This window comes from Staurois parvus, unplaced genomic scaffold (genome assembly GCF_062004578.1).
Source record: "Staurois parvus isolate SC_StPar_1 unplaced genomic scaffold, SC_StPar_1.0 ptg000063l, whole genome shotgun sequence".
NCBI classification, from domain to species: domain Eukaryota; kingdom Metazoa; phylum Chordata; class Amphibia; order Anura; family Ranidae; genus Staurois; species Staurois parvus.
In genome coordinates this window covers 1,721,807-1,865,985 of record NW_028317859.1, presented here as the reverse complement: position 1 = coordinate 1,865,985, position 144,179 = coordinate 1,721,807, and the positions used below count along the sequence as shown (strand labels likewise).

Below are 144,179 nucleotides of genomic sequence, written 5' to 3'. Positions count from 1 at the left end.
GGATGACCAGAGACTGCGGAAAGTACAGGAGATGACCAGAGACTGCGGACAGTACAGGAGATGACCAGAGACTGCGGACAGTACAGGAGATGACCAGAGACTGCGGACAGTACAGGAGATGACCAGAGACTGCGGACACAGTACAGGAGATGACCAGAGACTGCGGACACAGTACAGGAGATGACCAGAGACTGCGGACACAGTACAGGAGATGACCAGAGACTGCGAACAGTACAGAAGATGACCAGAGACTGCGGACAGTACAGGAGATGACCAGAGACTGCGGACAGTACAGGGATGACCAGAGACTGTGGACACAGTTCAGGGATGACCAGAGACTGCGGAAAGTACAGGAGATGACCAGAGACTGCGGACAGTACAGGAGATGACCAGAGACTGCGGACAGTACAGGAGATGACCAGAGACTGCGGACACAGTACAGGAGATGACCAGAGACTGCGGAAACAGTACAGGCGATGACCAGAGACTGCGGACACAGTACAGGAGATGACCAGAGACTGCGAACAGTACAGGAGATGACCAGAGACTGCGGACAGTACAGGAGATGACCAGAGACTGCGGACAGTACAGGGATGACCAGAGACTGCGGAAAGTACAGGGATGACCAGAGACTGCGGACACAGTACAGGGATGACCAGAGACTGCGGACACAGTACAGGGATGACCAGAGACTGCGGACAGTACAGGGATGACCAGAGACTGCGGACAGTACAGGGATGACCAGAGACTGCGGACACAGTACAGGAGATGACCAGAGACTGCGGACACAGTACAGGGATGACCAGAGACTGCGGAAAGTACAGGAGATGACCAGAGACTGCGGAAAGTACAGGAGATGACCAGAGACTGCGGACAGTACAGGAGATGACCAGAGACTGCGGAAAGTACAGGAGATGACCAGAGACTGCGGACAGTACAGGGATGACCAGAGACTGCGGACACAGTACAGGGATGACCAGAGATTGCGGACAGTACAGGGATTACCAGAGACTGCGGACACAGTACAGGGATGACCAGAGACTGCGGACATAGTACAGGGATGACCAGAGACTGCGGACACAGTACAGGAGATGACCAGAGACTGCGGACAGCACAGGAGATGACCAGAGACTGCGGACAGCACAGGAGATGACCAGAGACTGCGGACAGCACAGGAGATGACCAAAGACTGCGGACAGCACAGGAGATGACCAGAGACTGCGGACAGCACAGGAGATGACCAGAGACTGCGGACAGCACAGGGATGACCAGAGACTGCGGACAGCACAGGGATGACCAGAGACTGCGGACAGCACAGGGATGACCAGAGACTGCGGACAGCACAGGGATGACCAGAGACTGCGGACAGCACAGGGATGACCAGAGACTGCGGACAGCACAGGGATGACTGCTGACCTTTGGGGAGGGAGGGGGAGCGGGTACCTGAATTTGACAGGTACCCGCTCTTACTTCCGCAGAGTTTTTTTTTTTATCTTACCTGTTCATTTATCCAGCCGCGCGTTGTCTTCCCGGCTTCTGTAGTGTGGGCGGACAGCCGGATGCCCAGTGCGCATGCGCGAGAAGCGCTGCGCTTTGTGATTGGTCCGGCGGCTTCTGGGATCTGTCATGTGTCCCAGGTACCGCCTTACCATTCACAAAGAGCACTGCTTCTTGTGCATGCGCACTTGGGACCCGGCTGTCACGCACACTACAGCCGGGAAGACAGCGCGCCGCTGGATTCTCCTGGCGTGCCCACAGATAAGGCTCGGCGTGCCGGCTGTGGCACGCGTGCCACGGGTTCGCCATCACTGGTCTAGGGTGTCATAGGATTTTATTGTACAATAGAACTTGGATGGGATGGGGGGGTGTTCTGTGTATCCAATCTAAGCACTGATAGTGTGATCTCTGTAACTTACAGTTGTGATGAGATAGCGATAACTTCAACCTCAGTTGGGGTCCACAGTCAGTGACTCAATCAGAATGATATCTTGCAGATCTTATGAAGTTTATTCCATAAACTGAGAGAATATTACAAAAATAAACATTTGATAGGTCGAAAGAACATACTATTCTTGCCATGAGGCTGTTGCAATGCATCTCTGGGAAGGGGGGAGGGCTATCTATGCAACATTAGCTAAACTAAAGGAAAGGGAGGAGCAGAGACAAAACACTGAAAACATTTAAAGGCATATAACAGTCAATATGACAGTCATGTGAAACATGACACTCCCCGTCAAAATCTGTGATTTCTATTATAATAAACGTTAGTTCAAGTCCAATATAATAATAAAGATTCTTTCCAGGAACATCTGCAAAACAAGAGAGAAGGGAAGAACAAGGGAAAACAATGCAAACATTAAGCATAATACTTGCAGATGTTGGTCTCAAAAGTCCAGGCTGAGACATGGAAGTCCATATTCAGAGGGGAAGGCAGCAACATGCACAATTCCTTCTTACCTCCCTTTAAATCAAGTAGATGACTTGTCTTCCTCTTTGGGCAAAAGAAGTACTAGTTCCTTTATAGCCAAGATGTGTACCGAAATGCAGTAGTAGGTACTGCACGAATGCCACGGTCAGCAGGGTTGAGGCTTGTGGGAACATAGTGCCATTCTTCAGGCGTAGAGAAGACATGAATCTCTCTTCTGCTGGCATTCCTTAAGGATGCTTGGGTGTAAGAGTGTGGTATCTGGAGTTGTTCTAATGCTTTTAGAGACTGTTCCCAGGATTCCCACCTTTGTTGTTTCTCTTTGGGTAGGGCGGTATCCCAGTCTGAGCTTACAGAAGTAAGTTGTCTCAGCAGTATCTTACCTTGAATGGTGAGAGGTGTAATGAAACCTAACGGATCATAAATGCTGTTTACTGTAGACAATACTCCGTGCTTTGTGAAGGGCTTGTCACAGGCTGATGCTTGAAATGTGTATGTGTCTTGTTTAACATTCCAAAGCCATCCAAGACTGCCTTGTGTAACAGGTCAGATCCTAGTTGGAATTTCTTCACACTGACAGCATGATCATCAGAAGAAAAGGCTATCATGACCTTGTTGCTGTTAGAGATGATATTGTGAAATCTGAGGTTTGCAGTGGCAAGCATGTTCTGGGTTCTAGTAAGAAGGTCAATAGCTTCTTCATTGGGCAGAGATTTGAGCCCATCGTCTACATAGAAATTGCTTTCGACGAACTGTCTTGCATCAGATCCAAATGCTTTCTCACCCTCTTGAGCTGTTTTCCTCAGTCCATAAATTGCTACTGCAGGAGAAGGACTATTACCGAAAACATGTACCTTCATTCGATAGTCTATGACTTCATCGTTGATATCATTATTGCAGTATCATCGGAACCTGAGGAAGTTTCTGTAGTCTTCACGGACGATGAAACAATGGAACATCTGCTGAATGTCAGCCATAACAGCAATTGGCTCTTATCTGAAGCGTAGTAAAACTCCTATGAGATTGTTGTTCAGATTAGGCCCAGTGAGAAGATTGGCATTGAGGGAGATGCCTTCATGACAAGCACTTGTGTCAAAGACCACCCTAATCTGATCAGGCTTGTGAGGATGGTAGACACCAAAGCATGGTAGGTACCAACATTCTTCTCCTTCCATAAGAGGAGGTGCAGGCTCAGCATGATTTCTCTCAAACACCTTCCTCATGAAGTCCACAAAGTACCTTTTCATCTCAGGCTTCTGGTTCAAACTGCGATTTAAAGAAACAAACCGTGATTCTGTGTGTACCCTGTTGTTTGGTAGTCTCTTTCTTGGGGTATGAAATGGTAGAGGTGCTACCCAACTATTGGAATCATCTTGGTAGAACTCTTTACTCATGGTTTTCAAGAATTCTTTGTCTTCTATGGTAGCTGCTAACTCATTGTCTTTAGTGGTTATCTTGAACACTGTGTTGCCGATGTTGTCATCCCAGAGATTAAGAGCTTTCTTATTGTCTTGTATGATGTGCTGTTGTGCACCTTTTTTAAACAGTCTTTCTTTCACAATATATTTATGTGGTCGTTGTGTGGAACAAGTTGTTCGCCCATTTGACAGGACATGTGTTTTAAAGGAAGCGACTGAGGAGGATCTCCTGTCCTTGTCTAGGCAGACATTGCCTATGATGCCCCATCCTAGATCCAGACACTGAGCATATGGTGCATTGTGTGGACCGTTGATTTGATGACGAACTTTGTGCACCCTTAGGATGTCTCAACCAAGTAACAGCAGGATATCGGCACTTTCATCGAGGGCTGGTATTTGGTTGGCTATGTGCCCTAGGTGAGAATAGTGAAAAGCAGCTTCAGGAGTAGGGATCTCCTCTTTGATGCTTGGAATCTGGTTGCACTCAGTGATAGTGGGCAAAGATATTTCAACATTGTCATTCAGAGGAGCAACTACAAGACCACTGGCTCTCCTACCTAAGACTTCTGTAGTACCGGAACAAGTGCTTAGAGTATAAGGCAGAGCATCTTCAGTTATGTTAAACAGTTCAAAAAACTGTGTTCTTGCAAGAGATCTGTTACTCTGATCATCAAGAATAGTATACAGTCTTATGGCCTTTTCAGGTTGACCTTTGGGGTATACACAGACCAAGCATATCTTTGCACAGGATTTGTCACAGAATCCTTCTCCACAGACCTCTGTACATGTAGAGAACACTGGGGTGGTAGGTGCTGCTTGATCTGGGCGCTCCCCGCCTTGCTTTGCTTCAGGATTGTTTGTGAGCTTAGTAGAGTTGTGCGAATATTGATGAAGAGCTTGCACATGGTCATCACTGTCACACTCTATACATTTGATGATCACTTTACAGTCCTTTGCAAAGTGTTCTGTGGAGGCACAGCATTTGTAGCAAACCCCAAATTTCTTCAAAAGTTCCTTACGTTCTTGGAGGGCTTTCTTTCTGGAGCCGATACATTTCTTAAGTGGATGTGGTTTGTTATGTATTGGACATTGGTGATTTGAGTCCTTAATTTTCTTGTTTTGATCAGTCTTTTCAAGAACTGTAGCAGGTGCAGGTAGAACATTAGTCCTTTTCACTAACGCTGGACCTCTACGATTTCTGTGTGAAATACGTGTGTTCGTAGGTCTTGGAGAGAGTGTACTGAGAAGGTTACAGTCCCTATATGAGAAACTTGGGTCATTCTTAGTGTCTGCAATTCTTTGGATGAACTCGCAGAAGTAGGAAAAAGGAGGAAAGGCAACTCTATGTTCTTCCTTATACTTTGATCCAAGCGCTGCCCATCTTTCTTGTATTCCATATGGTAGCTTGAGAACAATAGATTTGATGCCATGAGAGGTGTCAAGGTAACTGAGACCAGGTAAGTTGATGTCAGCCTTATCAAGTTGAAGCTCTAATAGAACATCGCTGAGTTCTTGAAACTTTAGATTGTTGTTAGCAGAAATCCTTGGGAAGCTTTGCAACCTTTTGAATAAAGCATCTTCAATGGCCTCTGGGCCTTAAAAGTGGATTTCCAGCCTCTGTAACTTTCAGTCTTGTCATCAAACTTAGTGAGGCCTGTCTTAACAAGTTCTCTGTGGAGCATGTATTTAGCAAACTGTGACATGTCCGTGTTTTCATATTTTGGGTGCATGACTGCAGGTGGTTGTGATGGTTGGTGGACTTACGTGGAGTGACTTGGGAACATATGTTACTGCTAAGGCATTCAATGCCGGAGCTGGCTTAAAGTCCATTGGCTTGTTGGTTTGTAGAGCAGTGCGTTTGCTAGGAGGTACTCTGTTCATGCCAAAGTATAATGGATAGTCTGTTAAATGCACACCAGTGTCTGCGGCTAGCTGAGATGCTGCAGTCTGATGTATTGGAGGATATAAGGGCAAATCGTCTTGAGGTACAGTAGGTGCAGAGAAGAGACTTTGACTGAGTACTTTGACTGCTGTGACAGGGAGTTGACGTTCTGGAGAGGTGTGTGAAAAATCTGAGACATAAGATACAACTGAGTGTCTGAAACTGTTGCCTCTTTCCTTTTCACTAGTGGCTTGTTCTAAGACCCTTAACCTTGCCATGGCTGTGGCATGGTCACATTGTTTTTCCAAAACTTCAAATTCTACCTTTTGGCGTGTGGCTTCAGCTTCTTTCTCTGCTTTCTGATGTGCGGCCTGAGCCTCCATTTCTGCGGCCTGATCCTCCATTTGTGCTTTCATTTGTGTGGCCTAAGCCTCCATTTCTACTTTCTTATGTGCGGCCTGAGCCTCCATTTCTGCTTTCTTATGTGCGACCTTAACCTCCATTTCTGCGGCCTGAGCCTCCATTTCTGCTTTCCTTTGGGCGAAAGCTGCTTGAATTTTAGAAGCTTCAGCATCAACAGGGGCTTTTATTAGTTGTTGACTGAGTGTAGAAGATCTTGATTGTATGGATTTGGAAGAATTTGAGGAGCATCTAGTAGATGCAGAGCGATAAGATTTGGATTCATGAAGCTGAGCTATTCTCACCTCTGCCTTTGTCTTTGTTCGCACCACTAAATTGTCTCTTTCAAGATTGAGCTCCTCAAAACTCATTAATTCTTCCAATGACCCTTGAGAGTTGTACCGTTTTAACAGAGCAATATATTTAACACACAGTCTTTGATAATTCTCATAAGCAACATTCAATTGCTGGATAGCTCCCTCTAGTTGTATTGTCTCATGAGATTGTTGGGAGAGAGCAGACATGCATTTAACAGCATTAGGCCATAAGTCATTAATATTAGACAGCAATTCTTCTTTATCAGTATTGAAATTCTCTTGCACTTTCCAAGATGTATATCTTAAGCGTTTTTCTCTTTTATCTAAGTCCTGCTCTGGATGAAGCTCTGATTGTGGTTGTGTATTAGTTTCCACAGACAGTATATCACTTTCCTGAAACATCATGTTAGCAAGGAGAGGGGTTGATAGAAAGCTTACAGAGAAATGTATAACTTCTTCTGTGGCTGAGTTCAGATTTTAATGCAATAATTGCAGGAATATTTTCCTTTTCTTTCTTATAAGTTCACAGACAAGAGTTGTGTTGTAATGTGTACACATGCAGTGTATAAACTTGCAGTTGTAAAACATTCACATCAATAATTTGTCCTGACACTGATGAGTGTTATGCTGGGATACACTTGGAGGCATGTACAGACTTGTGTAGAGGTGGCTGTACTCTCTATAGCTGTTATATCAAGTGTCCATGTAACATCTCACTGTGTATTCTAGCTAGCAAAGATTCTTATGAAGCATTCCACTGTTCTTTCGACTGTTCTGTGTCCAATCTAAGCATTGATAGCGTTATCTCTGTAACTTACAGTTGTGATGAGATAGCGATAACTTCAACCTCAGTTGGGGTCCACAGTCAGTGACTCAATCCGAATGATATCTTGCAGTTCTTATGACGTTTATTCCATAAACTGAGAGAATCTTACAACAATGAACATTTGATAGGTCGAAAGAACATACTGTTTCTGCTTCTTGCCATGAGGTTGTTGCAATGCATCTCTGGGAAGGGGGAGGGCTATCTATGCAACATTAGCTAAACTAAAGGAAAGGGAGGAGCAGAGACAAAACACTGAAAACATTTAAAGGCATATGACAGTCAATATGACAGTCATGTGAAACATGACAGGGGCATGGGATAACCCAAAACTGAAGAACAGAACACTCTGAGAACTCCTTAGTTATCTTGCTGTAGTCTACAAAAATGTCTCACAGAATCTCTAATCGTGATGATGATTATGATTTCCCTCAGAGACCAAAAGCTACACACAGTCACTGATTGTCCAGCACCTTCTACTCACACAGCCACAGGATCATCGGTTGCTTCCTTCTGATATCCACCAGGCTCTTCACAAGGGAGATGCAGGCTCGCATTACCATAGGACAGTTGAATACTCATTCCCCAACTTCCTCCTCCAGTGAGCTGTCTTCTGACCCAAAATGATTTCAGGACTAAGCTTGTAAATAGGCCCTCCAGCTAAGCCTATCGGGGACCTCGTTGTCTTCACAAAGGCTTCTCTATAGGGTGCCCTTATAGGAATCTGCTTTCTCTGGGGCACTTGGCAGGAGGGTGGGGCCAGGATTGCCAGCGGGGGATCCAAAAAAAAGAGGATTGGGGCTGCTCTGTGTAAAACCATTACACAGAGCAGGTAAGTATAACGTCTGTGTGTGTGTATATATATATTTTAATTGCCTTTATTATCACTTTAAGTTCTAAAATGCAGGAGAGAGCTGTATACATGTGAATATTGTGCTGCCTATTTGCAGATCTGTGTGTGAATACTTAGGGTAATACTTAGGGTACCAGATTCCACGCTGGTGTTTGCAATAAAGATTCCAGAGAAAAATACTCATATACATCCAATGACTTTTTCATGGTAGAATAGTGTTCAGGGTTTGTTTTTTGTTTTTTTACTTGTGGTCCAGCTCAGTGTTTATCTGCCTAGCGAGCAGCTTAGTTTTTTTGTTTGATTTCTGTGTTTGGTGCATGCATTCAGAGGTGCACCTTATAGGAGTAGGGGCATTAAAGCAATATTATTTGGATGCTTAAAGGCATTGTACAAATGTTTTTGTTGTGGCCGACTAACTATTTGTTAGATATTCTCCCTGTTTGTTTCCCTAACAAAGGGAATGTGCATCATGGCTGATCGATTCCTCTATGTCCATGAATTCATTCACCTAGTATGTCGCTATTCACTAAAGGGATGGGCAATTTCTGGTTCCAAGTCAAGCAGTGTCTAACCCATTTCCTCTGTGTTGCATCACAAATGTGAGATTGCTAATGTAATAAAAAAAATCTGCATGAAGATTATTTGTTAATGTTAATGTATCTGTCTGCTTGTGGCTGTGTCAAATCTGAGTACTGTTTAGCTCTCACCTGCAGAACACAGACTGAGAGACCCAGAGATTGTGGAATATGTATTTTCTTCACAAGAAATGTCAGTTCTTACACTACAGACAGTGGTATGCATTCTCCATCTTCTGGCACCAACGCTGATGTCAAAAGGCGTTGGGCGCAATTGGAGTGTCCAGCCGGTCGCCTAGCAAACGCACACTCTGGAAGCTGTAGTGGCGGCGGTGCTGAACGGTCCACAGCGGTAAGAACACAGGCTGGGCTGCTGGACGAGTCCTCAGGCACTATTTTTCCCTGCTCATCTCTGCATCTTTGCTCTACAGGTTCTGTCTGGAGTCTTCTTTCCCTGCCTTGGGGATTGCTGACAGGTAAGATGGAGGACGATTTAAAGGGACAGAGAAAAAAAAAAGGGAAAGATGCAGAGGGAGGGGTGGAGTTAGAAGGGAGCTCACTCATACTCTACATTTGTTTTGAACCCTTTTTATTGTTTCATTCCCCAGTCATGAGGATCTGCGGAAAGGTAGGAGGGGCTTCGGGGGACTATGGTGAAAAGAGTGCTGCTCACGAAGCGAAACTGTTCTTTTTAGGAGCAAGAGCCCTAAAAAAAGACACGCGCGGAAAGAGAAGTCCCGCCATCGGCCAATAGCTCTGCTCTCACTCCAAAAACAAGATTCACTCACCTGTCATTCCAAGCTGCAGTGAACTCAGGTGACAGAGCCAAGGCAGACAAGTCGGCCCTCAGATGGCCTATGTTGGGCCTGTGTGGTCCCATCAGCTCTCAGGAAACTGTTGTGCGCAGAATGTATGAGAGATGTGGCCACAGACAGGAAGCAGATGCCCATAGAGTAAAGGATTATATACATGAGGCAGTAGCCAAAAGCATGCATCTAGTCTCCAACACAAGAAGTTCAGAACGTGAACCTAATTAGAGTCCACGGGACAAAAAGCAAAAACCTCCAGTGCTGGAAATTTATTCAGAGAACTTGCTTGATCATTTATCTGATTTTGGTCTAATAAATTCATATATTACAGACGTAAAGGAGGCCATAGACTGGAGTCAGGATTCTCAACCTCCGGAGAAAGTGAAGAGATTTTTTTCCTAACCTAAAAAGACAAGGGGCCTCCTTCCCCTTGTTTCAGGAGATCCGCAAGTTATTTGAGGATGAATGGGAAAAACCAGAGAGGAGAGTCAGAATCCAGAATCGGTTTGCAAAATTGTATCCAGTTTTGTCCACCGATGCTGCTTTGTGGGAGACAGTGGCAGGAGTGGACGCGGCTCTACAGAGCCTCGCAAGGCATGTGTTCCTCCCCTTGGAGGACTCAACAACTTTTAGAGATCTGATGGATAGGTGGGCAGATGCCGACCTTTAAAGGATCTATTCGGTCGCAGGAGCAGCCTGTTGGCTGGCCATAGTCCTAACATCCATCTCAAGGGCCTTTAAAGGTCTGGGTCACGAATGTGGAGACATCATTAGATTCAGGGATTAAGGCAGCAAAGATCATTTCGGCCATTGAAGAGCTCAACCTGACGGCAGCCTTCTTGGCGGAGGCTTCCATAGATCTGGTGAAGCTGTTAGCAAGACTTTTATGGCACATTTAGTGACGCGAAAAGGGCTCTCTAGTTGCAGCATTGGACCGTGGACGGAGCTTCATAACAGGCCTTGTGTAACATCCAATACAACAGCAAGATGTTGTCTGGAAAACCCTTGAGGAAGCTATTAGGCGGGTCGCAGTGGGCAAATCAGGCCTGTTACCTAAGACGACAAGGAAGAGACCACAACCCTTTCCAGTCAGGGCAGTTTTGGGTTCAGAAGAGCCCGAGAAGCCAGATTATACAGATCAGGCAGGGAAAACACTAGGCCACAATGGAGAGGGACACAAAGTTCTGTGTGTGAAATTCAGAGCAGGTCAGGCTGCAAAGAAGACCAAACAATCTTTTTGACAGTCGGTCCGTCCAGCCCCTCCAGGTGGGAGCCAGGCTGGCGTCATTCTGGAGGGTATGGATGGTAAGGACTGGGGGTTGTTGGGTTCGGAAGACAAGGAAACACGAATATAACATAGCCTTCTGGGAAAAACTGCCAAATGTTTGTCCAAACAGAAGAAATTACAATTCTTACATGAATACATGACACAGTTATTGCTGAAGCAATCCATCACACTGGTTGCTCCAGGACAACAAGGGAAAGGGGTGTATTCCCCTATTTTTTTGGAGCCCAAGGCCTCTGTGGAGCTCAGACTAGTGTTAGACTTGAGATCCTTGAACCATTTCATTGACTCAAAAAGATTCAAGATGAAGTCAGTATACACAATTATATCAGTAGTTCAGCCAGAGGATTGGCTAATTCCAATCGATTTTGGCAGATGCCTGCCCTACCGCAAAAGAGTCGAACTAAAGGCATGCATCTCCAGAGTGCTGGAATCACTGGCACTGTCGGCAAGAGACTGTATGACTCTCTTAGGAATATTCACCGCAGCCACTCTGGTAGTGCCTTGGGCGAAGTTCCGTATGAGGGCATTACAAATGTCCTTCCTAAGCCAATGGGATGGCTACTCAATGGACCAGGAGATCCGTGTGCCAGTGCAGATGTAACAAAGCCTAGTCTGGTGGACAGCACCAGGAACATTCTTGCGGGGCATGCCTCTCAGTCCAGGATACTGGATTAATGTAACCTTGGACGCCAGCCTCCGGGGCTGGGGGGCTCACTGTCTCAGGAGACAAGCCCAGGGCAGAAGGCATGCTACAGTGACCAGGCACTCAAACCTCTTGGAACTGCAGGCAGCATACCAAGCCCTACGGGCCTTTGAAGGGCTGATTCAGGGAGCCAGGGTCAAGTCAATGTTAGACAATCAGACGGCAGTAGCCTACATAGCCCGACAGGGTAGAACCAAGAGCCTGCCACTGCTCCAGTTGGTGACCAAGATCTTCCTCTGGGCTGAGATTCATGTGGAAGCCCTAACAGCAGCCTACATTCCAGCCAAGCACAACCAGATAGTGGACCAGCTAAGTTGGAAGTTCCCCGCCAACAGCGAGTGGTCAGTCAACAAATGCTACATGCAACCAATCTTCGCCAAATGGGGAACGCCCACCGTGGACCTGGTGGCGATACCAGAGAGTGCGCAACGTCTAAAATTCATGACGAGGTTTGCATGTGACAAGGCATTAGTGCAGGATGCCTTCTCAGTTCCTTGGTAGTTCCCTCTAGTGCATCTGTTCTCTATGATTCCTCTAATCATGAGGACCCTGCTAAAGATTGCGAGGTAGAGAGCCCATGCCATCCTAATCCTTCCTTTCTGGCCTTGAAGACTGTGGTTTCCTCTACTCCTGGAGATAACGGCAGCCCCGCCAGTACCTCTGCCTTTCTGGAAAGATTTGTTACAGCAAGAGCATTGGGTTCATGCAAACCCAGGGAGATTACAACTGATGGCTTCTCTGTTGAATTGGCCAGATTACATTTGCAAGGTCTGCTTGGAGGAGGTAACTTAAGCACTATTAAAAGCAAGGAAAGCTACAACAAACATGATGTATTCTAGAATATGAAAGAAATTTGTAGCTTTTGCATCACAGCATAACTTCTCCCCACTGGCTCCAAACATAGCAAGTATGCTAGAGTTCCTGCAGTCAACACTGAATATGGGCTTGGTATATAGCTCTATCAAGGTGCAAGTCTCAGAACTTCACGGGACACAAATGGGCAGATGAACCTTTAATTAAACAGTTCTTCAGGGCAGCAATAAGAATGCGGCCTCCTAAAAGGACTTCTTCCCAGCCTGGGACTTAGGCACGGTACTAAATGCTCTGCTACAGCCCCCATTTGGGTCTTCTGAATTATGCTCATTGTGGTTTCTGACAATTAAACTAACCTCCCTTACAGCATTCACAACAGCAAGAAGGGTGTCTGTATTAGCAGTCCTGTCCTGCAGGGATCCATTCTGCATCATTCGCCCAGAGATGGTGATTCTGTGTCCTCTGTCTGCCCTAGCCTCCAAGGTAGTTTTGAGGTTCCATGTAAACTTCCACCCAGCTTCACGCAACCACCGGAGCAGACAAACCAATAGGACCTTAGATCACTAGACATGGTCAGTCTGTTGTCAACGTATCTGCAGCGTATGCAACATGTATGCAAGACCAATAACTTATTCATCATCCCATGAGGGCCTAGGAAAGGGAGGCTGCATCACCAAGAATCTTAGCCACTTGGATCACGAGAGCGATCAACTTAGCATATAGTCAACAGGGCCTAGCTGCTCCACAGAACGTAAGAACTCATTCCACCAGAGGGATGGCAACCTCATGAGGATCCGTCACATAAGTACCGGTGGAAGACATATGCAGAACCACTAGCTGGAGTTCATGTGAGACCTTTGCACTTCACTATAGATTAGAGGTAATCTCTGCCAAGTCTTCTATATGTGGAGCGGGGTGGCGTCAGCTCCTCTTCGACTTAAAGGTTTTGTGTCAAGCAGTCAGGCTGGTTGAATTTTCACTTTTATATCCCACCCTAGATTGGCTATGGTATATCCCATTGTGTGCTGACAGGAGGACGATCAGGAAAACGGAAAATTGTTATCAAATACTTACCGTAATTTTCCTTTTCTGGTCTGTCCTCATGTCAGCACAATTTTCTTCCCTCCCTAAAAAGCCTGTTGCTGCTATGTAATAGAACAGGAAGGGAGAGGAAATCCTCTTTTATATTAAGCTGGAAAAGGTGGTCCTGAGGATCCAAAGGGAGGAGTTAACCCATTGTGTGCTGACATAAAAAGGAAAATTACGGTAAAAATAACAATTTTCCGTTTTTCCTGTAATGAGACTAGAGGTTCAGGGAAGAAACACTGAGAGAGCAAGAGCCAGCATCATGGAAAGCTGTAAACCTCAAGTGCTGGGTTAGAATTTTATTTATTAGTTTACTGGGGAATGTTTATTTTATTGTGCTCTGTGTGTTAAACAAAAAAATGCTGAGGATTTATTATTTTGCAGGAGGGCCAGGGGAAGAGAGAGGGAGGGGGAGGGGAAGAGAGAAAGAGGAGAAAGGGGAGGGAGAGAGGGGGAGAGAGAGGAGGAAGGGGGAGGGAGAAAGGGGGGAGAGAGGGGGGGAAAAAGAGAGAGCAAGAGGGGGAGAGAGAGGGGGTGAGGGAGAGAGGGAGAAAGAGAGGGAGGGAGAGAGAGAGGGAGAAGGAGGGGGGGGAGAGGGGAGAAAGGGGGGAGATAGAGGGGAGGGGGGGAAAGGGGAGGGGGGAGAGAGAGAGGGAGAAAGGGGAGAGGGGGAGAAAGAGAAGGGGAGAGGGGGGAGAGACAGGGGTGAAAGAGAGGGGGGGAGAGAAGGGGGGAGAGAGAATGAGAGGAGAAAGGGGGGAAAAAGAGTGAGAGGAGATAGGAGGGAGGGAGAGAGGAGGAGGGAAGGAGAGAGGGGGAGAGAGGAGAAAGGGGGAGAGAGAGGAAAAAGGGGGAGAGATAGAGGAGAAATGGGGGAGAGAGGGGGGAGAGATATATGAGAAAGGGGAGAGAGAGAGGGGAGAAGAGAGGGAGAGGGGGAGAGAAAAGGGGAGGGGGAGAGAGGGAGGAGAGAGAGGGGGGGAGAGAAGAGAAAGGGGGAGAGAGAGAGGAGGAGAGATTGAGGAGAAAGGGGGAGAGGGAGGGGGGAAGGAGGAAGGGGAGAGAGGGAGGGGAGGGAGAGGGAGAAAGGGAGGGAGAGAGGGGGGGGAGGGGAGATAGAGGGGGGAGAGGGGAGGGAGAGAGGGAGGAGAGAGAGGAGAATGGGGGAGAGAGAGGAGAATGGGGGGGGGAGAAAGGGGAGGAAGAGAGGGGGAGAGAGAGAGGAGGAAGGGGGAGAGAGAAAAGGGGGAGAGAGAGGAGAAAGGGGGGAGAGAGGGAGATAGGGAGGGAGAGGGAGGAAGAGAGAGTGGGAGAAGGGGGGAGGGAGAGGGGGGGGAGGGAAAGAGAGAGAGAGGGAGAGGGGGGACAGGGGAGAAAGGGGGGAGAGAGGGAGGAGGGGAGAGAGAGGGGGAAAAGGGGGAGAGTGGGGAGAGAGAGAGGGGGGAAAAGGGGAGAAGAGGAGAAAGAGAAGGGGAAAAGAGGAAAGAGGGGGGAGATACGGGTGAAAGAGAGGGGAGAGAGAGGAGAGAGGAGGGAGGGAGAGAGGAGGAGGGAAAAGGGGAGAATAGGAGAGAGGGGGAAGAGAAGGGGAAAGGTGGAGAGAGGGGGGAGAGACAGGGGTGAAAGAGAGGGGGAGAGAGAGAAGAGGTGGGAAGAGAGTGGAGAAAGGAGGGAGGGAGAGAGGGGGAGAGAGTAGAAAGGGGGAGAGAGAGGAAAAAAGGGGGAGAGAGAGGAGAAATGGGGGAGAGAGGGGGGAGATAGAGGAGAAAGGGCAGAGAGTGGGGGGAGAAACAGGGGGAAGAGAGGGGGGAGAGAGGGAAGGGGGGGAGAGAGAGAAGGGGAGGGGGAGAAGGGAGAGAGAGAAGGGGAGGGGAGAGAGGGAGGAGAGAGAGGGGGAGAGAAGAGAAAGGGGGAGAGAGAAGGAGAGAGAGAGAGGAGAAGGGGGGGGAGAGGGAGGGGAGGGAGAGGAAGAAAGGGAGGGAGAGAGAGGGGGGAGAAAGGGGAAGGGGAGATAGAGGGGGGGAGAAGGAGAAAAGGATAGAGGGGGGAGAGAGGGGAGAGAGAGAGGGGGAGAAGGAGAGAGGGAGGAGAGAGGGGAAAGAGAGAGGAGAAGGGGAGAAGGAGAGAGGGAGGAGAGAGGGGGGAGAAAGAGGAGAATGGGGGAGAGAGAGGGAGGAGAGAGAGGGGGGAGAGAGAAGAGAATGGGGGAGAGAGAGGAGAAAGGGGGGAGGGGAGATAGAAAGGGGGAGGGGGGAGGGAGAAAGGGAGATAGAGGGAGAGAAAGGAGGGAGATGGAGGGAGAGAGAGAAAAGGAGGGAGAGAGAAAGGAAAGGAGAGGGGGGGTGGAGGGGTAAGAGAGAGAGAAAGGAGAAAGGGGGAGAGGGGGAGGGGAAGAGAGGGAGGGGGAGAGGGGGAAGGGGAAGAGAGAGAGAGAGAGAGAGAGAGAGGAAAAGGAGGGAGGGAGGGGGAGAGAGAGGAGAAAGGGGGGGAGAAAGATGGGGAGAGAGAGAGGAGAAAGGGGGAGACAGGGGGGAAAGAAGGGAAGAGAGAGAGTAGAGAAAGGGGGGGGGGGTTATAGAAAGGTAGAAGGGGAGAAAAACTGAGGGGGCAGAAAGAGGGGGGGCTAAAGAGGGGAGACAGGAGGAAGAGAGGGGGAGCAATAGGGGTTTGAATGTGAGGGAAGACAGAGAGAGAGAGATGCAGGGAAGAGGAGAGAAAGGGGGAAATTTGGGGAGACAAAGAGCGAGGGGAGAAAGAGAGGGAGAAGAGAGAGGGAGAGAGGAGAAAGGGGGGAATGAGGGGAGGAAGAGGAGGTAAGAGAGTGAGGGGGAAGAAAGAGAGAAAAGGGATGAGAGAGAGAGGGGAGAGAGAGGCTGGAGCAAAAGAGGAGAGAGAGGAAGGAGTGTGAGAAGGGGAAAGAGAAAGGAGAGAGGGAGCAAGAATGGGGGGGGAGGGGCAGAGCAAAAGGTGGTGTTTGAGAGAGAGGGGTTGTTCTGTGTGCAAAAGGCTCGCTCACCAATTATGCCTTCCCCCACTAAGGCTGGGTCCCCCTTAGATGGCTTAGGCGGCTATAATAGCCATCTCCCGCCAGCTGCTCAAAGTACGCATTTCACAGCACACTGCAGGCACTGCACGCAGAGGGTCAGAGTGTGGGTAGGATTGGGCAGACACAAATTGGAGAGGGAGTGTGAGATTGGTGGTAGAGTGAGGGAGAGGCTGGGAGAACAGTAGTGACAGAACAGGATACTGAGCACTTACAGCCCAACTCCCGAGTAAGTTGGCTCTCACAGTCTCAGTCCCGCTATATGCCCTTAGGAATTACTGAGGGAGTTGGAGTGAGGCAGAGCAGAGATACCGTACCAGACGCTTCCACCAGTTGCACCTTTGATAAGGGATAAAAAGTGCTCCTGCCTCCACTAGGGCCCCACTGGCGTGCAGTGCACACTTATGGTAGTGCTGGCCCTGGTGTTACCCCTCTGGTGGGTGTCATCCAGGTGTGGTCCACACCCCCCACACCCTGATAGTGACGCCACTGAGTAAAACAGAACAAAATAGAATAGAAAATAATAGCATAGAAAAAAATAATAGAATAAAATAGAATATAACCATCTTCCGAAATTTGAATAGAATACATTCTAATATAATAGATTCGATTAGAATAGAAAAGAATAGAAAATAAAAGAACTGAAAATAGAATAGAAAAAAGCAATAGAAAAGAATAGAAAAAACAATATATCCGCCTTCTGAAATTAAAATTTAGAATAGAATAAATTTGAATTCAAATAGGATAGAATAGAAAATAAAAGAATATAATAAAATAGAAGAGTGGAATAGAAAAGAAAAAAACAATAGAATATATAATAATAGAACAAATATAACCATCTTCCGAAATTCAAATTCAAATAGAATAAATTTGAATAGAATAGACTAGAATAGAAAAAAACAATAGAATAGAATAAAATATAATATAACCGTCTTCAAATTCGAATTTCGAATAGATTAAATTCAAATTCGAATGCTGATTTGATATTTTTCGATTCAGTCAAATTCGAAAATGTATAAACTAAAACAAACTAAATGAATTCCGAAAACGAATTAAATTTATTTAACTAAACAAAATTATTTAAATACTGAATTGAAACTAAACACATTTTTCATTCTGCACGTCTAATGTTTACCTGCTCCCTTGTGCTCTCAGCTGTTCAAAATTCTTTTTGACTATGAAAGGACATGAAGAAGGCGGCGCTGGGTAGACTTTGAAGCAAAGGGGGCAGGAAGGGAGGGGGAAGGTTGGAGTCACTCTATCAGTTTTTAAGTAACCTAATCAAATTATTGCAAAGAATCAGGAAATAAAGAATGTAAGTGCTTCACGTCATTCATCATTTATTGAAATTAGCTGATTAGCATCTTTCATTTTTTAAAAATAATCATTTTTTATAAATAATTACATAAAAATACACAAGTATAGAAAAAAGGAAAAATGTATCTTTGCAGATAACGTGAACTTGGGACAAACAAAGTTAATTTCTGTTACTCTACATTTATTAGAAGTTTAGAGAGCTTTAGCCTGGGTTCACACTGATGCGGTGCGGAATTTGCAGCGGTTTCTGTGCAAAGTCTGCACCGCATCACAATCTCACCCTGTTCATGTGAACAGCTGCGGGTGTGAATGTTAAGTTAGCAACACCCCGAAATCGGTCCGCAAAACGCAGTGCAGAATCAAATCACATAGGTGTGAGTACACATGCAATCCAATTCTAGTGCAGACCAAAAAAGGGTCCTGCACCTTTTTGGTGCGGATGCGGCGCGATTTGAGCCATACAAAATGTATGGCTCAAATTGCACCGCAGAGAATTTGCATGTGATTTGCACAGGAATGCGGTACGGTTCCTGTGTGAATCACATGAGATGTGCCGTACCACACAAGTGGGAACTCAGGCTTAATGTATTTGATATTGTTCAATGATTTTAATAGATTCCTGACCTGGCTGGATTGTTTGTACATATCACTGTTTACACCCATATTATATGCAGAAAAGGATCATTTTAACATTTCTTTTAACGTAAGAGATAAATGTTTGGATATCAAAACAACCAGGATATTAGAGGTAGTCATTTAAGGGTAACATTGGCCCATATATGAGGCTCACAAGCGGTCACTCCCATTACTCACTGCATTATGTACAATTAGAACACAGCTGGACTACTATGATTGAATAGATCAATTTCAAATCAGCTCACGTCCTGCCAGGAAGGACCTGGAATCATGATCTGCACAAGAGTGAGCAATTTAACAAAGAAAAAATACCTTCCTCCTATATATTCTAAATCTAACAAAAGCTGATCATGACTGTAACAATGCTTCCCTCTTGTGGATACGAATAGGAATGCATGAGCTCCTCTAAGGCCTCTTTCAAACTGGCATTGTCAAACCTGATTTATACACTATATTGCCAAAAGTATTGTGACACCCCTCCAAATCATTGGATTCAGATGTTCCAATCATCTCTATGGCCACAGGTGTATAAAATCAAGGACCTAGGCATGCAGACTGCTTCTACAAACCTTTGTGAAAGAATGGGTTGCTCTCAGGAGCTCAGTGAATTCAAGAGTGGTACCGTGATAGGTTGCCACCTGTGCAGTAAGTCCATCCATGACATTTCCTTGCTACTAAATATTCCATAGTCAACTGTTAGTGGTATTATAATGAAGTGGAAGCAACTGGGAACAACAGCAGCTTAGCCACGATGTGGTAGGCCACGTAAAATGACAGAGCAGGGTCAGCGCATGCTGAAGCACACAGTGTGCAGAAGTCGCCAACTGTCTGCAGAGTCAATAGCTAAAGACCTCCAAACTTCATGTGGCCTTCAGATTAGCACAACAGTGTGTAGAGAGCTTCATGGAATGGGTTTCCATGGTCAAGCAGCTGCATCCAAGCCTTACATCACCAAGTGCAATGCAAAGCGTCGGATGCAATGGTGTAAAGCATGCTGCCACTGGACTCTAGAGCAGTGGAGAAGGGTTCTCTGGAGTGACGGCTTACTCCTCTCTGCCTGGCAATCCAATGGACATGTCTGGGTTTGGCGGTTGCCAGGAGAATGGTACTTGGCTGACTGCATTGTGCCAAGTGTGAAGTTACAGGGAGGATTATGGTGTGGGCTTGTTTTTCAGGGGTTGGGCTTGGCCCTTTAGTTCCAGTGAAGAGAACTCTTAAGGTGTCAGTATACCAAGGCATTTTGGACAATTTCATGCTCCCAACTTTGTGGGAACAGTTTGGGGATGGCCCCTTCCTGTTCCAACATGACTGTGCAACAGTGCACAAAGCAAGGTCCATAAAGGCATGGATGAACAAGTTTGGGGTGGAGGAACTTGACTGGGCTGCACCTCAACCCAATAGAACACCTTTGGGATGAATTAGAGTAGAGACTGTGAGCCAGGCCTTCTCGTCCAACATCAGTGCCTGACCTCACAAATGCACTTCTGGAAGAAAGGTCTAACATTCCCATAGACACCCTCCTAAGCCTTGTGGACAGCCTTCCCAGAAGAGTTGAAGCTGTTATAGCTACAAAGGGTGATCCAACTCAATATTGAACCCTACGGACTAAGACTGGGATGCCATTAACCACTAGCCTACAGGGAACTTATACCCCTTTCCTGCCCAGGCTAATTTCCAGCTTTCAGCGCTGTTGCACTTTGAATGACAATTGCGCGGTCATGCAACACTGTACCCATATGAAATTTTTATTTTTTTTGTGACAGATAGAGCTTTATTTTGGTGGTATTTAATCACCTCTGAGTTTTTCATTTTATGTTAAACAAACCAAAAACCACTGAAAATTTAGAAAAAAAAATATTTTTTCTTAGTTTTTGTTATAAAATTTTGTAAATAAGTGATTTTTCTCCTTCACTGATGTGCGCTAATGAGGCTGCAGTGATGGGCACTGATAGGCTGCACTGATGGACACTGATAGCTGGCACTGATGGGCACTGATGAGGAGGCACTGGTAGGTGGCACTGACTGGCACTGATTGGCATTGATAGGTGGCACTGACTTGTACTGATGGGTGACACTGAAAGGCAGCTCAGATGGGCACTGATATGTGGCATTGATGTGGCACTGAAATGTGGCACTGATGTGGCACTGATGGGCGCTGGCAGGTGGCATGGATGAGAACTGAGAGCTGGCACTGATGGACACTGACAGGCGGCGCTGCTGAGGCTACACAAATCATCACGGCACACTGATCATCAGTGCTCTGACAGCTCATGAAGAGAGAAATGCTGATAACCGGCATGTCCCTGTTTACATGTGATCAGCTGTGATTGGACACAGCTGATCACATGACCGAGCTGACATCTTCGGCTCGTTCCGTGGATCGCGCATGCGCGGTTAGAATGGGAGGACGTCATATGACATCTTCCCAGAATGAGAGAACCACCTTGCGTCCATCATATTACTATATGGCGGGCAGGAGGCGGTTAAAGTTCATGTGTGTGTAAAGGGAGGCGTCCCAATACTTTTTGGCAATATAGTGGATGTGTCTAGATGACATTTCTTAATGTATAAAAATGCAGGTAATGATTCTCAATGATAATATTCAAAGTCAGCTTTTACTTCAGTTTAGCAACATTTAGAAACATTTAGAAGAGCTAGAAGAAAATAGAATTCTGTGGGTCTGGAATCCAATTAGAAACTCTAAACACAGCTATACACGTGTACTGTATATGTGGCTAAACCCACTTTAAAACACTTTAGAAACATCTAAATGCAGGGAAAAGTGACCTGGGAGTCAAAAAAAGTTGTTTTCATTTCCCAGATAACGTCTCCAGTGTTTAAAAAGGTATGCATAAGAGTGCATGCAGCCTTAAACTGATATTAAAGGCAATTTCCTTTTAATAATAAACATGTCATACTTACCTGCTCTGTGTAAACGTTTTGTACAGGGCAGCCCCAATCTTCCTCTTCTTGGGCCCCCGCTGGCGCTACTGACCCTTCCATCCTGCCAAATGTCCCCAGAGCAAGTAGCTTACTATGGAGGCACCCAAGGCTTGCTCCTGAGCCACTGCTCTGCGTGTCCATTCACACACAGAGCTGCCCCCTCTCTCTCTCCTCATTGGCTCACTGGCTGTGATCAGCCAATGAGGAGGGAGAGCCGGGGCTCTTGTGCACATCGCTGGATTGCGATGGGGCTCAGGAGAGTATTAGGGGGGCTAAAGGGAGCCTTTACAACCACTTTAAATTGTATTTCCACTTTTGCAGCAAAATTGGGATAACACCCATTTTACACTTGTTATACTTTCCCATTCACATAGCATAACCTTAAAAAATGCTTACCTTTTCACTTGGCTCACAGATCCTACCTAGCTTTCCCTTTCTGTGTAATGTTAGGAAGGGAGCTGGGGAGCTATGTTTACCATATTTAACCCTGTCTGCATTGTGCTAGCAGATCTTCATCATCGTAAACTAGATATGTACATTCTCTGTCTTAGAAAGGGTTAAAGATATCAAGGCTTCGGTGGTACATTGTATACACTGTAAAATAGGTTCCTAAATCTGTCCCCTAATTGCACATTGCAAACTATTCTTAACAATATAAGATGGATATATAAAGTCCTGCTTATAAGGGCTCTAGCAATTATGGATGAAGCTGAGATTTAAAGTGTATTTCCACCTCTGCAGTCACATTTTCGACCCCCCCTTCCCCCCACACTATATGTCTATGTTTCCATTACCACAATTACCTAAATATAATTAACATTAACCACTTCCCGCCTGACTATTGCAAAATGATGGCCGTTTGGGACTTTTGTCGTTCAAGGTGGACGTCATATGATGTACTCCTGGAACACAACTAATGCGCTGCCATGCTGCAGCGAGATTTGTCACTGGCTGTGTCCACCGGACAGCACAGCCAATGAAAGATCACTGTACCGGTCCGCTGCTGGTACCATGTGATCACTGTGTTTGATTTATGCCATTCATTGTGTACAATAATGTTGCTAGCTGTGATGGGTCACAGTGATCACATGGTACAGATAGGGCCAATCACAGCCCATCTGTCCCATGTGATTAGCTGTGGCCAATCACGGCAATACACACTGAATGGATCAATTTCATTCAATAAAAATGATTACTTATACCAGTTAAATTCACAGCTATAAACAATCATAATCTGTAAAAAAACAAAACAACCTGATCACTTCCGCAGGATAGTACAATCTTACTAAGGTTTAAAAATTGTAAAAACATTTTGTAAATAAATTATTAAAATGTTTATATACTGTATATATATATATATATATATATATATACTGTCACCATTCAGTGTCCCTGATCACCACACCAGTTGTATTTTGACGCTGTACTTCACTGGTGACAGTATGTAAAAGAAAAACAATTGTGCAAAAAATGTTTTCTTCATTTTCCAAACAATTATGGCAAAAAATTACAATTTCCAAAAACTTGCCATGCCTCTTACTAAATACCCTGGACTGTCTACTTTCCAAAAAGGGGTCATTTGGAGATATTTGTATGTTCTGACAGACCTCAAGAAATGAGATAGGGCGTCAGTACATCGGGATTGATCAATTTTTAGATATATCTCATAGCTTGTGGACTCTAACTTTCCTACAGAGTAAATAATAAACACTGATTTGGATTATTTTCAACAAAGAAATGTAGCAGAATACATTTTGGCCTAAATTTATGCAGAAAGATTATTTGCAAACTTTTATAACAGAAATGAAGAAAAACGCATTTGTTTTCAAAATTTTCAGTCTTTTTTCATTTATTTAGCAAAAACTAAATTTATTTAGCAAAAACCTGGTCTTTTATACCATGCAATGTGCGCTCCAGCAAAAACACCAGAGGGATTGTGTTGCTAATCCTTGCCTCATCATGGACATTACCATTATGGTTACTTCTTTGATTGGTGACAGGATGATACATGTCTGCTGCATTAGGACTCACTGACGTGGTAAAAAGAAGAAAACTAGACCCCCAGAGCCTGTCCTCATCCCATACTCTTACATACTAATTGATGGTCCACAGATGTATATGTAGTTGCTGCAGCATAGCCAATTTTGATTTCCAGCATATGACTACGAGTTTCAGGCAAGGCACATGAGGTAAGCCACCTCTTGGACTGCCCCATAAGAGCTGACAGAATCTCTGGCCCAATATGGCTCTTGTCCCCTAGACATAATAACTGCAAAAGAGTTTGGCACCATTTCGCCTCGAATGTTGTGTATGCTCTTGGTTGCAAGGGGGGGGACTGGTGGTTCTGAGGACTCACCAGATAAGACCATTGTGCAGGAGAAGGTAGATGTGACACTGAGCTGTCACTATAACTATGGTGCAGGACATGACGTGGCACTACCAGCTTCAGTTGTGAGTCCATTCTGCATCCTTCCAAGCCACCAGCAAATCTACCCAGGGCACCATAAAGGAGAACTAGTATCCCTGTTTATCCTTGCTGGACCATGTGTTGGTTGTCATGTGGAGCCTGCTGTTGACTGTGTGGTCCAGTGACATGAAGACATTACCTTACACATTCTAGTGAAAGGCAACGATGGCCTTCTGGATGAAAAAATGGTGACTAGGCACCTGCCAGCGTGGTAAAGCACAGGTCACAAAGTCGCAGAAGGGAAAGACTCCACAAACTGGAATTGTGGCAGGTGTAAAGCTAGCAATTTTGCCACACGAGCATTGTGATGCTTGGCATGGGGATGATTGGGTGTCATTTTTTTCCTCTGCTCTATCAGCTATAGAAGAGATACCTCTCAGGTCATTGATGCTTGTCAGGGCAGGGCTGTGGAACGGACAGGTAGGCCTAGTGGCAGGGTAACGCACTGGCTGACGACAACCACCACCAACAGACCGAAGTCCCTCAGGGCGCGGAGTCTAAGTCCCAGGCTGCCCTACACCAGGGCCCCTGATGGTGGGGATGGACTTGACGCAGCCAGGTACCAGGTCGCGGCCCCCGAGACACCCCGGCTGCGGTAATGGCCGCCGCCAATGGCGTGTAGCTGGTGAGAATGACAATAGCGTAGTCAGGCAAGCTGGGTCGACAACAACGGGACAAAACGGTACAGAACAGTAGACAGAGAATCACAGGTCACGGGCCGGGTTCAGCAACGGGAGGTCAGATCGAAGGAAAACACAGAATGGTCTTAATTACAAGCCGAGTCAGAATACCAGAAGAGTCACGAGCGTATACACAGAGCTGTAGGAAGACCAAGACACAAGACACAAGTGCAAAGAGCATGTGCGGGCCACAGGCTTATATGTCATCAGCCATACCCCTCTGGGGGATGGACCTCAGAGACCTGAAGGCATAAAAGGATTCCCACCATGCACAGCAGAATCCAAGATGGACACCAGCACATGGAGTAACAAAACTTCAGGGAAAAGGTAGGACCTTGACAGTACCTCCTCCTCAAGGGCCCCTCCCCCTCCGCGGCTCAACAAAAGGTTTCTGAGGAAAGCGGGTATGAAAAGCGCGGAGGAGGGCAGGAGCATGGACATCCGCGGAGGGAACCCAGGAACGCTCCTCGGGACCATAACCGCGCCAATGAACCAGGAACTGTAACCGACCGCGCACCAATCGAGAGTCCAGGATCCGGCTCACCTCATACTCCTCATGACCGTCAACCCGAATGGGACGGGGCCGAGGCAGAGAGGTAGTGAAGCGATTGCAGATCAGAGGTTTCAACAGTGATACATGAAAGATATTGGAGATCCGCATCCCAGGTGGAAGGGCAAGGGCATATGCCACCGGATTCACCTTGCGGAGAATGCGAAAAGGACCGACAAAACGGGGAGCTGGTTTGGGTGTGGGTACCCGAAGATTGAGGTTACGAGTAGACAACCACACCCGATCGCCGACCTGGTATGAAGGAGCGGGCAACCGTCTGCGATCAGCCTGGAACTTCTGACGCTGAGCCGAGTCCCTCAAAGCCCTCTGGATCTGCCCCCATGAAGAACGCAGGGTAGCAAGATGGTTCTCCACAGCCGGAATGTCCTGTGGTGAGAACCTCTCAGGTAATACCGCGGGTTGGTACCCATAGTTGGCCATGAAGGGAGACATCCCGGAGGAGGAGTTGACCGCTGAGTTCCTGGCAAACTCTGCTAAAGGCAGGAGATCGGACCAATCGTCCTGATGGTCCAAGATATAACACCGAAGGAATTGTTCTAAGGCCTGATTGGAACGCTCCGCAGCCCCATTGGACTGCGGGTGGTAGGCTGAAGAAAAGGAGAGACTAATACCCAACTGGGAGCAGAAGGCGCGCCAGAATCTGGACACGAACTGACTCCCGCGGTCCGAGACAATCACCTTGGGCAACCCATGCAGGCGAAAAATCTCCCTGGAAAAGACTGTGGCCAGTTCTTGCGCTGTTGGTAATTTCCTGAGTGGAATACAATGGCACATTTTGGAAAAACGATCGACGACCATGAGGATGACCGTATGACCCCGAGACACAGGGAGGTCTACAATAAAGTCCATGCCTAAGTGTGACCAAGGACGCTCCCCATTGGGAATGGGTTGCAGAAGACCCATTGGAAGATGCCGTGGAGATTTATTCTGGGCACAGATCGAACATGCCGCTACATAAGAGGCGATGTCGGCACGGAGAGTTGGCCACCAGAACAACCGAGAGATGACCCAAGACAATTGGTTCCTCCCCGGATGCCCGGCAGTTTTGGAGTTATGGTAGGTACGCAGCAGACGGGTGCGCAACCCCTCGGGTACAAAACATCTACCCTCCGGTCTCTCGGGAGGAGCGTCAGTTTGAGCCGCCAAAATCTGCTCCCCAAGGGGAGAAGTCAGACTGGTGCGAATGGCAGCCAGGATCTGATCCGGAGGTATGACCGAGGTTGGCTCAGAGTCCTCCCTGGACAACTCAGAGTATTGCCGCGATAATGCATCAGCCCTGACATTCTTGGAACCCGGCAAATAGGAGACTACATAGTTGAACCGCGACAAGAACAAGGCCCATCTGGCCTGACGGGGTGTCAATCTTTTGGCCTCCGAAAGATAAGTCAGGTTCTTATGATCGGTAAGAATGAGGACTGGAACCGCGGAGCCCTCGAGCAGGTGCCTCCATTCCTTGAGAGCCAGAATGATTGCCAACAACTCCCTATCTCCAATCTGGTAGTTGCACTCTGCAGAGGAAAGCTTCCTGGAGTAGAACCCACAGGGAAGTAGGGGTCCATCGGGCGACCGACGTTGAGACAGGAGAGCGCCTACTCCCGTCTCGGATGCATCAACCTCAAGGACGAAGGGCAATCCAGGATTGGGATGAGACAGTACCGGAGCCGAAGCGAAGGCGGATTTCAGAGCCTCGAAAGCTACGATGGCCTCGGATGGCCACTCGTGAGGATTACTGCCCTTTTTGGTTAGGTCTGAGAGAGGCTTTGCCAGCGTGGAGAAGTTCCTGATGAACTTCCGATAGTAGTTGGCAAAACCCAAAAAGCGCTGAATGGGCCGAAGACCATTGGGACGAGGCCACTGCAGAACCGCCGAAACCTTCTGAGGGTCCATGGAGAATCCCTCCGCAGAAATGATGTAGCCTAAAAAGGCAACTTGGGATCGATGGAATTCGCACTTTTCAAGTTTACAAAAAAGTTCGTTCTCACGTAATCGTTGCAGCACCTGCTTGACATCCTGGATATGGGACTCCATGGAGGCAGAGTAAACCAGGATGTCATCCAGGTAAACCACAACGCACTGCTGCAACAAGTCACGCAGGACATCATTTATGAATTCCTGAAAAACTGCGGGCGCGTTACACAACCCGAAGGGCATCACCAGGTATTCGTAGTGACCGGTTCTGGTGTTAAACGCGGTCTTCCACTCATCCCCCTGTTTGATCCGTACGAGGTTGTACGCCGCCCTAAGGTCAAGTTTGGTAAAGACTGTTGCCCCCTTAAGGCGGTCGAACAACTCAGTAATCAAGGGAATCGGGTAGGCATTCTTAGTGGTGATTCGATTAAGACCCCTATAATCGATGCAAGGCCTCAATTCACCACCCTTCTTCTTAACAAAGAAAAAGGCCGCTCCTGCTGGGGAAGTAGACTTACGAATGTGCCCCCGGGAAAGCGCATCCGCAACGTACTCCTCCATGGCCTTATTCTCCGCAACCGAGAGAGGATACACCCTGCCACGCGGAGGAGTGGCACCGGGTTGCAAGGATATGGCGCAGTCGTAAGGACGATGAGCAGGTAAGGCACCAGCGCGTACCTTATCAAACACGTCCTGGTACTCCCCATAGTCGGTGGGCAACGCAGAGTCCGAGGAGGCACACAACACCTTAACCGGCCCACGGATGCACCCGGCCCCACACTGTGGAGACCACGAGAGAGTCTCGGCTGTTTGCCAATTGAAGGTTGGATTGTGCATCTGGAGCCAGGGATACCCCAAAACCACCGAATAGTGAGGGGAAGAAATCACCTGGAAACAGGCCAACTCCCTGTGAACAGCCCCAATAGCTACTTCAACTGGCATAGTCTCATGGGTAACCTGCGGTGGTTGCAGGGGCCTGCCATCTATCGCCTCGAGAACCAATGGGGTAACTCGAGCCTGCAGGGGAATGGAGTGCTGGGCAGCAAACGAGCTGTCCATAAACAACCCGCCGGCCCCAGAATCTACCAACGCCTGGGCCGTCACCGAGCCCTCCGCCCAAGAGAGGACAACGGTGATCAGTGGCTTATCTCTGCGGAACGCCGGGGACGAGGAGACTCCACCCAAGATCTGTCCCCGACAGGATCTCAGGTGCGAGCGTTTCCCGGACGGAACGGACAGGACTGCCGAAAGTGCCCACCAAGACCACAGTACAGGCAGCGCTCCTCCCGACGCCGAGCGGCCCGCTCTCCCTCGGAAAGGCGAGCAAACCCCAGCTGCATGGGCTCACCACCAGACAATCTATCCCCAGGAGGCGTGGGAGGAGAGGGAGGAACGGGTGGGACAGAAAACGCAGGTGCCAGTCGATTGGAAGGCCTCCGCAGGCGTTCCTTGAGTGAAGGCCTCTCCCTGAGCCTGGTATCAATCAGGATCAGGAAGGAAATTAGTGCCTCCAGCTCCACAAGCAATTCCTTGGCTGCGATCTCATCCTTCAATGCATCAGAAAGACCCTGAGAAAACGCAGCCACCAGAGCCTCATTGTTCCAACCCACCTCTGCTGCCAGGGTACGAAACTCTATGGCGTACTCGGCAACGGTCCGTGAACCCTGATGCATAGACATGAGCAGCTTGGCAGCCGAGGCGGAGCGAGCCGGTACGTCGAATACCCTACGGAAGGCATCGACAGAACCGGAAAACTCATGAATCACTGGGTCATTCCTCTCCCATAAGGGATTCGCCCAGGCCAAGGCCTTGCCTGAGAGTAGCGATATTAGGAAACCCACCTTTGACCTCTCAGTCGGAAAAGCGTGGGGTATTAATTCAAAGTAAATCCCCACCTGGTTGAGGAACCCACGACACTGACTCGGCTCACCCCCAAAGCGCTGTGGAAGAGGGGCTGAACCAGTCATACCTCTGGGCGCCGCGGCGGTAGGCGCAACCAGCGGAACAGCAGCGGGAGCGACCACCGGAGTGACAACCGGCCTAATAACACCAGGAGTAAGGTGCGCGGTGCGTGCAAGCAGGGTTTGCAACGCCTGAGCAAACTGATCCAAGAGGAGATCCTGTTGATCCAGTCTGGCGACCAACATTGGAAGCAAAGGCGTACCTGCACCGTCAGGATTCATGGCACTTGTGTAATGTCAGGGCAGGGCTGTGGAACGGACAGGTAGGCCTAGTGGCAGGGTAACGCACTGGCTGACGACAACCACCACCAACAGACCGAAGTCCCTCAGGGCGCGGAGTCTAAGTCCCAGGCTGCCCTACACCAGGGCCCCTGATGGTGGGGATGGACTTGACGCAGCCAGGTACCAGGTTGCGGCCCCCGAGACACCCCGGCTGCGGTAATGGCCGCCGCCAATGGCGTGTAGCTAGTGAGAATGACAATAGCGTAGTCAGGCAAGCTGTTTCGACAACAACGGGACAAAACGGTACAGAACAGTAGACAGAGAATCACAGGTCACGGGCCGGGTTCAGCAACGGGAGGTCAGATCGAAGGAAAACACAGAGAATGGTCTTAATTACAAGCCGAGTCAGAATACCAGAAGAGTCACGAGCGTATACACAGAGCTGTAGGAAGACCAAGACACAAGTCACAAGTGCAAAGAGCATGTGCGGGCCACAGGCTTATATGTCATCAGCCACACCCCTCTGGGGGATGGACCTCAGAGACCTGAAGGCATAAAAGGATTCCCACCATGCACAGCAGAATCCAAGATGGACGCCAGCACATGGAGTAACAAAACTTCAGGGAAAAGGTAGGACCTTGACAATGCTGCTATAGACAGCAGGGTGGGATTAGGAGACTTACAACAAGGCTCAAGCTTACACCTGACCCTACCCTGCATGGTCCCATACTGACTGACATGAAGTGTTGTAAGCAGGGCTGGTGCAAGGAATTTTGTCTACATAGGCAACTGTTGAGGCAATGAACACTTTGGAGATAAGTATATAATGTACAGTATATAGTGTATATAGTGCAGGAGTCTATAAGGCAAAGTGCAGGGGTTGGGGATGTGCAATGCACAGAGTGCTGCAGTCAGTATCAGGTTTAGCATACATAATGCAGACTGCAGGGGTCCAGGGTGTGTAATGCAATGTATTCAAGGATCAGGAGTATGTAACACACAGAGGGCTGTAGTCAGTGGCAGGTTTAGGACTACATGACACACAGAGAGCAGGGTCCAGGAGTGTGTAATGCACAACATGCAATGAACAGGAGTGTTATGCACAGAATGCAGGGAACAGGAGTGTGTAAGAGTCAGGAGTACAAAACAAAAAGAGTGCAGGAGTCGGGGGTGTATACCGCACAGTGTAGGGGTAAGGAGAGTGCAAAAGCCTTCCCCTACCCCACTTTACCCATTCCGCCTTCCACCCTCCCCCCTTTATCTTTGCAACCTTGCCCCCATCCTGGTCAAATCCACTCCCACACATTCTCCCCAGCACAAATTCTCTTTCCCCCAAATCCCCCATATCAGCACACATAAATTCATACTTCCTAATGATCCCAGTTTTGGGATGCACAGTGCATTCCTGTGTGATTCATGGTGTAAACCAGCCCAGGAGCACAGTGCCAAAAAACGTTCCGGCACTTGGCTCCACTAACTTACCTGGCAGGCACCTAGGGAAATTGCTCTGCATCTCTATAGGGATACCCAAGGTCCCAGATGCCATGATTTTCTCCTCCGTGGCAGATGGCATCTCTTTTATTTGGGGGGGGGGGAGTTAAGAGGCTACTGTATATGCTAAGGGGGGAGCACAAAAATGAATACTAGCAGTGATTTGGGGGGAGAGGGGTAAGAAGATACTGTGTGCTAGGGGGTGCTTTGGGAGGGGAGAGGACTTGTCCTGGGGCGTGGGGTCAGATTTCATATTCAACCCTCTTCTAGCACAAGTCCTCCCCCCTCCCAAAGCACCCCCCAAGCACACAGTATCTTCTTACCCCCTCCCCCCAAATCACTGCTAGTGAACATATTTGTGTCCCACTCCCCTACAAGTGTCACATCATACTCACTACGGACCTCAGATCAGTATGGTACATGTAGAGCGGTCTCCCTCCTCCCCTCCTCTTCCTCCTGTTGTATACAGGAAATCATCCTAGTCAAGAAGAGAGAAGCGACTCCATTCTGCAGTGTGCCAGTGTCAGGAAAGGTAGCTGGTGGGATAGATGCCGGCTGGCATGCAGAATTTCATATCTTGAGGAACCCCAAACAAGCAAGTCACTAGTGCCCACACTAGTGTACCCTTGCCCGGCAAGGCACCGGGTCCAGCTTCAGGATTTGCATTGACTCACCAGGACTGTGCTAGGATTTCTTGTAAGAATCAAGGCTGAATCCCGAAGCTGTACCCAGTGCCTTGCCAGATAGGGGAGCGCTAGTGTGGACTGTTAGGAGGCATGGGAAAGAAAGACAGGTAGGTAAAAAATCCCAATCTCCAGCCACCCTTGTGTTTTACCGCCCTGCCCCCCATGCTGCACCCTCAGGCTGGTGCTGGCCCTGCTTGTAAGATAAGCCTCTCAAACCCCTTGTCACTTGAGACCAAAGATTTTGCAGCAGATGCCAATGGAGTGGGAGGAGAGGTGGAAAAGGAGGAGAGAGGAGCAGTGCAGGTATTTATGTCATGTGCTGATCCCACTGAGCTTTGTGGTGAAGAATCAAGTGTCTCCCCTTGCATGTGGTATTCAGATGACTGCTATATTTACCACACTTGATACACTGGAGGCAGTAAATGCAAACCACTGTGGTAATCCTGGCAGCAGATGTGTCAGAAAAGATCCAGACTACTGAGTTATGTAGATGGGCTCAGAAGGATTGCTCCAGCACACATGGGGCAAAGCTATCTGGTGGAATATGACAGTTGCTCCCTCCACTCCTCTGCAAGCTTCCCTGGATGAAATGCTGCCTCGCTTTTATGCTTTTCCTTCTTTCCTCCTCCACAATCTCTGGCACACAGGTAGGGTCTGTCAAAGGTATGGCCCGACCACCACTTTGTCCTACAGATGCAGAATCTGTTTGCCCCCTTCTAGCCTCCTTGACATGATGAATACAGGGGATTACCTAACTTTATATGCAGCTATGGCAATAGGGCATTGAGGATGTAGTATTTTGTGCACTTAACAATGAGATGTGTTTTGACACCTCTGCAGGAGCCGCTTGACAATTGTGGGTTCCCTGTTCCGTGCCTCAACCCCAAGAACAACTTTAGCCCCTTTGGCACACCTGACTAGATAAAATCACTGCAAATACAAGTGCAAAGGAAACCAAAAAGAGATGATAGGAATTACAAAATAGTACTTTACATTTTGTCATCTCTGCTGACCTAATAATCTCTAGTAAACTGTGGATATTTTCCCAAGTTGCGAGGCTTAGCATTAAACGGAATTATAGCAATATGCAATGAAACGGCAATACCAGTGAACATGATTGCAGAGCTAACAAACCTCAAGTAAGTCTATAATCCCAGGAGCAAGAGGGGGAAGAAGAGACTCCTGGTCAGTCAGCTCCCTCTAGGCCCTGATGCCACAGGCAAAAATAACAAAACAGTGAAGTTTATTATTATAGCTCGAGAGTGCAAAATCAGGCTCACTTCTGCATAGAAACCAATCAGCTTCTGACCTCAGCTTGTTCAATTAAGTATTGGCAATAAAACCTGGAAGCTGACTGGATTCTATACTGAGCTACATCAGACTTTGCACGTTTCAGATTTAGTAAATAACCCCAATATGTTAAATTTGGGTAGGATTTCCCCTTTAAAATAACCGAGTGATAATTCAGCAATAATGATAGTCAGTGACCACTCTGTAGATGGAATCCTTTGACTAGAGAAATCCTAAAGGCTGGTGTATCCCTGGTCTTCAGCTAGCTTATGGTGGGGCCAAGAGATCTCACGATGCAATGGCAACCAACAGAATGAAGGAAAATAATGGATGGTACTCTCAGACGCCTTCAATTAGGAAACAAGGGGGATAACGGTGTCTGCATGCAGTGTCTATACTATATCAGAGAGGATTGTTGGGCTTGCACCCGCTCAACAGACCCCTGGGAGATGTCACAACCAAACTCCGCTGTGGAAGATCAGGCTCCTGGCAGAGTAGAATGGTACTGGATTGTCTCCTGACAACCAATCAGACCGTGGGTAATGATGCCTTCAAGAATGCCCAGCAGCAGCCGACCCGATTTCAAAAAGATACCGCGGTCCCCAGAGCATTGAGGCTCAACCCATGGTGCTGGGTGATTCTAGACTGCCGAGCAGGATTCACTTGTAGAACGGTGGAGCTGTGGCCTGGTCCTCCAGGGGAAAAAGCCACACTACCAGCAAACACAAATGCTCCTGCGTTTGGGGATGGACTCGATGCAGGCTACAACCACATAAGGAATGTCCTGGAACATGCACACCTTGCTGCCCTCAAATGGACCGGGGAAATCCAAATATACTGAATGAGGAAAGAAAAAACAGAGTGCGCACAGGCCTAGTGCATTACCATAAAAAATGTTTAATAAAAAATAAAGTATGTGTTGTACTCACAAACGACAATATAGTCAAGGCACATCATAAAGAACAGCTGGGTCAACACCATGCTGAGTAACAGTCCGTAATAGGGAGTATAGACATCCAAAAGGCTGACGCGTTTCGAGGACTTGCCTCTTCCTCAGAGCCCTTCGAAAAAGCCACACTGCCCTTGGTCAGCCTCCAAATCCCCATGCCAAGAGAACTAGCATAGCTGCTGCAAAGGTATATACCAGGGGTCCTCAAACTTTTTAAACAGGGGGCCAGTTCACTGTCCCTCAGACCGATGGAGGGCCGGACTATAGTTTAAAAAAAAAAAACTATGAACAAATGCAGACACAGTACAGGAGATGACCAGAGACTGCGGACATACAACGGCGGCGGGAATACTGGGCCGCACAATCCATAAGACGCACAGACATTTCCCCCCAAGTGTGTCTTATGGAGCGAAATAGTGCCCCATCATTGGTATCAGTGGGAGGAATAGTGCCCCATCATTGGTGTCAGTGGGAGGAATAGTGCCCCATCATTGGTGTCAGTGGGAGGAATAGTGCCCCATCAGTGGTGTCAGTTCAAGGAATAGTACCGCATCATTGGTGTCAGTGGGGGGAGGAATAGTGCCCCATCGTTGGTGTCAGTGGGGGGAGGAATAATGCCCCATCGTTGGTGTCAGTGTGGGGGGGGGGGAATAGTGCCCCGTCATTGGTGTAAGTGGGGGAAGGGGATAGTGTCCCAAGATTGATGTCAGTGGGAGGAATAGTGTCCCATCATTGGTATCAGTGGGAAGAATAATGCCCCATCATTGGTGTCAGTGGGAAGAATAGTGCCCCATATTTGGTGTCAGTGGGAGGAATAGTACGTCATTGGTATCAGTGGGGGGGAATAGTGCCCCATCATTGGTGTCAGTGGGAGGAATAGTGTCCCATCATTGGTGTCAGTGGGAAGAATAGTGCTCCATCTTTGGTGTCAGTGGGAGGAATAGTACATCATTGTGTCAGTGGAGGGGAATAGTGTTCCATCGTTGGTGTCAGTGGGGGGGATAGTGTCCCAACATTGGTGTTAGTGGGAGGAATAGTGTTCCATCGTTGGTGTCAGTGGGGGGATAGTGTCCCATCATTGGTGTCAGTGGGGGAAGGGATAGTGTTCCATCATTGGTGTCAGTGGGAGGAATAGTGTCCCATCATTGGTGTCAGTGGGAAGAATAGTGCTCCATCTTTGGTGTCAGTGGGAGGAATAGTACATCATTGTGTCAGTGGAGGGGAATAGTGTTCCATCGTTGGTGTCAGTGGGGGGGATAGTGTCCCAACATTGGTGTTAGTGGGAGGAATAGTGTTCCATCGTTGGTGTCAGTGGGGGAAGGGATAGTTATCCATCGTTGGTGTCAGTGGGGGGTGGAATAGTGCCATATCGTTGGTGTCAGTGGGGGGTGGAATAGTGCCATATCGTTGGTGTCAATGGGGGGTGGAATAGTGCCCCATCGTTGGTGTCAGTGGGGGGAGGAATAGTGTCCCATCATTGCTGTCAGTGGAGGAATAGTGCCCCATCATTGGTGTCAGTGGAGGAATAGTGCCCCATCATTGGTGTCAGTGGGAGGAATAATGCCCCATCATTAGTATCAGTGACACCAATGATGGGGCACTATTCCTCCCACTGACACCAATGACACGTAACTTGCTGACCCTTGCTCCAGCCTAGGTGCTACTGCAGCCAGCATACCTGGTTGCAGCAGCACCATCAGCACGGCACACTTACCTGTCAGCTGTCCTTCTTCACTCCGGCCTCTCACTCGATGTTCGAGGGGGCGCTCGGCTCCGCCTCCTCGCAGGTGATTGGCCGCCTGTGTGCCTTTCCTGAGCTACAGTTCTGGCGCCCAATCACCGGTGAGGAGGCGGAGCCGAGCGGCAGGAGTGAGGGAGTGGCCGGAGTGAATGAAGGAGCAGCGCTTCCTGGACTGGATCGTCGTGGGACTGGGAAACGGAGCCAAGTAAGGTACAGCAGCCCCCTGTCCCTTCCTGTCTTGCCCCTGGCGGCGGGCCGGATAAATGGCCTCGGCGGGCCGCATGTGGCCCGCGGGCCATAGTTTGAGGACCCCTGGTATATACAGTATATTGCCAAAAGTATTGGGACACCCCTCCAAATCATTGGATTCGGGTGTTCCAATCATAGTATAAAATCAAGTACCTAGCCATGCAGTCTGCTTCTACAAATATTTGTGAAAGAATGGGTCACTCTCAGAAGCTCAGTGAATTCAAGCGTGGTATTGAGCTAGGTTGCCACCTGTGCAATAAGTCCATCCATGACATTTCCTTGCTACTAAATATTCCACGGTCACCTGTTAGTGGTATTTTAACAAAGTGAAAGCAACTGGGAACAACAGCAGTCCACGTAAACTGACAGAGCGGGGTCAGCACATGCTGAAGCACACAGTGCGCAGAAGTCGCCAACTGCCTGCAGAGTCAATAGCTAAAGACCTCCAATACAGTTGCAAGAAAAAGTATGTGAACCGCTTGGGATTACGTGGAGTTTTGCATGAATTGGGCATAAAATGTGCTCTGAATGTCATCTAAGTCACAACAATAGACGAACACAGTCTGCTGAACATAATACTACACAAACATTAGATGTTGCCATGGTTTTATTGCACATAACATGAAAACATTCACAGTGCAGGGAGGAAAAAGTATGTGAACCTTTGGACTTAATAACTTGTTTACCCTCCTTTGGCAGCAATAACTTCAACCAAACGTTTCCTGTAGTTGCAGATCAGACCTGCACAACGATCTGGAATAATTTTGGACCACTCCTCTTCACAAAACTGTTTCAGGGTAGCAATATTCTTGGGATGTCTGGTGTGAATCGCTCGCTTAAGGTCATGCCACAGCATTTCAATCGGGTTGAGGTCAGAACTCTGACTGGGCCACTCCAGAAGGCGAATTCTGTGCTGTTGCAACCATTGTTTTGTTGAATTACTTGTATGCTTTGGGTCATTGTCCTGTTGCATCACCCATCCTCTGCGGAGCTTCAGTTGGCGGACAGATGGTCGTACGTTTTCCTGCAAAATGTCTTGATAAACTCTGGAATTCATTTTCCCATCAATGACAACAATCCATCCAGGCCCTGAGGCAGCAAAACAGCCCCAAACCATGATGCTCCCTCCACCATGTTTTACAGTGGGGATGAGGTTTTGATGTTGGTGTGCTGTGCCTTTTTTTCTCCACACATAGTGTTGTGTGTTCTTCCCAAACAACTCAATCTTGGTTTCATCTGTCCACAGTATATTTTGCCAGTAGTGCTGTGGAACATCCAGGTGCTCTTTTGCAAACTTCAAACGTGCTGCAATATTCTTTTTGGACAGCAATGGCTTCCTCCGTGGTGTCCTCCCATGTACTCCATTCTTGTTTAATGTTTTCCTTATTGTAGATGTGTCAACAAAAATGTTAGCATGTGTCAGAGATTTCTGTAGGTCTTTAGCTGACACTCTGGGATTCTTCTTTACCTCATGCAGCATTCTGCGCTGTGCTCTTGCAGTCATTTTTACAGGACGACCGCGCCTAGGGAGAGTAGCAACAGTGCTAAACTTTCTCCATTTGTAGACAGTCTGTCTTACCGTGGACACATGAACATCAAGGCTTTTGGAGATACTTTTGTAACCCTTTCCAGCTTCATGCAAGTCAACAATTCTTGATCGTAGGTCTTCTGAGAGCTCTTTTCTGCAAGGCATGGTTCACATCAGACAGTGCTTCTTGAAACCAGTAAACCTAAAACAGGTGTGTGTTTTTTAAGGGCAGGACAGCTGTCAGCAACACATCCAATATCATCACACTGATTGGAGTCAAGATTGGCTCACTCTTGGCTCCAATTAGCTCTGGGAGAAGTCATTAAGCTAGGGCCTCACAAACTTTTTCCTCCCTGCACTGTGAATGTTTACATGTTATGTGCAATTAAACCATGGCAACATCTAATGTTTGTGTAGTATTATGTTCAGCAGACTGTGTTCTTCTATTGTTGTGACTTAGATGACGTTCAGAGCACATTTTATGCCCAATTCATGCAAAACTCCACGTAATCCCAAGGGGTTCACATACTTTTTCTTGCAACTGTATTTGTGTGGCCTTCAGATTAGCACAACAGCAGTGCGTAGAGAGCTTAATTGAATGGGGTTCGATGGCTGAGCAGCTGCATCCAAGCCTTACATCACCAAGTGCAAAGCAAAGTGTCGGATGCAATAGGGTAAAGCATGCTGCCACTAGACTCTAGAGCAGTGGAGATGTGCTCTCTGGAGTGACCAATAATGCTTCTCTGTCTGGCAATCCGATGTGTCTGGGTTTGGTGGTTGCCAGGAGATTGGTACTTGTGCATTGTGCCAAGTGTAAAGTTTGGTGGAGAGGGGATTATGGTGTTGGGTTGTTTTTCAGGGGTTGGGCTTGGCCTCTTAGTCCCAGTGAAGGGAATTCTTAAGGCATCAGCATACCCAGATATTTTGGACAATTTTATGCTCCCAACTTTGTGGGAACAGTTTGGAGATGGGCCCTTCCTGTTCCAACATGGCTGCACACCAGTGCACAAAGCAAGATCCATAAAGACATGGATGAGCAAGTTTGGGGTGGAGGAACTTGACTGACCTGCACAGAGTCCTGACCTCAACCTGACAGAACACCTTTGGGATGAATTGGAGCAGAGACTGCGATCCAGGCCTTCTCCTCCTACATCAGTGCCTGACCTCACAAATGCTCTTCTGGAAGAATGGTCAAACCTTCCCATAGACACACTCCTAAACCTTGTGGACAGCCTTCTCAGAAGAGTTGAAGCTGTTATAGCTGCAAAGGGTAGGTTAATTCAATATTGAACCCTACGGACTAAGACTGAGATGCCATTAAAGTTGTGTGTGTAAACGCAGGCAACCCAATACTTTTAGGAATACAGTGTATCTCTCTCCCAAGAATCCCCTTTGGTTTTCTTACTTCTGGTATTTGTAGTCCAGATAACACTGAGGAAAACAGTGTAACTAGGCTGTGTGACTACAAGTCCAAAGATCCTCTGCTTTGCAGACACACTTCACACTCTGCTAGCAGGAAATTATGTGTTTATTCTGCACCAAATACTAGAGGGGAAGAAAGGGGTTCTCAATCTGTGCAGCAAATGATCCTGAATTGCAGAATGATCCAGCCTGAACCCGGCTACAGGTGATTTGGTGCACTTAACAGTTAGGTACCATACATATAAATTTGGACTCAGGCACAATTTCAGTTTTTTTTTTCAGGTATTTACCAAAACAAATTCAAGCTATAGTTATATAATGGATATAGGCTGAAAGTGCACACTCTCAGGTTTAATTTGAGAGTATGTACATCCAAACTGGAGGAAGGGTTTAGGAATTACAGCTCTTAAGAGTAGCCATCCCTCCTTTTTCAAGGGACCAAAAGTAATTGGACAATTGAATATAATCATAAATAAAATGTTCATTTTTAATATTTTATTGAGAATCCTTTACTGGCAATGACTGTCTGAAGTCTGGAACCCATGGACATTACCAAAGACTGGGTTTCCTCCTTTCTGATGCTTTGCCAGGCTCTAACTACAGCTGTCTTCAGTTGTTCTTTGTGCACCTTTCTGCCTTTAGTTTTGCCTTCAGCAATTGAAATGCATGCTCAATTGGGTTGAGATCAGGTGACTGACTCGGCCATTGCAGAATATTCCACTTCTTTTCCTTCAAAAGCTCCTGGGTTGCTTTTGCAGTGTGTTTTGGATCATTGTCCATCTGTACTGTGAAGCGCTATCCAATCAACTTTGCTGCATTTGGCTGAATCTGGGCTGACTGTATATCTCTAAACACTGCAGTATTCATACAGCTGCTTCTGTCTTCTGTCACATCATCAATAAACACCAATGACCCAGTGCCACTGGAAGCCATGCATGCCCATGCCATCACACTGCACCATGTTTCACAGATAACGTTGTGTGCTTTGGATCATGAGCTGTTCCAAGCCTTCTCCTTCGGGAAGAAAAAAGTGTGTAGAAGGCTTGGAACAGATCATGAGCTGTTCCAAACCTTTTCCACTTTTCTCTTACCGTCATTCTGGTACAGATTAATCTTAGTTTCATCCATCCAAAGAATGCTTCTCCAGAACTGGTCTGGCTTTTTTAGATGTTTTTTGGCGGTCTAATCTGGCTTTTCTATTCTTCAGGCTTATGAATGGTTACCTTGTGGTGAACCCTCTCTATTTGCTCTCGTGAAGTCTTCTCTTGATTGTAGACTTTGACAATGATACTCCCACCTCCTGGAGAGTGTCCTTCACGTGTCTGGATGTTGTGAATGGGTTTTTCTTTACTATAGAGAGGATCCTGCAATCATCCACCACTGTTGTCTTCCATGGACATCCATGCCTTTTTATGTTGCTGAGTTCACCAGTGCGTTCTTCTTTCCTGTACCAAACTGTTGATTTGGCCACTCCTAATGTTGCTGCTATCTCTCCGATGGATTTGTTTCATTTCTGAAGCCTTACAATGGCCTATTTCACTTGCATTGGTAGCTCCTTTGAACGCATGATGTAGGTTCACAGCAATAGTTTCCAAATGCAAATACCACACTTAAAATCAACTACAAACCTTGGAACAGCGTTTGATTCAATTGTCCAATTACTTTTGGTCCCTTGAAAAAGGGTGGGTGGTTACCCTTAAGAGCTGTAATTTCTAAACCATTCCTCCAATTTTGATGTACATACCCTCAAATTAAACCTGAGAGTGTGCACTTTCATCCCATATCCATTATATAACTATAGCTTGAATATGTTTTGGTAAATATCTGAAAAAATCTACAATTGTGCCTGTGTCCAAATATTTATGGACCTAACTGTACCTCAATAGCATATGGTGCTGCAAACAGAGGGCAATGCACCGACAGCACCTTTAGACTGCCTGGAAGAGTGTTTCCTCCCACAGTTTGTTGCTCCCTTTCCCTACAATTGTGGACATCACTGGGAGGAAAGGGATAAAGGAGGACATTGAATAGGTTCTGCATGGCCTGAACTATGCCTACCTGGCAACATGGACTCAAAGGGTTTCTCTTGGCTGCTGGCAAAGCCATGGTAGCCCAGCCCACTGCCCCAAGAAAAGATCTGCCAGGGACTGGCCAAAGAGAATGGGAAGTGTGCCCAGAGGTGTGTGTGAGCCAATAAAAAGAGCCCAGGAAGTCAGGGAGCTGGGCTGTGTATGCAGTTACTAGGCAGGGTGAGTAGAGCCTGCCAGCTGGGAAAAGGATCTGTGCAGCCAAGCAAGCTGAGCTGCACCATCTGGGAGAATGAGCTGCAGTCGGCTTGAGTAGAAAGTGCCAGAACCCCAAAGCTATGAGGCTGCCTGTTTGCTGTGTTGCTGGTTAGGACTGAGATAAACATTCTGTTTAGATACTGCTGCTGGAGAGGCTAGACAACTCTGACTGCTGCTGGGAACTCTGTGTGCTGCTGTGATGGTCCATGCTGTCTGTGGGATAGACTTACTGCTGAGAGGATTAAGTTATTTCCCCAGTATCTTTCTGTTCCAGCAGCCATTTCCAGCATCCTGCTGTTTTGGTATTCTACATTCACCTGAAAGAAACTTTGAGCAGACGTAACTCCTTCAAAGGACTTGCATCTTTATGTAACTGAATACAGATTTATACTAAAAATGCAGGGTGAGTTCTGTCAGTGGTGCACCTGCTTGCAGCGGTAGAGCTGGAGTCTTTATACTTAATAAAACATTCAAAGGCAAAATCATGTTCCAAGGATATGACCAGAATGATGTACAGCCATGGCCAAAAGTTTTGAGAATGATACAAATATTAGTTTACCTGCAAGGAAACACATGCAGTCATCATTATTTTGCACAAAAAGGGATTCACAGGCAAGGATATTGCTGCTACTAAGATTGCATCTAAATCAACCATTTATCGGTTCATCAAGAACTTCAAAGAGAGAGGTTCAACTGTTGTGAAGAAGGCTTCAGGGTGCTCTAGAAACTCCAGCAAGTGCCAGGACTGTCTCGTAAAGTTGATTCAGCTGTGGGATTGGGGCACCACCATGGCAAAGCTTGCTCAGGAATGGCAGCAGGCAGGTGTGAGTGCATCTGCATGCACAGTGAGGCAAAGACTTTTAGAGGATGGCCTGGTGTCAAGAAGGGCAGCAAAGAAGACACTTCTCTCAGGGAAAAACATCAGAGATAGACTGTTATTCTGCAAAAGGTACAGGGATTGGATTACTGAGGACTGGGGTAAAGTCATTTTATCTGATGAATCCCCATTCTGATTGTCTAGGGCATCCAGAATAAACCTTATGAGCGCTGCCATCAGTCCTGTGGCATGCCAATAGTAAAGCATCCTGAGACCATTCATGTGTTGGGTTGCCTCTCAGCCCAGGGAGTGGGCTCACTCACAATTTTGTCTGAGAACACAGCCATGAATAAAGAATGGTACAAAAACATCCTCCAAGAGCAACTTCTCCCAACCATCCAAGAACAGTTTGGTGACAAACAATGCCTTTGCCTGCATGATGGAGCACCTTGCCACAAGGCAAACGTGATAACTAAGTGGCTTGGGGAACACAATACAAAAATTTTGGGTCCATGGTCAGGAAACTCCCCAGACCTTAATCCCATTGAAATCTTATGGTCAGTCCTCAAGAGGCGGGTGAACAAAAAAAACCTCACAAATTCTGACAAACTGCAAGCATTGATTAAGAATGGGCCGCCATCAGCCAGGATGTGGCCCAGAAGTTGATTGACAACATGCCAGGGCAAATTACAGAGGTATTGAAAAATAAGGGTCAACACTGACTCTGCATAATTCAAAGTAATTGTCAATAAAAGCCTTTGACACTTATGAAATGCTTGTAATTCTACTTCAGTATACCATAGTAACTTCTGACAAAAAGATCTAAAAATACTGTACCAGCAGACTTTGTGAAAATTAATATTTGTGTCATTTTCAAAACTTTTGGTCAGGGCTGTACTGTATAGTATGTTGGGTCTAAGCCATTATTCATTTCAATCCCACTTCGATAAGGATATTCAATATGTATTGACTCAGTTCAAATGGGTCAATTTTTTTTTATTATGGATATGACCTCCAAACTTTTGAAATGATGTAAAAAAATTTGAGGCTCTGGCTCTCACCAATACTTGGAGATTTCCCCAACTGCTTGATGGAGATTTTACAAATTTTTCTGCTGTTCATAAATTACGGTTAAAGCAGTTCTAAAGGTTAATTTTTTGTGTGTATAAAGTAACAAACATGTCATACTTACCTGCTGTGTGTAGTAGTTTTGCACAAAGCAGCCTGGATCCTTCTCTTATTGGGTCCCCCGCAGGCTCTCCTGGCTCCTCCTTTCTGTTGGGTGCCCCCACAGCAAGCAGCTTGCTATGGGGGCACCTGCTGCTCCGTGTGTCCATTCACACATGCAACTTTGCCCCGCCCCTTCTCCTCATTGGCTGACTGGATGTGATTGACAGCAGTGGGAGCCAATTGCTGTCTCAGCCAATGAGAAGGCACAGACCCATGACAGCTGAGGCTGTTATTCCCGTCGCTGGATCGCGATGAGGCTCAGGTATGTATTGAGGGGCTTGGGGGCACTGCTGCACACCGAAGGTTTATTACCTGCATGCAAAGAAAGCATGAAGGTAAAAAGCATTCAGCCTTTACAACCACTATAAGGCTGGATGCTGCTTTGCTCCTACTTTTACGTAAAACAGATTGAAATGTTACCCACTGTAAATTCTGCTCCCATTCCCGTAACAATGACCTTTATACACCAGGCTGCTTAACCCTCTACCCCCGTCTGAAGCTTACCCTATGCCTTAGGATGACACTTTTAAAGTTTACCTTCAAAGCTGGCTGAAGTATGAATACCACAACACCTCCCTTAGAAACAATAATGTTGTTCTGTATTCACATCATTGTGCTGAGTAGGGAGACATCTAGTGGGCATTCACTGCAATTGCAGTCTATTTTCTGAAACAGGAAGTTTTACTCACAGTCCAGTTCCAGTTTAGCTTCCAGATGAAGACACAAGTAAAGGCTTCCCTTCTCCCCTTGATACACATATGCCTGTAAGTTCTTTCATTGTGTTTGTCAAAGTCATATTTCTTATGATTTGTAGGTAGCGGTTTGTATGCATTTGTGAGAGACTTGTTTACAAGCATATTGTAACATTAGTTTATGTGATTGTATTGCAGTTTTACAGAAATATTCACAGAAGGAAATTCAGTTTTGGAATGAAACACAACGCTGCTTCTGTTAGTTTTGTTAGCCAGCTGTTGGCTAACTGTTATGACAGCAGAAAAGTGCTTTGATTGAAAACAGAAGGAAAATACTAACTTCTCCACCCAAAAGGAAAAAGTGTTTTCACCCAGACAAAACTTATCCAGCCAATTAACTGAACTCTTAAATTGAAATCCTTCCCAAAAAAGGTTACTCTTGATCTGGAGACATATTGTTTAAATATGCTTATTAACCAAGATTCTAAAATAAATTTCCCTCAATTTCCCAAAATCTTAGCTGACAGATTGGTATAGACACTACCAAAATTTGGGAAAATTGTGGCGGTGGTGCCAAAAAGGCATTGACTGATGGGACTAATAACAAAAGCTGACCATTATATGCACTCCTGTACTTGTTGAACCCATAACGCCCCAATAACCAATTTGTGTGGTATTGTGCTGTCGCTGATCACTGCCATTAGTAGTTATAAAATAAAAAACTTCCAGTATATATACCATGGCTTGCATACACTATAACTTTCATGCAAACCAATTAATATACACTTGTTGGGATTTTTTTTACCAAAGACATGTAGCAGAATATATTTTGGCCCAAACTTAAAGTTGTGCTCAAAAGTTTCCATACCCTGGCAGAAATCGTGACATTTTGGCATTGATATTGAAAAGATAACTGATCCTTTTATTCAAGGATAGTGAACATATGAATCTCCTTTTTAAATCATAATGATCACGGAAATTACCCAAATGACCCTGATCAAACGTTTACATACCCTGGAATGTATGTCCTTGCTACAAACACACAAGGTGATACACGTAGGTAAAAAACATCTGTGGCTTTTTAAATTGCAATTGGTGTCTGTGTTTAAAAAGTCAATGAGTTTGTTAGCTCTCACATGGATGCACTGAGCAGGCAAGATAATGAGCCATGGAAAGCAGAAAGGAACTATCAAAAGACCTGTGTAACAAGGTAATTGAACTCTATATAGAAGGAAAATGATATAAAAGATATCCAAAGCCTTGAATATGCCAGTCAGTTCTGTTCAATCACTTATTAAAAGGTGAAAAATTCCGGGATCTCTTGATACCAAGTCAAAGTCAGGTAGACCAAGAAATATTGCAGCCACAGCTGCCATTAGAATTGATCAGGATACAAAGGAAAACACACAGGTAACCTCAGGAGAAATGCAGGCTGGAAAAAGACGGTGTGGTTGTTTTTAAGGAGCACCATATAATGATTCTTGAACAAGAATAAGCTGCATGGTCAAGTTGCTAGAAAGAAGCCTTGACTGCGCAACTGCCACAAAAAAGCCCAGTTACAATATACCCAACAACACATTGGTACACCAGATTTTGCACTCTCCAATTTAGTAAATTAACCACAAAGTCTCTAACCACTCCAATGTTGTAGCATGGACAAAGTTCTTACACCTTCCCCCTAACACCACATTTGAAATCTGATCTGTGTAATCCATTTTAAGTAAAACTTGGCAAGAATTATAATTAAAAATTATCCACAGGGCGTTTTTTTGCTTTTGATATCTCTCTAATGTGGAGACTTTCCACAATATATCTTCAAGAGTGTCCCAAATGTCAAGGGTCACAAGCTCAACTCAGTCAACTTCTATGGATTTGCCCTCTTATCCAAACATTTTGAAAAGATGCTTTTAAACTCTGATCAAATATACATTGCAGCAGAAAACTTAATCCTGTCACAGGCGATCAGTGACAGTGTTGCAGATACAGATGCAGAGCAGAAACCTACCGATTAGATTTACATTTTAGCAGCTAAAAATATGTCCTTACAAACTGGATTTACCTGCACGTGCCCATTGTACAAGATCTCATGGGTAAACTACGGAAACATGGCTCCACATAATTTAGACACTAATTAGTCTAAGCAATTTAAAACCCCTAACTTTAAAACCTGGACCATATTGTATCTACCTTAAACAATCTCCAAAAACCAACTCCCTAAATTTATGTCTACCTTTATAATATAGCTTTGGCACATTGGAAAATCTAGGGGCAAATTGTGATCTTTGGCCATCACCAATGGCCCTATCAGCCTTCCACATTGGCCCCTCCTGTAGACTCTAATCCTCATTTTCTAGCTGACAGCTTGTGATCCTTGGCCTTTATTCCAGCCTTCACTATCTGCAGTCTTAACTATTATGACTGTAATTCCCCAAATGTACCCTTGTCCTTTGTTGTTTGTCACAGTGTTCTTTTTGTTTCTTGTTACAAGGTAATTCTACTTCAATAGCTTTAAAAAATAAAAATTACATTTAAAAAATGCAGTGATATAGTCCTTAATAATTGTGAAATTATTTTTCAATAAAACTTTTGTATGTACCTGAATTGAAGTGATAGTTAAGGTTCTGTTTTTTTGTTTTAAAAATAACAAACATGTTATATTTACCTGCTCTATGCAGTGGTTTTGTAGAGAGCAGCCTTGATCCTCCTCTTCTCGGGTCCCCTGCTGGCGCTCCTGGCTCCTCCCTTCTGCTGAGTGCTCCCAGACCAAGCTGCTTGCTATGGGGGCACTTGTGCATACTTGTAGCCAAGCCGCCTCTGTATGTCTATATGACACACAGGGCACAATTCACTAAGCGGAACATTACCGCATCCGAGTATGCGGTAAGATACCGCGCAGTGTTTTCTAAAAAAAACCTTTTGCATTCACTAAAAAACGCTACTAAAATACTACATGAGTTATTTTATCAAGTCATGCGGTATTTTAGTAGTGAAAACCATGCGTTAATGTTTCAGCTGTCAGCGGGGTTCCCCACTGACAGCTGACTGTAAAGAAAAATTGCCAGCAATTAAAAAAAAACAAAAAAGGCCTGGGGTCCCGCCTCCATTCATACCAAGCCCTTTGGGTCTGGTATGGATTTTGAGGGGAACCCTCATGCCAAATTTTTTTTTAAATGGCGTGGGGTCCCCCCCAAAATCCATACCAGACCCTTATCCAAGCATGCAGCCCAGCAGGTCAGGAAAGGGGATGGGGGGAACGAGCGAGCAACCCCCTCCTGAACCATACCAGGCCACATGCCCTCAACATGGGTGGGTGCTTTGGGGTAGCATGCCTCGGTCGATGACGTCACAAGGGGGCGGGGTCACATGGGTGATGTCACCAGGTGGCCTTTCTCCTTAGATATGTAAGAACTGTCAGGGCAGCGGAGCTGTCAGACGGCAGGAGCCAGTGTGGAGAGCAGAGCCTTTTTTTTCTTTTTTCAGGTTGGCGGCAGTGGGCATCGTGATTGACGTTGGATCTACTTCAGGGAACATTCTTTTATTTTTCTTCTTTTAATAGAGGACTTGTCAAAGACTGTCTCCTGTCTTTTTTTACACACTTTTTGTTTTTGTGAATGAGCAGTACCATGTACCAGGGGCCCCCTTGCTTCCAAATTCTGGTAAGCCCTCCCCCGCAGATCCCCATAACCAACAGCCAGGGTTGTGGGTAAGAGGACAAGGTGCATTGGGGGGGAGCCCCCCTGCCCCAAAGCACCACGTTGAGGGCATGTGGCCAGGTATGGTTCAGGAGGGGGCGCTCGCTCATTCCCCCTCTTTACGGTCCTACCAGGCTGCATGCTTGGATAAGGGTCTGGTATGGATTTTGAGGGGGACCCCACACCATTTTTTTTTAATTTTGGCATGGGGGTTTCCCTCAAAACCCATACCAGACCTGAAGGGCTTGGTATGGATGGAGTGTGAGACCCCACACCGTTTTTTAAATTATTTAATTGCTGGAAATTTTTTTTTTTTTACATTCAGCTGTCAGTGGGGAACCCCGCTGACAGCTGATGACTCATGGGTTAACCATTCCTTAACAACCCATGACAGTACTGACACATACCGTACACACCACATGCCTGGACCACTACTTAATTACCGCATGCATTTAATTATTTATTTATTTTTGTGAATTGACTTTAAGGTCTTTTTATGCAGTATTTATCGAGCGTTTTTTCTATTATCGGTAAATACCGTATACTAGCAATAGTGAATTGACATTTTCAGCATCACATGTGATATGTGGTCATATGACTGACCTAACTCATGTGATAACCTTTAGTGAATTAACCCCACAGAGCGCAGCCCGGCCTTGCGCCCCTGCTCCTTCCTCACTGGCTGTGATTGACAGCAGCGGTAGCCACTGGCTCCTGCTGCTGTGTCTCAGCCAATGAGGAGGGAGAAACCCAGGAGAGCCACTGGATTGGGATCAGGCTCAGGTAAGTATAAGGGGGGCTGAGGGGAGAGCTGCACACTGAAGATGTGTCACCTGCATTCATAGAATTACAGGAATTAAGTTTATTAAGAGTAGGTTAGACATTTATGGTAGGTTCCTACCATATTTATAGTAGGTGCCATACCTGGTCTGCTGTGGTGCGCTAAATGAATGTTGTGTTAAAATAGCCAATATATTTGAATGGGCTGCCTAGTGCACCACAAAGAACCAAAACTGTGCATGCAGCATTTTAGACAGGGCACTGCAACATGCATTAGTGTGTTGCCTCTTGTGCACTGAAAAGGTGCATTGGGGCACCATTGAAACTTAATGGCTCAGCCACTTATGTTACAAACTGCAGAGACCTTATGGCGCTGCTCCAAGCTGGAAAGGTGAAGAGAGTAACCCCGACGGTATGTGGGATGGAAGCAGCGTCAAAACATGCTTCCAGAAGCTCCGATACAATAAAGGAACAAACGCCGCTCAAACCTACCCAGAATCCGGTGTGTAAGATGGCCTCAGCTGCTGCTCTGGCCACACCCTCTAATGTATTTTGCCCTGCCTACCGGGTGCTTGGTCAGAGGTCTCTGTGACCAAGCCCTGGTGGGTGGGGTGAAACGTGTCAGTGTGTGTGGAGAGAGCAGTGGCTGAAGCCATCTTACATACCAGCCTCTCTGGGTTAGTCTGAGCGGTGTCCATTCCTTCACTGTATCAAGGCCACATATATGCGTTTCAAATTTAACCAGAAGTCTTTTTGGAGTGTGTTCTTTGTCTAAGCATTGTGGAACCAAAAGGCATTCTTCTTTCATCCAAGCTTTGGAGGTATGGTGGTGTATGCTGTGTACACCGTGTTCCAAATTATTATGCAAATTCTATTTAAGTGTCACAAAGATTAAATATTTTGTTTTTCAGTTTAACTCATGGATGGCATTGTGTGTCAGGGCTCTTTTGATCACTGAAAACAATCTCAGACACCTGTGATAATTAGATTGGCCGGTGAGCCCAATTTAAAGAAAAACTACTAAGCAGAGCACCATTTTCAAGCAATATGGGGAAGAAAAAGGATCTCTCTGCTGCCGAAAAGAGTGAAATAGTTCAATGCCGTGGACGAGGTATGAAAACATTAGATATTTCACGAAAACTTAAGCGTGATCATCGCACTATTAAGAGATTTGTGGCTGATTCAGAGCACAGACGGGTTGGTGCAGATAAAGGCACATTGAGGAAGATTTCTGCCAGATCCATGCATCGGATCAAGAGAGCAAACAGATATTTGAAGCTGCTGGTGCTTCTGGAGTCCCACGGACATCAAGGTGTAGAGTCCTCCAGAGTCTTGCAGCTGTGCATAAACCTTCTATTCGGCCACCAATAACCAATGCTCACAAGCAGAAACAGCAGCATTGGGCAGAAAAATACATGAAGACTAATTTTCAAACAGTCCTGTTCACTGATGAGTGCCGTGCAACCCTGGATGGTCCAGATGGATAGAGTAGTGGATGGTTGGTGGACGGCCACCCTGTTCCAACAAGGCTGCGACGTCAGCAATGCGGTGGTGGAGTCATGTTTTGGGCCGGAATCATGGGAACAGAGCTGGTCAGCCCCTTTAGGGGCCCCGAAGGTGTAAAGATGACCTCTGCAAAGTATGTGGAGTTTATGACTGACCACTTTCTTCCCTGGTACAGAAGGAAGAACTATGCTTTCCATTATAAAATCATCTTCATGCATGACAATGCACCATCTCATGCTGCAAAGAATACCTGTGCATCAATGGCTGCTATGGGGATAAAAGGAGAGAAAGTCATGGTGTGGCCTCCATCCTCCCCTGACCTCAACCCTATTGAGAACCTTTGGAGCATCCTCAAGCAAAAGCTCTATGAGGGTTGGAGGCAGTTTACATCCAAACAGCAGCTCTGGTAGGCTATTCTGACATCTTGCAAACAAATTCAAGCAGAAACTGTCCAAAAAGTTCAATGGATGAAAGACTTGTGAAGCTGCTATCAAATAAGGGGTCCTATGCTAAAATGTAACATGACCTGTTAAAATATTTAAAAAGTTAAAATGTTGTTAAAAGTTTGATTGAAATAGCTTTTGATTTCAGTAAATATGCTGCAAACACAACAAATGACAATTTTCAGTTCTTTACAACCTATAAAGTGTTTTGAAACTTACTGTGCGTAATAATTTGGAACAGTGCATTGTAAGTTTTTTATGTTTAAAAATACTGTTATCATTAGGAGGTTTGTTCAATAAAATGTGAATTGTACTCTTAATAGTTGATAACATGAGAATTATGCTGACTGTTATTTACATCAATTATTTAGGTAAATGAGAAAAATATCATTTGCATAATAATTTGGAACACGGTGTATTAGAAATAGCAATTAGAGGTTTTTGATGACAATAGTGGAAGGATTCTGCACACACGCAACCTAACTACTTCACTGGCAATAAGCATATCAATGCTATGTGGGTTGAGTAGAGCTGCTGCTACTACATTTGAGAGCAGTCCAGTCAGCACCATGACTAGTGCTACTGAATGTCATTGGGGGAGATTTACGAAAAATTGAGCACTCAGAATCTGGTGCAGCTGTGCATAGTAGCCAATCAGTTTCTAACTTCAGCTTGTCCAATTAAGTTTTGGCCACAAAACCTGGAAGCTGATTGGTTTCTATGCAGAGCTGCACAAGATTTTGCACTATGCTGCTTTAGTAAATAACCCCCATTGTGTTCTACAGTATATACATAGCATATAGTGAAATAAACGTAACCACATCCTAACCTCCCTATAGCAGATATACTGCTACAGGGTGGCAAGGGTGTGCAAAATCACATATATATATGTGTGATTTTGTGTTTCCGGGTAGGGGGCGCAACGTCATTCGCGGCCGTCAGTCACCGGGTCCCAGCCAGTGATTACTGAGGATCTCCGACAGGGAGTAGGGCTGCTTTGTTTATTAACAGTCCTCCTCCCTTTTGGCTTGGCACACTGCTCTGGATGGCTGTGCACAGCACAGCCATCCAGAGCAATGTGCTTACAATGAAGCACACCCCTAGTAAAACACACCCAGCACACAGTTAACCCTTTGGTTGCCCCCAATGTTAACCCCTTCCCGTCCAGTGCTATTAGTACAGTGTCAGTGCTTTTTTTTTTTAGCACTGATCACTGTATTGGTGTCACTGGGGATGTCAGTGACACCAAGTCAGTTCTCCCCAGTGTCAGAATGCCCACCGTAGTCGCTGATCACCATTACTAGTGTAAAAAAAAAATTCCAGTCTATATACCGCCATTTGTAAACGCTATAACTTTCACGCAAACCAATTAATTTACACATATTGGGATTTATTTTTAGCAAAGATATGTAGCAGATTAAATTTTGGTGTAAATTTATGACGAAATTTGATTTTTTAAAATTTTTTTACTGGACATGTTTAATAGCAAAAAGTAAAAAATATTGTTTTTTTTCTCCAAATTGTCAGTCTTTTTTTATAGTGCAAAATATAAAAAACGGACAGGCGATCAAATGCCACAGAAAGAAAGCTCAATTCGTGGGAAAAAAAGGACGCACATTTCATTTGGGTGCAGCGTTGCATGACCGTGCAATTGTCAGAGTAACGCAGCACCGCAATGCAAAAAATGGCCTGGTCAGGAGGGGGGGTAAATCCTCAGGAGGGCAAGTGGTTAAACAGAAACTCCTTGTTGGTAAGCCAAGATAAAAGTCACACCATTTTTCTCTTTACTTGGTTTTATTGGACGAACTTAATTGTAATCTTGTAATAAATGGGGAAATAAACATATCTTGCACATCCATCCATATCATATATCAATAAGCATTATGTGCTTGAACTTCATTTAATCTCAACAGGCAGGATTTATTTCCCTTATTGCAATATTTTCTTTTACATACATTTTCTTTTGAAAGCACCAAGGAAATCTATTTTGTACAATTGCAGCCTTCAGCAGGACAAATATATCCCACAGGCAGTGAACGGCACAATATCAGTTACATGTGCAATATACTTAAGATAATCTAAATAGTAATAAAGAATGAAAGCATAAGCTCACTACTTGACTGTACACGAGTATTCCTGCACTGGAGTTACCTCTCAGGGGCTAAATATGTCATGGTAATCCTTGTGATGTTACTGTGCCCAGCTTGTCAGTATTGCCACCTTCAAGTAACACACATATCTTCTTATTGGTCCAAATAAAGCACACAACACAACAAGCGATGACATGTTTTAAAGATGGTGGTAGTTGTTAATTTTTTTCAGATCTGCAATAATATTCAGCTTGTAGGATTTGATGTATGTAATAACATCATATCCATCCATCAGCACAATCAGTTCTTATTTAACAGCAAAGTGCAACAATAACAAACGGCAAACACAGTATGAAAAACATATCTAAAACAAAAAAATAAGTAGTGCAGCTTACCAGTCCTTAGATAAGGTGCCTGCATTAATTTCCTTTTTAAGGCATTTCTCGTTTATTTTCCTGTCAATAACAGCGCTGCACTATTGTTTTGTGATGTTTATTATGCAATGTATTATATTATTGTGCTAGCTGCTATGCTTTTTGACATCCCACAGAGCCCTAGCGCATGTTTTGTTGTTGTTTTCAGTAACACACTTCCCGTCCTAGGATGGCTACACTGTAACTATGGAAGGAACCATGGTTAGCACCCAGGCTCTCTATTTGGATACAAAGAGATCTTCTTCAATTTAACTTAATTACATGGGGAGAGGGAATTGGTATTTTACAGAAGATAGTTTTTAACCACTTGCCTACTGGGCACTTTTACCCCCTTCCTGCACAGGCCAATTATCAGTTCTGTTGCATTTTGAATGACAAGTGTCATGCAACACTCTACCCATATGAAATTTTTATCATTTTTTTTCACACAAATAGAGCTTTCTTTTGGTGGTATTTAATTGCCACTGGGTGATTTATTTTTTACGGTATAAACAAAAAAAAAGCAACAAATTTGAAAAAAAAAAGTTTTCTTTGTTTCTATTATAAAATTTAGCAAACGCATAATTTTTCTCCTTCACTGATGAGCGTTTATGAGGTTGCACTGATAGGCAGCACTGATGAGGTGGCACAGATAGGTGGCACTGAAGGGCACAGGTGGGTGGTACTGATGGGTGGCACTGCAGGGCACAGATGGATGGCACTGATGGGCACAGGTGGGCGGCACTGCCCATCAGTGCCGATCACTTCTCTGACAATTGCCGGTTCTCAGCAGTACTTTCTTCATGCTGTGACAGCGTGAGGAAAGTGCAGTCGATAACTGGCAACTGTATTTACCCGATGATCTGTGTCATTGGACACAGCGATCACCAGCGGCGCCAGGTGTGCGCAGGGGGTGTGTTCTGGAATTATGTCCATGGACGTCGTCCCAGAACTAGACAACCGCGCTATAGCCATCTTTCGGCTATAGCGTCGTATTTTCAGTTCATCTGCACTGGCAGGATCAAAAGGTACTTTTTGCACTTGCTGAAAATGTCCTGAAAAAAAAAAAAACAACTCCAGTCACCACATCTAAAATCTCCTCTTAAAGGATAAAATCACCTTTCCTAACATGTTATATCCATATTCAGGGTGTAACATGTTACTTATGCAGCAGCTGCTTCTCCTCACACTTGCTGTCACAATTAAAAAAATGCGGTACGGGCAGACAGCTACACTGGCAGTCTGCAGCAGCCTGAGATTGCACCCGCAATCTACTGATTGTGGGTGCAATGCTCTACAGTAGAGGTCTCCAAACTTTCTTAAAAAAGGGCCAGTTTATTGTCCTTCGGACCTTGAGGGGGCTGGACTGTGGCCAGTGTGAGTACAAATGCCCTGGCATCAATGGGAGTAAACAATGCCCTATCATTGGAATTAGTAGGGGGAATTGCCCATTGTTGTTATCGAGGGTTGGAATTGTGCCCCATCATTGGGGTCAGTGGGCAGAATAGTACTCTGCTACTGATATCAGTGGGAGGAATAGTGCCTCGTCATTGGTGTCAGTGGCAAGAATAGTGTGCCAATGTTGGAGTCAGTGGTAGGAATAGTGTCCTATTTTTGGTATCCTTGACATGAATTATGCCCCACTGTTAGTGTCAGCAGGAGGAATAGTGCCTTCCAGTGGCAGGAATCATGCCCCAAGGGCCCGGATAAAGGCAAGCAAAGGGCCACATCCAGCCCCCGGGCTACAGTTTAGAGACCACTGCTCTACAGGCTCCTAATAAAGAAAATAAATGCTTATTATTTTACCTGCAAAAAGATGTGCACTTGTATAGTTTTTACAAAGGTGAACTTATCCTTTAAAGCATATCCAAACCTCAAGACAAAAATGCAATGTTTTGCATCCTACCAGTCCTTAGGTGTGGTAGCTGCATTATTCATTTTTAGGCTAAGAACATTTTGAGCAAGTACAGAAAATACCTGTGGATCTTGCCAGAAAGCCACTGTCTTTGTCACTTCCTGAAAGCGAAAGAAAAAGCACCAACATACTTATCTTTCTTGTCGTAGCCCTTACTAGTCCTATCAATCCAGCTGTGTAATAGATGAACAAGGGAAGACAAGGGAAGTCCTGTCCAAGTGCCAACCAAGTCTACTACCACAGATACAGCAGAGAAATGGGTGTATCCACAAAGGGACAAGAAGGGTGTTATTCCCAGGATTACCAGGCATTTTCAGCGTTAACATGGAATAATCTTATCATGTATGGAACTGGGCAGGCTGGATTTTCACTGGATATTCTATTAGTTTCTGCTGACAGAACACAGGTGAACATAGATAACCCAGCAGCTTGTACATGCTGTTTCATAGACAGTAGTGACATCTTCAGAGCTTAACTGACTAGTGTTCAAATTTATTCATAGTCAAACAAAAACCCCAACATATTTCCACCTTGATGAAAGCTTCAGTTCTGATTGGCTGTTGATGTACAACATTATGGTTTCTCTGATCCAGATTTAGAAAAATAGCCAGATCAAGCTGACTGTCTACCTTTCCAGGTACATCTGGGGTGTACACGGTGTAAAACAGCTCCCATGTGACCATGGGACACAAAAACATGCAATACCAAACTAGTTCTGGTAGCACTTCCTGGCAATTTCTAAATCCTAGTATCCTTTGCCATTATCACTTATTCTTATGTGCCTGTACCTTATGCTATAAAAGATTCTTCTACCTAGTTTTTGCAGTGAACAATCAATTATACCACAGTAAGGCTCCATGCACACTGGGCATTTTAATAAGGCTGGTAATGTTAGCTGTGTAAAGTCACGTTAAAAATTTGAGTTTTCATCATTTTTGCATTAGCGTTTAGTGGCGTTTTTTCACGTTTGCGTTTTTTAGCATCCAAAAATGCTAGTTTGCTGTGTTTTACCACATTGTTCAGCGTTAGAGTATTTTTATAGCTAAAAAAAACTCATCTAGAAACCCACTAGGGTTTCTGATTACAGTCTATGTGTGCACGGACACAGGATAACACGCTGGGGGGTTTACTGGCTGTAGAAAAAAACATCAAAAGCCAAAAACAGCAGCGGTAAAAACGTCCAGTGTACATGAGGACTAAGACTCAATGACATACCTCTTATCACGTAACACAACATACTTATCCTGCTAAAAATCTTTTCTAGTCACCTCTTGACCTGTCGAACAGTTAAAAATTGTCTTAAAGTGGTTGTAAACCTCAGGCATGAAATATGAAAAGTATATCCCCCTATAGTGTGTACGTGTCACAATCCAGAGCAAGGGATCAAGTGCAGCATTTCTGTCTGCGCACTCTGCTATAAGCATGAGCCCCTTTTGACAAGTTTTCTTGACACCAAAAATGGTGACAGGAGGGAGCTCTAGCTGATTGACAGCCTCAGCTCTGTTTATGTGGGAAAGAGGGTGTGTTGTTCCCTTCCAATCAGCTCTCAGAGCTCTCCTCACTGATGTAACTTCAGCTCCACGGCCCCTGCTTTTCAGAGCTGAGAGATCCTGTATAAATTCTGCACTTTGAATGGATGTTGGGAACAGATGGCTGTAGAAAACAGGTACAAATAGGGGATGATTTGTTTCATCTCTGTATATCATCTAAGGCCAGTCACTTCACTGGGTATATGTAAGGGTTTACAATAACTTAAAACGGCCTAAATATGAGTCTATAAGAACAGCTGTTAATGCAGTGCTGGACTGGGACAAATTAGCCCTAGCAGACCACACAGATTAATGTATCTATGCTCATATTTTGGTATGGCTGCTGAGCAGAGGCCACTTGCAGAGTTCTGCAGGATGAAATTTGTCAGAAGACTGACAAATGCCAGAGCTGCTGGTTTGCCAATCCAGGCATGTTAGCAATGAAAGCCTTGTAAGAATTAGACAACTTTAGACATGTTATTTTATAATGCAAACAGTCTATGTTCCTTTCTTTATAAAAAAAAGTTTTTAGTTTAAGCCATTTTATCTTACAGTGGGAACAGTCCCCCCAAGGAGCACTCTGCCAGGGAGGGTTTTCAGGGACAGAAAGAATGTAAAACAGCCAACTGCAACACTCATGGGAAATAACAGGGCCACATTATGCTACACAATCCCAGGATACTATCTTGTGGTTTCACTATTGTCACTCAGGGCCAGTTTATTGTCCTTCAGACTTTGAATTCTGCAGTTTTGCAGAAGGAATACACTTTATGTTGCTGAACTATTTTGGCAACATTCCTATGATCCCTTGCTACTGAAAGTGTGAAACTTGCTTTGTAGTCACATGACTATCCTATAGGATAAAAAATTGCTGAACATACCTGGACCCTAACTGTGCATTCTTTACCAGAACCCCTTGCTACTGGAGGCATGGAGCAGATGCTTCTTAGTCAATTGACTATCATATGGGGAGATGAAATTGAACTTCTTACCCCTGTATTCTTTACGACAGTCCCCATTTGTGGGTCACAGTGTTGGTGCTTTCATTTTGTTGGCTGCTCAACAGTGTCCTCTGGGCACCTAGTCCTTCACTGCTATTAATGCACTTTTAGGACAGAAAGAGGTGCTAGACACTGCGGGTAATTTACAAAAACTGGAGCTTAAATCTTGAGTTTAAAAAATGCTATGTTTACTAGGTCAACCAATTAGATTCTTTAAACCATTTGAAAGAATAAAATGTATTGGCTATATTCGTACTGATTTTCATTATGATGTTTGCAGATCAGCCCTACTATGTGCATTCTTGCAATGTGCTTTAGATATGACATGATATTTTTTTTTAATGTATAAATAGCAAGTAAATGGACCCAGTATCTATTTTCTTTTAACATTCTAGACCAGAGTACTACTAGTAACAGTATTCAGCAGATTATTAGGAGAGGCAGAGATGCTGTGCTTATACAAATAAAATAACATTTGCGGTATCAGTTTGATTACCACCTTTGCTGAATGTGTGGCCTGCATAGTAAAAAGATGATTATATATATTCTTTAATTGTGTTAAGAGCTGCAAAAAAAGATACGTGTGATTATGGAAAAAAAAGAAATAAACTGAATCTGTTATGTGAAGGTTATAAAATAGAGCTGTCCACGTAGAAGGATTGTGATTCTTGTATCCTTCCTAGTCACTGTCGCTTCTCTCAGCCAGCACGGCATCAGTGTCCTCTGTGATTTGCAGAAGGGAATGAGGATCAGGGCTTTCTCCTCTCAACAGCTCGGTTCCCTCTTCTTCCACTTCATCTCCTCCAACTTCCATCATTTCTGTGGCCTGAACCTCTACTTCACCCTCCCTGATTTTCTTCACATAGAAAGTAAAGGGAGGCACCTTGTAGACAGCGGTTTTGGAACGGGCATAGACAGGATGGTCAGGTGTAAAGGACTTTTTAATCTTGTCCCTGGAGGTCTTTATCTTTTCTCGTCTCTCGTTTGTCACAATCTTGGTTCCAAGCTTGGTCATCTTCTTCTCAAGGGTATGCCTGGTCTTCTCCAAGTTCTGCTTGGTCTTTTCCAAATTCTCTTTAGTTTTAACCTTGGTTTTTTCCATTTTTTCTTTTGAGAAAGCTTTTTTTATGTCATCAACTCTTCTCATTCCGCTTTTCTTGATACGTTCAGCTCTAGACTCTTCAATGATTTCTTCCACCTCTACCTCTTCATCAGAGGACAGCTCGATATGATCTTCTTCTCCTTCCTTATTCTCATTTTCTTGAACTTCTCCTTCTATTTCCTGCTTCTCTGTGTCTTTCAAAGACTTGCTGATGCTAAGCTTGGCAGGCAATTTCACTTCATCCTGAATAAAGCAAATACAAAAATAAAGGTAAGGCAACAAATAAAATAGTAAGAGTAAAAATATTAGGCATATTATATTGAAACTGTTGGGTAAATCTGTGACTAAGAAAGATCTGGAAACCATAGATGTAATAACAGCATAAAAAGCCAGTCTTGCACCTTCAAACATTCAAAATACTTTCACATTATAATCAGCATATATTTATTCGATAGAAGTACAATGCCAATGGCAACTACAGTGCCAAGAAATTATGCATATATACATGGAGAATCTTGCGCAGTTATAAATGTATGATTACTATATTCATGCACTGTTGTGTAGGATAGCTGCAGCTTGAAATATTTACTATTAATTTAGTTTTTTTCATTTATAATTTATTTTGGTAGCACGGGTTTTTGAGTTTTTTAGTTTTTACAGTGTAAAGAAATAGTTGTTCAGACAAGTTCCCTTTAAAAAGTGCTTGTGCTCTTTACGTGGCCACCCAGAGAGCCATTTACAAACAGAGGTAGGCGAAAATAGCAAAAATCTACAAATTGTATTTAACCACTTGTCTACTGGGCAGACCAATATTCAGCTTTCAGTGCTGTTGCACTTTGAATGGCATGCAACACTGTACCCATATGAAATTTTTATCATTTTTTTTTCCATACAAATAAAGCTTTCGTTTAGTGGTATTTAATCACCACTGGATGTTTTATTTTTTGTTAAACAAATGAAAAAAGACAGGAAAATGAGAATTTTGTTTTTCTTAGTTTCTATTATAAAATTTTGCAAACAGGTAATTTTTCTCCTTCCCATCAGTGCAGCCTCATCTACGCACATCAGTGAACTGATAGGCAGCACTGATGGGCACTGATGAGGTGGCACTGATGGGGAGCACTGATGAGGTGGCACTGATGAGCACTGATGAGAAGGCACTGATATGCAGGACTAACGGGCACAAATAGGTGGCAATGATGGGCACTGATAGGCAGCACTGAAGGACACTAATAGGCAGCACTGATGGGCACTGAATGGCAGCACCAATGGACAGAGATTGGCAGCACCAATGGGCACTGACTGGCAGCACCAATGGGAACTGATAATCAGTGCCTTGATTATCAGTGCAGATGTCTGTTTTCACACTTGCCAGTTATCCGCAGTACTTTCACAGCGTGAGGAAAATACTGCCGATAACCGGGAACTGTGCTTATATGTGATTAGCCCTTTACCTTGACATGTGATCAGCTGTATCTGAAGGACACAGTGATCACAAAGAGCACCAGGTGCGCACTGCAGGAGGGCGCGGATATGGGAGGACATCATATGATGCCCTCCCAGAACTGGATGACTGCACTGTAGCTGCCATTCTGCTATAGCGTGGTCAACAAATGGTTAACCAATTGACCCCCCCCCCTCCCCCAGGCTAATTCTGACATTTCTCACATACATGTAAAATCAGCATATATTTACAGTATGTTGCACGATATTTGTGCAGCGGTTTATAAAATGCAAATTTTCAGGAAAAAATACACTTTAATTAATTTTAGTGCATGCAAGCACAATGTAATACCCTTTTTTTTGGCAAAAATATAAAAAAATTATATTATGCTGAGTAAACAGATAACTAACATGTCATGCGTTAAAACTGTGTACGCCCGTGGAAGCGACAAACTACGGTACATAAAATTCTCCATAGGCGAAGCTTTAAAAGCATTTACAGGTTACCAGTTTAGAGTCACAAACGAGGTCTGGCACTAGAATTATTGTTCGCAGTGATACCTCATGTGTGAGGCGATTGCGGTTTACATATGCATGCGGGACCTACATGGGTGTTCGCCTTTGCACGTGAGTATTTTTTTTTTTTACTTTTATTATGATGAACAAAATCCCTTGTGATGAGCCACGACAGGTCCTCTTTATGCAGCGATCTGGGGTCTTTTAGACCCCATATCTCACCTCTGGCCTCCAAAGCAGCTGACATAACCGAGATCAGTTTGATTGGTTGCTTTACAAGCCAGTAATTGCTTGTAAGTAAATAAACTAAACTGGACGTAACAAAATCCTTGTTGCTTCCAGTTTGTGAAGTCACAGAGGGGGAGGAACAACATCACTTCCTCTCCCTCTGTCCAGTGCAGCCAATGCTGCCAGTCGGATTGGTTCCAGGCTACCTGGATGGGATAGCCCAGGAAAGGCCGGGAGAGGTGGGGGAGGGACCCCCTTCCACTACCTGTGAAAGTGATCAAGCAGCTGTATAGCTACTAGGATTACTTTGGCTGAAAAAAAAACTGTACTGGAATTATGGTTGTAGCCTCAGCCATGATCCTAGTATAACCGCTTCAATACGAGGCTGTATATATGCGTAAAGTGGTACTGAGGTGATTATAGAAAAACTACAGGAATTACTTCACTAATTAAAATGTGGTGGCCTACAATGGCATAAGTCCAACGAGGTGTATGCCACTTTCTGGACTTCTCTTTTATTTAGAATTCCCAGTTTTATGGAGCACCAAGAATACAACTATCGCTATACTTTCAGAGCTCCGATGCTGGACTTTAAGGTCTCAGATACTAAAGCTGCAGAGTCATCTGCAGATGCTCTGCCCACCCTTCCTCTCCTCTTACCCAGTTATGGAACCTTTTGCAATATATTAAACTACGCACAAAATACAAAACCTTTTGTGAACTGACACCAGAGGGAGGGTCGTGCAGTCACATAGCAGACAAGTCTCTCCTGCCAGAGCAGAGGGAGTGTAATGATAGCTGTACTCCTGGTACTCAGTCAATTGTTAACCACTTGCCGACCACAGATAGCCAAATGATGGCTACACTGTGGCTGGCCAGTTCTGGGAGGGCGTCATATGACGTCCTCCCACAATGTGCTCTCCTGAGTGCCCCCAGCGAGCTCCATGACCGCTGTGTCCTACGGACACAGCTGATCACATGATGTGGTAAAAGGCCAATCACAGCGGCCTTTTACCACATGATCAGCCATGTCCAATGACACGCTGATCACCGGGAAATGCAATTGCCGGTTCTCGGCTGCACTGTCCTCACGCTGTCAGAGCATGAGGAAAGTACTGCCGAGAACCGGCAGTTGTCAGAGCAGGGATCGGCACCAATCAGCAGGGCACTGATGATCAGTGCCCTGATGATCGGTGCCCAGCAGTGCCACCCACCAGTTCCGCCCACCTGTGCCCAGCAGTGCACCCACCTGTACCTAGAAGTGCGCCCACCTGTGCCCAGCAGTGCACCCACCCGTGCCACCCAGCAGTGCCACCTACCTGTGCCCAGCAGTGCCACCCACCTGTGCCCAGCAGTGCCACCCACCTGTGCCCACCCACATGTGCCCACCAGTGCCACCCACAGTGCCTATCAGTGCAGCCCAGCAGTGCTGCCAGTCAGTGCCCAGTGGTTGTGCCAGTCAGTGCCCAGCAGTTGCGCCAGTCAATGCCTAGCAGTGCCACCTATCAGTGCTGCCTCTCAGTGCCGCCTATCCGTGCCACCTCATTAGTGCTGCCTACCAGTGCCCATCAGTGCTGCCTATCAGTGCCCATCAGTGCTGCCTCATCAACGCACATCAGTGAAGGAGAAAAATTATCTGCTTGAAAAAATTTTATAATAGAAACAAAGAAACTTTTTTTTTTTTTTGCACTTTTTTTGTTTATAGCGCAAAAAGTAAAGTGCCCAGCGGCGAATAAATACCACCAAAAGAAATCTCTATTTGTGAGAAAAAAATTATAAAAATTTCATATGGGTACAATCTTGCATGACCACGCAATTGTCAAAGTGCGACAGCGCTGAAAGCTGAAAATTGGCCTGGTAAAGAAGGGGGTATAAGTGCCCGGTAGGCAAGTGGTAAAATAAAAGATGAGCACAAAAGGTGGCATACACATGGCCAGCACATTTTAAATAGTGAAGTAATTCCTGGAGTTCTTCTTTAAGGCTTTGAATATTGAAAATACAGGTGCATCACAATAAATTAGAATATCATCAAAAAGTTAATTTCAGTAATTTAATTCAAAAAGTTAAACTCATATATTATATAGATTCATTATACACAGAGTGATATATTTCAAGCATTTCCTTCTTTTGATGATTATGGCTTACAGCTAGTGAAAACCCAAAATTCAGTAACTCAGAAAATTATATTATTACATAAAACCAATAAAAAAAAATAGATTTTTACAACAGAAATGTTGGCTTACTGAAAAGAATGTCAATGTACAGTATAGTATGCACTCAATTAATCAGGGCTCCTTTTGCATGAATTACTACATCAATGCGGCGTGGCATGGAGGAGATCACCCTGTGGCCCTGCTGAGGTGTTATGGAAGCCCAGGTTGCTTTGATAACGGCCTTCAGCGCGTTTGCATTGTTGGGTCTTGTGCCTCATCTTCCTCTTGACAATACTCCACATATGCTCCATGGGGTTTAGGTCAGGCGAGTTTTCTGACCAATCAAGCACAGTGATACCATGATCATTAAACCAGGTATTGGTACTTTTGGCAGTGTGGGCAGGTGCCAAGTCCTGCTGGAAAATGAAATCAGCATTTCCATAAAGCTGGTCAGTAGAGGGAAGCATGAAGTGCTCTAGAATTTCCTGGTAGAGGGCTGCGCTGACTTTGGACTTGATAGAACACAGTAGACCAACACCTGCAGATAACGTGGCTCCCCAATTTATCACTGACTGTGGAAACTTCCCACTGGACCTCATTCAACTTGGATTTTGTGCCTCTCCACTCTTCCTCCAGACTCTGGGAACTTGATTTCCACATGAAATGCAAAATTTACTATCATCCAAAAAGAGGACTTTGGACCACTGAGCAACAGTCCAGTCCTTTTTCTCCTTAGCCCAGGTAAGACACTTCTGGCATTGTCTCTGGTTCAGGAGTGGCTTGACACAAGGAATGCAACAGCTGTAGCCCATACCCTGGATAAGTCTGTGTGTGGTGGCTCTTGAAGCACTGACACCAGCCATAGTCCATGCCATGTGAATCTCCCCCAATTTCTTGCATGGACTTTGCTTCACAATCCTGTGGTTATCCCTGTTGCTTGTGCACTCTTTTCTACCACACCTTTTCCTTCCACTCAACTTTCCATTAATATGCTTGCATACAGCACTATGAACAGCCAGCTTCTTTAGCCATGTCCGTTTGTGACTTACCCTCCTTGTGGAGGGTGTCTTCTGGACAAATGTCAATTCAGCAGTCTTCACCATGATTGTGTAGCCTACTGAACCAGACTGAGAGACCATTTAAAGTCTTAGGAAACCTTTACAGGTGTTTTGAGTTAATTAGCTGATTAGAGTTACACCATGGGGTTCATTTAATAAAGCTAGTTTACTCAGAATCTCGTGTGCTTCTACATAGACAATTCCAGGTTTTATTGATAAAGCTTAACTGAACAAGCTGAAGGTAAATGCTGATTGGCTCCCATGCACAGCTGCACCAGATTCTGAGTGAACCAGCTTTAGTAAATAAACCCCCATGAGTCTACAATATTGAACTTTTTCACAATATTCTATTTTTCTAAGATACTGAATTTTGGATTTTCACTAGCTGCAAGCCATAATCATCAAAGTTAAAAGAAATAAATGCTTGAAGCATGTCACTTTGTGTGTAATGAATCTATAATATATATACGTTTCACTTTTTGAATTGAATTACTGAAATAAATTAACTTTTTGATGATAACTCTAATTTATTGAGATGCACCTGTAAATGTAAAATGTTAATTTAGTCAGCTCTGTGTACAAGTAGAACAGGTAGATTATATATAAAATAGTATATACCATAGATTGCAATTCCGAGCAAAGCTTCTCCAAAATAGTAAGGGTTGATCGGCACAACAGGGAGATAATTATACTTTATATTAAAATTTTTTCAAAGCCTCTGCCTCACCCTAACTAAATAATCTTGGTGAGTATGAAGCTTAACAAAAGTATCAGTTTTTGATTACTGGAACATACTACAATTTTGTCAGATTGTAAACGTTTCCTGTAGGTTGCCCTTGGCATCACAGTCTTCACATCCTAGTAATACAGAATTGAATGTGTTAAATTAAAGCCCCACCTCATGCAGGCTGTGGTATGTGACACACATTCTGTTTGTTCATTAGTTTAAACTTCAGCCGGATTTACACAATTTTCTGCAGTCCATCTCCGGCTGCCAATGGAATCATTTTATTTTTTTCCATGTGCATATTATTTTCCATCTCCAGCACTGTGCCAAAGATCTCAATAAACATACAAGACTTAGCTTTGTCCCACACAACGTTAGGAAAAAGTATAAGACTTGGTTGTTATATTCTGTAACATTTAAAACTTGATTTCAGCTCCATATCAACACAATCAGGTTTCTTTGATAAGGCTAAATTCACATTCTATTGTCTTGACTACTTTAAACCCATGAAAGTTAAAACTGGTTGCCATTGGTTATGAAGCCTGTATAAACCTTAGCTGTATCTTTTTTGCCAATACAGTGCTGATTTCCAGATTCCCCAAGGATAAAGTCACACGGCCATTTTTACCATTCATTATCTTGCCAGGCAATAGTATTTTAAACCAAAAACAACTGTATATTTTTCAGAAACCTAGAGAAATAAGCTTTTGGCTATAGGTGGCAGGAAGAAAACATCTTCTTTAATAGTAATTTCCAGTCATCAGCAGAATCGTGTTCATCGCACATAAGCTTAATTACACCTCATTTGCAATATTCTAAGCTAGGTTAGGAACATTAAAACATGATGGAGGTGACCACAGCAGAGGGTGTTGTTTTGGAAAAATTATTTTAAAAGCTCCAGTGATAGAAATATGTCCCTGGATGCAATGACACATTTTGAGTTGTTTTGTAGCATTGGAAGAGGAATCCTGCAACCCCATCGTACACTGAGCCTGGGTTCACACTGATGCAATGCGGAATTCGCAGCAGTTTCTGTGAGAATCCCACACTGCATCACAATCGCACCCCATTTATGCGAACAGCTGCAGGTGTGTATGTTAATGACATCCTGAAATTTGTCCACAAAACGCGGTGAGATGTGCAGAATCAGATTGCATGGGTGTAAAATACCCTTGCGATCCGATTCTAGTGTGGACCAAAAGGGTCCTGCACCTTTTTGGTGCAGATGCGGTGCGATTTGAGCCATACAATCGCACCGCACAGAATTCGCATGTGATTTGCCCAGGAATGTGGTGCGGTTCCTGTGCAAATCACATGCGATATGTCGCACCACACAAGTGTGAACCCAGGCTGAAACTGAACTTTTCTTTGAATAAAAGCAGCCAAGGGTGCCCTGAAAGGAAACATTTGGCAAGGTTCATTTTTCATAACATGTTACACCCATATTCATATGACCGCTCCCCCCCATCCTTGTTTTGACAGCTATCGGGGGATCTTCTCCACGCTCGCTATCAAATTTTTAAAAAAGAGGCCGTGCGGGGCTCCACACACATGGCTGCGTCACTCATTCAAGCGGCTGTCCTTAGCGGCTGTCAGCTTGTACTCCTCAATGAACTTCCTGTCAGAATATCTGCTTGATCGTACATCCCGTATGGCAAGTAGATATTCTGACAGGTCTGCAGGAGAACTGCATGGCATCAGCAATCTACCAATTGCTGGTACAATGCTTTCCAGGCTCCTGCAGACAAAAATAATAAACGCACATTTTTTTACCTCCAAAAAAATGTGCATTTATTATTTTTTTCTAAAAGGTGAACTTAAAAGTGGCTGTAAATCCTTACATATACCCAGTGAAGTGATTGGTCTCTGGTGATGCAGAGATGAAACCACTGTAGCATGTAGTAGCAGTGTCCCAGAGGGAGCCTGGGAAAGTTCTGTTCAGAGTTTATACGTCTTCCAGGTTCCTTTCATATACATTTGGGGATTTTTGGTCCATTGTCCAGTCAGGGCTGGATCTAGCCTGTCTGATGTGGGGGTGCAATAAAAAATGTCAGGGGGGCAGAGGATGGGATGTCAACAGGGCAGTGTACAGGAGGTCAGCAGGGCAGAAGATAGGGTCAACAGTTTGTAGGGGTCACTGCTGGCAGGGCAGAGGACAGGAGTCACTTTTGGCAAGGCAGAGGACAGGAGTCACTTTTGGCAAGGCAGAGGACAGGAGTCACTGCTGGCATGACACTTAGCAGAGCTCCTTCTTCCATTCCTGCACATGACCTGGGCACAGGCAGATTTCCTCCTCCCCACACAGATAGCCAAGTTCAGTATGGTGTCAGACAGGGACAGTATAGTGTGAGGCTAGGGCAATATAGTGACAGATTAGGGTGGTATAGTGACAGATTAAGGTGGTATAGTGACAGGTTACGGTGGCATAGTGGCAGGTTAGGATAGTATAGTGACAGGTTAGGGCGGTATAGTGGCATGTTAGGATAGTACAGTGGCAGGTTAGGGCTTGCAGTGACAGTGTGATAGTGACAGTGTTCTCAGTCACTTGCCACATGGCTGGAAATGTGGACAACCCAGGCTGCTGTGTCCACTCCTCTCCTTTCTCCTTTATCAACTTTACGATCAGCTACACTCGGCCTTCCAGCTGTTGCCAAACTACAAGTCCCATCATGCCTCTGCCTTTGGGAGTCATGCTTGTGTCAATCTTGCAATGCCTCATTGGACTTGTAGTTTGCAACAGCTGGAGGGCCACCAGTTTGACACCAATGAGCTAGAGTGAAGGAGTCTGTGGGAGGAGTGAAGGAGTCTGTGGGAGGAGTGAAGGAGGCAGTCACACCCCCATCCCCGCCCACCAAGTCAGGCTACCTCAGGAGATATTGAAGACCCCGAGGGATAATTTAAGCTAATTAGAGGACAGGGAGTGGTACAGACAGCCCCCCGCCCCCTGCTGATCTGATCATTACATTTACAAAGCCACAAGGAGAAAGTGTAGCTGTCTGCACAGTATGGTTCAGCGAGCAGGCAGGGTGTTCAGGCTGAAGGGTGGTTGGCTTTGGGGAGGCACAAGTAAAATCTGGTGGGGGGCATAGCCCACCTCAGCAACCCCACACATTTGGCTTTTAGTCCAGTGCAGGGTTTTCTTCTCACCTGGAACCTGTAGGCAGGGCTCTCGACCTGGGGATCAGACAAGTCCTGTCAGAGAGTGGAAAGCTTGGTAAAAGCTAACAGGCTGTATATGTGGAGGCTGACAAATAGTAGGCTTGCTCAGCCTCTCAGTTAGGGCCTGTGTTTTTGTGTAGATAGGGCTAGGCTTTTGTTTTTTGTATTTTCTTTTGCCTTGTTCATTTTCTGAACAACTGTAAACAGTCATGTAAATGTCACCAATACACATTCGGTATCTGTGCCTGAGAGACTGCTTACCCCAGGGGGGCTTATGTACAGGCTACGCGGTGACGTACTTCCGGTCGGACACTATCTTTGTGCACCCATTCAGCTACACCCATTGTGAAGGGAAATATCTGTTAAATGCTGTAAGTGCATATTTTACGGTTACCTACATTAATTAATAAAGCAGTATTACACTATTTGGAGCTTCTGCTTGTATTCTGTGAGAGTTACTGGTCATACTTACAAGAGGTCTGCCATTACACATACCAGTCTGAAAGAGGGATGTCATCCAGGAGAAAGTGACGCAGTTATGGAGGAGCTTTATGCATGAAGGATCCATTGATATAGATCCTAATAGTGTTGTGACCCTTCACAGGTCGACGCGGGGAGGTGAGCGCGTATTTTTTCCATTAGTGGATGCCCTCATGTCACCATCTGCACATATCACTCAAGTTCACAAGATTGCATATTTTTAGTGTATTGCACCCATTGTGGACATTTGCTGTTATATTAGGGTGTGCTATATATATGTATGTTCTGCACGGCATGAGATACATTTTTAGACTTTATGCATGTGGATATATTGATTTGCGCTTTCCATTGTTATATTGAGTATTTGCACGGAATGTGATGTGTTTTTTCACTTATTGATTTAGTTGGTTAGTTCATTTTATATATGTTATATGTGTATGTATTTTGACACTTTATGTGGGGCATATTTTTTCTGAGAGATTTGTAGCACCTTTATAGTCCTTATTTGGCATTTATCACATGCACCATTATATCACTTGATTTGTATATTTATTATGTGTCTCATTGTGGATATTTACATGCGTTTATGTGTTTATTTTTTACAGGTTTAGGGTTTAATTTTTAGGTAGTAGTGCCACATCATTTCTTTGTTTTATTACTTGATTCATCATCTGGTATATGACTGGATGTTGGCAGCTTTTAATCTGCTTAGTATAGGCTTAGTAGCGCAGGAGATTCACATATTTTATGTACCGGATACCGATCCCCAGCTCACAATATAAATATATTATTGTGCAAGGAAAGTAAAAGAATCCTCAGTATCTGACAGGATACTTCCCATGGATCTTTTCAGGACATGTTTTGTAATGTGTACTTTTTATGTTTACAATCTGAGCTATATGCATCCTTGTTTTCTATCTTGTCATATGGTTGTGCATGCTGGGAAGGGTTTTCTGAAATCTGGTGATAAGAGATACATCTGCATTTTTAGCCAATGCACACTGTAAATTCCTCTCTGTTCACGTCAACATGGAATGGCATCAAAGCAGGCAGAGTATCACTGGTCTATGTAGACTGCACACAGTGGAATGTGCAACTATGCTGAGCAGTTGTGTGTGCATTATGGACTGTGTTTACCACCTATTGCATCTTTATTATTTTTCTACTGATTTTATGGACAACATCTCAACTTTTACAGAATACTATTCTGGACATATAGGCTGCAAAGATCTTTGGATCACATTCAAACTGGCTAAATGATTTCAAGTTACAAATGGTTGACACTGGTAATCAATGTAGCACAAGCCGAACTGACAGTTTATTTTAGCAATCATGACGCCGTTTTTTTTTGGAGTTGTTTCGGTACATAACTGGACTGACTCAGCAGTGATCTAAATAATGGGAATGTTCTGTATTTTGCAGCTGGACAAAGCCCTGGAGGGTCAGTGAAATGAATCAGTGATGCAGTAGTTAAGCCTAACAAGCTTGTGTGTTAGTGTGGTCTGACTAATGATCCTTTATGGAAAATGTAATTCATCTGCACATTAACCCTACAGACAATGGATAATGAAGTTCATTCTGCTTCTATCATGCACTCTGCAAAATCTTGGAAGCATGGGAATGAATCATCTGGCCACTGAGGTTCCCGCCTCCCAATCCTTACTCCCTAGTCTGAACATGAAGGCTTGTGTGACCCCAGCATTCCCGTTTTGCACTGAACCTGGCAGAGCAGACACTGGAAAGATGGTTGGATTGCACTTGTGTCCAACGGTTATCTGATGTCAGGTGTCAGAGAGCTGAAATTACACACTGCAAAGCTCAGTGAGAGCTGATTGGAGGAAAGAGGCACAACCGCCTCCACACAGCACACAGGAACAGAGGCTGTCAATTTGCTGGAGGTCCCTCCCCTGTCACCATTTTTCTTTTGGTGTCAGGGAAACTTGTCAGAAGTGATTCATGTTGATAACAAAAATGACACTTAGTGCTCTTAATAGAGACAAGTACACAGTATAGAGGGATATGCTTTGTTCATATTTCATGTCCAAGGTTTACAACCACTTTAAAGGCACAACATAGACATCAAATCAAATAATGTTAAAATAACTAACATAAAAAAAAAAATCTCTGTATAAAACCAAGCAATATCTTTGTACATGTGTTGGACAGTACATCAATAAAACCTCCATAAAGCCATAAACATGTGTCACTATCAGGCACAGTCAGTACAGAGATGCTTCATCAGGAGTGCTATATTACATGTATGTATATTATGGCTGTCTATACAATAGGCCCAACAACACAGGCAGGGGAAGGGGCCTGAACATGGTGCTGGGAGGCCGCTGAGAGCGGGAGCTCCTGACACCTGTCATACGGAAAAAATTGCTAAGCTGGACCCCCGAGAACCTACCAGAGACCCTACCTACCGGACCCTGCTGGCAGCTCTGGCTGGGCTCGGAGACTACACAGCGGCCTGTGGTGGCGGTGAGCCTAGGAGAAGGATTGGGCTGCTGCGGACCAGGGCTCAGATCACAGAGCCCCGGAGGGATCAGCGCCTGCTGACAGAGGTGCTCCCTGGAGTGCAGGGGAGCACTGAAATAGGCGGAAGGCAGAGAAGCTAGGGGGAATCCCAGAAGGGAATGTCCATATGAGGCTGTGCCAATCTAATGGCTGGATACCCTTATGGTCTGGGAAGAAGTAGTGCATACTGGAGACTCAGGACCTGGAGACAACTGAAGCAGAGGACACCCTGAGTACCCGCCCAGACCCCCCTCAGGAGACCCTGCAAACCAAGATCTGAGATACTGTTCGGGACGAAGGAGCACACAGAGATGGGTGGTGGATTACTCGTTGCAGTGGTCACCAGATGTGTCACATATTGGAAGAACACAGATTTTTTTGGACTGTGCACAATAATATTGTTTTTTGTCACATCGTTTTTTTTACATTGTTTTTGCACGTTATGTGATTTATCACGATTTATTATTTTGTGGTCACATATTGACTTAAGATCAGTTATGATATAACTATATTGTTTATTCTTCATCCACTAAATTGATTATTTTATTATTGGTCATCATTATTTTCTATTTGTTCACCTGTTGCTTTATTATTTATTTATATCATTTTATTCATTTCACTTGGTTTTGTCACATATTTATTGCTTATTATTTGGGTAGCGCAGCATTCATTTTCATATACATTTGTTGTCATTAGTTGGTAATATAGATAAGTGCTAGCAGCCACACAGTTTTTTTTTTTCTTTTGGTTTAAGTATTGGCAGCGCAGGGGGGTTTCTTGTTTGTATACAGAGATAGAGCGACCCAGAACCCCAGGCTCAGAGGGTGATGGTGAGTTGCCGTGGGCAACGGTTGGAGAACTAAGTTATTACTGTCTCTGTTGCTGGTAAATGTATACCTGAGTGGTGGGCTGGGCGGTTAAAAGACCAAGGAATGGGGGGGATCCCAGAGGCCAAGTGCTATTGCATCTAAATGTAAAAGTGTTGCAAAGTTATCTGGGTTTGCAAAAGTTATTGGAGAAGAACAAGTAGGAGGAACTTTTCCTAGGTGATAACGATGTTGATCATTGAGTAGAAATTAGCGGCTAAGCCTAGTCAATATGAAGAACAGACCTGCCAAAGGTGGGGGTGTAAAAACCCCACAACCTAATACAAACATCAGCACAATAAAGAAATATATGCCATTACAAGAAAAAAGTCCAGAGACACAATGGACGGAGAAACAACAGGAAGGAAGTAGAAAATATGAGGGTCCAGATTGTCATTTGGAACATGGGAAGGGATGAGAATAATGAATCTATAAACATGGATAGCGTAAAAGATCAAAAGGCCGCGGAACAACAGAGAATGAATATCACAGATGCCTACAAAAATAGAGATGGTGGAAATGTTTGAAATATTTGAACTTTCTATGAAAAATGAAATGGCGGTGATTCATAAGCATCTTGGACGAATGTTAACAAAAGTAGAAGTAGAGGAGAAAATGGAGACACAGGCCCAGCAGATAACTAATTTGGAGATGCGGTTGGAAGAGATGCAAACAGAAGAAGCTCTCATTTAAATTAGAGGACCAAGAAAATAGAGAAAGAAGAAATAGTTTAAGGGTTAGGGGCCTGCCAGAAGATTCGCATGAAGAGGATCTCTGGGAAAAAATAAAGAGTGTTCAACTCAATGATAGGTAGAATAGCCACAGATCCTCTGAAGATTGAGAGGTTAAGATGTCCACCAGGAGTAACACCAGACATCCCTAGAGACGTGGTTGTTAGATTCCACCATTATGAGGACAGAGAAAGGATATGGAAAAAATTGCGGGAGATCCCAGAAATAACATTTGGAGAATTTATTCCCCCCCACTGCTGTTTTTTTTCTCTCTCTCCTTCCCCTCCCCCCACACACACTTCCCCTATACCCTTATGCAGGCCATAGACGGGGCGAAAACCGGACGATTTTTTCTTAGAAAAATGAAAAATCGGTCGTTCAATCAGCCAACGTTACCACCATTGGTACAAAAAAGTCGGATGATTTTCGTCCCGTCTACGGACAGCAATTATATAGAATATGCAGAAGAAGAAGAAATAGAATATGAATAAAAATAAGAAATAGAATATGAAGGAGAAGAAGAAATAGAATAGGAATAAGAAGACGAAAAAGTTGCAACATTGTATCTATTTGTATCCATTTCGGATACAGATGTTTCTATTCGGATACAAATAGATACAATGTTGCTATACTTTTAAATGTCAAATATAATATCGGACTGAAATTCTTTTTTTCTACTTCTTATTCATATTCTATTTCTTCTTTTTCTTCTTCTTCATATTCTATTTCTTCTTCTTCATCATATTCTATTTCTTCTTTTACTTCTTCTTATTCATATTCTATTTCTTCTATTGCTTCTTCCTCTTTATATTCTATTTCTTCATATTCTATTTCTTCTTCTCATTCATATTCTCTTTTTTTCCTTTTCTTCTTTCATGTCACTGCTCATGCGCATTTTTTAAAATTGGAAAAAGATCGGCAGATTTGTCCATCATTGCCACGAAAATCAGCAGAACGACAAATTTGGCCGATTATTTTCCAGCAGGGCCGATAATCCAGAAGGTCAAAAATCACTACAAACGGCCGACTGATTACCGAACTAGCGATCCGAAAATCGGCCGATTTTTTTTTTCAGCCGATTTTCGTCCGTTTTTCATCCCATCTATGGCCCGCATTAGTGAGTCTTCGGGGAAGATAAATAAAGATGGCAGGAGGTCAGGAGGCTAAATAAGATATTAAACTCTCATGCTGAGAGCTAAGAGTAAAAGTAGGTGCACATGTTCAGAGCTATACCCCAAATTAGGAATCATCAATGGGGGAATCTCACGTCAGATTACAGGGCAATATATAGGCCAAGGGGTTTTTAAGAGCAACTTATGTAGGGGTTGGGATGGGTGGGGGGATATGGGAGGGGTGGAGTAGGGAGAAGGTCCATGATTTGAGTAGTCTATATCTTTCTTCCTTTGAACAGAAAGAGAAAAGAAATATCAGATAGCTATGAGCCTGATTAATTTTACGACATATAATGTGAAAGGTTTAAATTCTCCTGCTAAAAGACATAAGATACTTAGGGAAGTTCACCAACTTTCCACAGATGTAGTGTTTTTACAAGAGACACATTTATCATATGATACCAATGTTAAATTATATTCAAGGCACTACCCAACTTGGTATTACGCGGACTCACAAATAAAGAGGGCCTAAGGAGTAGCAATCAGATTCTCAAACAATGTGGGCTTTGATGTGGAGGAGAAACTGGCGGATCCAGAGGGCCGGTTTTTATGTCTAAGAGGGAAAATGCGGGGTCAAAATTTTGCACTGGCTAATATTTATTGCCCGAATCAAAATCCAGAAGTATTTTTATATGGAGTGTTAGGGAAACTTTTGGACTTTAAGACTTCTGGTCTTTGCAGATTTTAATTTTTGTCTTGATCCAGGGATGGATACGCAGAGAGCAGGAGGTAAAAAATTAAGAATGTTGAAAAGGAGATTACATCAAAGTCAGTTAATAGATACATGGAGGGTGAAACATCCCAGAGAAAGAGATTATACTTTTTTTTTCTCTAGTGCATATATCGTATTCACGTTTGGATTATATAATGATAGAGCATAGGCAACTGGACACATTGGTTAAATCCAATATAGAGGTTATGTCAATCTCAGACCATGCTCCTGTCACGGCGAGACTATAAGTAGGAGAAGAACGGAACAAAAGGGCCATGTGGAGATTAAATGAGACGCTTATACAGGACCCTGAAGTGGAGAGAAGGTTAAGGGGTTAATTTTTTCTGTTAAATGAAATTGAGGAAGTCTCTGTGGCTACTATTTGGGAGGCACGTAAGGAGTACATCAGGGGAATTTTGATAGCCGCAGGGACCAAAAAAAAGAAAGACCATGAGAGAAAGGAGGTGACGGGGGAGTTGTATAAACTAGAACAAGCACATAAAAAAAAAAGACAGGATACAGAGGTATTTTCGAAGATTATTACTTAAAAGAGAAGAGCTAAAAGATCTTTTGGAACAGGAATCAAGATTTTTAATAGGGTTTCAAAGGAAAGATATAAGTGGAGGAATAGGGCAAGAAAATACCTGATGAAAAGAAATCGAAGAACTATATTGAAAAAATTAAAGATGAAAAAGGAGAACTGGTATACTCCACAACTGATATCGCTAAAATGTTAAAACAATATTATAGCAGGCTGTATGATGTGAATTCTAAAAACCAGAAAGTTATAGAGGAAGAAAAGAAGGAGGAAAATGCAGGATTGTTTAACCTCCTTAGCGGTATTCCCGAGTGTAGCTCGGGGTAACATTTCAGTACCAAGAGCGGTAACCCCGAGCTAAACTCGGGAATACCATGCGGCACTGCTCCGGCATTTGTTCTTCACTTACCTTACCCTGCGCTCCCACGATGTGTCCCCTGCAGCGTCCCCGGCCATCTCCTTCGGCGGATGCCGGCATCCGGCTTCTGTGTCCTGTCCCTGTGACGTCGGGACGTACGGGCGCCGGCGGGAAATTTAAAAATTTTAAAAAATGTCATTTTTTTTTTTTTACATTTTACATAGTAAAACATTGCTGTCTCAACCCATTTCACATACATATTGTCCCTAGTGCTTTGTCCTGTTCTTTCTGCTTGGAAACTGAGAAACGTCCATGGCGTCCAAAAAGTGTCCCTTTAGGTCAAAAGCGGTTTAGATCAGCTAGAGAACAGCAATAGTAAATCAGAACCACTTGCAGAATTGAGTGATAATGATTTGTGGGGAAATTCGTCATCAGACACTGAAAACGATTTTGCGACTTTGCTCAGCAATGTGCGAACTTATTATGGCGCTATATTTCAAATTTCAGTGTTTTTGGTTTGATTACATTATTGAATTAAATGTATTATTATTATATTATTATTTTTTATGATTATTTATTAAATTATAATTTATGATTTTGTGTTTCAAATTTTATCCCACCCGGGATGTTTACTAGACTCTTGTTCGGACAGATTTCAGTGAGTTATTCCTAAATATTACAGCCTACAATAAAAAAAACTACATATTTCCATGCAAAATAATGGTACCGCTTTCAGCACCAAAAATCTGAAATAATCATACCGCCAGGGAGGTTAAAGGCAGCAGACCTGCCAAAAATACCAGAAGAAAAATGTATCTCTCTAGAACAAGCGATCTCCCAGGAGGAAATTAATATGGCCCTGAAGAATACAGCTGGAGGGAAGAGCCCAGGACCCAATGGGTATATGGTGGGGTATTATAAGAAATTTAAAGAATTATTGGTCCCTAAACTTTGCACATATATGAACGCTTTAAGAGAGGGAATGGGAATAAGAGAAGAGTTGCTGCAAGCGTATAACACAATTATTCTAAAAGAAGGAAAGGATAGTTCACAATGCGCAAGCTATAGACCTATATCATTACTAAATACAGACACAAAACTGTTTGGGAAAGTGCTAGCTACTAGGTTAAAAGAGCTGATGTCGGAATGGATACACTTAGACCAAGTGGGTTTTGTTCAAGGCAGGGAAGGGAGTGATAATAGTCTAAGAACATTGCTCCTTCTACAAAAGGCAAAGAGAGAAAAGCTACCGCCAATTATATTGCCGATCGATGCCAAAAAAGCTTTTGACAGGGTAGACTGGGGGTTCATGATAAATACCCTAGAGCAGGGCTTAAAATTTCAAGTCCTGAGCTACTAGCCAGGCCTTAAGAGTTATTTGCCAGGCACAGACACATGTACACACATACACAGACACATGTACACACAGACACATGTATGTACATATACACAAACACATGTGCATGCATACACACACAGACACGCAGACACATGTACAGATACACACATGTACATACACACAGACACATGTGCAGATACACACATGTACATACATACAGACACATGTACATGCATACACAGACACACACACACACATGTACACACACACACACACACCCTATAAAATGTTGCAGTACTTCGCTGTTCACTCACAGAGCCGGGTACTGCATTCTATGGGAAGGCAGAGAGCACAGCACACACTCCTTCCTTTGCTTTCACTGTGCTCAGCTATTGAGCAGTCTGACGGCTCCCAATGCCAATGACAGATCCAGTCTGAGATCCGAGCCTGCTCAGCAAGACGGCCCTGGGGGACACACTTGCCCCTACCATAATTTCCACTCGTCATTGGTGAGCAGGTGAGTGGAAATTTCAAGGCCTGCCCTAGAGGTCTTAGGAATAGGGACCAAAATGTTAAGGTGGATAAAGGAGTTTTAAAATGGTCCATTAGCGGCGGTTAAGGCAAATAGGTCCCTTTCAGGGTTCTTTAAGATGCACAATGGTACTAGACAGGGATGTCCATTATCCCTGTTATTATTTTTTATATCCCTGGAACCCCTGTTGGCGACAGTAAGAAAGAGTGTAGACATTAGAAGAATTAAAATAGGAGCGATAGATCATAAAGTAGCGGCATATGCACATGACAAGTTGTTTTATATTTTGAACCCTGGATTAACGTTGCCCAATCTAATGGGATTACTAAAACGGTATGGAGGGCACTCAAATCTGAAAAAAACCCCCCTCAAAATCAGAGATCTTGAATATTAATGTTCCAAAGAAAGAGATGCAGATCCTACAAACAACTTCTCATTCACATGGAGGGAGAAGGAATTAGGTTATCTAGGAATAAAGCTAGCCCCCCTTCTATAAAGAACATATATCAGGTAAATTACATTCCATTAAAAATGAAATAAAGGATGAATCAAGAAGACTCTCAAGGGGCAGGGTCTCCTGGATTGGGTTTATAAATTAGGTTAAAATGGTTATAGTCCCAAAAATCTTGTATATATTCCATATGCTCCTAGTCCACATTCCAAGATCCTTTTTTGGAATAATAAAAAAACTAATACTTAAATATATTTGGGCTAATAAGAAACCGAGAATTAGGTATGAAGTTCTGTGTGATAATAAAGACAAAGGGGGACTAAATCTGCCCAATTAGGAATTATATTGCGGTGATACTAACACGAGTTGTAGACTGGACATATAATTCACAGGGGAAAAGTTGGGTTAAAATAGAATGTATTTTAAGTAATACACGATTAGAGAAGATTATTTGGATACCACGAACGTTTCGTATTATGGATGAGATTAGTAGCACATTGACACAGGAGGTGTTAAAAGTATGGGATGGAGTACATAAGCAAATGGGTTGGAAGTATAATTCTCTGTTGATGCCCCTGGTGGGTACTGAGTTTTTTCCACCAGGGAAAGACAACATTTCGGGGAAATGGTTTAAAGATGTAGATGCACATTTAAGGGATATAGTAGTTAAAGGAAGAAGTTGCACACTTTTCAGGATTTAAAGAGTAAAAAAGAGTTACTTGTTGTATTAGATGAACTAAGGATATTGTCAATGAAGACATTTTTTTTCAAAGTTGCCTCAACCACTGAGGATGCCGGAGGACATGCTCCCATTTGAAAAAATATTGAGCTGAGATATAGCGCCAAAGCATTTTACTTCAAGGATATATAAAATTCTTATTGAATTGAAGGGGGCGGGTTCTCCTTCATTCTTAGAGAAATGGGAAAGGGAACTGGGAACAAAAATGAGTGAACAGAAAAATAAAATGTTTAAAATTAACACATGGGGTGATGAACATGAACACAGTTGAAATGAATTATAAATGTTTAACGAGATGGTACCGAATGTTGCACATCGAGTAGAAATCTCACCGCTATGTTGAAGGGGATGTGGAATTAAGGGAACAATGGCACATATATGGTGGGCTTATCCAAAAATACAGAGGTTTTGGCAAGATATAATCCAATTTATACAAGAGATATTTGGGACCACTATATAAAATAATCCGTGGGTGTGTATTTTACAGGTCAGATAAATCAGTGAAACAGTATAAAAATAGTGTATTATACCATCTAATTAGCGCGGCTAAGGGACTTATTCCCTAATTCTGGCAGGCACAGGAGCCTCCAACAATGAGGGACTGGATAGAAAAGGTTGAATATATAAATAAGATGGAGGAATTATACCATATAGATGAAGATAAAATGGGAAAATTTTGAAAGGAATGGGCTAGATGGCATGACTTTAAGACATCTAAAAAAATATATGGAAATAGTGGGAGTCCCAGATGGTTGGAGGCAGGTGAATTGAATGGAACGTCTGGAGGGCCGTAGCAATAGGAAAAGGGAAAAGAAAGGTTGGAGAGAAAGAAATAATAAAAAGAAGAGGAAGTGTAGAAAAAGATGATCAAAGAGAAGGGACATGGACTGGAATGGTGGAAAGAGATGGGAAGAGTTATATGGACTGGAGTAACTTGAGGGCTGGTTGGGTAAGGGGGACAGACAGGGTTGAAAACTTCAGGTGAAATGTTTGTATTCTGGATGAATATGATAAATTGTTGAGTTTTGTAATGAAAATTTAAGGTGGATGCAGAGGCACTTAGGGACCTGGGGATGCCCCCCAGATCATTAACAGGTAGGATAGATAAGGACTAAGCCTGGGTTTACACTATAGCTCCCATGTGAATTGCAGGAACTGCACCACATTCCTGTGCAATTCACATGCAATTCTGTGCAGTGTGATTTGAGCCCATACTTTTTGAATGGGCTCAAATTGCACCACAGAGCATAGAAAACACGCAGGCACTTTTTTGAGCCACACTGCATCCGGATTGCATGGTTGTTTTGTACCATGCGATCTGGTGCAGGCACACACTGCATTTGCGACCTGCTCTTGGGGTGTTGTTAACTTTGAATTGAGATCTGCAGCACCCCTAGTAAGTCAATATACAGTGGTTGCCACTCTCGCATGGGGATGGAGAAGCTCTCAATCATAGATTCACAATGCTTTCCTGCACCTGGGGAGCCACACATGCCTCATACAGCCTTGCACACGTGAATGGCTGTACATGGTCATGTTTTTGTAAATGCCAATGCTTCTTTGAATTGGCATTTACCCAGGCATGCGGATCTAATGTAATTTTCAAACGTGAAACTCTTGATAGTAAAATTACAGAGACAGAGTGTCCAGTAAAAGATGACAACATGGTATGCAGCCATTGTAATTCTCCAAAGTGTTGTCACCATTCAGTCTTCACAACTGCCATTACACTACAAGGCTGCTCAGTCTCATCTCAGCACAGGCAAAGATTTGCGTTGGATGGGTGTGCATCATACCAGATGAGCACATCCTTATTTATTGTACCGATGTACAAATTCCTCTTTGGCACAGAGATAGGTGCTCCCAATATTAAAGCGGTAGTAGACTGAGCCGCCACGAATTGAAATAAACATAAGAGCAATAGGCTAAGTGATGACAATACACATCGCTATATTCTTTGATGAAAAACCTTGTATCTTTTTTTTCCCTTACTTTCACTTCTATACATCCCAGCCGAAGCTTGCGTCATATTGGGTTAGGCATGCGCTTTATGAATTAGCTAAGCTTCGCTTTCATTCTCAGTTACTATGGGAACAAAGCTCTGTAAACTCGATTAAACTGCTTGTCCCCTGATTGCTGCCAATGTTTACACCCCCTTGTGAAGTAGCAAGTCACATGGGGTGTTTCAGGAAGTTAAGAATGGGGAAGTAGTCTTGTGGGATTGCAATGCAATACTGCTGAGAGTGGGTGACGTGGGCATGGCATTCTACAAAAATGACTGACGGCACAAAGAGCATGCTGTGAATCATGGCAAATAGGCGCATGCAGCAGTGACGTCATTGGGGTGAAGTTCTCTTGATTTCTACAAAATGACATATGTTGGAGAGATTGTAAAAACAGTACCGTGTACTTTGCTTATTATTGATTTCAATGGACAAAAGAAAAAAATATAGGATTTACTACCACTTTAAGCACATCTAACTTTTCATTTACCCTACAAAGACCAGAGCCAGTCTCACATAGGTCTACAAACACCCCTGTTTGTCTGGAATGGCCTCAGTCTGCTGCATGAACTCGAAGATGTCTCAACCTTGACGAATGATCATGGAGCACTCAGCAGTGGTTATTTTTATGTAGTCCTAGCCCTAGTTGACATGGCTTGTACATTTGGAAAGTTTGACATTCCATTAGCACACAGCCACTTGTAGATGTCATACAAACTACTAAAAAGGCACTGGCTTATGTAGCCCAAAATTCAGAGTACGAATGCTAATAAAACATCCTACATTTGCAAATGTGATACAACTGTAGAAGTCAACCATGCCATGCATTCTTGTTTTGTGCCTGGACAAGGAAAGGTCCTGTTGTTCGCTGCCCCTCCATTTCTCTTGTCCAATCACAGAACACCCTTATTTTACTGTGAAAAGAAGACAAAGATTTGATTTACTAAAACTAGAGCACTCAATCTGGAGCACTTGTGCATGGTAGCCAATCAGCTTCTAGCTTCAGCTTGTTCAATTAAGCTTTGGTAATAAAACCTGGAAGCTGATTGGTTTCTATGCAGAGCTGCACCAGATTTTATACTCTCCAGTTTTAGTAAAGAACCCCCAATCTGTTTTATGAATGGATGAAGGAGGAGGATGGGAAGAGTAAATGAATGCTATCCTTTAGCGTACAAGCACTGAGCAGCAGAGCTGGAAGATCAAAGCTGACAGCAGTATCCAGCATAAATGTAATTAAGATTTTAGTATCCCCAACAGCAATTCAAATGTAGTATATCCTGCACTAGATGCAACTTAGCTGGACCAATCAGCTAAGTGGTACCCAAAATCATGATATTACCAGCACATGTAAATACAGTCATTGCTGGGCTGCTCCAACTGCTGCAAAGGCTCATCTGATGTCTGCATTTGTATTTATTGTGGGCACTGAGGAAGGCAAGGGCAGGGTTACATATATTTTTTTCCTGTAAATTAATTTAATGCCAAGGTGACCCATCATTTCTGCAATAGTAAAATTGAAATATTTGTCTGGTAGGTGGCTCTCCTGAGATCTAAGAGTGCAGTTGCTATCTGATACTTTCATGCAGTACACCACGGTTACCCCCACTGGCCACTATGTTGCTACAGAACACTGTGATGACATAGAAGTCGGCAGAAGGAATTATGGTGCTTAGAGGGAGACAGACTATCCAGCACACCTAAAAATGTTGAATGGCAGTAGTGCTCTTTGCAGGAGAATGAGTATTTTACTTTCTGCCCACCAGAGAGATAGGCATTCAGCTTCCCCTATTAGGGGGTCTGTTGGTTGGAAATTTAGAGAAACCACAGTCGATTTAACAGAGGTGGCAATCATTTGTACATAATGCTGCAGCTGACACCAAGCTAAGCCGGAGATCTGAGCATATGCATATTCTTAATGTCCATTATGTACAAACCAGAAGGTTGTATTGCTATAGAAACGCCTGGGTGTTGGGTGAGGATAGATTTATGGGAAAGGGCTCCCGGAGAGTCAGCTGCTCCTACCTATCACACTGACACAGACCAGGGGGCATGCCTGCTGCAGGCTCTAGCACACTGTATATAGATTAATAATCCAGGTCATGGCCACACTTACTAAACTGTGCTGCTTACTCCTTCCAATGTGGCTAGTCACCTATCGCTGAACGTGTGCATAAAGTCTCATGTTAAATAAATGTAATAGTCTTTCTTTAGAAAAAAACGGGACTTCTGTAAATAAAGGTTTATGTTCAGTAAAGATGGCCACACAGTAATCTTGTTCAACCAGAGATGCGCTTACACGTGTCAAGTGGTTCTTCTGCCCAAAAGCTCCTCTACTGAACACGCCTTTGGTGGATTTTTCTTTCAGTCTGTGAATGCTCCTCTTCTAGTATGCCTGTAAATGCCTATGTGTGCATGAATTCCCAGAGGTACACCTGGTTTCCATAATATAGAACTATGTACTGGACATACAATTCTATATCAATGTAAAGTGACTGTAACCCTAAATCGATTTTCAGTATCATTGGCATTATGCCTACTCTGTTACAAAGTGACAGCACTTCCTGTTGAAGGATGACAATGCTAAACCATTGCCTCACAATTAGAAGCAGCATTGTCAGCCTGCCATGTGTGCTCCTTTAAGTGACCAATGGAGTGCCTATCCGATAGACCTACTAGGCAGCCCAACAGCCAACTGAAGGAGCATATACGACAACACTGCTGCTAACTGTGAGGCAATGCCTTAGCGTTGTCAGCCTACAACAGGAAGTGCAGTTACTGGCAAATTCTCCAGGTAGGAAATGTACTGAAAAAACTGTATAGAGTACGGCATGATCTCTGCAGACTTAAAAAATGTTTTACTTTTAGAACCACTTTAAGGTAAAATATTATTAACCTTAATGCACTTCATATTTTGCCACTTGCAGTGCCCTGTACTGTATCTGTTCGTCACTGTGCCGCTCTACTGGCTTCCTGTTCTCACAAGCTTGGCCATTGGCTCTTGCTGCTTTCAGTCAAGTCCTGTCAGCAGAGAGCAGGGGGAGGGGCTGAGCCATATTGTGTGTGCCAATAGACACACACAGCCCGGCTTAGGACCGAGCCTGCAAGTTTGCTCCCATAGCAAGAGCTTGCTATGGGGGCAGACACAGACGAGGAGGAGAAAATCGCCAGTGGAGGACTCCAGAAGATGAGGTTAGGGGCCGCTCTGTGCAATACCATTGCTCAGAGCAGATGAGTATGACATGTTTATCAAGTTGTATTTAAAAAGAGAAAAATTGCCTTTAAATTGCTTTAACATAAGTAAACAAGTAAACATATAACACTATCATGCCCTGATAAATGTGATCAGGTGTGACACCAACTCTGAAATATCCATAAATAGCCCATATTAGCTAAATATATAGTACTAAACTTGACAGGTCTTTTTTTCATGTCAGATGGAGGTGAGGGGAGAGGAGGGATGTGTGAGCACATGTATTATACAAGAACTGTTTTTGTTGCGTTTCATAACCTATATAAAAATTGTATGTTAATTATACACCTACCTTAACAAAACTACAAATAAAATTCCTTGAAAAAAAATTTATTAATAAACTTGTAAGGATTCTGAGGTCCACGTTAATATCCTTCACCAGTCATGGCAAAAAACCCCCAAAAATGGAAAATTCTGCCGCCCCCCCCGCTCTATGTTTCATGAAGTTTCAAAGAACGCTGAGGTTTTATGTTAAACACCGATTTTGCTATATGTTACTATTTTTTAAGAAATTGAAGCTGGGAATTGGGAAGTTATACTTCTGCCAAACCAACAGAGTGCTTACCCACAATGCTTTGCAATGGGAGTAAATAATGTCTAAGGCAAGCTATTTGTGGAGTGGCTGCGTTATTCCCAGGCCATAGTCTGGCTTCCATCCATAACCCGGTTTAGCTCATACAGCTCTCTTTCTCTTCCATACATTCCTGGTTCACACGGCACCCGACACATCACAAATAGAACCAATTTAAGAAATGCCATGAGATATATGTAGAGCACCATTTACTGGGTATTTGTTAGTATGGGTTTCGGGACTTAAACGTATATGCATTGGCAGTTTTATATAAACAACTGCATCAGTGTAAATGGACACAGCACACCCCTAAGTGCACTTTTTCGTGTGGTGTTTTGCACTTGCACTTTTTTTGTGAACACTTACGGGTTTTTTCGTTATAGTTGCATGTTAAAAAAAAAATCAGTGTAAATGTTTGCTAGATACCCATCTTGTGCACATTAGACATCTGTTATCCACATGATCACACAAAAACCTGGCCTTGAGGATATGCATGACTGTAATAGGATGCCAAAGATGAAGGAAAAAAAATAAATCCCTAAAACTATACTGCCAATTTGGATAATAGGCTACACTTGATATATCATATGTACAATATCTATCACAGGTAAACAGTTTGTTTAGTCATTTTATTGAATAACTGTTTAGAAGTCACCTAATTCATGTGAAATTTTCTGATCTTGTCTTCATTAATATTTTTTTATTAATTAAATGTTATATTATATTTTATCCAATAATAAACATCCATGCTCTTTCATTTATGTAAAAACTTTATCTCAAAACAATACTGTAACTGCTCAGAAAGTGTTAGCAGGAGTTTGGCTTTAATTTCTTAGTCAAGTCCATCTAAATCTGCTAATGCATTGAATACTACTGTATCTTCAGATTTTCCAAAGGTGGTTCTGTTGCTCCTCCCTTCAAATTGGAAGCAACCTAAGCCAAGAAGTGTATTACTGAATTGATTACCAGGTGAAAAAAAAAAAAAAAAGTAAAAAAAGCCAGGATGGCAAATCAGTCCTCGGGACAGAAGATTTTATCATATCCACCTAGGACAGTCAAGCGCAATCAGGGTCATGGAATGCCCTCTAGATCGATCAAAACATCTACTGCTTCCACTAAAAGATGCCTGTACCTCGAGACAGACCTGTCCAGTTTGTTGTTGAACTTGGAGTCCAGGCGGTCCACATCACCACATCTGCAATACCAGGTGCAGGAACCTACGCCATGGGTCTAGGCACTAAGTCTGCCTGTCAATTGTCTACTCCTGGAATACACATGGCTGACAACGCAGGGACGTGCAGTTTTTCCAAGGACAATATCCAACTTAACTCTGCTTTAGTCAGACTTGTCAGGCCTGAGGATCTGCCAGGCCTTGCGGGTGGACAGGAAACCAAGCTTGGGGAGATCTCATTGTTTAAATAAAAATATATTCCTATGTAGACCCTTGTTAGCCCTTCGTTAACTCTACTAAGCCCTAATGAACTTTCTTCTGTTCTTCTATTAGCTAATACATGTTGTTGCTGTTTTTATTTCTACATATTTATTTTTTTGCCAATAATAATGAATCTTTTTTAGTTCATCAGTTTTTGTGCTATTGTTTCAGTGTTGTATAAAAAAAATAATGAGCACAATTGAAAAAAGGTGCATTTTATTTTCAAAAATACCACTGGACAGGTTAAAAAGACCCCCCCCCCCATTTTTTTAAATTTTTCTTAATCTATAGATTATATAAGATAAAAATAAAATAATTTTTGCAAAACAATATTATCAAAATAAAGCCTAGCATGTCCCCCCCAAAAAAGTATGTAAACGTAAGCAATGATAAGGTAATTACTTAATAAACAGGTCCATAACTGTAATATTAAATCTAATCTGATCCATAAGGGGTGCATAGGAAAGTTATGAGAGCTGAACTCATAAAAGCGAGTTCTCTTTTCTTATACTTATGTCAAAACAAGGTCCCCAACCTGCAGCCGATAGTTCTATTTATTTCTTGCAATTCCCCAGGTTCCTTGTCCCAGCAACAACCAGAACACAAAATCTGCATTAGCAATTAGTACCTAACAGGAACATAAAAGAACAATAGAAGGGACCTGGGCAGGCGTCAGTCATTAAACGGCATCCGGATGCACGTTCACAGACTGAATGCTTACTACGTAATCCTGTACATTAACACTTCACATGGCAAATGTCTGCTGTGTTTTTCTAGCTTTTGTTTTTGATATTGCAAAATTAGTGGGAATCCACAGTCCAACTGCTAAACTGGCCATAGATGATTTGTTTTATATGTTCAGCCAGTGGGCTGAAAATGAAAAAAACAAATGAGCAAATTCCTCCATCCACGCAAGTGAGGCAGATAGAGGAATTCCTTCCCTGCAACACTGCATTCTGACAGCAGGACTCTCTGTCGGAACTCTGATGTCGGAACACACTGATCAGCAGCTGTAGCTGATTGGCCGCTGATCAACAAAAATTTTACAACATTCTAACCGTCAATGTCTGTTGAACAGGAAAGACTACACATCAGTGGAAATTCATCTGTTCCCGGCTGAACTGGCTGAATTTCAATCCATCCATGGCCAGTTTAAGATGGACAATAGTAACTAGCAAATCCAGTTTACCCCAAAAAGACTTAGCTAGAGAGTATAAGGAAGGTTTGTGGAGAGGCCTACAGACACAGGAGCATTCCCCAATCCCCAAGATGTCTTTAGACACCTTTGAAATTAGCATATTTTAAAATCATAGAACAACAAATGGTATACATGGAATTTGCTAAAACTAGAGCACTCGGAATCTGGTGCAGCTGTGCATAATAGCTAACCGGCTTCTAATTTTAGCTTGTTCAGTTAAAGTGCTTGTAAAGGCTCAAGGTTTTTACCTTCTCTGTGCAGCTCTCTTCTAGCCCTCCCTAATACTTACCTAAGCCCCCTCTCAATGCACTGGAGTCTCAGATATCCTGGGATTCCCTCTCTTCATTGGCTGAGACAGCAGTGGGAGCCATGGGCCCCCGCTTCTGTCACTCACAGCCAGTGAGCCAATGAGAAGAGAGAGGGGGCGGGGCCGAGCCACAGCTCTGTTTGTGAATGGGCACACGGCACAGCAGCTGGGGAGTGCGCATGCACCCAACAGGAGGGAGGGGCCAGGAGCGCCAGCAGGGACCCGAGAAGAGGAGGATCCGGGCTGCTGCGTGCAAAACCACTGCACAGAACAGGCAAGTATAGACATGTTTTTTTGTTTTTTTTTAATATTTAAGCCCTTAGAATCACTTTAAGCTTTGGCAATAAAACCTGGAAGCTGCAGAGCTGCACCAGATTTAGCACCATGCAGTTTTAGTAAATAACCCCCATTGTGTATCCGTCTTGTAAAGCTTGCAGCTAACATGGTATTCCCACTGTAAAAAACTGTAATAGTTTTACTATATGCACAAGGTTCTCCTTTGTAACATTTACAATTTGTTACTCTTACTCTTTGTTACATAAAACAGTGCACTGTAGTTGGAATATCACTTGGAGTATCACTAGCGGGTTGAACGAAAAACCAAAAAACAAAAACCCTGACATATCGCCATACCAACATAACCAGTGTTGGTGTGGCAATCTTCCCTGCTCTGCTATTGTATTCTGACAGTCTCCCACCACCAGGATACACTGATCAGCCCTTGCAGCCATTGGCTACAAGCACTGATCAGATGCTGGTTTTCTAGCATGTCCCTTCGACAAAAGCTGGTCATTAGCTTCTGACAGACAGCTGTACACACGGATTGTGTACACACGGATTGAAATCCAGCCAATTCTTGCTGAACCAGCAGATTTTCGCCCAGTGTGTACTCCGCTTTACAGAAAATTCCTGTACAGAGGTAGTTTCATACTGGATTACTGCACAGATGTGGAAGAAAGACACAAAGCACACCAAAATTCAAGTAAGAATACACATGATGAATGTACTTAGGCAATATCTGCCTATTCTGAATACGCTTCAGCTTGTGTAAGGCCCCATTCACACCTGAAGCTCGTTACACATTTTTCTGCAATTCTGGAATCACAGGCAGAAAGGTGATGCTGCCCACCATTCCAATAAGCGCAGGTGTGAATCGGGGCTAACTCAAATGACTTTAACACACAAGTTCTGTGTTTGCTGAAAAACAGTTCAGTAAATTAACAATTTTCCTTTAAAAAGCTATGGGTGCAAAGCGTAACAGTGAATTAGGTGGAAAAATCTCAGCTGACCTGCAAACATGACAATGCATATGAATGTGAAAATTTAAATATTGCCTTCATCAGGCCCAGAGTTATATTACATTACCAAGTGCTCTAATTTTCTGATGGGTCAGTTCCAGATCACAGACAATCACTGTTTCCTGAATATGTAACTTCCCTTAATAAGGCCTTCAACAAGAACAGGGCTGTCATTAGTTTGCTTTTCTTAGAGGGGGCACGGATTTTGAGAATGTAGTACATTTGGTGCCTTACCACCATCAATCCCAGTGCAGTGACTCACTAGAATAATCCCACTTCTTCCTCAGTGACGGTTACCATAACACATCCAAAAACAGCCTTCTGCACAATGTAAACCTCATGCCTGCCTTTGTAAACTACAAAGGATCATTCATCATTACAGCTTCAGAGATTTAATAAGAAGTTACTGGGACAGATACTGTATATATTGTATATGTTATGTATGGATCTTCCTTACAAAGCACACTTGTTTTTACAGTTTTTCTGCCTTTTTTGCAAGTTAATTATTAAAAAAAAGCAATATGTAAAACACTTGGAAATGTGTTGTTGCACTGCGACAGTGGGGACAATTCACTAAAGGTTATTGTATGTCTTATGTCGGTCACGTGACCACATATTGCATGCGATACTGAAAATGTCAATTCACTATTGCTAGTATGCGTTACTTAGTAAAAACGCTCGGTAAATACCACATAAAGACACGTTAAAGTCAATTCACAGAAAGAAAAAAATAATTAAATGCATAGGGTAATTAGGTAGTGGTCGAGGCATGCGGTATGTCCTGGTCGTTAAGGAGCGGCCGGCTGCTGGTGTCCTTAACAACCAGTAACTGTCAAGACCCTCAGAGCCTGCAGCCTGAGCATGCAACCCAGTAGGTAAGGAAAGGGCGGGGGGGGAAGAGAGCGTCACAAGGGGATGGAGTCACCCGGGTGCCCTACCCTTTAGGTATTTATGAACTGTCAGCTGTCAGGTGATGTAGTCAGCAGTGGCGGTGGGCATAGTGACTGATGATGGATCTACAAGGGGCGACAGATCCCCTCATCCCCCATGTTGAGGGCATGTGGCCTGGTATGGTTTGTGAGGGGGCACTTGCTCCCCCCCTCCCACCCCCATCCCTTTCCTGACTTGCCGGGCTGCAAGCTTGGATAAGGGTCTGGTATGGATTTTAGGGGGCCCACACCATTTTCTTTTTGATTTTGGTGTAGGGATTACCATCATAATCTAAACTAGACCTGAAGGGCTTGGTGGTATGAATTGGGGGGTCCCACACCATTTTTTTCTTTCTTAATTTTTAATTGCCAATTCTACATTCGGCTGTCAGCGGGGAACTCGCTGACAGCTAATGACTCGTTACATTACTGCATGTTGTCACTACTAAAATACCGCATGACTTCATAAAATGGCATTTTAGCAGCATTTTTTAGTGAATGCCAAACATTTTTTTGAAAAACACTGTGTGGTATCTTACCGCATACTAAGATATCGCTTTGTGAATTGTCCCCCAACATGCTGATTGCCATTCTTTTTGGGAAAGTGCTTGAGATCTTGATTTAGCAATGGAGAAATGCCTTAGGGTATACAATGGGGAATGCCACTTAAAGTGATTGTAAAGCCTAAACATTTTTTACCTTAATGCATTTTTTGCATTAAAGGTAAAAAATGTTTAGGCAGCGATATGCCCCCCACCCCTTATACTTACCCAAATCCTTATGCGCTATGCACATGTGTAGCAGCTCTCTCCCCTCTCTGTCTTGGCTGAGAGCAACGGGAGCCATCGGCTTTACAATTACTTTATGCTTTTTCAGATTGCTTCCCTATGTCTGACTACACTCAACATTCAGAAACTCATTCTTTCTAATTGTCCCTGTTCACTCTTGTATGCTTAGTCGCCCTATGCTCAATAAAGCAAATTAGCTTTTTTTTATTTTTTTTTTGTGTATACGGGCATTTTACCCCATTGATTTTAATGCACCTGAAAGCACACCACAAGGGGAATTTACTAAGGATGAAGCAGCCAAAATCTGGAGCTGCTGTGCATGGCAACCAATTAGATTCTAGCTTTAATTTTCAAAGCTTCATTGAACAAGCTGAGTTTAGACACTGATTGGTTACTATGCACAGCAGCTCCAGATTCTGTTTGCTCCAGTTTTAGCAAATTCCCCCAAATACATGCATTTTGCAGCTAAATAACTATGCTCCTATAGAACTGCTTTCCTCCCCTTGTCCAGCCCAGGAGACACACACCTGAAGCTTGGTACACATGCAAAAACACATGTAAAATGCTTGCAAAAACAAACCAACTTCACAATCAGCCTCAGCCATGACAGTCAAGTGGTTTTATCTCCATACATGATGATAATAATGTCCTCTATGCTCCAGTAGTGGACTGTCTCCTGGCATAATCATGTCTAATGTAGGTCTCAGGACCCTGCATTGGTCTTGATGCAGAAGAACTTTAAACCACTGGGGCTGCAGGGATCAGTCTAGCAGTGCAGAGGAGTGGAGGATTGAACAATTGGGTAAGTAATCTTCTTTTCTATACCCCCTGCAGTTAACCTTTGCAGTGTAGGGGCCACTCCACTACAAGAGAAATTGTTCAAATTTCACACAGTTGGACTTTAAATATATTAAGAATAGGGAAGGGAGGGAAGTATTTTGAATATGAATATTAACCTTAAAAAGTATCACTTACACACTGGTGTTGATTTACTAAACTGGAGAGTGCAAAATCTGGAGCAGCTGTGCATGGTAGCCAATCAACTTCTAACGTCAACTTGTACTGTGGGCGGGTGGCTTGTACGGGCACAATAATGTATATTTTTATTTTATTTTTTTTTTAATTATCAATCTTTTTTTTGCTTATATAATAAAAAATAACCCCAGTGATGATCAAATACCACCAAAAGAAATGTCTATTTGTGTGAACAAAATATAAAAATTTAATTTGGGTTCAGCATTGCATGGCCGCACAATTGGCAGTTAAAGTAGCACAGTGCTAAACAGCAAAAAATGGCCTGGACATGAGGGGGTAAAACCTTCTGGAGCTCAAGTGGTTAAGCTTTGACAAAAAAAAAAAAAAAAACCTGGAAGATGATTGGTTTCTATGCAGAGCTGCACCAGATTTTGTACTCTCCAGTTTTAGTAAATCAACCCCAAAGAGTAGTTGAAGCCTGAATCAGACTTCCAGCAGAGGTAGTTAGTCAATCAACAGTAATTGAATTTAAACATGCTTGATATAAAACATACAGTAGGTCTCTAAATTTGGGCTAAAAAAAAGGCATACTCAAAAGGATTACTTTTTTTCTGCAGTCACTCTATTTTTCTAAATTGGTGCTAAAACATGCCTAATACACCAGATAATCAGACCACATGGGTGGACTTAGCACAGTATGCATGCCATATTTTGCCACTGGCTGAATTCACGTTCTGGGCCCGAGAGCAGATCTTACCTAATGATCTAATGACTGCTGACCTATGGAGCCTTAGGTGACCGCTGCAGCTCACTGAAGTTTTATGAGGAACTGCTTAAGGCAACCATCAGTTGGAATGTGGTATTTCAATACAGCTAAATACTTTTCCCAGCAGATCTGTAGGATATCATTTTATTTTAGCCTTTATTGCTCCATATATTATAGCATATACATTACAAGTATTTGTAGAATTTCTCATTACCTGAACATTCCTGGACACCTGTGTGTCAGGACTGGGTGAAAGCATACTGTCCTAGCTGCCTTGATCTTTCTATAGGATGATTTCAGGACTGCCATTCCATTCCTCTCCCTCACTCAGCTCTGTGGACAGTAAGCAGACACTACACTGGTGTTAACTTGGCAAAAGCTGCAATCCATATTTAGCTTAGTGATTCACATTTCAGACATGCAGGATTCCTGCATTCCTCCAGCCTGCGGGAACCATCAGGAGCACTACCAGAGCAGGACGCTTCCATGAGACGGGTCCCTGCCACTCCAGCTTCGTGGCAGTTTAAGAGCTGGCCTACATGGTCTAGGATGAGCTGAGGGCAGCCAACTAACATTCTTACGAAAAGATTAACCAGCATTTGTGATCTTAAAATGGAAAATAAAGTGGAACACAGATGAGCACTTGCTTTCCGTATCTTCTCCTATTACAGAAACAATTTAAAGATTAACTCCAGGGGAGGGAAAAAAAATCTCTTGCACTGAGGCTCTCCCTGCCCTGCAAGGGTTAGGTGCTTGTTAATGCCTATGGTTCCAGTAAAAAACAGACTTTTAGGCTGGCCATACATTATACAATTTTCTTGAGAATTTTGCTTTAGATTTACCAAAAACCATATAATGAGGTTACACATGAACAACACTTTCAATTGTATCCAATTAGGAAGACCCTTGCACTACATAGTTAAAGGTAAATCTAAAGGAAATTGGATAGAAAACTGTAAGAAAACTGTGTAGTGTATGGCCAGCCTAACTAAAGGTGGGAATACACAATTAGAAAATCGACCAATCGGTCATCCAACAACCGAGAGGTGTTCGTTCATTGGTCGAAATTGTGGCCCACATTAACCAATCTTAAAAAATCGTTCGTCGGGCAATACGTAGTGTTGACGTCTTCCGTAGTGGAAGTGATGCAGTGTGTATGTGCGCCCTTCTGGCCAGAACAAGCGATATACACAATTACTAGCCATGAGTATAATATAGTTTATTACATTAACTATATACATAAATAGTGATACATAAAATATAATATGCAGAATTCTGGTTTCATTATCTCATTAGGCCAATCTACTTTTAACTTTTGGACTTTTCGTTCGTGTTTCCGAAGATTCCTTGGACATAAACATCCGTGTCATCTTCTGTTTCCGCTCATGCATGATAGCGCTTTATAGATTTTTTTTTCGTACGACCGTCATACCACGCATAGAAAATCAGTCGTTCGTATGCGAAACGACAAAATTTTTCACTGTTGTTCAATCGGATTTTTTAGTTCACAATATCGTTATCGGTTAAAACATCCTGCTCATCAACAAAGAGAAAATCGTTCAATCAGTGGTTCCGCAAAATTTTTTGTACAATTTTCTTATTGTGTGTACAGGGCATTACCTAAACTCCTGCTTCCTCAGCGCTACAAGACCAACCCCCCACAGCTGATTCTCCAAGGCATTCTGGTGTCATTAACCACTTGCCCTCCAGAGGATTTACCCCTCTTCCTGACCAGGCCACTTTTTGCTACTTGGCACTGCATTACTTTAACCGACAATTGCGCGGTCATACAACGATTCACCAAAATTAAATGTATGTCCTTTTTTCTCAAAAATAGAGCTTTCTTTCGGTGGTACTTGATCACTTCTGTGATTTTTCTTTTTTGCATTATAAACAAAAAAAGCTTGACAATTTTGAAAAAAAAAATATTTTGACATTTTGCTATAAGCATATCCAGTAAAAAAAAATTTTAAAAATCAAATTTTGTCATAAATTTAGACCAAAATGTATTCTGCTACGTCTTTGCTAAACAAAAATCACAATCCATGTAAGTTAATTGGTTTACGTGAAAGCTATAGCGTCTACAAGGGTGGTGCATATATACTGGATTTTTTTTTATTTTATATACTAGTAATGACGGTGATTAGCGACTTATAGCAGGACTGTCGGCCTGTGGCGGGCATTCTGACACTGCACAGTTCCCCCCCGAACTGACTGCCAATGACGGCAGGAAGGGGTTAACATCTGAGGCAATCAAAGGGTTAACTGTGTGTGTGCGGTGTGTGTTTTACTAGGGAAACATGCTGCTTTGTATACATGCGTAGCAAAGTAGCATGTTGGTGCTGAGGGGAGAAATCTGTGTTTACACACAGACCTCTCCCTTTCACTGTTCCTCGTTGATCGGCCAGGACCCGGTGATTGACATCTGTAGCCACCAATGGCGGCGTGGGTAAGACAGTGCACGCGCCCCCTACCCAGAAATGCAGTACTGCAGCAGTAGTTCTGCTATAGGACAGCAGGGAACCAGTTAAGTACAACAGGCCTGTAGTGTAAGTGAGGATGCAGCGGGAACGTAAACAAGCCGGAATATTAGGGAGAAGAGGAGAGCACTGGCTGCATGGGGAAGGGATAAAGTAGATAAAAGTCCTTTTTACTGGTATTCTAGGCATAAATAGCATTTAACCCTTGCAGTGCAAGGGGGAACCCCACTGCTTCACACTTGTCGTTTTTGGGGTGCAGGTAGTGGGACCAAACTCTTAAGCATGGGTGTTGGCCTAAACTAGCATACAAGAGTGCTCCAGATTCAGGTAATTTAGGTTGCTTGATAGGAAGGTTAAACTGACATATAGGCACCCAGAAGTTCTTCACAGCCATTTATGTAAAATAAAACAAATACCAACAAATATATTGCAACTATTATATTTACCATGTATATTTACTGATAATGACCTACTCAGTCACTGTTAATATCTTAATTCTGAGCTGGTTTTAATGTGACCTGATCACCTACTGAACGTTCTAAACAGTGGTGTTCCAAACATTTTTGTCAGGCATCTGGTTCAACCAGGTCTTCGTTATATCCACAATGTTCTTGCAAACCCAACAACCCAGTTAACGCTTACTATTAGTGGTGCACCGAAATGAAAATTCTGGACCGAAACAGAAAATTCAGGATCTACTTGACCGAAACCGAAAATGGACAGGGTTTTAAAAAAATATATATTTTTATATATTAATTGTATTATATTCGACTTTTTAATTAATATCCTGAATTTAACTGAATATGAATTTAAAAATACAATCCAGTAACATACGATAACTTTTATTGAAAGTAACACACAAATTGGACAGAAAATAAAATAAAACATATTAAACTTAAATATGCTGAACAATCATTTAAAAAAAAAACATGGCCATTATCAGCACATTTTTTTTAATTGGCAAAATGCTGATAACCCTATTTTCAGCCGATAATTTTTGGCGGCGAATATATTGGTGCATCACTACCTATTATCTCCACTCCCCATCTTCTACATCATGCCCACCTTCTCAATTCACTTTTTCTCCCATATCCAAAATTAAAATCTTGCTTTATTCTAGCAAAGCTCTATCTTCCCAACAAGACGTAGCCATCTATAACTTTGAGCCGGCAGTCAGCTGACAAGTCAGCCCAGTTCTCCCAGCCTTTTCTTCCTACACCAACCTCTCAGCCATTAGTTTACTCTCCAAAGCTTCGTTGGTAGCACAGAAATACTGTCTTAGGGGTGCTAGATTTAAGTTATCACCAAGTTCCCAAAAGATAGTTATAAGGACCACTCAACTTTACCTGTCATTTTGTGTTAATGTGTACCATAACTGCGGAGTCCTTCTAATCATAGCCAATAATCTGTCTATCCAATCCACAATATGGAAAACCTGAGTACCTGGGAATCAAAACACTAGTGTCTAGGAACAATCATGGCCATTTCACCCCTCCCACTTACATGACTCCTACCAACTATCTCTTCATTATTGCTTTTACCTGTTGCAGGCTGCTGATTTAGATCCAGGGCTTCCAGTTGAGCAGCCCACTCTCACAGTCCAGAAGAGCAGTCCACTCACGAGCGGCAATATTCACCCTAGGTTGTTTCAGAAATGCATTCTCTGCACATGATCCAGATTGGACAAAATTATCAGCCTCATGCACACAGGGCGTTAATAAAAAAAAAGTGCTGCTAGAGGCATTTGTTGTTTTTTTGTTTCTGCCTCAAAATGTCTTCTGTTAGCCTTGTGTGTCCTTGTACTCATAGGCATTTACAGACGTTTAGAGGCACAAACAAAACATCACTGTGCTACCCACATTTAGCACTTATAAATGAATTTTCTGAATGAACACCCAAACACATGACTTGCTTAAATGTGTTTGCAAAACATGGCTTTAGGTGCGTTTTTTTTTATGCTGCTTTAACAAGCATTATTTTAAGCCATGTAGTTATTCATTGGTTCTCACTGCTAAAAATAATGGAATTCTCTAATGTGGAACACTGGCAGCAAGATCTTGGAGGTAACCTAGAGCAGGAACATTTATAAAAGATCTGAAAATAATTCAATTAACTCCTTACTCATTTATATATGTGGTTCCAGTATCTGGGAGCACCCTTATTGTTAAGGGGGACTTCTAGATTCCCCTGCCTCCAGACCCCGACAACAATTAGGACAGGGTTGTTGGGAAGAGGACAAAGCAACCCCAGATATTGATGGCATGTCACCTGGAATGGCTTAGAAGGGGGAGCCGCACGCTTGTTACCCCCCTTCGTGGCCTACTAGGCTGCATCCTCAGATAAAGGTCTGGTATTGATTTTTTGGGGGGAGCTCACGCAATTTTTTTGGGATGGGGTTTCCTTTTAAAACCAATACCAAACCTGAAGTTTTTTTTCTATGGTTACTATCCAGACTCCTTTAATTACATGCTGGTGTCAACTGGTGGGTGCCAGGCCCTAACAACAACAACACAAAATGCTGGCAAAAACATGCTTTATACATGTATTTTTGGTGCATTTCTATTGTAGTCTGAGGGCAAAATCATGTTGAAGTAGCACCAAAGTAACATAGGTACCTTTCCAAAATGCATCACAGTGATTTTCATTGTCATTCTATGCAACACAAGTCGCATCTGAATTTGCATTAATGTGAAACAGGCTTTAAACAGTCTCAGTCCAGCTCCTATACTTCCTGACAACTGCTAGTGAAGTTCAGCTCACATATCCCACCATTTAAAATTGTACAGCCCCAAGCTAAAACCTTCCAGCCCCTTCACGAAGGCTGCATTCACACTTGAGCAATTTGTTGCTTGAAGCTCGAAGCTCTAAAAATGCTTAAACGTAAAAAAATCAATTGTTCTCTATGGTGTCTGTTCAACAGACAGTTTTTGGAGCTTTAAGCTTCAAAGCTACAAACAGCGTATGTGTGAATGCAGCCTAAGTGTATACTTCTCATCACGTCCAAAAGTAAACATGTAAGCCTTGGTACCTCAGAGATCAGGAATAAGAATTATGTGAGGCATTCCACCCACACACCGAGATGAAGCATACAACCTCTCATATTCACTGCCCACGCAGGCATAGTCAGAGACGGGTACTCGCATATGATCTTTCTCACCCACTCCTCCCACACACTGACCAGTAACTCTCCCCTACCCTGACATACACTCTGCACATAAGTAACTCCCATATCACCCTGTAATAGGATACTATCTGTGGCATGACAAAAGTGCTGGCCTTTATCTACTAAACAACAACTTTCCTACATGTTCATCAGGAGTACCTAACAATCAAGAAACCAAACTTCAACCTCTGCGCACATTTAGGACCCTTACACAGGGACACATGGGCCCATGTAATGTAAATTCTAATTTGCCTATCCGGCAAGCCCAGGTGCTGCATATAGCCATCCATTGACATGAAAGGTTGCCCATGACAGTACTGTTTTATTCTTGTCCCGTTGTTTACCCAAGTACAGCCACTCCCGGCAATTGGTGTCAACAGGCCCCTGTACACAGCACCTGGGCTTCCCAGCATGGAAAAAATGTAGCCATTTATGTTGCATGGGATCTGGCACCTGTGTGCAAAAGCCCTTAATGTGTAACCGTTGACTTTTTTTTAATTTAGCATCAATAATAAATGGGCAGCACAGTGGCTAAATGGTTAGCACTTCCACCTGGCAGTATTAGGGTTGTTGGTTCAAATCCCAGCCACAGCACCACCTGCCTGGAGTTTGCATGTTCTCCCTGTGACTGTGTGGGTTTCCTCCGTATACTCCAGTTTCCTCCCACACTCCAAAGACATGCTGGTAGGTTAATTGGATCCTATCTAAATTGTCCCTAGTATGTGTACGTATGAATGTAATTTAGGGACCTTAGATTGTATACCCCTTGAGGGTTAGGAACTGATGTAAATGTACAATATATATGTAAAGTGCTGCGTAAATTGACGGCGCTATATAAGTACCTGAAATAAATAAATAAGGTCTCATGCATGTTTACAGGCGTTTGGCCTTTTTTTTGTTTCTGCCCCTAAAATTCCGTCTATGTTAGCCTATATACACATAGGTGTTTAGAGAAGTTTAGGGGAAGAAATCTGAATGCATTAAAATCGCATTCAGGGGAGATGCATTTTCGCAGAAAAACCACTTGATGCATGAAAATGGTAGGAGCATTCATTAATTTCAATTATTCTGGCCAATTAAGTGAATTAATGCAAGAGCGCTTGACACGTCTAAATGCACCCAAACATGTTACTGCGTTTACAAGCATCAAGAGTTTTTTCTGCTGCCTGGAAAATGGCATCTAGGTGAATTGGCCAAAGCGTCCAGTGTGTATGACAGCAATGGAAACAATGGCAGTGACATTAGAACAAGAAAAATTACACTAATGGGACTTTTGAGACACAGATAGGTATACAACAATAACATCCACAAAATTGCATATTTATTATACATCCTTAAAAATGAGCAGTATATCATAAAAATGTAGCAAGGCTGATATAGTGCTGTACAGTATCACTGTTTACACCTTGGGGCTTATTTACTAAAACTGGAGAGTGCAAAATCTGGTGCAACTCTGCATGGTAGCCAATCAGCTTCAAACTTCAGTTTGTTCAATTAAGCTTTGAAAAAAAAAACCTGGTAGCTGATTGGCTACCAAGCACAACCGCCCCATATTTTGCATTTTTTAGATTAGTAAACCAACTCCAATCTCTCCACCCCATATCATAGAACCGTGTGTACTGACAGATACTAAATGACTGCAGATGTGGGTTGAGCGTGACAGGTTTCATACACTTCCTCAAGAGCAGGAGCAAATGTATATCAGATGGACCAACCGTCTTATCAGCCTAGTAACAAAAGCAAAACACCAACTGTCCTGATATCAGGAAAAAATGCACATAGCCAAGGGAGGAATGGTACGATCCACAATGATTTCAAATCAGGTAGGTAAAATACCCATCCATCGTAAAGGGACAAACTTAAAAAGAACAAAATAAGCATTACTTGCCTTAAATAACCCAAAGGTACTTCCTCTTCCTCCCCATAAGGACCACTGCAGACCTGCCACACTTGTGCACCAAGAATATTTTCCTTATGCTCCTTATGGGATTAAGGAACATTTAGCAAGACGTACATTTGGGTCATCTAAGACAATTTATGCCTATTTTGTTTTTCTCTTAAGAGGAAAGAGATCCGTGATGGACTGTTTTTCAGAGAGCGGCACAAGAGCAGTTGACTGACAGTTAGGGAGAATATACTGCCACTTCCTGAATGCCTACCTTTTTCGAACAAAGCATTTGGTTTGCAGCTGCAGCGCAGCCCAATTCACTTGAATAGGTTGCGTTTAGTGGTGGAACTGCATAATATTTGATGCAATGCATTGTATCACTGAAGCAGCGTTCAGTTGCCTCAGCAACTTATGGGAGGCAGTTGGGGGGGCTGTAAAACCACCCTCGAATGCCTATTTTTACTACCCTCCATCCGCAACTGCAAACTAGTGTCTTCTGTATGAATGTAACCAATTTGTTACGAAGGTAATTGCAATACAGTAAGAATTATGGAAAATGTATTAAACTTAAAATGACACGAAACTCAAGTTGTATGTATTCTTAACTCAAAAAGTACCTTCTATTGCTCTCAGCCTCCTCCAAATTCCATTATTTACCTGCTGTGATCAGACTTCCTGTTAGAGGGTGGCTACATTTATTCTTCATGGTCCAACTGTATGTAGAAACAAAGCCACCCTCTTTGGGCACACTCCCAAATGGGCTATGGAATTTGTAATGTGTATAGAGCAGTACACATTACCACAACTAACGTGCACTGCTCATTCTAAATAAATGGAAGTGATGAGGAAAGGAGAGGTTTGGGAGATCACAAAGGACATTACAAGAAGGCAAAAAAAACATAGTAAGAAACAATCTCATGAAAAATAGATTGCAGGGCCCTTAAGTAGTGGATGTACAGTATATGGATATTTTGACAATAAAGGGAATTGTTTAGTTTCACTTTAAAGCGGAGCTCCACTTAAAAGGGGAAGTTCCGCTGTAAAAACTGGTCCCCCGCTCCCCATTAAGATTGGCACCTTTGGGGAGTGGAGGTGGGGGCGAGTACCCAAAATTGACAGGTACCCGCTCTCACTTCTGCTTAGATTGCCTAGGTGATCGAAAGCGGAAGTTGTCCTCTTACCCTCCCTCCCCGTAGTCTTCTGGGACACGTGACAGGTCCCAGAAAACTATGGGACCGTTCAGGAAGCACAGTGCTACTCGCACATGTGCAGTGGGCACCCGGCTGTGAAGCTGCAAGCTGTCACAGCCAGGTGCCCACACTGAAGATGCCAGCGCCTGGAACACCAGACGGCTGGTTAAATGGGCTGCGGGGAGGACACCGTGAGATAGTGGGGCAGGTAAGCGGCTGTTTTTTAAAAGTCAGCAGCTACAGTTTTTGTATCTGTTGACTTGTATTTTTCACAGTGCGACTGGAACTCTGCTTTAACTCTGTTGAGTTCAGCTGTTAGTAAGATCACTACATCAGCCTATCAGATGTGTATTTCTTAAACTGCACACAGACCATTTACTACTTTAACATTTACAATAGGGCCCCATCGAAAGTCCTCTGACCTTATGCTAGTTGAGGTATATGACACCTCTGAGGATGGCATTGTGTTCGTCCTCCACTTTCCCATTTTCCCACCATAGTTTGGGATTCATCAGTTGTCACGATTGTCACAAATGTGCCTTTGGTAAGCAGGCTATAAGAATGCTTTTGGGATCAACCCTTAAGTGATAAAAATGGGAAGTGCTGTAATGGAAGCAGTCAGGCACGGTGAGGGGGGCTCATCCCTGTGTCACTACACCACTAAATCTACTGCTGCTTATACTTACCTTTTCTTTGTTTTAGGTCAGCAACTTATACAAGGTCCAAATGTGACAGTAATGGAAGCCTGAGTGGCCTAATTCCAAACACCACCACGGTCATGTGGGAAAAAATGGGGGTCATATGCTCCCTATACCCAGAAGCATGAGTTATTTTGTGTTTGCTCCCAGCAGCAAGCCTTTGTTTAGGAGAGGTCCGCAATGGCGGCCTTGAAGCTTCACTTAGGACAAGTTTGCTTTAATAAGGCAAAGAGCAATATGTAAAGTGTAATAAGATATCAAAAATCACCCCCGATCTGACAGTAGTAAAGAGAAACATCAATGCCTACTCTGTGTAACTGTATTCTATGTAATGTTACTGTTCTTTTGCTTTGACCCATACATGTAGAGGGACCAAAGCCTAAAAGTCACAACACTGGGATCAGGTAAATAAGTCTAAAGTCAATCCAAAATATACAGGGGTTGGACAAAATTATGGAAAGACCAGGCAAAATAACAAAATTGTTACTGAAATATGGTCTTGGAATGCCTTTGGCATCCAAGATGGTCTGAATTCTCCTGGGAATTGACAAATATAAGTCTTGGATGGTGGATAATGTAATCTGATACCACTAATCAAGGAAAAATCATTCTAGTTCTCGCAGAGATGCCAGAGATGGAAAACAAGCCCAAAGCGTGTTCTCCATAATGGACCATAGTGGCTCTATGATATTGAGGTCCAGCGACTGTGGCATCCAGGGAAGGTACAAGACTTCATCTCCATGCTCGTTAGACCACAATTTAACAACACCAGCTGTGTAAATAGGAGCATTATCGTCTTGGTCTTCAGGAAACAGTGCCTGCACCATGGGGGCACATGGTCAGGCAAAATTTGTACATAGTCACTGGCAGTAGCTCTACCTTTCAAGGTGATGATGGGGCCTGCAGAATACCAAGATATGGCTGCCCAAACCATGGTTGTGCCACCACCATTTGACACAAGACTGTCTTGGTCATAAGCTTGGGATGGTGTTTGCCACGCATAAACACATCCAGTGGTTGGGAACAGTGTGAAGCTCAATTCATCGAACCATATTATAGTTTTTCATTGATCGATAATCCACGATTTATGCGTGTTGCACCATTCTCTCCTCTTCTGAGCATTAATATCGGTCACTAGTGGTTTGACAGCTGCAGCTCGTTCGTTAATGTTTTGCTTATGGGATTCCCTCAGCACAGTTTTTGTGGACACGGGCTTTTGAACACAGGTTGAGCTGTGCACTCACTTTTGCAGCAGCAGTTTTCTTATTCCGGGTCACAATCCTGCGTAATGTCCTTTTGTCTCTTTCAATCAGTTGACCATGTCGACCGCTCTTATGCTTATCAGACCAAATTTTCCAAGAAACTGTATATGCCATCATAACATTTGATACTGTACCTCACCACAAGGCAAATGAGCTGACAACTTCAGTCACAGAGGCACCAGCTAAGCGGCACCAACAATTTGCCCTCTTTGAAGCTCAGTAAGCTCTGAAACGACTCCGTATTACTAGCAGAACATGCAGTGAATGATGAAAGTGAGGCTTCCCACCTGTTAGCTAGGTGTCTCATCACACAGCGGAAGCAAAAGAATGTTACATCGCTTCTGCTTTCAACAGAGAATGTCATCATTTTCACACCTGCATCATGTAGGGTTTCCATATTTTTGTCCAACCCCTGATATATTATCCCTATTTAACCACTTGTCTACCGGGCACTTATACCCCCTTCCTGCCCAGGCCAAATTTTCAGCATGACAATTGCAGTCATGCAACACTGTACCCATGTGAAATTTTTACAATTTCCTTCACACAGAGCTTTCGTTTGGTGGTATGTAATTGCCGCTGTGTGTTTTATTTATTGCACTATAAATGAAAAAAGAGCAAAAAAATTTGAAAGAAAAAAAAAGTTTTTCTTTGTTTCTATTGTAAAATTTTGCAAGCAGGTAATTTTTCTCCTTCACTGCTGTGCATTGATCCGGCAGCATTGATAGGCAGCATTGAAGAGCATAGATGGGCACTGATGAGGTGGCACGGATAGGCAGCACTGATAGGCTGCACTGATGAGGTGGCACTGGTGGGCAATGATAATGCTGCACTGATGTGCAGCAATGATGGTCACTGACAGGTGGCACTGATAGGCGACACTGATGGGCGAAGCTGACTGACGACACTGACTGGCGACACTGCTGGGTGGCACTGATCATCAGGGCACTGATCATCAGTGCCGATCTCTTCTGTCACATTTGCCGGTTATCGGCAGCACTTTCCTCATGCTGTGACAACATGAGGAAAGTGCTGCCGATAACCGGCAACTGTATTTACTCCATGATCTGTGGTATCATTGGACACAGCTGATCACGTGGTAAAAGGCTGCCGTGATTGGCCTTTTACCTCATCACGTGATCAGCTGTGTCCGTAGGACACAGTATTCACGGAGATCACCGGATGGGGCACCGCTGGGGGCACGTTCTGGGAGGACGTCATACGAACCCTCCCAGAACTGGGAGCAGTCATTCAGCTATAGCACGGTTAGCAAGTGGTCTAATTACAATTAAAAGACAATTTTTTAAAAAGGAAGTAAAAGAAAATCACAAATTTTGGGTTGTCCCCAGAATAGTAATAGCAGGGAAATCTTCCAATGAGGACACTAGTTCTGGTGGTCTGAGGGGCCTCAGTAGATTCCCCTAATTTATGGGGACTTCCTCCCACTTCTTGTTGTGGCTATGAAACAGGAAGTGAAGGGAAATCTCAAAGGAACACAAATGGCAAAGAAAACCACTGACAGGCTTATAACCCTCCCTTACTCTTTTCAAAATGAAAAAATAAATTTTGCCTGTAGTTCTACTTTGAAGATCTGGAAAGCTTTGTTCACACTTGCTTCAATAGTGCCTTCAATCCCTCATTACACAACAGCAGCATCTGTGAGGAAAGCAGACAGAATTCTATCACTGAGGGTCCAGCTTATGTTTACTATGGAGCCTTCTGGAATGTGTGCTGAAATATTCACACAGCTTTATCAGTCCTAAGTTGGACAATCAAAAATAACCCCAACTGGTTACAGAATGTCTGCTAATATGTTTATATACATCTTTTGCTGTGAGCATGCTTTCTGGTGTAATATCTGCTTCATGCATACTAAAAATCATACAAGTATAAATATGTCAGGCTCAGATGTCAGGCTTCTGAAATAGGAACATAAATATGACATGAAACAAACACAGCCTGTTTGGTTCTCTGCCCTCGGCTGCAACAGCATCTGGCACCTGTTAAATGGCGGGTGCCCATGGAGACTACACTATGTTCTTTTACTAAAAGTAACCGAGCCTTTGGCATGTGTTGCTTCTAAGAGGCTGACACTATGCTCACATATGTGTAATGTTTGCAGGGCTGATTTGTGATCATTCTCACAGAAAACAGAAGCTGAAAACTTTTCCTTTGACAATTTGCCTGTGATAAACATTGGTCCTAGCCTGCATGTATTAAGGGTAAGTTCACACCACAATGTATGCGTTCCAGATGCGTTTCTGCATACGTGTTTTTGATATGTTCCGGTGCTTTTTTCCTCTCTTTTTTCCACCATGTCAATTTAGAACACGAGTGTTCTGCTGTGCTTTTGATGCATTTTGCCACAGTCCATACAGAAAAATGCAACATGTTCTACTTTTGTTGACTGTACTGGACCGCAATGCACTGGTGTGAACTAAGGTTATTGGAATCCATGTTAAACACTGTCCATGCATTTCTGATGCACTGGTCTGCATCTGGTGTGAGTCAACCCTAAACCTGACATTAAGGCTGCTTTCACACTGATCCGCCGCAAAAACACAGCAAAAACACAGGAAGAACGCATAGGCTTTTAAAAGGACACATGACTTAAAAACTGCACCAAAAACACTTCTCAGAGGTGTTACTGAGGCACTTTTCAGGCGTTTTCCATTGATTTCAATGAGAAAAGGTGTTTTTGGGGCGTTTATTTTTTTACTCCCCAAACATGCCCCAAAGATGCTGCAAGCAGGAGTTTTTACACCGCACCGCAACGCCTGAGTATGAAAACATACATAGATATACATTCACATACATAGGTAAGCATTTTTCTTGAGCTTTTTAGGTGCTTTTTTAACGCAATAACGCTTCAAAAACTCCTCAGTGTGAAAGTAGCCTTAGGTATGCATATTATTGCATTGTTACACTGGCCTAGCTTGTTCCTAAGTAAGTACGGATGTGCTATACCTGGCTGATCCTAAGTAAGTATGGATGTGCTATACCTGGCTGATCCTAAGTAAGTACGGATGTGCTCTACCTGGCTGATCCTAAGTAAGTACGGATGTGCTCTACCTGGCTGATCCTAAGTAAGTACGGATGTGCTCTACCTGGCTGATCCTAAGTAAGTACGGATGTGCTATACCTGGCTGATCCTAAGTAAGTACGGATGTGCTATACCTGGCTGATCCTAAGTAAGTACGGATGTGCTATACCTGGCTGATCCTAAGTAAGTACGGATGTGCTCTACCTGGCTGATCCTAAGTAAGTACGGATGTGCTCTACCTGGCTGATCCTAAGTAAGTACGGATGTGCTATACCTGGCTGATCCTAAGTAAGTACGGATGTGCTATACCTGGATGATCCTAAGTAAGTACGGATGTGCTCTACCTGGATGATCCTAAGTAAGTACGGATGTGCTATACCTGGCTGATCCTAAGTAAGTACAGATGTGCTATACCTGGCTGATCCCTGTAGAAGCTGGAAAGCACTGTACAGTAGTAAGTACCACTACTAATGATTACAGCTACCTGGATGTGCAGACTAGAAATATCTATCCCTAAACGTCAGCAATAACTTGCCAAGAGACCTCTGAAAAAAAAGGAACATTTTGGGTAAAGCTGCCCTGTTCATTTGTAGATTCTTTATGTGTGTAAATAAAGAGTATTTGGGAGCAGCATACAGTATGGGAATCATGATCCAATGGATGAAAAATAAAAGATTGTAATCACTAAACTGACACTGCTTCATCTCTGCCACAAAGTAACATTGAAATTAAACTAAAAATGGAGATGTCTGTCTACTCTCTGCTGCCTCAACATGCTCTAAAAACAATACTCTATTATAAACTAGAACAAAGTGACTCATGCTTGAAGTAACAAGACATTTATAACAAACGACAGAGGTTTCCTTTCCCAACATGTTTAAACAAAGTCTGTTACTTTATTACCCTCTCCAACAGAACCATAAACATTATTATAGATTGAATATTAACCACTTGCCCTCCTGAGGATTTACCCCCTTCCTGACCAGGCCATTTATTGCGTTATGGCGCTGCGTTACTTTAACTGACAATTGCACGGTCATGCAACGCTGCACCCAAATGAAATTTACGTCCTCTTTTTTCCCACGAATTGAGCTTTCTTTTGGTGGTATTTGATCACCTGCACTTTTTTATATTTTGTGGTATAAAAAAAAAAAAAGACCAACAATTTTTAGAAAAAAAAATATTTTTGCCTTTTTGCTATTAAACATGTCCAGTAAAAAAAAAAAAAATCAAACGTGGTCATAAATTTAGGCCAAAATGTATTCTGCAACATGTCTTTGCTAAAATAAATCCCAATATGTGTAAATAAATTGGTTTACGTGAAAGTTATAGCGTTTACAAATGGCGGTATACAGTCAGGTCCATAAATATTGGGACATCGGCACAATTCTAAAAGTTTTGGCTCTATACACCACCACAATGGATTTGAAATGAAACAAACAAGATGTGCTTTAACTGCAGACTGTCAGCTTTAATTTGAGGGTATTTACATCCAAATCAGGCGAACGGTGTAGGAATTACAACAGTTTGCATATGTGCCTCCCACTTGTTAAGGGACCAAAAGTAATGGGACAGAATAATAATCATAAATCAAACTTTCACTTTTTAATACTTGGTTGCAAATCCTTTGCAGTCAATTACAGCCTGAAGTCTGGAACGCATAGACATCACCAGAGTTTCATCCCTGGTGATGCTCTTCCAGGCCTCTACTGCAACTGTCTTCAGTTCCTGCTTGTTCTTGGGGCATTTTTTCTTCAGTTTTGTCTTCAGCAAGTGAAATGCATGCTCAATCGGATTCAGGTCAGGTGATTGACTTGGCCATTGCATAACATTCCACTTCTTTCCCTTAAAAAACTCTTTGGTTGCTTTTGCAGTATGCTTTGGGTCATTGTCCATCTGCACTGTGAAGCGGCGTCCAATGAGTTCTGAAGCATTTGGCTGAATATGAGCAGATAATATTGCTCGAAACACTTCAGAATTCATCCTGCTGCTTTTGTCAGCAGTCACATCATCATTAAATACAAGAGAACCAGTTCCATTGGCAGCCATACATGCCCACGCCATGACACTACCACCACCATGCTTCACTGATGAGGTGGTATGCTTAGGATCATAGGCAGTTCCTTTCCTTCTCTATACTCTTCTCTTACCATCACTCTGGTACAAGTTGATCTTGGTCTCATCTGTCCATAGGATGTTGTTCCAGAACTGTGAAGGCTTTTTTAGATGTCGTTTGGCAAACTCTAATCTGGCCTTCCTGTTTTTGAGGCTCACCAATGATTTACATCTTGTGGTGAACCCTCTGTATTCACTCTGGTGAAGTCTTCTCTTGATTGTTGACTTTGACACACATATACCTACCTCCTGGAGAGTGTTCTTGATCTGGCCAACTGTTGTGAAGGGTGTTTTCTTCACCAGGGAAAGAATTCTTCGGTCATCCACCACAGTTGTTTTCCGTGGTCTTCAGGGTCTTTTGGTGTTGCTGAGCTCACCGGTGCGTTCCTTCTTTTTAAGAATGTTCCAAACAGTTGTTTTGGCCACGCCTAATGTTTTTGCTATCTCTCTGATGGGTTTGTTTTGTTTTTTCAGCCTAATGATGGCTTGCTTCACTGATAGTGACAGCTCTTTGGATCTCATCTTGAGAGTTGACAGCAACAGATTCCAATTGCAAATAGCACACTTGAAATGAACTCTGGACCTTTTATCTGCTCATTGTAATTGGGATAATGAGGGAATAACACACACCTGGCCATGGAACAGCTGAGAAGCCAATTGTCCCATTACTTTTGGTCCCTTAACAAGTGGGCGGCACATATGCAAACTGTTGTAATTCCTACACTGTTCACCTGATTTGGATGTAAATACCCTCAAATTAAAGCTGACAGTCTGCAGTTAAAGCACATCTTTTCCAGGTATGGCATTTTTTTACAACAGCTTGGACCAATGTAACTAAGTATATACCATATCTGTGGGAGCCCTCTAGAACAGCCTCTCTCAAACTTTTCAACACCGAGGAACCCCTAAAATAACTTTCCAGTCTCAGGGAACCCCTGCTAAAAATGACTATAGCTACAACTCATGATACATTAGTGAGATGGTTAGTGAGAAGAATGGTCCTTACACTTGTCATTGGGAAGAATTATCCCCTCATAGACAGCTAAAAAAAAAAAACAATCGATGGTATCAGTGAGAACTTCTCCAACAGGCAGTAATTGCTCAAGGGACCTCTAGCAATCTCTGGAGGAATCCTATGGTTCCATGGAACTCTGACTGAGAAACCCTGATCTAGAAACTGGAAATCAGGCAATTATATAGTGCCATCAATTTACGCAGCACTTTCCATATATATATATATTTATTATATTCACATCAGTCCCTAGCCTTCAAGGGGCTTAGAATATAAAGTCCCTACCTTATATTAATACATACAAGGGCCAATTTACACAGGATCCAATTAACCTACCAACATGTCTTTGGAGTGTGGGAGGAAACCAGAGTACCCAGAGGAAACCCTCGCAGGCACAGGGAGAACATGCAAACTCCCGGCAGGTGGTGCCTTGGTTGGGATTTGAACCAATGACCCTAGTACTGCCAGGTGAAGTGCTAACCGTTTTGCCACTGTGCTGTCCAACATAGAAATGTTTCAGGGTAAGGAGGTGTGCTCTGGTGCTTTCACACTCAAATTATCCTTTGCATGTTCACCATGGGCCCAAGGACCAATTGAATGTCTCCCTCCTTGAGAGGACATGCCTTCTTTTGCTCTGTCCACTACATCCTTTCTAGGGGCAATGATCCACTGTATCAAAATTTAGCATAAAATGTTTTTTTTTTTTTTTATTATAGGTACTTATATAGCACCGTCAATTTACACAGTGCTTTACATATATATTGTACAGTCACATCAGTCCCTAACCCTCAAGGTGCATACAATCTAAAGTCCCCAACTTACATTCATATACTAAGGCCAATTTAGACAGGATCCAATTAACCTACCAGAATTTCTTTGAAGTGTAGGAGGAAACTGTAGAACCCAGAGGAAACCCATGCAGGCACAGGGAGAACATGCAAACTCCAGGCAGGTGGTGCCTTGGTTGGGATTTGAACCAACGACTCTAGTACTGCCAGGCAGAAGTGCTAACCATTTAGCCACTGTGCTTCCAGGTACCATGCCAAGTGGCTGCCCTGCTGCAATCTGAAGACAGGAGGTCACCCCCTCGTCCTGGGAGCCATTCAGAGAAGAATGCATTTTTTTAATTAATGTAAAATGTTTTCTGATTGGACAAGGTGGAGAGGCGGAGTGGTGACATCATGACCTCCACCTTGTCCATTCAGAGAATACTTTGCATTCATTGAGAAAATGCAGAGCATTCTCTGAATGGTGCTCATACCGCACAGCTAATCTCCTGTGCTCCCAATGCAGCTGGGCATCTGCTTGGCACAGAACCCGGAAACAAGTGGAAATCATTGGAGTCTAACGTTTATTGATACAAGAATGTTTTCAGATGTACATTTCAAAAAGATCAACTTTGTATAACTATTTGTATTACTATGTGCTAATGTTTCAAATGCTTAGTTATTCTGTGCAGTGTGTAGGTATATGTACATGGCACACACTATATAGTTACCTATTACATATGCACTTTCAGTTTACAACTTTCAATGCTTCTACTCTCTCAGTGTTACTTCCCTGAACTTCTGGTCTTCACAGAAAAAAGTTAACAGTGGACAGAGCAGTCTACAATCAGCCTGTTAGCTTGAAGAAGGAAAGGAGGAAAGAGAAGGAGGAGGGAAGAGCATGGGAATGCCTTGCCATCCTAGGCTTTGAGTTTATGTGTTTCTATTGATGCACACAGTGTAGGGAGATACAACTCTAGTCCCTGCATGCATTGATGGCTCTAAAAGGATGCTGTAAGAAAAAGGAGCCAACCTGGAATAGGAAACCTAGGGCAGTGTCATTGCACCAGCCTGAACTGGAACATACTGTAGGCTGGAGTTAGAAGATAAAGAAGTTGCATACTCTGTAACTGGCTAAATCAGCACCCGAAAGTGCTTAAAAACGGAGGGTTTAATCACTTTAATTCTGAGGTGCCCAAGTAGCAGATTTGCTATAGACAGCAGGAAAAGCCCACAAAATCTATTATGCAAAAAAAAAGAGAAAAAAAAGACCTATAATTAGCCATCCATGATTCAAAAGAAAAGTGCCTTTTTCTTCCATCTATCCCATAACATTTACCATGTGACCGGTGGCTGCAAACATGCTTTGTACATGCCACGGCTATTAAAATAGTTTGCTGTGAACAATAAAAGCTGAATGTTCTTTTTCTTCTCCTAATGCAGACTTACATGCCATCTGTATGACTCATGGCTGCCATGACAAGGAATAATAACCACTCAAAATATGATAAACACAAAATGCGTACTTATCATTTGTGCTCTGCTGAAGAAAGAGCCGTAATGTCTGCAATAGAATAAGAATGTCAAAGTCATATCACAAAAACTCATCTTGATCCCATTTATTATTTAGGAGGCAAATGGTTCTATTACATGTACAAATGCTGTTGTTTTGTACAGCATACTAATCAAGAGCCTGCCAAGAAAGAGGAGCCTTGTGACTCTTCTCAGCAATAAACCACCACTCTTGCCATCGCCAGATCTGCTGATTTTTTTTCCCTGTTTTGCATACTTCTGAAGAAGCTTTTCTTTAATGAGTGAAACATATTGAGTTAGTTTTTTTGGCACCCTTTTCCTTTATTTTTGGGGGTGCACACAGTTTTTTATAGGCTGGTGACCTCAATATTTCCTTTGGTATTGGTGGTATTATTTTGACAGGTTTCAGCTAATTATACCTTTGTCAATTTTTGTGGTGGGGGAGTTCTGGAGGTCAGATGACTGATTTATACTGTTCACCCCAGTAGCTACCCAAATCCACAGTGTGGTTGTTTTCATTTCCCCTGCAGTAGGACATACTATGGGGGCTAGACAACTAGTGGCACAGGTGAGCTATTTGCTGTTACAGTGACTAGTGAGACCCAGTTGTGGAAATAATGCAGAGGGATTGTTATATTGTTTTTTATTAGCCAAGAGGTAAGTACTTGTGTTACCCTATTTTTATTTTGCATTTGAAGATTTTGTCCACCTAAGTACAGGGTTAAAACGTCTTTGGTTTATTATGTTGTTTTCCCAAATAATATTCTGAATTCCGCTGTTAAAGTGGTAGTAAAGTCTTTTTTTCATGTTTTACAGACAGGTAAGTCTTTAATAAAGATTACCTGTAGGTACTGTAAATATCTCCTAAACATGCACTGTTTAGGAGATATTTACTTTAGCAGCACCAGTGATGTCACAGGCGCATGCACACTGTGCTCTCAATGGATGGCGTGAGAGAGCGGTGTTGCAGCCGTGACATCACTGTGGCTCGTCCAATCAAATGGGAGAGATTGAGATTTTCATTTTTTTCAACCTCCCAATCTAATTTTAGAAGTGCATGGAGAATCTATGGTCTACATCCTAATACTATTAAACACTACAGGCAATAATCCTACCATAATTAAAGTCTTAATAAACATTAGGTCATTTGCCCTCCCGTGGCTTTGATGAGTGGATATGTGCACCCTCATTCTTGTTCAAGTAAATGCTGATGGATTAACCCAACTTTACAGAGGTAGTCAAAAGGTAAAAAAACATAAAAATGTAAGGCTATGCCTTCTGCGACTAGTCACTTAGGACTTGGTGGTCTCAATGGCACTAACAAACAGGTGCAGAGAACAGGAAGGACTGGCAACAAGCAAGGCATACACATGGAAGGGTAGTTGTGGTTAAACTGGGCTCTTTACCCTCCCAGGTCCTAAAGGTGCTGTGACCTCCCTTACCCTAAATATCATCTGAAAATAACTTATGATATGTATGTTCTTGATCTGCTTTGTACAGTATGCCAGCATTACAATAAAAGGGGGTTCTTGCAGGTTACATAAATATCTCAGTTGCATATTAAAATAAGTGTCCCCAATGCCCTCATTCTCAGTTATGGCAGTCAGCATAAGCTCCAAGTTCCTGCCATACCAGCTCAGATATGTGCTACGAGTACTGTCAGCAGCATTCATGGAGCTTATCAAAGCCAGCGTGAAAACTTCAGCCTTAAAAAAAAATGGGACATTTTAGATTTAGTAGGCTGGCTCATTAATGCAAGAGAATCATCAAGAGAACCTGTTATGTAACCAATAGAGGAGGGAAGGGGCTCTGCATTATAACAACTGACCTGTAAAAATTCAACCCTGCCAAGAGTCAGTAAGGAGCAGAGGTAAGATTAGAACTCAGGTATATAGCCTCAAAAAAATGCTGTATTCAGATCCATAAAGCTTTTTTTTTTTTTTTAACCACTTGCCCTCCTGAGGATTTACCCCCCTTCCTGATCAGGCCATTCTTTGCGTTACGGCGCTGTGTTACTCTAACTGACAATAGCACGGTCATGTAACGCTGCATCCAAATTAACTTTCTGTCCTTTTCTTTCTCACAAATAGAGCTTTCTTTTGGTGGTATTTGATCTCCTGTGTGGTTTTTGATTTTTGTGTTATAAACAAAAAAAAAAAAAAAACGACAATTTTTGGGGAAAAAAAAAATATTTTTGACTTTTTGCTATAATCTTATCCAATAAAAAAAACCTGTAAAAATCTAATTTAGTCATAAATTTAGGGCAAAATGTATTCTGCTACATGTCTTTGCTAAAAAAAAATCCCAATACGTGTAAGTTAATTGGTTTACGTGAAAGTTATAGCGTTTATAAATGGCGGTAGATATACTGGAATTGTTTTTTTTTACTACTAATGGCGGTGATCAGCGACTTATAGAGGGACTGTGGCGGCCATTCTGACACTGGGGGGAACTGACTGGGTGTCACTGACATCCCCAGTGACACCAATACAGTGATCAATGCTAATAAAAAGCACTGACACTGTACTAATGGCACTGAGAAGGAAGGGGTTAACATATGGGGGCGATCAAAGGGTTAACTGTGTGCTGTTTCACAGTAAGCTGTGTGTGTGCTTTCAACTGTAAGCACACTGCTTTGTAAGGCTCTGCTATGTAGAGTCATACAAAGCAGTGTGCAGGAGCTGACAGGGGAGAGATCTGTATTGTTTACATACAGTTCTCTCCCCTTGTTGGTAATACTTGGTGATCACCAGGTGCTGGCGAGTAATCACCAGCCAAATCCCACTTCTGAGATAAGGGTAGTTGCATATTTATTGCATATACTGTATGTCTGCGTACACCCGTAAATCCATCTAGTTGTAAGGAAAGATAATTCTTACACTTGTAGATGAAAGCAGGGCCAGATTTAGACCTAGGGGGACCAAGGGCACTTCTGATTCGGGTTTATATATAGTTGGTTTATATTTTCAATGACAGTTACACATTTCTAAAATGCATGATACAACATCATTGTGAGGTCACACACACACACAATCAAATCGCTCTAATGTGTGGATCGCTTGAGCTGCCAAAAATAGTTTTTAAAAATGATACAATATATCAGTCCTGAGGAAAAACTTTTAGCCCTGGTTCACACTGAATGCAACTTTGATTTCAAAGCTGTAGGTCAGTGAGATTTGTACCGCCAATTTCACTGTGGCCTGCTACTTCATTTACCAGGAGTCAATGCAAGTTGCAATGAAATTGGAAAAAAAGTAGCACAGGGACTATTTTTTAAATCGCTACTTCAAATCGCACTGATTAAGACAGTGCTATAGAAATACAATAGATACGAATTCAGGTGCAATTTGTAAATCGCATGTCGCACTTGAAGTCGCACCGATGTGAACCAAGGCTTACAGATGGATGGCAAAATATAATATTATTCTGCCAGGAGCTGGACAAAAATCCAGCATAAAAAATGCTCAATCTGATGCGTATTTATACACTTTCCTGCATGCAATTTAATTCTACTGGCTAGAACATTAATTAGTTCCAGACAATAGGCTGAAATTAAGCACATATACATGTGTTTATACGCACATTAGCTTAAATTTCGCCAGTTCGCTTCCCTCTGAATGCAGGCTTGGGGCATTTTTTTAAAGCCATTTAATGCTAAAATATGAATATAAATTCCACAATGTGTGGACAAATTGGTTATTACTGAGCTATGTTTAGAGGCTTAAAAAAAAAAAGAAAAAAGCTTCTATAAGGCTTTGTTCAATGGGACTTGAATACCTGTGCATCCCTGTGTGGGTAAACAGGGCCCTGCATGGGCATACAGTATTGAATGTCCAGTGTGAATGAGGCCTGACAAATTCCCATTTTTTTTCTGTCCCTGTGCATGTAGTCTTATACTGGATTTTTTGACCAAATCCTGGCAGCAAGATCCAGCATATTTGTGGGTAAATTAAATATGTTCGTGTGCATGAGCCCCTAAACTCTTTTACATCTCTAGGCACCTTTAACCCTGAATGGCCGCTACTGGGTACTACACTGTGTACTTTAGAAACATTATCACTGTGTTTGCTTTATATACGATTGGGCTTACTTGCAAGTCATGACATGGTTAACCTGCTCGATTACTTAAAGGAAAATGTTATGTTATGGAGGCTCTTTTACTTTTACATGGAAAATCATTGGTTTCAATATATTTTCACAAGGATAACAGTTGGAGAAGTCCCAGCTCCTGGTGTCGCACCCCATTCCACTGCGCCAGTGCACGCCCCGTTCATTGGAATGATTCTACACCCACCGTTCAGCAATGAGTCACGGAATACCAGAAGGCACTCATCCCTTTGGCAGAAGTCCCTACAAACATGTAGAGTTAAATTACAAGCAGCAAATATCTCTCTTTCTGTTGTGTAGTTCTTTGGTAGATTCCGCAGCTGGAGTTGTGTGCAGTTTATGAACAGTACAAACGCTGCCATTAACCGTTACGGGGTGGGATAATGGTACAGCAGAATGTGTATCCTCAGGCTATAGAGTTTAGAGAGATGACTAGTTCACAAGCAGAGCGGATATGATTATCTGGAAGAACAACTCTTGCATAGGCTCATTGAAAGACAAATTCCGGGAAAACTAAAAGCCCTCCCTTGCACTGGGGCTGCTCTTTTCTGTTGGGAAAAGTACCTTTACTTACTTGTTCCTCTGCCCCTCACAGCCCTCAAGTCCAATGCAGAGCTATGGTCTCTGCATCAGTCTTGAGGACCTTGGAGTGCAGGGGAGAAAAGGTTGCAGAGACTGGTCTAGCAGCATGGAGGAGAAGGTAAGTAAAATGGCATCCTTGGACATAAAGAAGAAGTTACCCTTGCAGTGAGGGAGCAACCCTACTGCAAAGGAGGAAAAGAGATCATCTTGTTGTAGATCGTTCAATAGGAGTTAAAATTACAAACCCTTGTGTCAATGTATAGCTTGCAATTATATATATAATATATATAAATGTATAGATAGAGAGAGAGAAGAGAGTCATATTTCCTTATTACATATACAGACTATGGTTCCTGTTTTGCACTTTGCAGCTTTAGTGTTCCAGCAAGTGTACTTCACGGTTTCTCCTCATTGTGCAAGTTTATGGGATTGATTTAGAAGAAATAGAGGCTTTTTACTTTGTAAAATGAATCCCCAATGAAATTACCGAATAAGGTGAAGCCATGCTCACTTCAATAAAACAATCATATGCTAGCAAAAGTACAGTGTTTTGAAATTCACTAACATAGGTAAAACCCTTTTCACTAACATTAAAGTGTAAGTTCACATTTTCACATAAAAATGAAAAAGGTGAACTAATACCCTACATCAAATTCCAGTGGCTGCAGGAGGAAAATGGAGAGGATCAATTCCTGCATATGCCACCCCCGCTGTCCCTCCTGCCCAAGTGTAAAACATCTAAAAATGTACAATCTAACAAGGAGGCCACACAAGCCCCCTGGAGCATGTAGCAAGATCGCCATTGCAACCCCTGATGCTACACCAGTGGTTGGGGGTGTGTGGTACAAACTCTCCACTATGGAGTTTTACAGCCCCCCCCAACCACAAATGTAAATCTTACTGTCCTGAGCACCCTATATGGCTACTTACACACTGATGCACTGTGGTTTACCTGCACCGCAAATGCAGTGCAGTGCACCTGTGGCTTTCCTGTGGGTTAGCTGTACTTTTCCAAAGATTTCTATTACATCTTGCGGGTGTGGTGCACTTTCTGAAAGCACACCAAAACTCCTGCATTCCGGTGCCAGCTCAGCGCACCCTGACGTTCTGGGATGATGGAGGGTTGGCAAGCTCAGATTGCGATCATCAGGTTGTCATCCCCAAAAATGTGCTTTCCTGGTTTGAGGTTGCAGGCCACATCAGGGGTTAAGCACCCTGTCCAACTGCCCTCCCCCCCCGTTGTACTTACCTTTGTGGGTGATTAGTTGCCAGTGCCCACACAACCAGTGTAGAAGTCCAGAGACAAATCAGATAAATTACTACTGGCACATGACCAGCTTGACCAATCAGAATCACTCTGATCTGTCCTGAAAACCCTACAGAAAGGAGAGGAAGAAGAGTAGGGACTTCAAATCCCTGGACCGCTACACCTGCTGAGTGGGAACTGACAGCTAATCATTCACTGAGGTAAGTGCAGTGGGGAGGGTGTAGGGTGTTAGTTCATCTTTTGTGAAAAGGTGGACTTAAAACATTAAAGCTGAAGTTTAATCTGCTTATATTTTGCCTTCCCTGGTTCTTCCATTCTCTCTTCATTAACATACTAATGAAGGTTTGTTTTTTTTTAAATAAAACCTCTCTGTTTTCTTTACATTGAGGGAAGTTCCCAATGTGCAGTTTTAGTACAGGAGAGGAGCCTGTACAACTGTGCAAGACTGAAGGGAAGTCTGGAGTTCAGCTTTAACATTGCAAAATAAAGAAAGTGAACACACACATTCAGAGAACAGATTGTACTTCTTTATTAAACCAACCCCACTGAATCAGTAGGCACCTCAGCCAAGCACTCACAAGGAAAGATGTGCATTGTAATATTGAATGTTCAGATTTGTGGTATACCATCAAAATCCCATAGCTACTTATGTACATTATACATAGTGTTATAATCTAGGGAGGTGAATACCATTCAGAACCAACTGATTTATCTGCTGTCGGTAACATATGTGCAATGTACTCCCTCTTAAAAGTCGACCTATCAGTAAATTTAAAAGTGGATGAATAAATTGCTTAAATATGCTGAGATTATGTCATCAGATGGAGTACTAGGGTATTGCGTCTTCCATGTTCTAGCTATCAATAAATGTTTGTAATAAACAGGGAAAGAAAAAAGAATCACAGGATCAGTCAACTAAAACTGATATTTACATTTTTGGCTGTCCCTACTGAATTTACTTGGTGAACACAAAAAAAGTAGAAACATGGAAGGATTGGTGGGCACACCCTAAATTCCAAAGTGGACTGGAACAAAGGCTGCAACTATGAAAGTGATATCCCATGGTGGCAGTCTTAAAGAAGAAGTATAAAAAGCCAGCAGGTCCAACTATAACTGCAATATCAGTTCTAGGATGACTGGTCACTTAATATAGCTCAACTCCAGCTAAATGGTTTTCATTTTTAAGAGAGTGGAACTCTAGTGCCTAACCTGTGCTGCACTTGAACCCTCTGTGGACAATGTCTGTGTCTCCCAAAAGGCCCATACACACGATAAGAAAACTGTAGGAAAATTTACATACGAGGAGCAATCGTACGATAATCTGATCATTAGTGTACAGCTTTTGAGAACCGATCACAACAATTCATGTAACAATAACCCAAAGGACAAGCATTAAAAATTTTTCTCGTACAATACCAGATTGTACGATTTTCGTTTAATCAGTACGGTAGTTGTCTGCAAATACAATACAATACATATGACATCACTTCCAAAATTCTATTCTGTTGTACAAGAATTTTCGAAAGTTGAGTAACGTCTTCATTTTCGATATAGAGCATGCAAAAAAAACAAAACAAAAAAAACCCCTGACGATCATTCGTCGTCTGAAATTCTCATCATGTGTACTGAGCATTACCTAGTACTTATTACCTAGAGGCATTACCTCTACCTTACTCAGACCCACATAAAGTATTAAAGTAAAGTAGTGCTAAAGAACCAAGGGTCCCGTCAGTCTCGTATTTAAAAAAACAATCAAAGGATAGTTTCTTCTAAGATCATGACAGGAATCATTCTTCAATCCCACAATGGATGGACTTTGATGCCCTCTTCAGATAGGGGCGGATCCTCTATATACAGCTAAAACAGAGGGTGCACTGGTTAAGTTCATTACCAAAAACCACTTTATTGTAGAATTCCAATATACTCACAAGGTTAATTATAGGCAGGCACTTCAATAAACATAATGTCCAATCCAATGGCAATAGTCTAGCAATGCCCACCAGCTATCGCCAATCTGGATTGGACAACTGATTTTTTTTTGTGCCTGTCTATGCTTAATTTGTGAGTATACTGGAATTTTTATCTTTTACAATAAAGTGCTTTTTGGTAATGTACAAGGCCAATGCACCCTCTCTTTATTTCTGTTTTAGTTTACACAGGCCTCTGAAAAAAACATTATTTAGACAGGCTTCTCATAATTAAAGTGGAACTAATGTCTAAAAAACAAACAACAAATTCTCTTTTACAGTAAAATAAACCTACCCGCCTCCTCAGTCTTCTTTGAAATGTACACTGAGCTGTGAATGCGCAGCTCAGTTTACATTCTGGCACAGTGCCTGTGTGCTGGGATGAATGAGTGAAGGGCAGAGTGACGTTCTCCAGCACCAGCCAACCAAGATGGCCAAAAACCAGCACCTGGAAGAAGCCGGGAGAAGATGCCGTCGAGGGACCCCACGGGCATTAGCCCACAAGGTAAGTATTGCAGACATCAGTTTCACTGTAATTATTTTTATTTATTTCACATTAAACTCAGTTTTTCCCTATTATCCCTTCCTTCTCTCTTTTTTATGTTTTTGTTTTCCTCAGCCTTTAACTTTTGATCTTTTTAATTGATCTTGCTGAGAAAAATATCAAATCTGACTCAAGTATGTTTTAAGGCGGCTATAGGAATCAAATATGTGGAAGCATTGTGATCTCTGATAAATGCTTAGTGGTCCCCACTCAGGCTAACAAGGTCTGATGAACTCACTAGTGCGGGTGCAAGCTGGGGAAAGGTTCATCCAGACCCAAAGCATGCTGTAGAAATTGGAAGAGATACCCTCGCAGGCAGGGCGAAACATGTTGGGGGCATGGCTTGGATTAATCTAGCTGAGGCTGTGGAATGGAAGCACTGATATGTAAAGGGCTTTGAGAGCAGGGATCTATAGCAGTCTTATTTAATGTAACTTTGTCTTTGGAAGCAAGTCCCCAGACTCAAAAACCATTACAGTATGTTTCTAGTCTTTGACCATCTCCTGTTATGTATTTGCAATCTATGACTGTCTTTGTAGCTATACATTCACTGAATGTTATGTGTGACCCTTTGTCGATATCAGAGGCCACATATATCAAGAGAATTTACCACTATTGACTTAGAGAGATCTCTGCAATGGAGATACATAAAAAAAAACCCCACAAATTTGTAATTATCTTTGCTGTCCATGATTTTCTTTCCCGGCAACAACAGCATCCTCTACTTTTTCTACAAGTGTCCCAGGGTCAGAATTTAGGAATAAATATGTCTCAAATGGTATCAATGCCAGAAATAAAAACTCAACAGGAATTTTAACTCTTCTCCACTCTAAAACAACATGGCTAGAGTTGGGTTCTAAGTTCATTGTCAGGATCATTAACTTCTAGCACTTTGTACACTGGAAGCAAAACAAAGACTGCAGAAGGACCATCATGAACATACAAATGTATAGTTTTCAATTATCAAGCACCATAATTGATAAAATTGTATAATAATTTTCAGTAACATTTCACTGCTGAATTTGTAAGCTTCCTGCGCACAATGCTGTCTGAAAATCACTACATACCCAAATATGGCAATTATTCTTCTGTACATATTAAATGCTGTTCTGTAATAAATACGCAGAGGGAACACATGCTGACAAAAGACTACTCTAGCCCAGGCATTCTCAACCAGCCTTCTGTGGAAGCCAAGGTATCCTTTAGAGGTTGTCAGGGCTTCCTTGAACTGTGGCTGGATGACCTTCTGTTTGATAGTCCCTGCAGAGTTCCAGGACCAAGGCCACTTTGCAAAACTGTCAAGAAAAATCTAATGATCTTTTTGGCTTTCTTTAGGGTTGGCATTCTGACCAACACTATAAGGGTTTCATTCTTTCTACCTTCCTCCAAAGTAATGAGTATTTTCCCATTGACCCCCCCCCCCCCCAAATTAATTGGTTTATTAAATCTACTCCCAGCGCCACAAGCTTCCCTTGTTTAATTATGTAGTTTAATTATGTAGTATTTGTACAAACACATTTTGGGAAGCACTTAGGAAGCAAAATGTGTCTCGTCTGGAATCTTGCAGCATTCATGAAAATTCCTTACATTCAAAATTCTATTTCAAAAACTATAAATTACTTTTTTTCATTCAACTTTTCTAGATAAGTATATTTTAAGTGGCAGGAATTTTCAACATGCCACAAAATCTCTCACTAATAGGGGTACTTGGGAGTGCTGCCAATTGTACCACTGTATTACCAGGCTGATTCCCCAAGACCTGACAGCAGAGAGGGATGCAGTTTTACTGTGTGGTTGGTTAGTTCTGAAAACTACAGACAAGCCTTTAGAACCCAGGACTGTCCCTTGATAGAAGGGGTACAAGGCTGCTTTACCTATTATCTCTCAAACTCTTACCTATTATCTCTCCAACTCTGACAAATTGGTATTACTTATAAGCTAAAAAGGATTTCATTGATTATAGCATCATTATGTTCCTACAGTACATAATCCCTAAATGGGTAAGAAATAGTTTTGACAAGGCTACCAGGACTTTGTGGTTAGAAGTTACCAGTGTGGGGGAGATTTACTAAAACTGGTGAACGCAGAATCTGGTGCACATGTACATGGTAGCCAATTAATTTCTAACCTTAGCTTCTTCCATTAAGCTTTGGTAATAAAACCTGGAAGCCGACTGGTTTCTGTGCAGAGCTGCATCCAATTTTGTACTCCCCAGTTTTAGTAAAGAAAAACCCCTATGTGTCACAGCTCTTCACACATCACCGAACAATTTAGTGCACGCTAAAGTTTAGTTCACACAGTGTGCTAGGAGAGGATATAAATGACAATTCTTATATACACACAGCTCCAGACATCTCTACACATTAACACCCACTGGTGGTTAGTGGGGCTCTTCCCTCTTCATTGGTGGCCAGGTAAGAGTCCCCCTTCTACGTTGGTGGCCAGGTAAAAGAGTCCCCCTTCTACGTTGGTGGCCAGGGGGAAGAGTCCCCCCTACGTTGGTGGCCAGGGGGAAGAGTCCCCCCTACGTTGGTGGCCAGGGGGAAGAGTCCCCCCTACGTTGGTGGCCAGGGGGAAGAGTCCCCCTATATTGGTGGCCAGGGGGAAGAGTCCCCCTTATATTGGTGGCCAGGGGGAAGAGTCCCCCTTAAGTTGGTGGCCAGGGGAAAAGTCTGCTTTGCATTGTTGGCGAGGGGGAAGAATTCCCTTTACAATGGTGGCGAGGGGGAAGAATTCCATTTACATTAGTGGCGAGGGGGAAGAATTCCCTTTACATTGGTGGCGAGGGGGAAGAATTCCCTTTACATTGGTGGCGAGGGGGAAGAATTCCCTTTACATTGGTGGCGAGGGGGAAGAATTCCCTTTACATTGGTGACGAGGGGGAAGAATCCCCTTTACATTGGTGACGAGGGGGAAGAATCCCCTTTACATTGGTGACGAGGGGGAAGAATCCCCTTTACATTGTTGGCGAAGGGAAGAATCCCCTTTATATTGTTGGCGAGGGGGAAGAGTCCCCTTTACATTGGTGACAAGGGGGGAAGAATCCCCTTTATATTGGTGGAGAGGGGGAAGAATCCACTTTACATTGATGGCCAGGGGGAAGAATCCCCCCTACAGTGGTGGCCAGGTGGAAGAAACCCTCTTACATTGCTGCTCAGGGGAAAGAAGCTCTCTTACATTGGTGGTCAGTGGGAAATAACAAAAAGCAGGGTGCTGAGGTTAATACCAAGCGAAAAACACCTTTAACACATTGTAAAGTGCTGCACAAACTGTTGGTACTATATAAATCCTGTATAAAAATATTAATAATAAAAGCAGCACACTTACATGTCAGAAATCATCAATCCACCAGTGGATTCATCAGATGCATTTGAAAAAAGAGGGCTGAGACCCTTGAAACGCATTATGCTTGACACTTCTGACATCACTTAAGGATTCTTACATCCTCACTGTGCAGCTGGAGACGCCACCAGCTCTTTTTATCCACACTATCTGGTGGCCCTTTGGAGCTCCTACTGCATGTTTGGCAGCCATTTATTGCCTCTGTGTGGAGTGCTGGAAGTTTTGTGTCATTTTTACACATTTCTTTTGTTTTTGTTTGTGGTCAGTGGGAAGAATGCCTTTCTTTAGGTGGTGGTCAGAATGTCACTTCTGGAGGAACCCTAGAGTTCCATGGAGCTCTGGTTGAGAATGGCTGCTGTAGATCATCTGTTGTAGGTGTTTTTTGCTTTCAAACGTGAATTTTAAAGAATAAGGTGAAGCCATGTTTACGTTGAATATCTAACTATGTACTAGAAAACAATATGTTTTTAAATTTCCCTCACAAGTGATTGTGAATTTAAAGTAAACATGACTATGCCTTAATTACTAACAACCCTACATCCTTAGTAAATTATAATTATAATTTCTGCTGGTTTCAAATTCCTCATTCCACAAGTCCATCCCCTTTTCTCCAGTAATTAATTGATCAAGTTTTGATTGGTTCATTATTGTAAGTACAACCATTGCCTTTCAACAACATGCAAATGAAGAGACATTTTGACAGCCAGCAAAGAATTGTCACCAATGACATATCATACTGAAAGTGAGGTGCTAATTCGTAATGTACCCATGAAATCTATTCCCAGCGCCGCAAGCTTCCCTTGTTTAATTATGTAGTATTTGTACAACAAACACATTTTGGGAAGCACTTTGGAAGCAAAATGTGTCTCGTCAGGAATTTTGCAGCATTCAGGAAAATTCCTTACATTCAAAATTCTATTTTAAAAACTACAAATTACTTTTTCTCATTCAACTTTTCTATATAAGTGTATTTTAAGTGGCAGGAATTTTCAGCATGCCACAAAATCTCTCACTAATAGGGGTACTTGGGAGTGCTGCCAGTTGTACTATTACTAGTAATACTAGTAAAAATTAATACTAGTGTATTACCAGGCTGTGGACTGGCTAGACAGTGTAAATTGGTATTTCCCATTCTGAAATTTAATTATGAAACTTATGTGCTGAAAAATTGCAGAAATTCAAAGTGGTTGTGCTCATATATACTCAATATACACTTCTAGAATAAGATTTTTCCAAATGTCAGACATATCAGGTTAACAAAAATGTAGGAAAAACGTTTCAAAATAACCTGAGCTTTGCCCATGGCTACAGGTTCACTTTAATGGCGGCTTCCTCAGCTGCTTGGATTTTCCTTCCCTTCACTCCCTCCCCACCTGGCATTTCTAAGGGAAGCATATTACTCACTATGCAGATTTGGCCAAGTATATGCCTCATTCTCTTTTCTGCAGGTTTTGGGGGGCATGTGATTCACTCACTTTGCTGCAAATTTGGGGGGTGGGGCATGTGGCTCACTCCTTTTTCTGCAAATTTGGTGGAATATGTGCTTTGCTCTCTTTCTACAGGTTTGGGGGAGCATGTGCTTTGCTGCACATTTGGGGGAGCGTGTGCCTCGCTCCATTTTCTGCAGGTTTGCAGAGCATGTGCCACACTTTCTCTTCTGCATGTTTGGAGGAAAATGTGCCTCGCTCTTTGCTGAGGGTTTGGAAGAGCATGTGACTTGCTCCCTTCTATACTGGTATGGGAGAGCATGTGCCTTGCTCCCCCATACCTGTAGAAAAGGGAATGGGACACGTTCCCCCATATCTGTAGAAAAGGGAGCAAGGCACATGCTCCCTCATACCTGTAGAAAAGGGAATGAGACACACGTTCTCCTATATCTGTAGAAAAGGGAGCATGTGCCTCACTCCCTTTTCTACAGGTATGGGAGAGCATGTGCCTCACTCCCTTTTCTACAAGTATGGGAGAGCATGTGCCTCGCTCCCTTTTCTACAGGTATGGGAGAGCATGTACCTCGCTCCCTTTTCTGCAGGTATGGGAGAGCATGTGCCTCGCTCTCTTTTCTACAGGTATGGGAGAGCATGTGTCTCGCTTCCTTTTCTACAGGTATGGGGGAGCTTGTGTCTCACTCCCTTTTCTACAGGTATGGGGGAGCTTGTGTCTCACTCCCTTTTCTACAGGTATGGGGGAGCTTGTACTTTAATAAACATTAAAACACTTGTGCATTGTGGTAACGCATGGTAAAACACAGGTGCATACTATGTGCATATTGCTGCTCTGCCAGTCATTTAGAATGGCATCCCAAAGTACACACACAATAGCTGAAAACACACTTGCGATACAGCACATAACCCACACGCCATGCATGCTGATCTGCACTGCTGAAAATGCTGCAGGTGTGTTTTTGTACATTGAAGTGGATTGTCAGCCCACTCATAAATAATGGGCTGCCATAATGCCCCAAATCACATGCATTAACACACACACATGTGGAGGGGCCTGCGGTATTATAAACAACTTGGCCTACAGCCACATACATGGCATGTTTCAGTGTATTTAAGTTCCTGAATGCTAACAGTTATCCAGTTTACTGGAAAATGTATTTGATAGATTAAACAGATGGACGACAATCAGAAATGCTGTTCTTTAATGGTTTGATATCTATAGGAGTAAAGGGTAAGGATGAGTTATTTGCTGAATCGGTTGCAGCTACAGTACTGCTTTGGAGTGTACATGCTCCATGCCACTCATAGCTGACATTTTGCTTCAACACAAATAAGAAACTGCAATGCACACTGGGAAACATTGTGACAGGCTTTATAATGTGCTTCCCTGCTGTACTAGAAATGCAAGATCCAGATGAGCTCACCAGTTTATAGCAAACATATATGAATCAGACAGACCAAGTGCATTGTCCCGAATCTTGGGTCTCACAATGCAGTGTTGTGATCTAGTGTCTCCCGATTTGGACTTGTTATTCTTCAAATGTGATTTATTTGGAATGCATGCCTCTTCCACACCCTTTAACCCTGTAACTGCTTCAGTGAGCATTGGATAAAGTTGAGGCTGGATTCACACTGTTCTGTGTGCATGCACCATGTGTGCTAGGTGCATAGGTATAAATTGGCCTACATACAGTAGGTTTGAATTGGCCCCTTGTAAACTAAGCTTTAGTGCACAGATGAACCCGCAACATTGGAAAGAACAGTATTTCTCGCTACATTGGAAAGAACAGTATTTCTATGGGTCATGCTTTTTTTGCAGCAACGTATGAGTTGAGTTGCTTTAAAATGGACAAGTGTGACTAGGCCAGGGGTGTCCAAACTTTTTTGGAAGAGTGCCAGATTTGATGAAGTGAACATGTGCGAGGGCCGACCATTTTGCCCGACATTCTGATGAACCATTAAAATTAAATGCAAATGAACTATTTTATGCAAAAGTTTATTGAAAACAGCATACTTTTCATTTTGTGACTTGGATGACAAATCTAAACAGGTGTTAAATCACTCTGCCTTTAATCTCTGTTTTTTTTTTACTTCTTTTAATATTCTGCCTTAATGGTGGCCCTTGTGGCTTTGTGTGGAGGCTCAGCACTCTCTTGCCGTTGGACTTGACGTCATCAGCCAGCACAGGGAGAAGGAAAGCCCAAATCTCGCAAGATCTCGAGATTTGGGCTTTGTTTCTCCTTGCACTGTCTGATGACGTCAAGCGATCCTGAGCACCAATCCATTATAGCCCAAATTGATAAATGGTAGCCCCAGTAGTAATTCCCTGCGCACCACCTGGGATCCCTCGGCCCACGTTCCGGACCCCACAGATGAGCTGCCCAGTATATAACTTACGGCCCTCCACTAGTGATTCTGTGAACGCCACTGAGGACTCCAGGGATCTGTCGAGTGGGAATTGACGTCATCAGCCGGCACACAGAGAAGGAAAGCCCAAATCTCACGAGATCTCGGACGTCGCGAGATTTGGGCTCTCCTTCCTGCGCCAGCTGATGATGTCAAGTGCCGCAGCTAGAGATCGCTGGAGTCCTCAGTAGCTTTCAGGGAATCACTACCGGGGGCCGTAAGTTATATATTTGGGTAGCTCACCTGTGGGGCCGTTTCAATCCGGAACGCGGGCCGCAATTGGCCCGCGGGCCGGACTTTGGACATGCCTGGACTAGGCCCTTAGCCTTGGTTCACAATACTGCTACCTGAAAGTCATACTACTTGCAGTACGATTTTGCCAGATGACTTGAGTACTACTCTGAAGCAACCTCCATACACACACACACACGATTTTGCATTTCCGGGAGGGGGCACGTGCCAGGCGCGCAACCCGCCCTACCCGCACCGCCTATCGCGGCCGTGGGTGTCAATCACTGGGTCCCAGCCGGTGATTATCCGCCGGAGCCCGGCAATTACCGGCAAACACTGACAGGGAGGACGACTGCACTGTTTACACTGCAGCTCTCCTCCCTGTCAGTTTGAGCACACTGGTTTAGAACGCTGAGCACAGCTTTCTGGATCAGTGTGTTACTGTGAAGAACACACCCCCTGCCCCCTAGTGAAACGCTCCCCTCACACAGTTAACCCTTTGATTGCCTCCAAATGTTAACCCCTTCCTCACCAGTGCCAAGAATACAGTGGCAGTTTTTTTTTTTTTTTTGCACTGATCACTGTATTGGTATCACTGGGGATGTCAGTGACCCCAAGTCAGTTCCCCCCCCCCAGTGTCAGAATGTCTGCCGCAGTCCCGCCATAAGTCACTGATTGCCGCCATAAGTCACTGATCGCCACCATTATTAGTATAAAAAAAATAATAAATTCCAGTACCGCCATTTGTAGACGCTATAATTTTCACGTAAACCAATAAATTTACACGTATTGGGATTTTTCTTTAGCAAAGACATGTCGCAGAATACATTTTGGCCTAAATTTATGACGCAATTTGATTTTTACATTTTTTTTACTGGACATGTGTTATAGCAAAAAGTCCAAGATATTGTTTTTTTTTCCTCAAAATTGTCAGTCTTTTTTTTTAGAGCGCAAAAAAAAAAGAAAAAATGCACAGGCGATCAAATACCACGTAAGACGTAAATTTAATTTTGGTGCAGCGTTGCATGACCGCGCAATTATCAGTTAAAGTAACGCAGCGCCGCAACACAAACCACTTCTGTAACCGAGTTTTCGAATTTACATTTTTTTGGGGCCTAACCCTCAACATGGGCATTACTAAAAAAATGAATTGTATTGGTCCACAGACCCGATTCATCATATGCCCGTGTTCTCTGCTGCCATGGCTAGGCATAGATATGAGAGTATAATGTGTTTTATCCATTTCAGCAACAATACACTCTGTCATCCTTGAGGTGACCCTGAATTTGACCGGCTCCACAAAATTCAGCCCCTCGTAAATCACCTTAACCAAAAATTTGCAAATATCGATCTTTTTCATTCAGTTCACAGGCTGCATACTGAAAAAAAAAAAGAGAGAATAGCATATATACCCAACAAGGATCAGTGACGTACGAGTACATTCCTGGACTTTGAATGGTTATACCAGGATGATGCCTACAGCTGCAGGCATCATCCTGGTATAATTTGTTTCAGCCAGTGATCAGCTTTCATCTAAAAGCAATCCTAGTGGCTTATTAGCTGCAGGATTGCTTTTACAAGCAGTGGGAGATGATGCCCCCCTCCCCCGCTACCTAGCATGGCCTTCTAGGGCAGTCCCGTGCCATCGGGGGAACCTGAGAATGCAGCCGGTGTTTCTGCCAGCTGACCACAGAGCTGATTGGAGAGCAGAATGGTGCCAATCATCTCTATAGTCTAAGAAATTAGAAACTACGAGCATTTCATCACTTCAGTTTCACAGGATATAAACAGCACCATTTGTAAATTGGTAAAGCATCTGATCACATCTTGGTTTGATTAGCAAATGTAAGGGCAGAGGAGATACCTAGAGTCTTATAGACCCCAGATTTCTCAAAAAAGAGCTGGTATGTAAACAGTGGTTGCACCATGCATGTGAGGTATCACTGTGAATGTCAGATCAAGGGTGGTAATTCTAACACTAGACCTACTCTGTAAATCTAAAATGGTAGCTTGTAAAAGCTTTTTAAACGCTGCCTATGGATATTAAAAACGTATGCAGTTTGTTGCCATTGCACGGGGCATGTGCAGTTTTAAATCATGTCATGTTTGGTATCTATGTACTCGGCATACCATCAAATTTTATATTTTACCAAATAATTGGCCAATATATTGTGTTTTTGTGCATTAAAAGTAAAAAAAGTATATAAATATTTTTTAATCTGTCAGAAAAGGCTTGATCTTCCGGAGGTTAGGAGAGTGAGCAGGGTGGATTTGATTTAAATCAAACTGATTTAAATCACGATTTAAATCACTAGTCAGTAAGGCTTGATTTAAATCATAGTTTTCTACATAGACTAATTCTTGCTGGTATAACTTTAATATGCAAGTAGATGAAGATTTTTAGAATAACTTTTCATTTTAGTTTTTTTATCCCCAGTTTAATAGGTTAATCATTCATATTTGGACAACTTTTCTGTTGTACTTAGGAAGGAGAAAAATAATCATTACCTTAATAATAACAATTTAAACAGATTTATTCAACTGAAACAATAACATTACAGCATATGTTATTTGCTTAAACAAACATCCATGTTTGTTAACTAATTTGGCTAAACAAAATATATATATATTAAGAAACTTAGACTGTCAGCCCCTTCCTCCTCACACTTAGTTTCACTTTCTTCTTGTGCAGATCTATTCCACTCCAAAGAATCAAAAAAATATTGTTTCTATTCTATTCACTGAACTTCTTGAAACGTAGCACTGAAGGGCTTGATTCTGTATTCATAGGTTTGTAGAAGTTAGGATTAAGGTCTTTTTCTTAACTCTGTTCATGTTATAACATTTTTGCTGTGAAGAAGAGGCATGTGATCTCCGCTGAGTCAAATTCAGTTTTGAGAACTGCAAAAGTAAACCAAGCATCTGTGATAATATCTTGTAGGCAGAGAAACTGCCCAATAATCTTACAAAAACCTCTGGAAGAGCATGACATTGTGAATGGATTAATGGAATTTATTTACCAAAAAAATTAAACATATACAGCCTTATTCTACATAATTAAAAAAACTAATCTTTATTTCATGATGGAATAACCTTTGGATGGTAATATATTTTCCTCAAAAAGCATTTTATTCAAAAAAATCCGATTTAAATAAAAAAAATCCGATTTAAATTAAAAAAAATCTGATTTTTTTTTTTTTTAAAAATCATTGATTTTTATCCACCCTGAGAGTGAGTGATGTGTGGCATAAACTTCTTAATGCTGGTCATAAAATGCCCCCACCCCCCAAAATGACCCCTTTTTGTAGACACACCAAACTATTTGCTGAGAGGCATGTTGAATCAATAGAAGAATTTGTTCTTCCACAAGTTTTTGGAAAATGACAAAAAAATTTTATTTTTTTAAAATACAAAATTGTCCATTAAATGATTTACTGCTCACACATGCCATGGGTATATGTGGAATTACCCCACAAAATACATTTTGCTACTTCTCCCAAATATGAGGGTACATGTGAGATGGAGATGTTTTGGCAGTCTAGCCAAATACAGGGCCCCAAAATCCAATAAGCACCTTCAGGCTTTTAAAGGGCTTTATTTCCTCCTTACACTTCCTGACTACCTATCACAGTTTTGGAGGCCCTGAAATGCCAGGATAGCACCAACCCCCCCCCCCCAAATGACCCCTTTTTAGAAATTAGTACTCACCATGCCTCTTTTTAAATTCCTTGGGGTGTCTACTTTCCAAAAAGAGGTCATTTGGGGGGGGTTGGTGCTATCCTAGCATTTCAGGGCCTCCGAAACTGTGATAGGTAGTGAAAAAGTGAAATAAGGAAGTTACGCACCTTCAGGCTTTCAAAATGGTCAGTTTTGTCATTTTCCAGAAACTTGTGGAAAAAAAATAAATCTTCCATGGACTCAATATGCCTCTCAGCAGATAGCTTAGGGTGCCTACTTTCCGAAAAGGGGTCATTTGGGGGTGTGTGTGCTATCTTGATATTTTAGCACTTCAAGAAATGTGATAAGCAGTCAGAAAGTAAAAGCTGTGTAAATTCCATTATCTATGCCATAGTTTGTAGACGCTATAACATTCACGCAAAGCAATCAATATACACTTATTGGGATTTTTTTTTTAACCAAAAACATGTAGCAGAATACATTTTGGTCGAACTTTATGATGAAATTTTAGTTTTTTTGGATGTTTTTTATAACCGAAATGAGAAAATATTGTTTGTGATCAAATACCACCAAAATAAAGCTCTATTTGTGTGTAAATTTCGTTTGGGTACAGCATTGCATGACCGTGCAATTATCAGTTGAATTAGTGCAGCACCGAGTAGCAAAAAGAGGCCTGGTCATTAAGGGGGGTAAATCCTCTGGAGGGCAAGTGGTTAAGATGGCTCTCACTGACTAACATGGGATTTCACGCCATGCAACTTGGGGTCTCACAAGTCAGATCCCAAGTTGCAGCACTGTGAACCAAGCCTTAATTGGCTATGTTGAATGTTAAATACAATTAGAAAGAAAATAGCAGTTTATAAATGGATCAGGTTATTTTTTAAGGCTACCCTTAAAGCATGCTCAGGTAATTAGAGACAGCACTTATAGCAGAGCACACACAATCATATTATATATTAAGCCTTTACTGAGCACATAAAAGCTGATGGAATAGGTCCACTATATTGCAAAGACAGCATAAGGAATTCACAAACTGGGTCTGCTAAAATGGTTTCTATTGCTGTACATCAAGAGGTAGGCAACTGTATAGAGGTGGAGATCTACCTGAACAACATGGGAGAAATCTACGATCACTGGGCAAAGTGTCACCCAGTGTTGCCTGATTTAAACCTCTAATTGCCGCCAATGGGGGGGGGGCACCACCAGTCATCCTGTAGGGGGCCTGGATAGGAGGGGAAATGAGTGCAGCATGCTTCCCCTCCTGCACCGATCCCACTCCCTGCTGTACTGATTCCCCACTTGTGTACCCATGTCACTGTTCCGTCCCCGTCCCCCCCCTCACATTCCCACTGCGCTGCTGACATCCCTGTACCCTCCTACATCTGCAGGTACAGTGGATGTGTCAGGAAGGAGAGCGGAGAAAGGTAAATTTACCAGCCCCTTCCTTTTTTGAATGGACAAAGTGAGTGATTGGTACTGATTACTCCTGTGTTCATAGATAGCTGAAGTATATTATGTTTACTATGCTTCATTTTATGAATGAACAGGAGCCTCTGTCTCCTGTTCAGGAGTTTTGGTGCACACCAAACCCACAGGATATAATAGTAGGCTGTGGATAAGTGGAGCAAACTTGCAGGAAAGCTGCAAGTACACTGCACCGCACCCGCGGTGTGGGTGAACGCAGCGCACCAGTGTGAAAGCAGCCCTATACTATCATGCCCAGTGTATTTCTTCACACTGACCTGAAGATCTCTTTTTTCCTGCTGCTGACACCACTCTGGAGACCGCTAGCCAGGACAAGAGGTAGAGTCCAATCGTTCTGCATGGGACAGGAGCCAGCACTACAGAGGAGGCACAGGCTTATGTGGCTCCTACTCCCTATTACAATTCCAACTTTACAAGTAGTCCCTCTGCATTGCACTCTATTTGATCCTCTGGGATGTCGGCCCAGACCATGATCTACCAGTCACCTGGCCGCAATCTACTGGCTGCTGACCCCCGCCGTACATAAATGCACATTTTTAGTCTACCACACACAAAAAACTTTTTAAATCCTTTTTTGCGCACCAATACACAAGGAGCATTTAGCAGCTAAGGGATTGATTTCTTAAAACTGGAGGGTGCAAAATCTGGTGCAGCTCTGCATAGAAACCAATCTGCTTCTAGGTTTTATTATCAAAGCTTAATTGAACAAGCTAGAAGCTGATTGCTTACCACGCACAGCTGCACCAGATTCTGAGTGCTCCAGTTTTAGTAAATCAACCCCTTTGTGTCCAAATCTGGCATTTTGGTACATCTAGGAGGCATAACAATGTCCAAACAGTGACTGAGTGGTGCTCACTTTTAGGGCCCAATGCATCCAGACATATGTGCCCAAAAAGAAGGTATTCTACATTCCAGGCATACATCCCTGGACACATAGGGCCTTAAATGCATGAAGTACTCCATTCAGCCCCATCCAGTTGCAGCATACTGCAGTCTGCCATTGACTTTCACAGGCTACAGGCACACTAAAATGCCAGAACTGGATGCAAAGGAGCTAGATATCCCATGTGCAACGAGCCTTACAGTGCAAAAGATGTCCCTTCTAAACTAAATGCATTGTTAGGAAGAGAAAAAAACACAATAACAACTGCACATTTTTTGTCTAATCATTACTTCTGCAAACTTTTAGGACTTGAATAACTTATCAATTTCAGGCCACAGAGTCATATCTAGTTATGCAGTAGAATTTATGGAGCTGGAGCAACTAATATTGATCTGATTTCCATAAACAAGCAAATTATGATAAATGCCACTTAGATCTTGGTAACTGGCAGGGCTGGGCCATGGTGCAGGCAGAAGAAGGCAGCTGCCTTGGGAATTTCAGCAGGAGGGGGCACAAAGGGGCAGGACCTGCATCATATGCAGCAGAAGTAGCTCCCAGCTCATGGGTGGGGGGCAGCTTTTGGCTTTTTTTGCCTTTAAAAGGACCTTGTCCTGTCACTGCTATCTGGGATAAAAATTCTTAGTTCCCACGTATGCAAAAAGGAATATTAAAGCAGATCGAACACCAAAAACTATAATCTTCAAGCTTGAGCATGTTAAATTAAATTTAAGTTATTTTCAATATCTTTTAATTGTGCACATTTTATCAGAATAATACCTGCTAACCCTGAGACCCTAAAGGTCATTGTTCTGCTACATCCTGTTATAGGATGACAACGCCCTGTGTCTAAATTGCTTGTCACCCAATCACACTCTGTCAATGGGGACTAAAAGTGGCCAAGCCAACACACATTCCACGTGCATGCTTTGCTGTTGTCACCATCAGAAACTCGCCTGAGAAATGTCATGCAGTCACGAAAAGGCTGCCAAAAGGTTGCAGGGGATCAGTAGCATTGAGACGCAGCAAGGATGAAGAAAGTGGAAACAGTCATTTATTTACCAAAATGCGAAAGGTTTATGATACACATCGCTTTAGCAAACTACATTAATGTTGTCAGTTACAGTTTACATCTACTTTAATGGACCACAAAAAACAGTTTGATCAAATAAGATCTTCCATTTTAAAAGCACTGTTCTAGGACTTCCCATAAAGTCATAGAAATGACTTCAAGAAATGTACTAGGCTGGACCTAGATATTCGTAGAACATTAATGCTAAGCAACGTTCTCCATAAATTTTTTCTGCCTCCATAGGAGTGCATGAAAAATGAATGAAAATCGCATTAAAAAAAGTGCACAAAATGCATGAAAATGCAGACGTGACAAAGTAAGCCTAGGCTGTAGTTGTGATTTACCCTTGCTGGGTATTAATTTAAGGTCTAAGTTATTGGTTTCACTGTATTTCTATTCTTCACAGTGCTGAAGGTTCTTTCAGCATCTACAGGGTAAAGGGTGTGGAAGAGCAATGTGTGCCAATAAATTGTTTCTGATGAACTTACAAAGATGTGAGATCTTGGAAGTGCAAGACAAAGGCACTCCTTAAATCCACCTAATCAATTAAACATATATCAGATTAAATTGCTGTTTTGAAGCCACGGGACCCCAAATGCCACAAGTGACCCTGCATGATCCTGACACATAGGTTAAGGAGCTCATTCAGAGAGTGGTGCCACCACTGCCACAAACTTATACGTTCATTTGAGGGTATTCGGTGTGGAGGTTGTTTTTTAAAGCATTTGATCATAAATATGAGAATACACTATATTACTGCACTCTCTACTGGAATGTTGGGCACTTCTAGAATGCATATTTGTTATGTCATGGATGTAGACATACTGAATAGAGTTAAAAAAAAAAAGTAATAGTGGAGTACAGTACAAATGCTAGTTGGTGGCCAACTTGATAAAGGAAAAAACTGCAAGTTTCTGGATGTGGAGGTAGATAGTATAGATCTTTAAAAGGGGTGATAGGTATTGGTATACCAGACAAAGGAATCAGTATACATTTGGTAACATTGGAGATGTGTAATAGAAATGATACATATTGGCATACCAGTTAAAGGAAGCAGTATATACTTTGTAACACTGGAGACGTGTAGCACAAGTGGTAGTGTATTGAAACAGATAGAGGTTAGCACACCTAGTAATCTCAGAGGTGGACAGAAATGCAGACTATATGTGCATTTATCTGTCTGATAGTTTCAATATTCTGATATAATCCATCGATATTGGTCAATTTTCACCACTAGTTTAATCACTTTTGCAGGATTAAGTTAAAGATAAAAGTGATGAGATGGACTGATATATTCTGATGATCATCAAACTGCCCGTATGATGTATAGAGCTACTCAGGATTCTGCAACTTTCACTTTCCATGTTTGCCGACTCTTTCCATTATGACAAGTGGTGGATTTATGCAGACAAGTTTACCTTGCATCCAAAATTTTAGGCATAGGATGGGATGTAATAAAGGAGTGATGTGTGTATGGGATGGGAAGATGTGTATAGGATGGGATGATGTGTGTATGGGATAGAATGATGGACAGGAAGGGAGGAATGGTATTTGTACTTGGGATTTGAAGATGTGTGTTTAGGATGGGATGATGTGCGTATGGGACAGGATGATGGAATGATGTGTGTATGACGTGTATGGAATGAAGGGGTGATGTGTATTGGATGATGTATACAAGATAAGATGATGTGTTTGGGATAATGTATATGGGATACGATGATGATTATGAGATGGAATGAAGTGTATGGACAGGGATACTGTGAATGAACCAGGGATAGGGTGATGCCTATGGGATGTAGGGGATAATGTGTATGGGACAGGATGATGTGTATGGACAAGGACGAGGTATATGGGATGCAATAGCATAAAGTGCATGGACATGGAGGATGTGTATAGGATAGGATGACAGTTATAGGGAGGGATGTCAGTTATAGGGAGGGGTGACAGTAGCTGGACCCATCTCTCTGTCGACAGTAGGTAGACCTGTCTCCCCTTTTACATCATGACTTTAAAGTTCCTCCTCCTAAGTAGTCCAGACTTGTTATATAGGATGATGTATATAGGAGAGGTTGATGTGTAAGCCATGTGATGATGTTTAGGCTGGTAGGTTGATGTGTGTGGGATCTCACTTTGTTGATCATGACTTTGAAGTTCCTCCTCCTGACTAGCTTTGACTCATATAGAGTAGGTTGCTGAGTATGGGATGGGTTGATGTGTATGGGATAGGATTGTGTGTCTGCACGATAATGTGTATGGGCAGGGGCGGACTGACAACTCATGGGGCCCCCGGGCAATAGGGGATCATGGGGCCCTTGTCCTCGCCCACACCCAAAAAAGCCTATGAAAAAGCCAATGAAAGGTACCAGGGGCATCTCATGGGGCCCCCTACTGACCCCGGGCCCTCCGGCAGTGCCCAAGTGCTCAAATGGTCAGTCCGCCCCTGTGTATGGGGTAGGTTGACAGTAGGTGGACCTGTCTCACCTGGTAGATAATGACTTTGAAGTTCCTCCTCAGGAGCAGTTCGGACTCTTTGTATGGAATGAGGTTATGTGTATAATGGACAGGCTATGATGGTATGATGTGTATTTAGGATAGGTTGATGTGTATGGGATGGGGTGATGTGTATACGGGATAGAGTGATGTGTATGAGATGAGATGACAATAGGTGGACCTCTCTTTTTCTCACCTGGTAGATCATGACTAGAGAAGTTGTACTCACTGTATGGGATTGGGATGGGACGATGTAGATAGGATAGGTTGCTGTGTATGGGAAGGGCAATGTGTAGGTTGGTAGGTAGGTTGCAGTGTATGGAATGGGGTGCTGTGTAGGTTAATAGGTAGGTTGCTGTGTATGGGACCCCACCTGGTAGATCATGACTTTGAAGGTCCTCCTCTGGAGCAGTTCAAACTCATTGTATGGGATTTGGATGGGACAATGTACATTATATTGCCAAAAGTATTGGGACACCACTCCAAATCATTGGATCCAGGTGTTCCAATCACCTCCATGGCCACAGTTGTATAAAATCAAGCACCTAGCCATGCAGACTGCTTCTACAAACATTTGTGAAAAAAATGGGTTGCTTTCAGAAGGTCAATGAATTCAAGCGTGATATCATTATAGGTTGCCATCTGTGCAATAAGTCCATCCTTGAAATTTCCTTGTTACTAAATGTTCCACGGTCAACTGTTAGTGGTATTATAACAAAGTGGAAGCAACTGGGAACAACAGCAACTCAGCCATGAAGTGGTAGGTCACGTAAAATGACAGGGCGGGGCCAGCATATGCTGAAGCGCACAGTGTGCAGAAGTCATCAACTGTCTGCAGAGTCAATAGTTAAAGACCTCCAAACTTCGTGTGGCCTTCAAAATAGCAAAACAACAGTGCATAGAGAGCTTCATGGAATGGGTTTCCATGGCCGAGCAGCTGCATCCAAGCCCTACATCAACAAGTGCAATGCAAGACATCAGATGCAGTGGTTTAAAGCACACCACCACTGGACTCAAGAGCAGTGGAGACATGTTCTCTGGAGCGACCAATCAAGCTTCTCTGTCTGGCAATATGATGGACGTGTCTGGGTTTGGCGGTTGCCAGAACGGTACTTACCTGACTGCATTGTGCCAAGTGTAAAGTTTGGTGGAGGGGGGATTATAGTGTGTGTTTTTTTTTCAGGAGTTGGGCTTGGCCCCTTTGTTCCAGTGAAGGGAAATCTTAAGGTGTCAGCATACCAAGACATTATGGACAATTTCATGCTCCCAACTTTGTGGGAACAGTTTGGGGATGGCCCCTTCCTGTTCCAACATGACTGCACACCAGTGCACAAAGCAAGGTCCATAAAGACATGGATGAGCACATTTGGGGTGGAGGAACGTGACTGGCCTGCACAGAGTCCTGACCTCAACCTGATATAACACCTTTGGGATGAATTAGAGTGGAGATTGCGCGCAAGGCCTTCTCGTCCGACATCAGTGCCTGACCTCACAAATGCACTTCTGGAAGAATGGTCAAACATTCCCATAGACACACTCCTAAACCGTGTGGACAGCCTTCCCAGAAGAGTTGAAGTTGTTATAGCTGCAAAGGGCGGGCCAACTCAATATTGAACCCTACGGACTGAGACTGGGATGCCATTAAAGTTCATATGTGTGTAAAGGCAGGCGTCCCAATACTTTTGGCATATAGTGTATATAGGATAGGTTGCTGTGTATGGGATGGGGTGATGTGTAGATTGGTAAGTAGGTTGGTTGGTAGGTTGCTGTGTATGAGGTCTCACCTGGTAGATCATGACTTTGAAATTCCTCCTCTGGAGCAGTTCAGACTCGTTGTATAGGATTGGGATAGGATGATGTACACAAGATAGGTCACTGTGTTTGGGATGGCGTGATGTGTAGGTTGGTAGGTAGGTCGCTGTGTATGGGATGGGGTGATGTGTAGGTTGGTAGGTAGGTCGTTGTGTATGGGATAGGGTGATGTATAGGTTGGTAGGTAGGTCACTGTGTTTGGGATGGCGTAATGTGTAGGTTGCTGTGTATGGGACGGGGCGATGTGTAGGTTGGAAGGTAGGTCGCTGTGTATGGGATGAGTGATGTGTAGGTTGGTAGGTAGGTCGCTGTGTATGGTGTGATGTGTAGGTTGGTAGGTCGCTGTGTATGGGGTGATGTGTAGGTTGGTAGGTCGCTGTGTATGGGATGGGGTGATGTGTTGGTTGGTAGGTAGGTCGCTGCGTACGGGACCTCACCTGGTAGATCATGACTTTGAAGTTCCTCCTCCGGAGCAGTTCGGACTCGTTGCTCTCCAGCTTCTTGATCTGAGCCTGCTGCCTCTCCAGGTTGTGTCGGACAGTCTTCACATTGACGCTCACCTTCCTCACCTTCTCCAGCAGTTTGCCGGCCGTGTTGCTGGTGGTGGCATGGGACTTGGTCAGCTTGGTCAGCTCCCCCTGGATGCTGCTGACGGCGCTCTCCATCTCCTGCTGCCTGGCCTCCAGCTGGCTCTGGGTCAGCTGAATCTGGTCCACGGCTCCGATTATCTTGTCCAGCAGGCTCAGCACCAGTACCCCGTTCATCTGGTCGGCTTTGATGGGCTCGTTGTCCGAAGTTTCCCCGGGTGGGGTGTCAGGGAGGACGGTGGGCTGCTCCACTATCTGCAGGCTGGTGTCCGCCATGTTCAGCTAGCCGAGTCTAGGAAGTTTCCTCTGAGGGGAGAAGCGAGCAGAGAACACAGACCCACCACACACCGTGATACCGAGAGTATGAGTGCGGGACTGGGGAGCTCCGCATAACTGTACAGGGGGAAGGGGTGGGGCCGCACTGTACTCCCTCCTCCCCTGACACTGCCGGCCCCGCCCACTGTGTATTGGCGAGGCCTGCTGCCAGCTGATGGAAATAGAAGGGAGGGGACGGGGCTGAATGCAGGCATGTACAGGCTGAGGAATGTGGCAGCACAGGGAGAGGGCAGGGTCCTGGTGTAACCCACAGCGCCCTATTGTACATCATGGGGAAGACCCCCCCCCCAAACACCCGTGTCCCTCTTTTGTAGACACTACACATGACTGCGCTTGAAGTACAACTACAGGGAAACTTTTTTTTTTTAGTTCTAAATAAAGTTGGGAGGGGTTAGACCTCCTGTAGGGTTGTCATTGCTGTCTGTACTCCATTAGGGAGATTCTCCCTCGTTACCTCTCCTGTTTACCATTATGGAAAGTAGGGCTCATGTACACTGCAGCTGATAAACTGACGTTCAGGAGCTGTTTAACGTTTTTTTCAGCAGCCCCTGAACTCTCCCTAATGCTTTCCTATGTGTACATGTACACATCGTCGTTTACAGGCAGTTGAGTTGACAGTGTTTTTTTTAATGCACCAAACTTGCGTTCAGGAGTAGATTTTACCGGTGTTTCAAACGCCAAATGCTTGTAAACGTGGTTAACCATGTTTATAAACAGGAATAGAGGGACACCAGCCAGGGCTTTCCTCTCACTTCCTGTTCAGGATATGGGAAGGAATGAAAGGGAAATCGCCCCAAAATCTACTAAAAAAACAGTTTGTCTTTAGTTATACTTCAACTTACCAAAAGCAAAATAAATGAAAAGGGTTATAATCCTCCCTTATTCTATCTAAAATAAAAAAGAAAGTTTTGCCTTTCTTTGTACTTTAAAGGTGAATTCCAGGCATTGTTTTGCCTCTTTGGTTCAGCTGGGGCCAATTTAAATATATACTCCATACCTGGCCGATCCCTGAGGAAGCAGATGGGGAGGAGACAAGACCAGTCACCCTGCACAAGGAGGGAGAGCAGCAGTGACTGGTCTTTATTACAGGAAGCTCCTGCACAGAAGTACAGTTAGAGTGGGGAAGGATTGGAAACCTTACCAGGTTTTTACTGCTTATCCAGGGCGCTATTACAGAGATTTCCCCTCACCTTCTGTCCTGACATTTTACCAGACAGGAAGGGATGGGAATTCTCCAACAACACAGACAGCAATGCAAATGCAAAATCTTCCTTCTCTTTCTCTTCTGTAAACCCAATAAAAAAACAGCATATTGCTCCTCTCTCTTCACCCATCTACAGTATATGCGTCTTGTCCACAGCTCTCCTCTGCACCTCTCACACCACACCCCCTCCACAACTGTACCCCCAGTACATGTCTGCGAACCTGTTATACCACGGTTCCCCACCCACCAGTTCTATCATTTCTTGTTCCACAACTAAACTTCACACACCTGTTTCACCACTGTCCCCCAAAACCTGTTACACCACTGCTTCCTGCACATCTTTCTGCAAACCCGTTCCATGGCTGCCTCTTACACATATGTTATAACAGTGCCTCCCACACACCTGTGCCATCACTGCCACCTGCACACCCGTTCTACCTGCAAACTTGTTACCTCCAGCACACCAGTTCCACCGCTGTCCCCTGCATTCCTGTTCAACCACCACCACCCACACACCTGTTCCACCACTGCCACCCACACCTCTGTTCCTCCACTGCCACTGCCACCCACACACCTGTTCCACCACTGCCACCCACACCTCTGTTCCTCCACTGCCACCCACACACCTGTTCCACCTACAAACCTTCTGTTGCCTTCTGGCACACCTGTTCCAACACTGCACCCTTCATTCCTGCTTCACCACTGCCACCCACACACCTGTTCCACCACTGCCATCCACACATGTATTCCTCAGCTGCCACCCACACACTTGTTCAACCTACAAACCTGTTTCCGTCAGCACACCTGTTCCAATGCTGTCCCCCTCATTCCTGCTTCACCACTGCCACCTGAACACCTGTTCCACCGCTGCCACCGACACACTTGTCCCTCCACTGCCACACACACACCTGTTCCACTTACAAACCTGTTGCATCCGGCACACCTGTTCCAACACTGCACCCTTCATTCCTGCTTCACCACTGCCACCCACACACCTGTTCCACCACTGCCACCCACACACCTGTTCCACCACTGCCATCCACACACCTATTCCTCAGCTGCCACCCACACACTTGTTCAACCTACAAACCTGTTTCTGTCAGCACACCTGTTCCAATGCTGTCCCCCTCATTCCTGCTTCACCACTGCCACCTGCACACCTGTTCCACCACTGCCACCCACACACCTGTTCCACCACTGCCACCCGCACAGCTATTCCAGCACACCTGTTCCAAAGTTGTCTCCCACATTCATGTTCCACCACCGCCACCTGCACTTGTTCCACCACTGCCACCCCACACCTGTTCCTCCACAGCCACCCACACACCTGTTTCACCTGCAAACCTATTGCCTCCAGGACACCGCTTGCAACTCTATCCCCCGTATTCCTATTCCACCACTGCCACCTGCACAACTGTTCCACTGCTGTCATCTGTACATCTGTTCCACCACTGCCATCCACAAACCTGTTCCACCACTGCCATTCGCACACATGTTCTACCTGCAAACCTGTTGTTTCCAGCACACCTGTTTCAGCGCTGTCCCCCACATTCCTGTTCCGCCACCTGCACACCTGTTGTACCACTTCCATCCACCTGCTCCTCCACTGCCACCCACACACTTGTTCCACCTGCAAACCTGTTGCCTCCAGCACAGCTGTTTCACCACCGCCACCCATATTCCTATTCCACCACCACCACCTGCACATCTGTTCCACCACTGCCACCTGCACACCTGTTCCATCTGCAAATATTGTTTTCAACACATCTATTCCAATATTGTCCCCCCTTTCCTGTTCCACCAGAGCCACCCACACACCTGTTCCTCCACTGCCACTCACACACCTGTTCCTCCACTGCCACTCACACACCTGTTCCACTTGCAAACCTGTTGCTTCCAACACACCTGTTTCACCTCTGTGCCCTGCACTCCTGTTCCACCACAGCTTCTCACACACCAATTCTACCACTATCTCTAGCACACATGTTCCACCTGTGCCATTTTAATAGCAGCCCGGACTCCTAGGCAAAATAATGCTCTTGGCCGCTACCAGGGAGATGGGGACCTGCAGCGCTTATAGTGTGCCTAGAGATGTAAAATTCCAGAAATTTTGAAGCCATGGGGAAAACTTTTTTTTCCTGGTAAAAATGGAAATTTTGGAAAAATGTAAAAAAACATCAATTTGGTGTACTTTTACAAACTGAAAGTTATTTTGTTACACTGGGAAGGTGAAGTGCAGGGTGTATAAAAAAGTATTATGCTTGAAATGAAAGTACAGCTTATTCAGTAAATAAACTAAACTTGCTTTTTAAAATTGTACTTTTTTTTTTTATTACAAATGGACTGTGTGTGTTAGGAACATTTCAACTATACATGAGAACAGGTAAGCACCCCCTTTCCCTTGTAATATTTTAAAAGCTTCCCGCCAATATGCATTTTCAGTTATTGACGATGCTGATCCAGAAGCATATATCTTGCTCTGTGAAGAGATTGATCAATGTTCTGATTTTCTGGTGTCATTTTATCTATAAATTAAGGTATTGTGTATTTTTGGGAGACAGTAGTTTGCAATGCTTCCTTCTTTGAAGATGTTGCTGGTGAAGAAACACGTGATGATTCAGAAGCAGCAGAAAGAGTGTTTCTGGAATGAGAACTCTGGAGGGAAAAGCTACTTGCACTTTCTATAAAGTCCTCATCATTTCTTTCCATAAAGTATTTTTGAATGTCTTTAGGGCACCTCTGGCATGCTAGGATGTGTTTGTCATCCATGCAGCATTTGGAAAGGAATATTTCTCCTTGCAGTATTTTGCAGAAATTATACTGTGGAAATGTTTTCAGATCAGTGGTCACTAAATGGCGGACCAAGGCCCGGAACCGGACCAAGGAACAGTCCTGTCCGGACCACAGCCATACCACTGCCAAGGCTGGGTATCTTCTTCTGGGCCTCTCACTCAGCCACCAATGTCATCCTCACAGTGGGCGGGGTATGAGGAGATAGAGATCGGGACTGAGGGGTGGGAGCTGGTGATTACCAGGCTTGTTAATATGTAAAGACACCTGCTCTCTGCAGCTCGAGACAGAAAGTAGGAGCCTTTTCATATTAGCAAGCCAGGCAATTGCCCACTCGTTAACATAATAACTTGGGCAGCTCCTGCCCCTCAGTCCCGAATTGCAGTTCCTCCCACCCTGGCCCGCTATGAGGATGACATCGGTGGTGGGCTGGAAGCCCAGGAGAGGACACCGCAGAAGGATTAGTGCCTCTGCTCTGCCTAAGGTACCCTAGGACTGTGCAGGGGAAGGATTGCATTAAAAGGGGCACTGTGTTATGTTAAGGGGCGCTGTGTTGTGATGGGGGTGCTGTGTTGTGTTAAGGGGTGCTATGTTGTGTTAGGGGCACTGTGTTGTGATGGGGGCACTGTGTTGTGTGATGGGGGTGCTGTGTTGTATTAAGGGGCACTGTGATGTGTTAAGGGGCACTGTGATGTTTAAAGAGGCACTGCGATGTAAAGGGGGGCAGTGATGTGAAGGGGAACTAAGGAGACTGTAGGACTTCATTAACCACTTGCCAATTGCGCTATAGCTGAATGACGGCTACAGCAAGGTTGTTCAGTCCCGGGAGGGTGTCATATGACGTCCTCCCAGAATGCGCCCTCCCGCACCCCCGGGGGCACGCACCTGGTGATCTCCATGATTGCTGTGTCCTACAGACATAGCTGATCATGTGATGTGGTAAAAGGCCAATTACAGCAGCCTTTTACCACGTGATCAGCTGTTTGCAATGACACAGCAGATCACCGGTAAATGCAGTTGACAGTTAACGGCTGCACTTTCCTCACACTGTCACAGCGTGAGGAAAGTACTACTGATAACCGGCAATTGTCAGAGGATGGTTCAGAACAGATCATCAGGGCACTGATGATCAGTGCCCAGCAGTGCCACCCACCAGTCCCACCCACCTGTGTCCAGCAGTGCCACCCACCTGTGCTCAGCAGTGCCTAGTAGTGCCACTCACCTGTGCCCAGCAGTGCCCCCCCATCAGTGCCACCCATCAATGGTGCCCAGCAATGCCGTCAGTCAGTGCCCATCAGTGCCACCAGTCAGTGCTGTCAGTCAGTGCCACCTATCAGTGCTGCCCATCAGTGCCCATCATTGTTGCATATCAGTGCAGCATCATCAGTGCCGTCTCATCAGTGCCGCCTATCAGTGCCGCCTATCAGTGCCGCCTATCAGTGCTGCCTATCAGTGCTGCCTATCAGTGCCCATCAGTGCTGGCTATCTGTGCCACCTAATCAGTGCCGCCTATGAGTGCCCATCAGTGCCACCTATAAGTGCAGCCTCATCAATGCACATCAGTGAAGGAGAAAAATTAC

The 144,179-nt window shown here is 43.5% G+C and overlaps 1 protein-coding gene across 1 annotated transcript; it reads right to left on the bottom strand.

The window, feature by feature from the left end:
- Window positions 1-51,715: 51,715 nt before the first annotated feature.
- On the bottom strand, window positions 51,716-138,658 carry CAVIN1 (caveolae associated protein 1). Its single transcript, XM_089668781.1, has 2 exons — window positions 138,120-138,658; window positions 51,716-58,233 (listed from the first exon to the last, which is right to left on the bottom strand). Exons 1-2 carry the CDS (start codon window positions 138,543-138,545, stop codon window positions 57,568-57,570), a joined length of 1,092 nt encoding a protein of 363 aa, XP_089524907.1. The 5' UTR covers window positions 138,546-138,658; the 3' UTR covers window positions 51,716-57,567.
- Between the last annotated feature and the right edge of the window lie 5,521 nt (window positions 138,659-144,179).

Coding starts and splice junctions, on each gene's coding strand:
- CAVIN1 (XM_089668781.1), bottom strand. CDS start 138,545: ATGGCGGACACCAGCCTGCAGATAGTGGAGCAGCCCACCGTCCTCCCT. Junction 58,234..138,119: donor TCAAAGTCATGATCTACCAG/GTGAGGTCCCGT, acceptor TGCTTTATTCAG/GATGAAGTGAAATTGCCTGC.